The 144,179-nt window shown below is 42.9% G+C and overlaps 3 protein-coding genes across 7 annotated transcripts; 1 reads left to right on the top strand and 2 right to left on the bottom strand.

The window, feature by feature from the left end:
• Positions 1 to 387: 387 nt before the first annotated feature.
• Positions 388 to 82,138, top strand: LOC308579280 (growth hormone secretagogue receptor type 1-like; the record flags this gene model as incomplete). 2 transcript variants are annotated; one of them, XM_081180201.1, is made up of 2 exons in its annotated part: positions 388 to 1,141; positions 2,903 to 3,195. In XM_081180201.1, the coding sequence occupies 2 exons, from the start codon at positions 388 to 390 to the stop codon at positions 3,193 to 3,195; spliced, it is 1,047 nt and encodes a 348-aa protein (XP_081036327.1). The 2 variants fall into 2 exon arrangements, 1 of the variants encoding a protein (XP_081036327.1); XR_014004386.1 differs by lacking the exon at positions 2,903 to 3,195 and adding an exon at positions 81,881 to 82,138 and having other exon boundaries at positions 1,049 to 1,141.
• On the bottom strand, positions 12,839 to 70,107 carry FNDC3A (fibronectin type III domain containing 3A). 3 transcript variants are annotated; one of them, XM_081180122.1, is made up of 27 exons: positions 69,951 to 70,107; positions 61,988 to 62,053; positions 53,213 to 53,337; positions 50,006 to 50,081; positions 48,293 to 48,369; positions 43,996 to 44,230; positions 42,615 to 42,893; positions 40,355 to 40,410; positions 37,463 to 37,614; positions 36,905 to 36,964; positions 35,709 to 35,847; positions 33,700 to 33,753; positions 32,169 to 32,290; positions 31,907 to 32,081; positions 31,117 to 31,203; positions 30,072 to 30,210; positions 29,428 to 29,496; positions 28,901 to 29,019; positions 28,145 to 28,250; positions 26,597 to 26,772; positions 24,554 to 24,667; positions 23,186 to 23,335; positions 21,471 to 21,751; positions 19,900 to 20,112; positions 18,898 to 19,064; positions 18,008 to 18,129; positions 12,839 to 15,695 (listed from the first exon to the last, which is right to left on the bottom strand). In XM_081180122.1, the coding sequence occupies exons 3-27, from the start codon at positions 53,303 to 53,305 to the stop codon at positions 15,375 to 15,377; spliced, it is 3,582 nt and encodes a 1,193-aa protein (XP_081036248.1). In that variant the 5' UTR covers positions 53,306 to 53,337; positions 61,988 to 62,053; positions 69,951 to 70,107; the 3' UTR covers positions 12,839 to 15,374. The 3 variants fall into 3 exon arrangements, with proteins under 3 accessions (XP_081036248.1, XP_081036246.1, XP_081036247.1); XM_081180120.1 differs by having other exon boundaries at positions 53,213 to 53,353; positions 69,951 to 70,106; XM_081180121.1 differs by lacking the exon at positions 61,988 to 62,053 and having other exon boundaries at positions 53,213 to 53,353; positions 69,951 to 70,106.
• A 31,649-nt stretch (positions 82,139 to 113,787) lies between the features above and the next one.
• On the bottom strand, positions 113,788 to 133,658 carry CYSLTR1 (cysteinyl leukotriene receptor 1). 2 transcript variants are annotated; one of them, XM_081180203.1, is made up of 2 exons: positions 133,262 to 133,658; positions 113,788 to 116,905 (listed from the first exon to the last, which is right to left on the bottom strand). In XM_081180203.1, the coding sequence occupies exon 2, from the start codon at positions 116,886 to 116,888 to the stop codon at positions 115,851 to 115,853; it is 1,038 nt and encodes a 345-aa protein (XP_081036329.1). In that variant the 5' UTR covers positions 116,889 to 116,905; positions 133,262 to 133,658; the 3' UTR covers positions 113,788 to 115,850. The 2 variants fall into 2 exon arrangements, with proteins under 2 accessions (XP_081036329.1, XP_081036328.1); XM_081180202.1 differs by lacking the exon at positions 133,262 to 133,658 and adding an exon at positions 118,152 to 118,194.
• Positions 133,659 to 144,179: the final 10,521 nt, after the last annotated feature.

The following is a 144,179-nucleotide window of genomic DNA, read 5'->3' on the forward strand; positions in this document are numbered from 1 at the left end:
GTAAATAATTTCGGCAGCAGAGTTCTGGACAGAGATGTGTGTGCATGGTGGCCTCCATACAACTGACCTTCATGGGCTGTTTAATTCAACTACGCCTCAACTGTGTAAGCTGAATTTCTTTCTCTTCTCTTGCTTCTGGCAGAGATCTATTCTAAAACCCCAACGCTATTTCTAGCCTCAGAGGCTGATTAACGCTGGACACCTGCCTCTTCAAGTTCTGTAGGCTGTTGGTCTGTATAAGCAGCCCGCAGTCCTGGACGGAAATGAGATTGAACTTGTTGATGGGGGAATTCTCAACACATTTGGAAACTTCACTTTGAAGCAAAGAGCACTGACGGAGGAGGGTGAGCAAGTCCCTAGGCAAGTAGGGATCAACATTAATCAGAAATGGATTTTTTTTCATTGAATGGTTCCATTGGAAATAATACAGAGTATTATGAAGACCCTTCTTCCTTGTTTGACATGCCTGTCTTAGTGCCAGTGACAATTATTTGCATCCTTTTGTTCTTCTTGGGCATCACTGGGAACATGACCATTATATTAATTTTTAAGCGATACAAGGAAATGCAGACAACGGTTAATATGTATTTATCCAGCATGGCGTTGTCTGACAGTCTGATCTTCCTTGGCTTGCCTTCTGATTTGTATAGAATCTGGAAGTATAAGCCGTACATCTTTGGCAATTTCCTCTGCAAGTTTAATGTCTACCTCAACGAAACCTGCACTTACTGCACCATACTCCACATAACCACCTTGAGTGTCGAGAGATATTTTGCAATCTGCTTCCCTTTGAAAGCCAAAGCAACCATCACTAAAAGGCGGGTCAAAGGCATAATCCTCCTGATATGGGTTTGCTCTGCAGTGACTGCCATCCCAATCCTGTTTCTCTTTGGCGTAGAACACCGCAACGGAAGCCTCCCAGAGGAAACCAATGAATGCAAATACATCGAGCAAGCAGCCCGTTCGGGACTTCTAGAAACAATGGCATGGCTCTCCACCCTGTATTTTTTTCTACCTGTAGTTTGCTTAGTTCTCCTCTACGGGCTGATCTGTCGAAAGCTCTGGAGAACTGCACGGAACCTGGAGGGGCACCATGCTGCAACGAGGGAGAGGCACCACCAACAAACTGTCAAAATGCTAGGTAAGTAGAATCCCGCTGTGAAGAGCATGACTCAAATGTGTCAGAGTGGAAGGAGAGACATAGAAAGCAAAGTTAAAGAAAGACAGGGAACAGCCTTAAGAGTAATGTGTTTATTCTGTAATGTGATCAGACAAGACTGTTCTCAACATGTGGCTGCATCCACACCATACATTTAAAGCACATAGCTTCCACCGAAGAATTCTGGGAACAGTAGTTTGTTAATGGTGTTTGGAATTGTAGCTCTGTGAGGAGTAAACTATAGCTCCTAGGATTCTTTGGGAGAAGAATCACAATAAATGGATGTGACTTGTAGTGGCACTTGTACTTGCCATATACTGGGAATTTGGCTTGTTTGAATAGGGTGGGGATGGTCCTTTTAGACCAGCGATGAGGAACCTGTGGCCCTCTAGATGTTGTAGGGTTACAGCTCCTATTAACCCCAGGTCAGCACAGCCAATGGTCAGGAATGATAGGCACTGTAGCTCAACCACATATGGAGGACCACAGGTTCTCCATCCCTGATCTAAAGAGGTTGAACCAGTACTAGGTAACCTGTGGTCCTCCAAGTGTTGTTGATTGGAGCTGATGGAAAGTGGGGACCAACAACATCTGGAGCACTTCCTGGTTTCCAGGTAGGCAAGACTGCCTTTAATTTTTGTTGTTGCTAAGAAAACCGCATGCAGCTTGCAAATTTCAGCCTGACAAGAGCTGGCAGCAAATTATTGCATAGCCACTCTGAGGGTGGGTATAGGGGTGTCCCAGTCAACTCTCCCAATTAACCTCTGTCTCCAAGGTCCATCCCATGACATCACCTGGTTTGGGCCATGAAATTTCAGGAGCTGCTAAGATGACAGAGGTTGGAAAGGAACAATTGGGAGTTGCTATAAAATTATGGACATTGGGATGCAGAAAGGGGGGGTATGGGGGAGTCTCAGAAAAGAGGTCTATGAAAAAAGGTTATGAAATTATACGTGTTTGTATGTCTTTTTAAGTGTTTGTTTGTTCTTTAAAATTCTGTAAAACCAATAAAAATTTCATTAAAAAAAATAATGAAATTTCAGGAGCTGGGATGCTCTTGGCCTGGCAACCCTAGCTGAAGTACAACTTGTCAGGGGGAAATAGCCTCCCCCATAAGTTTTGAACAGCTTCCAGATATGACATTTCAACGGTCTCCTACTTTCCCAGTGTCTTCCATGGAGACCTGTCAGGGTTCATTCCTTCCAGCTAGCCTTTGCATACGCTTTAATTCTCCCACTGCTAAGTTTTAGTTTGTTGCTCTGGACTGTTGGTTTTAGAATGGATTTTTTTTAAAAAAAATTGACCTTCATAGTTTAAAAGCAGTCTTTATGTACCACCAAGTACATTGATTAAAAGGCCCACTTGTTCAAAGATAGTAAAATCTACTTTGAAAGCCCAGATGGAGAACATTAAGCCCAGGGCATCAAAGCATCTCTATCTGACTGTCTATCTCCTTAAGCAACTTCCCTAGTGTTTATCACTGGCTGGAATGTGCCCTTGGACACTTATAATTCCTCTTGCTTTGCTGGGTAGAGGATAGAGAGGGGAGTTGTGTATAGAAACTAGCCTAGTAGACAAAGGTGGAGTAAATTCTTTGCTGCACCCACTAATTCTGGCACCACTCACCACTAGCATGTGGCTCTTCAGGGAGGTCTGCCCAGAAAGCTTTGTTCTATTTTAAAGAGAGGGAAGGACTTAGTGCCTGGGATTGACCTGCGGAAATATATTCTCACCCTCATGTAGCAGTCGTGGTCGTGGCCTTTGTGCTCTGCTGGCTTCCCTTACACGTCGGCCGAATCCTCTTCGCCCAGGGAAGCACAGTCCTCTATGAGATAAGCCAGTACTTCAACCTCATCTCAATGCTGCTGTTTTACTTTGGAGCCTCTGTGAATCCAATCCTTTACAACGTCATGTCACAAAAGTACAGAAAAGCTGTGTGCAAGTTTCTGAACCATAACCAGGCTTGGCAGCAGAGGAACTTAAGCAGGAGTGGCAAGGCTTCTGTTGAAGGTGTGGAAATCAGTTCTTTCCTGTAAAATAATTTTGAAATACGCTAGTAAGTGCTTTGCTTGCAAGGTCTCCCCCAACCACCCACATCCCTTCCCTCCACTCCCAGATAGATAGATAGATAGATAGATAGATGATAGATAGATAGATGATAGATAGATAGATAGATAGATAGATAGATAGATAGATAGATAGATGATAGATAGATAGATAGATATAGATAGATAGATGATAGTTAGATAGATGATAGTTAGTTAGATAGATAGATGATAGATAGATGATAGATAGATGTTAGATACAGCAATTCAAGAGCTCAGCTTCATTTAGAGATGGATAAATGTGTCTGTTTCAATTTCTCTTGTTTTCATTTTTCCAATATTAAATACAATTCCCTGAATTTCTGCAGCAATTTTACTTTAGAAAGAAAATCTTTGTTAAAATTCATCAGATTTTTGTGTGCTAATCTTTCCTAATAAGCACATTTTTTGTCTAATGTGCACATTTCAACAAGCTGCTTTCTCTGATATAATACACGTTTGTATGTTATTTTGCACTAACATATGCATTTCCCCCTAATATATGCATTTTAATGGTTAGAGAACTGCATGGCAAAATCTACTGCTTTCTCACATACCCTCCCCCCCCGACCCTGCCACACCTTGTGAATGTGAAAAATATGCTACATATCCGTTCAATGTGAAAGCATTAAAAGCAAATGGGGGAGAAAATCATGACATTACAATTTCATTCTTTTAATTTCCGCTTTCATCTTATTTATTTTTTTAAAGTAGATCTATGGGGTGCATTCATTTTGTGTTTGGTTTTCAAAATGAATGGCCCCTCACTCCTAGTCTAATCTGTAGCATTTTTTTAAATACCAAGTCTCAGACAGTTGAACTAAATATTTCACACACAAACTAAGCTTTAAAAGGAATTGGTTGTTTGTTTGTTTTTAAATCAAACCATGCCACCAATAAACAAATGTAATAGAATATTTTGTATATCTCAATTTCCCAGTGATGAAAGATTCCAGAGGTTCCAGACGCTCACCCAGGGTTCATGCGTCCTTTTGGAAATGAGGCACAGCAGAGACTGTGGTGTCTTTAGGATATATATTTTATTTACATGTATATTCAACCTGAGTTTACGATGGATGGCTTCACAGCATAACACCCCAATAAGGTCCTGCTTCTCCTGTAGCTGCAGCCTTGGATTCTAGAGATCCAGCATGGCACTCTCTCTCCTTGCTGCTTTGCTTCTAGGTCACGTCACTGCAATTCAACTTTAAACTCTGCAAAGAACCTGCTTCCTCTCCACAAAAACTCATATCTATCTATCTCTATCTATCTATCTATCTATCTATCTATCTATCTATCTATCATCTATCTATCTATCTATCATCTATCTATCTATCTATCTATCATCTATCATCTATCTATCTATCTATCATCTATCTATCTATCTATCTATCTATCTATCTATCATCTATCTATCTATTTATCTATCTATCTCTATCTCTATCTATCTATCTATCTATCTATCATCTATCTATCTATCATCTATCTATCTATCTATATCTATCTATCATCTATCTATCATCTATCATCTATCTATCTATCATCTATCTATCTATCATCTATCTATCTATCATCTATCTATCTATCATCTATCTATCTATCTATCTATCATCTATCTATCATCATCTATCTATCTATCTATCTATCTATCATCTATCTATCTATCTATCATCTATCATCTATCATCTATCATCTATCATCTATCATCCATCCATCCACCCATCCATCCATCCATCCATCCATAAATCTATAATACAGGCAGCGACTATTTTGCATGTGTCTGATTTACACACGGCCACCAACATGCAGGTCTTTTTTTTGTTCCAGGTACACAGGTCCCTCTCCATTCCCATCTACTTGGGTGGAAGGATGCATCTGTTGAACACTGTCACTGTGTAATCTAAATGAAAAAATGATGCAGTGGGGAATATTCACATTTAGGCTACTTACAAATTAATGGCTTAAAACACAGCGAGGTCATTTCTCCCTCTACTGCGTACCCAGTCATATTTGTGTGCTGCTGTGCCAGAGAATGGGTGGGAATGTCATCAACCTGCGTGACTCAGATCTTTGGTTTCCTTGCCCCTGCAGCCCCAACTATCCCAAAGTATTCATGAAGCAGAGATGCACACATGCTTGGCAGCTGTCTCAAATACACACACTTCATCTGAACTGCAAAGAGAATGTGGCTTAGGTTTTCCCTTCAGATTAAAGCTCATTTGGGAGGAAAAGCACCAAACAGCAGTAATTCTCCAGAAACTAAAGGATAGCTCTTCATCGGGGGGGGGGGGGGGGACATTGTGTCCACACAGATTCAAAATTGGTGGTGAGAGTGCAGGTACAGCCATAAACAGGCAGGTAGTGCCTTTTATTTAGAGCCCCAAACTCCTGTCCCCCCCAAAAAAAAACAAGCAAGCTTTTGTGTTTTGATAAAATCTTCATTGGGCTGGATCATGATTGAATGTGTCGCTTACAGCCTTTGGTGCTAAAGGAAATCAGTTTGCACCAATCAAGCTAAGCTTGTTAGCACTGTCCCTATGACTATACCCCATAGAGCTGGCTTTGTCAAAACTGCTCTGTTTTATAAGTAGTGGGAAAGACAAAACACTTACTGGCAGCTACACAAACTGCAGAGTGTGACAACATTTTACATTCTTATGTAATAGGAAACAAAATACGAAAGAGGTGGCAGGTGTGTGTGCACACACCGACCCACCCACCCACACCTCTTGGACCTAGTGAGGGAGATCTTATTGAAACGGCTTACTTTTCCATGGCTTCCCGATCCCTACCCTGTCAAATCATAGATAGCATCTGCCTCCATTGACTGAATCATTAAAAACTATTTTAAAAAACCCTGATCAGCACAATGCAATGCAAGAGCACCACTTATCCCAGGCACAAATCCTTATGGAGTCCTCATGCTTTTTACATGTGATCGCCTTGAAACCATCAGCAAACTGTAGATCACCCCTGAATCCACAGGTGTGTCCTGCGATTTGTTGTTGACTTTGTCATCTACCCATGTGAAGATCCATGAGGAACTGTGCTTTGGATCAGTGTTTTTGTGGTACTGGCAAGTATCAGATCAGCCTTAATTTGATGGGTTTTTCTTTTGGGTAGACCCCCAGGTAACATCGTGTAAATTCAAGAAGACCTTTTTTAAATTTTACCCTAAAGAAAAGCAAGGAATCTATGTGTGGACTTTTGTTGTGTGCACTGCACGTAGATAAACCATGGATGACAAGTGATCAGAGGAGGTAGTGCCCACAGCATGCTCTCAAAACCCCAAATCTGCAGTGACTGTCAGTGGCTCAACAGGCATTGTCCCTACTTGGAGATGCCAAAACCTGAAACACAGGCCTTCTGAATGCAAAGAACATATGCTTGATGTGGCTTGATCATGGAAAGTCTTGATTTCTAGGCTTTGTTTCCTCCTCACAGTGGTACCGCCACCAAGCTTGGGGAGGAGGATGAACCGGTGTTTGTTCTGAGCTATGGTGACAGTGGCAGTGCTTGCAAGGAAGCATCCTGTTGACTTTTCATGGCTGCTGCTGCCAACCTCCTCCCATAGGCAGCTTGTCCTGCAGCAGCTGTTGGAGAGCAGGAGGAGGAGATGCTCCTACTGTTGAGGCCTAGCCTTGTGTGGCATACCAGCTCTGAGGGGTAAGCAGAGGGCAGGGCCACCTTGGACAGGAAGAAAGTGGGAGAGGAGCAGAGAAGAGCACAAGTCCTGGCAGAGCATCCTCCTCAGCTGCACCTTGCCCCATTTGGGTTCAATGAGTCTTACTCCCAACTGTGTACAATCTTATAATCAACCCTGGGAAACTATTCAGAGATGATAAAGGCATTCTACCTTATCTTGAGCCTTGCACTTTCTCATTTCCTTGCATCCCACTGTTTTATTTAGTTCAGTCCGCTTCCCCTCATTAATTTTCTTAGGTATTCTTTCATTTTCTGATGTCCTGCCTTGTATTTCATTTTCTCATGTCTTATCCCAAAAGATTTAAAATTGGGGAGGGAAGGCTATGATAAAATAACTAGGGGATAAGTATTGCTGGGGTGACGCCTTCAGAATCAAAGCAGCACAGCTTAAACATAGGAGTGAATTAGACATAGAGATGTTATGAATATTGTTAAAAGAAGAGCATTATTTGTTTATCTGATTGTTTGCCTGAATGGCAGTTCAAATTTTGCTGTGCCAAATAACATTTTGATAAGCTTATGAAAACAGGAAAGTGCCAGAGAAAATGCTTCAGTCTAAAGTTAATTAAAGCTGTGATATCACTTGAGAATGTAGATCTGTTGACTGGTTTTTCTGGCCAGATTTCAACGAACTTCACACAAAATAATCAAGTAGTACAGCATCTCGCATTATCAGGAAGATTATGGATGACAGCTGGGCTGGTTGATGATAGCGGGGGGGGAAACAAGTTTTGCTAGCTGGAGAGATTATAACTATGCTTCCTAGTAGCGTAGATGGTTAAAATAATAATCACCATCACCAAATGTAGACTATATGTTTAGCAATCAGAACTGAAATTCAGATGATCTGGAAATCTACATATGGAAAAATGCATATGGAACCTGATCATTTAATTTCATTAGTTCTTTCTTTCTAATTCTGAATGCTGATCCCAAAAGAATCTTTTTATGCACGAGGGGTTAATAATTGATGGAAAATTTGTGGTTTTTGTTTTATTTTGTGCGTCGCTGGAATAATAGAAGAAGCTGTCAGTGACAATGGATGGAATGTTATGTACCATCTCATATGTGGATTTATTAGCGATGCTTAAAAAATTGCTAACAGGCTGATGTTATGTACCCATTATATGTATTGTACACATCCATATGTATGTATTTTAGCTGCTGTGCTGCCGACAGCAGTTTCTGGTGTAAAAACTGAAGAGAAACACATTGTACTCTGCCTAACTTGCATAATAATCGCTTGTAACTGTGCTTCTTGGCTCCTAAACTCTAAAAAAAAAACTACCTGTAATATTTCTTAATTTTTTTGTTTCACCCTTCTTTCAAGGAGCTCAGCATAGATGTTCTCCCCCCTCCCTGCCCCCTGCCCCATGTGAGGTTAGCATAGGTTGAAGGGCAGCATCTAGCTTACATTCCTATTTGTTTACATTCTAACCATTAGGCCACATTGCCTCTCAATATATAGATAGTGCTTGTGGGATGCAAGTAGGCACCCAGGCAGATAGTGCTTGGTCCTGATGCATTTTTGTCCTACCTTGCTCAAATGCATCTCTGTTTCTTTGTTGTAGGTTGCTTTGAGCATGATGTGTGTGTGTGTGTGTGTGTGTGTGTGTGTGTGTGTAAAAGTGGCATACAAATAAAATGAATGAATGAAGGTGGCATACATGCTACTCTCCTGCTTTTGTACCCTCACAGAGGTAGATTAAACTGAGCTATAGTAACTGGTTCAAAGGCACCCAGGGATCTTCATGCATTGAGCCTGGCTCTCCCAAGTCCTAACATACACCCTAAAAAGCATGCCACTCTGGACCTTTGACTGCCCCACAGAACTAGAGCAGCAGGAACCAGAAAAGGACATGATAACCCAGAGATCGAGCCTGAATGATCTCTACATCAAGGGTGGCTCCAGGATAGAATCTGGTGGGAAGCCAATGTAAGCTGGCACATCAGGAATAAAGCCAAGTTAGAACCTAGTGAGTTATGAGAATAGCCTGCTAGAAGTTGGAAAGCAATGTATGGAACTCTGGTACAAGCAAGACATGGGTGCAACAGCACTCTCCTCTTGTGCAGTTTTTAGCACCTCGTATTCAGAAGCATGAAGGGACGTGGGTGGCGCTGTGGGTTAAACCACAGAGCCTAGGACTTGCCGATCAGAAGGTCAGCGGTTTGAATCCCCGCAACGGGGTGAGCTCCCATTGTTCAGTCCCTGCTCCTGCCAACCTAGCAGTTCGAAAGCACATCAAAGTGCAAGTAGATAAATAGGTACCGCACTGGCGGGAAGGTAAACGGCGTTTCCGTGTGCTGCTCTGGTTTGCCAGAAGCGGCTTAGTCATGCTGGCCACATGACCTGGAAGCTGTATGCCAGCTCCCTTGGCCAATAAAGCGAGATGAGCGTTGCAAGCCCAGAGTTGGCCACGACTGGACCTAATGGTCAGGGGTCCCTTTACCTTTACCCTTATTCAGAAGCATGCTGGCTCCGACCGTAGAGAGAGAATATAGCTCTCAGGGTTAGTAGTCTTTGACAGCCTTATCTTCCATGAGTCCGTCAAATCTTCTTTTAAAGCCACCACTCCTTCTTGTGCGTGAAATTCCATAATTTAACGGTATACCACAACTATGCTCTTGCAACCCTGAATCTTCCAACGTGCAGCTTTTTCCTGGGGTGGGGATAATGTCCATGAGTTCTAGTATTACAAGGGAGGAAAACTTTTCTCTGTCCACTTCCTCCACACCATGTATAATTGTATACACACCTCTGGGTGGTCACTGGGATGGCCTCATGGATGCTTTAGTTGAGATTCCTGCATTGAAAGGAGATTGGGCTGGATGACTCTCAAGGTCCCTTCCAGTTCTATGGTTCCATGATTGTCTCCTCTTACTCTTTTCTCTAAACTAAAACAGCCCAAATGCTGTAATCTTTTTACACTGCCTTTTCAGACCACAATAATTATAGCTTGATAGAACTATTTTTGCTGGGCAAACCATTAAAATATATTCAGAGGCAAGGGCTTCTTCCACCTGCCTTGCCCAACCAGTAGCACAGATGGCAGTCACTATGCCACCATTTTGCAGTTGGCTGCTAAGCTGTTGCCCTTCCCACTTGCATTGCCTTCAGCAATGCTGCCTGCATTATGGACACTTGCCATCCCTAAAGCCACCACTTCGCAGTACCTTTCAGCACTCTCCAGCCTTGTCCACAAGCTGTTGTGTTTGTGTATGTGCTTCTTTTTTAAATTAATACCTGCTCTGAACTGATACCTGCTCTTCAGATGACTTAAAATTTAAAAAATAAAAGTGTTTTTTAAAATAAATAAATCAATGGCACGTTGAAGCAACATAGCCATCTAAAAGCAAGTTTAAGACCACAGATCTAGAAAGGTGTGAGAAAGAGTCATTTCATTTAAACTTAGGTGTCAGCTGGAAGAAACTGAAGCGGTTGCGTGCCTAGCCAGAGAATGCCTTCGTTGACAGCAATGGGGTTCTGAAGCACCTCTTAAGGTACAGGGAGGCACAAACGAAAGTAGTCATTCAGGTACTCAGTGCCATTAAATGATTTTAACAATGAAACCTTATGCATCAGAGTAAAGCCCGTTGTCTTCAATGGGGCTTATTCCTTAGTGTGTTTAAAATTTCAGCATTAACAGGTCCCTCTGAACCATGGATAGGCAAACTAAGGCCTGGGGACTGGATCCCAATCGCCTTCTAAATCCGGCTCATGGATGGTCCAGGAATCTCTGTGTTTTTACATGAGTAGAATGTGTCCTTTTATTTAAAATGCATCTCTAGGTTATTTGTGGGGTATAGGAATTCGATCATTTATTTTTTTCAAAATATAATCTGGCCCCCCACAAGGTCTGAGGGACAGTGGACCGACCCCCCGCTGAAAAAGCCCCCTACTGACCCCTGAACTATGCCTTTGAATACCAGCTTATGGGAACTGCAGGTGAGAAGAGTGCTGTTGCAATCAGGTCCTCCTTGCACACTTATCATAGGCACCTGGTTGGCCACTGCTAGAGCAGGATACTGGTCCAGATGGGCCTTGGGCCTGATCCAGCAGGGCTCTTCTTGTGTTCTTAAAATGGACAGGGGAAAGGCACATTGGGGTGTTCAAAATGCCATTTAAAAACAAAAAGCAAAAAGAACACCTTACCTCTTCATTCTAAAGAAATTATTTGTGGGGCCTACCTGGTGTTTTTATGAGTAGAATGTGTCCTTTTATTTAAAATGCATCTCTGGGTTATTTGTGGCGCCTGCCTGGTGTTTTTACATGAGTGGAAGGTGTGCTTTTATTTAAAATGCATCTCTGGGTGATTTGTGGGGCATAGGAATTCGTTCATTTTTCTTTTCAAAATATAGTCTGGCTCCCCACAAGGTCTGAGGGACAGTGGACTGAACCCCTGCTGAAAAAGTTTGCTAACCCCTGCTGTGCCCAGAAACAGACTAAAAGGGTGTAAAACAGCAGCAACATGTTTAAGGTAGCAATCTAGCCATTGTATTTTTGAATTAGCTGCAGTTTCTGAACTGCTTTCAAGCCAGTCCCACACTTAAATTACAGTAATCCAGTTAGGATGGTTCTAGGGCAAGCCTTTGTTTGTGCAGAATGAGTTGCAGCTAGTGAAAAGGTGCTGTACATTTACAGAGGCTACCTAAGCCATCAAGCCATCAAAGACAAAGCTGAATCTAACAGTACCCTCCTTGTTCTCCTAGTTGTTGGTTTTTTGTTTTGTTTTTTGAGGGGGTGCAGGGTTGCACTCCACCTAAACAAGTTGAACTGTCACCCAGGAATTCATATGGCTGCAGTGCTTGTCGCAGGTGAGAAGCTGAAATAAATTGCCAGAAAATGCCCTGAGCATGAGGAATCTGGAAGAAATTCCAGAGCACGGCCCAAGAAGGGTACATGGCAAAAAGTGTAGAAGCTTGAGATTTTTACTTTTAAAATTGAGGTTTCTATTCCTTATAGGATACAAGCTTAGAAATTTGTCCATGTCTTCTTGCTACTTTTTCCCATTTAAATTATTGGAGTTAGGCAGAATTGGGGAAGGGCAGTAGCTCAATGGTAGAGCATATCCTATTTGCACGTAGAACTTCCAATAGGGCAAGGAAAGAATCTTCTGTCACACCATGGAGGACCCCCATCAATCAATGCTGACAGGTTAAAAGGTAAAGGACTCCTGGATGGTTATGTTCAGTCAAAGGCGACTCTGGGGTTGTGACGCTCATCTCGCTTTCAGGCCGAGGGAACAGGCATTTGTCCACAGACAGCTTTCTGGGTCATATGGCCAGCTTGACTAAACCTCTTCTGGTGCAATGGAACACCGTGACGGAAACCAGAGTGAGCGCACAGAAACCCCATTTACTTTCCCGCTGCAGCGGTACCTATTTATCATGTTGCACTAGTATGCTTTTGAACTGCTAGGTTGGCAGGAGCTGAGACAAAGCAATGGGAGCTCACCCCATCGCGAGGATTTGAACTGCCGATCTTCTGATTGGCAAGCCCAAAAGGCTCAGTGGTTTAGACCACAGCGCCAACCGCCAATGTGGACAATACTAAGCTAGATGGACCATTGGTGTAAGAAAGTTTCTATGTTTGAGAGAGATGCATTATGCATGTTAAATTTTCTGCCTTTTTCATTAAAAAAACACCATGATACAAAACATCCCTTTGAAATTGGCCATAACATGAAAATAAAGTTAGAACCAAGAATGAGAAAGTCTGGCCAAAGTGTGCGTGGACATGGAATTTTACCTGTAGTGGTTAGTGCCTCAACAGTTCTTTTTATATGCTCCTTGAGGTCTGACTCTTGCAACTATATATAAACAAGGGTCTGTGGCCCCTCCCTTCTTCATGCATCGCCAAACACAACACATAATAATTCCACAAACCCAATGGGAAAAAAATTGTATCTTTATTGGCCATATTAAATATATTATCTATTTGATAGTTACAATTTAGTAATACGATGCCTGGCAGGTTTAACATAAGTATGAAATACAGCAAAAATAAAAATAAAAAAATACAAGAGAAAAGGGGATCTAATACATTAATGCCACTAGAGTACATCAGCCTGGAATGTATAGTCGTAAATATAAAATTCTACCATTATGTTCTCCAGTAAATCATCTGGACATATAAACATTTGGTGGCAAATACAAATACAAATTAAACTTTTAACTTTCCAGGAAGTCATAATTTTGGTTAGTATTTATTCAAAAAAACCTAATTATTTTTTTTTAAAAAATTGTATCTGACATACTATTGCCAATTAAATAAGACTCTGTATTCCCTCCCAATCATTTTTGTCAGAGAGTTCAGCAAAAACACACCCTTTGGCAACAGAAATCTGCTGACAATCTATTGTTTTATATAAAAAGTGAAATATGAAAGAAAATCAGGTTGTAAACGTTCCTGTGAACTAAAAGACACTAACGTTTGTATAAAACTCTTTTGAACATTGAAGAGAGGCTTCCATTACAATATATGATAAACTTAAAAGTTCTTCTACAAGTAGAACAATACATTCAAACATAGTTTCCAGAATTTTTTTAAAAAATCAAAATAAATAGATCACAAAAAGGAGAGTACATTTTTTTTTTAAAAGATTAATTTCAGATTGCACCATATATCTACTTTTAAGATAGTTAAGTGATATGTGTGTCTGTGTGTATGTGTCTGTATGTGTGTGTGTGTGTTTCCACCCAGGTGTGAAATGCATACGCAATGCCACAAATCTTAATTTACCATTATGAACTAACAGCCAGTTGAGAAACACTTTTATGATGTTCTGTTGTCTGAAGCAGAGGCATCTCAAGCTAAACTGACTTACACATTACATCCACTGTCCCACGTACAAGTGCAAATGCTCTGATGTTTCATAAAGTATAACTGTTAGGTTTCTCTTATTAGTTAAACGGAACAAACTTATTAGTTTGAACTTGGATTTATTTGTCCAAAATGAAATAGGCTGATTCCAGCTTTCGAAGGAGCGTGAACGTAAAGACAACATTTAATTACTTATACTTCACAGGTACCTGCTGCAGAGGCTTGACAAAGAACAGTCTTATGTAGTGCATGATATTCACCCCCCCCCTGTCCCCCCAAAACAAAACAACAACAACAACACTATTCCACCCAAAGCCAGACCTGCCACTGAAGATTTCATCACATAACTGAAAAGACTTTGGAACCACAAAAACAATGGAATATGAAACTGCTACCAAGGAGACAGCAATTCCCTTTAAAAATTTTAAAACTTTTTTAAAAGCAAGGTTCATTTTCACATGTGACTTGATCAGTTGGATTACACTGGAGAGAATCCCAAGAACTTAAAAAAAGTGAAAAGAACCGACCACAGTTTGAATCTTTTTTTAAAAAATTTATGTTAAGAATAGTACAAAAAGCATTTGCTCAGTTTGAGCCAAATAGTGGAACATTTATCATAAATGCACTTTTTGTTCTCATTAAAGACAAAAAAATTCTGTGCTTTTCCTCTGAAAAAAAAACCACGCCGCAGTGGTGTTCAATCAGAAGCACAGGGCGTTACTGTTCTCTCAGAGAGTGAACTCTGGTTGGGCCTACAAGTTGCTTACCAACGAGAGAGAAAGCATTTCATTCAGAAATGTTACAGTATAGAAGGGGGAGTATTTTGCCACGTTACATACCAATGCAAATCCTTCTGTACTTAGGTGAATCTTGGTGCCTTGAGGTGCTTTTGATTAAAAAAAACCTCCTAAGAATGCAGACACCTTCTATGACCCTTGGCTCTTGAAGTGATAAATCTAACTACTAGAATCCCAAAGATTAAAATGATCAGAAAAATAAAAGTATCACTAAAGTAGAAGTTGCTAAGATTTTGGTTTCGTTTCAGTCTACAGTATATATCTGTTGTGGTATGCTCTAGCAATGTTCTTTAATACAGTCCTGTTCTAAGCCGAACCATCTTTGCTGCTGTATATCTCCCATGTGCAGAGACTTGGGCTGAAGAGGCTGAGCTCCCCCCCCCCCCCACACCAATCCTTTCTTGGCTTTGAATAAAAATCTTGCTGTGAGGATTTTCCAGCTCTCTGAGAATCACAAGTGCATATTAAGGCAGCTTGCTTGCTTTATTTATTTATTTTGCTGTTTTCAACAGCTAACCCTGATTAGAAGATGCATAACTATGTGGTAATAGGGATTTTCTTCTGCTCATTTCTTCTTACCCCTCCACCCCTGGGAAGGAAGAGTTTGTGGTGGAGGGGGTGGGAGGGGGAGAAGTTCTACCTACCCAGCCTCGCTGTTAAAAAAAAAGTCCAGCAGCAAAAATGGAAACGTGGGTCTTATACAATCATTCCCAGTTAGCATTTTAGTTGGAATTTACATAAATACCCAAGGCATAAAACTTCTGTATGAAAAATAACAAGCCGAGTATTGAAGTCGACCCGCAAGCTCACTCGCTTACGATCACAAAGTACTGAATGAGAACAGCAAATGAAATGGCAACTATTGCAAAGATGACGAGAAGCAGGAAGGCAAACTGTTCGTCGCTGAGCGCCTTCTTGCGTTTCGTGAGGTCGGGGCCAGCATCTGTGTTTGGTGCTGCTGACGCCTGTTTCTGAGATGAGAACACTGCATAAGGACTATATGGTCCAAAGAGTTCCTGGGATCCAGTGCCGTCATTATGCTGGCGTCCAGCACACACCCTGAATCGGTATTCACAGTTATTCTGAATGTTGGTAACACGGAATGAAGTCTCTGGTCCCTTGTATACCTAAGGAAGGAACAAATACATACGTATCAAATTTTAATCACATTCAAGTACGTTCTAAGTGCTATTGAATAGGAACGTATGAGGCTGTCAAATATAGACTGTCAGATCGCAAGCCCATCTAGGTCAGCAAGGATGGCCAGCAGCTCTCCAGTGTTTCAGACAGTGGTCTTTCTCAGTCCTACCTGGCAGTGCTGGAGATTAACATGGGACAAAGAGAAGGTTGTAGATCACTTGGCACTTCAGCCTAGAATAGCTGGGTCTGCCTGCTCCAACCTATTGCTTTTTATATGTTTTGGACTACAACGCCCATAAAAAACCATCTGGAAGGCAACAGGTTGGGGCGGGCTGGCCCAGTTCATTTCTCAACTGTACTCATCCACAAAGTACAGTGTTTTGGAGTTTAAAATAATCACAACCAACGGGGCTTGTTTGATAGGAACATGACAAATGCAGAATTTACAGTCACATTACTAGGGACGTAAGTTTTTAGAAACAGGGGTGTCAACCTGAATAAAATATTGAGGGTGCAGGTAAGCCCCACCCCACAAAATTAATTGCAAGATGCAGCATGCACACAAGGGCATAATTTGAATGGCAATGTTCATCAATATTTTTTTTTGGGGGGGGGGCGCAAAGGGACCTTGGCCCCTAGTAATTGGCTCATACATTTAGAAATGTCTTCTATATGGCAAAACATTTCCAAAGTGCAAGGACTCCTACTCTTCTTTGCTACTGAAAAAAGAAAAGGAGGTGGATGGTGGAGCAGGATGTGATTTTGCAGTTGCAAAGAAATGGGTATGGGGAGTTAGGGATAGACTGGTGCGGTTAGTAGCATTGATGCTACCATTTGGGACTGTAGCCCAGCCCAGTGGCGTAGCGTGGGTTGTCAGCACCCGGGGCAAGGCAAGTAATTTGCGCCCCCTAACCCGTGGATTTTAGCACTCGAGTGCGAGCGCCCCCCCCAGATGTTGCGCCCGGCCCCCTGCATCCCCCCACGCTACGCCACTAGGGCTGGGGGCGAGCGAAGGAGCCAAGGACTCCCCCCAAAGGCTCAGCAGGAATTTATTAAATTTATTATTTGCGGAGCCCCCGCGGGCCGAGGCAGCCGAAGCCCCCTCCCCTCGGGCGCCTCCCCGCCCCCTCCTCTCCTTAGGCTGTAGGTGGAGCTCCAGATCCGGGCTTGGCGAGCGCCTCTCCTCCTCCCGGCTGGGGGCTTCCAGCCGTGCCCCGTCCTCACCCCCCCCCCCCGCGGCTGAGACTTGCGCTGAGAGCCGGAGCCAGCGGCGCCCCCTTCTGCCGGGAGACCCTCGCCCGCCTGCCGGCTTCCTCTCGGAGGGTTTTGGGGAGCGCAGGGCGCAGCGAGGCCCCTCAGAGCTCTCCTCCCTCCCAGTTGGCAGAAGCAGCCGCCGCCTGTGGCTGGGCCGAGGGGATGGCGGCGGGGCGTGGAGGCTGCCCGCGCCCAGCCAGGCGTTGGTGGCGGTGTCGGCGCTGCTGCAGCGGCTGCTCCTCCTGCGAGCAGTGAGTGGAGCGCAGCCGCAGCGGCGGCGGGGGGCGCGCGCGCGCTAGGGCGCAAGGCTGGCGGTGGCGGCGGGGAGCCCGGCAGAGGAAGGAACTTGTCCCTTCCCTCTGGACTCGCGCCCCCCCCAGATGTTGCGCCCAGTGCGGCCGGCATCCCTGGCACCCCCACGCTACGCCACTGGCCCAGCCACAGATTATCACCTCAGTGAGAACTAGGCCAGTGAATTGTGTCCAATAATGGACCTGGGTTAGTCATGTCCATTCACTCTGGTGGGTGTACGCTGAGTAGAATCGAGCACTGGCTACAACCTAGAGTCTTGAAGCAGTGGTATGGAACCTGTGGCCTTTCAAATATTGTTGGGACTCCTATCAGCCCTTGCCAATGTGGTCAAGTATCAGGTGTGACAGAGTTGCAGTCCTCAATAACTAGAGGGTCATTGGTCCCCTCTCCCCTGCTTGGCAGTTTCATTAATTCTGCTACCACAAATAACCACAATATTATTTTCTTCATGAGTTGGATTCCCTGCTCAAGAGAATTGAGGACACGCATGAGAGTAATGCTCAGGACCATCACCTTCCGTTCTGGAAAATTCTAATTCTTAAAATGAGACAACAATGACAACAATATTTTTCTTCCCTGCTTCAGGAAATACCCTACACAACACCAGTCTCCTGAACACACAGTATTTTGATCTAGCAGTTCAAAGAAATACATATAATAAAAATGACCTTTTGCCACAAGTTAAAAAAATTACGTAAGAATCAAGACTTCTCAAACAGAAGACTGAGATTACCTGATCAACTTCCCTCCCACAGGCAAGTTGTAAAATGTAAACAATGGCATCACGTTTCATTGGCTGTAAAGTCTCCCATGTGACCTCACAGACGTTATCTCCCACTTGTTGCACTTTGGGTGCTGAAAAGAGGAAATTCATAACTCAGATCTTAGAAATCCATTTAAAATGTTGTGCATATTCTCAGCTTGCAATGTAAGACAGCATATGCATACCTGTGGTCATTTCCATTTAATTAGAAGTTTGGCCCCAGGAAGAAGGAGGAGGAGGAGGAGGAGGAGGAGCAAGAGGAGGCCCAAGGGTGGCTTCTTGGTACTGAATTTTAAAACCCTTGCAAGGCAGAACAAGTCCTCAACTGGTGGCAAAATGACCTTAATATGGAGCCAGATAAGCCTTTATGGGAAGATTCAACCACTGGAGCACTACAACCAAAAAGGCCCTGTCTTTAGTAGCCACCTGTTGTCACACCTGCAACACGCCTCATTTAGTGGGGGGTTTGTTTTAGTTTCTTGTTTTATATTTCTTGTCTGTGAGCCATGCTGGCAACCCAAACTAGAACAAAACTGGTGTGTGCATAGAACTTGTCCATATTTCCAAAGTGTAAGTAATACACAGTAAATGTGACACTTTAAGGCAGCCTAAGCTAAGGTCCATCTCACCAAGATGTTTCTCCCACCAATAAGCAAGGTACATGTAGAAGATTCTGGTTTCATCCCCAGTGACTACAAATCATAGGTACACTACCTTTCTACATGGAGGCTTATTACATTCTGTGCCAGCACTGTGTTACCACTCTTTGAACAGAGGTATTGCCCTGCATTGCCTCTAACATTGGAATCCCCACTTCCGAGTTTCCCTTGCTTAAATAACACATGATAAAATGTCCTCACCTTTCATAGCAGGTGGTGTAGATTTGGTTGTGGTGAACGCGTAAACTTTAGAAAATTCTCCATTACCAGCATCGTTGCATGCTTGAATTCTAAAGTAATATTTAGTGGATTCGCTAAGCCGCTGCACTTTGAACGTGTGACAAGGTCCACTGTAGATAGTAACGAATCTGCAGGGTTGGGGAAAAGATATGTATGTTATAGACTCCGAAGCACAACTAATCATGCCTGTTTGCTTCTTTTCAAGATACACATTCTTTTCAAGATGCACATTCTGATAAGTTGGTCTCTTCCGCTCTTTATTTCCTTGATTCCTGTAGCTATGTTAATCTCCAGAAGAGGAGAAACACTGCCAAGTGGCAACTACTGAGCAACATTTGAGGGCATTTTTTTTAAAAAGGCTTATCTATGCTTCTACATGATCCAAGTGGCATGATGTTTTGGAGTGCTCCATCTACCAACAACTACTGGTCCAATAAAATTAAAAGTCAGGAAGGAGGCTTCTTTTTCATTCAGATCAGTTCTCTTTATGTGGTAGACAGTGAGACTATGTCTTCCATCCTCATCCACTCAGTACATATGCTCTTCTGCAGACGCTACTGGATAGCTATGTGCAACTGTAATGATCTATTACTGTTAAATTATATGCCAATACAGGCTTCGGGGCAGTTTACAAGTATAAAAAGCAATCTAAAAGCTGTACTGCCCAGCTTGTGAGATGGATTCTTAGGTTCTACCTAGAATAGTGTTGGCATGATGCGAGACCTACACACAAATGTTTTTGAATGTTAAGCCTATGAATAACCCCCCCCCCTCCAGTGGCAGACACCATCAAGAGGGGTGGGGAGGTGATATCTCGTTCTCCACTATGGGTAAGTAGGAGAGTGATCTGGGTATGCATGTCGTCCAATCTGGCATCTTCTGATACCTTGAAGAGCTCCTGAATATTAAAAACAAAACAAAAACTCACTTGATCATGAGAACCAAGATACAGGCAGCTCTCACCTGCCAGCTTTAACTTCCATCTCGAGGTTGAAATGTGTTGTACTGGTGGCTACAGCTCTGCCAGGGCCGTCACCCCATTTTAGCTTAAGGCTCTGGTAACTAAAGACCGCGCATTCCATTTGTGGGGGTTGCGGAGGTAAAGGCTTTGTTTTTGCTTTAATGTGGGGGCTGAAGGGACCAGTTCCGAGACTGTTAAAGGCTTGGATTCGGATTCTAAGAGAGAATGAAGGGAAGAAAACTTGTCATTAAGATAAAATTATTGCTTAGTTGTTGTTGTTTTTTTAACCACAACTCATTGCAGAGGTGGGTTTTTTAAAACATTTTCAAAGCCACAGGACTACAATGATAAACAGAAAATGGTTTCCTGCCAACATCCACTTTGTAGCATCCATCTACTAGGGATGCTAGAAAGACAGAAGGACTCATGTACCTTAAGAACAGAAAAAAGAGAGAAGTTTTAACAGGTACATTTACCCCAATCACAACTGTGCACTGTGGAGTCATCTCTTCTACACGTCAAGCTCAGTGATGTGCTTCAGATGTCACATTAAATCATAGTTAAAAATAACTGGTTTAATGCATGGGTGGGAAACCTCTACCCTCTGGAGCTAACTAGGCCCACCAGGCCTCCCCATTTGGTTTGGGAGAAGCCAAGGTGGCAAAGCCAGGCTCTGCTGCCCTACACTGGACATCACACACAATGGGAGTAGGTAAAAATCTGGCTCAGCCCTATACAATACTCTGTGCTTGCACAGTATTGTGCAAGGCAGTGTTTTGAAAAGGGCTTCTGAAGACCACTGTGGGCAAAAAGGGTTACCGGATGTCATTGTGACACCAGGTGACTGACCCACCGGTCAAATGCATCCCCATGAGGGATGGGGGAAGAAGATCACCACTCTTCTAGTATCAGTCAATAAAGTAAAGTATATTATGCACAGCATGATGTTATGCTTTGCATTTTGATTACTTCGTGTTACAAGGGAGGGGGCGCTCAAACATGGAGTTGCCCCTTTCAGCACCTGCCAGTCATCTTGCTTAATTTCTACCTGAAAGTGAAACTGAGGCAAGCGAAACAGCCACAGGATGCCTCCTGTATTTCAGCCCCTGTAGCTGCACCTGATAAATGCATATTAGATTTTCAACATTAAGGGAGCTTGAAACCTCCTTTTAAGGAGAAAGGTTAGGCCCAAGTGAAACAGGACATAGAAATCTGGGTATCTGTGAGCAATGAAAAACTTGACAGGTAGCTACAGGGACTTCAAATATAATCTAAGGAAGCCCTTTTGTCCTCTCGGGTTGCTTTCCCAACCAAAATATTGCTCCCTTCCACCTCAGCAGCTTTCCCAGCCGCAGGAGAGCAAGGAAGTGGACAGAAAAGCAACCAGGAATTCTTATTGGGAAGATGGGCTGTTGAAAAAGTATTAAGCAGCACCACTGCATTGTTTAAACCCACAGCCCCTGTGTCATAACGAGGCTGTTTGTGTGCCCCCTGAATCTAATTTAGCTTGACTGTTGCATTAAGTGTGTGCCTGATGAAGCTATGTTAATCTGAAACTGAACTGTCTAATCACCTGTATAAAGTGTCAGGTTGGAGGTTCTCCAGAACATGGCTTGTAACTTTGTTGACAGTTGAGACTTGTCTTTCCCCATACTCTATATTGTAGCCAAGGATCTCTGCCCCATGGCAACTGGGCTCCTCCCACTGAAGAGCAAGGCACTTTGAGAGAGGAAGGTGGGCTTCCATCTGGTCTTCTTTGAGCAAGTGCAATACTGTCACTGCAGCTGGCACGGAAGCCGGGGTTGTGACCATGCTAGTCTCCCCAAACAATCCAGCACCAGCTATATTCGCGGCCTGAAGAAAGATGAAGGAAAGGTTGTTAAAATAAGAGCAATAGCTAATTCAACAATTCAGTAGTTGACACAGAATTCTGCTCTGAAGTTGGAAATATTATACAAAATAAGAATAAGAAATTACCACTTGTGTTGGAGAGAGCTTCCTTACTTGGAAGAACTCTAGATCTTGCAAACAAGGGCTTGGTTACAAAGGTTGAAGCTTTTTTTAGCTTGGGAAAAAAAGGTATGTGTTGGGAACATGGCAGAGACCGGGGAGGGGGGGATTGAATGGTGCAGACAAAGTGGACTATTTTACTTCCCCTAATACTGGGGCTGCCAACCTTTCTGGACCAGATGGCACTTTTTGAATTTTGAGAGTGTGCTCTGGGTGCCAATCACAAAATAGCTGCTGGGGAGGAGGGGCATAAGAAAAATGGCTGCCATTGGGAGCATGGCCTAACACAAAATCAGAGAGGCAGTCGCTTCTGAAAACCTCATGCTTTATTGAAAGTTCAAAAAGTACATAATCATATGTGCACTAAACATGATGTGACATAAATAAAAGAGAGAAAAAGAAAAAGAGAATCAGCACCTGCGCAAAAGAGAAAATAAAGGGGGGGAGGGGAACCCCCCCAAAACTATATTCTTTACAGTGGTACCTCGGGTTAAGTACTTAATTTGTTCCGGAGGTCTGTTCTTAACCTGAAACTGTTCTTAACCTGAAGCACCACTTTAGCTAATGGGGCCTCCTGTTGCTGCCGCGCCACCGGAGCCCAATTTCTGTTCTCATCCTGAAGCAAAGTTCTTAACCTGAGGTACTATTTCTGGGTTAGTGGAGTCTGTAACCTGAAGCGTATGTAACCTGAGGTACCACTGTACTAAGTTGTTATTATACTTCACCAGATCTTAACCTATTACTATTGTGAGAATGGATTCCAAATATAATTGAATTTGTCCATGGCAAGTCTGTGTTTATATGCAAGTTGTTCATAAGTTGCGAGTTGGATTGAACTCACAGTTTATTTGTAAGCTTGATTAAACATCCTCTCATTCTGTAATTTTAGCTTCTTCTTCTTCTTCTTTTGTAAATACCCTCAACCATTTTTACCTGACTTTTATATTGTTTCCAATTTTCCAAAGATGCAACAGACAGCTTGATTTCAGGATGAGCAGTTGCATTTTTTGCATCCGGACTAGTGGAAGAATCGAATTGTGCCTCATGATGCAATATGACAGAATCACCTACTTCTAGCAGAGAGGGGTGGATAAAGTGAGAGCCATGGGCCATTGAGGATGCTCTGGGGTCAGAAGAGTCTTGAATAGTTTTTTTTTTTAAAAAAAAACTTTCACGCAACACAGCTCTGGAATTACTGAGCTAACTTCCTGTTTAATATCTCATCAGAACAAATAGCTATTGAGCAAAAAAAAGGTGGATGCATCCAGATTTACTTACCTGAACTCTGCAATAATATGTAGTTGCAGGTGAAAGCCCTCTCACTTCATAGGTCAGAAGAGGGCCACTGTATATTATCTGCATGAATCCTTCTACTTGGCCCCATTCTACTTTGTATTCAGTAACATCTGCACCATTGCCTGCTGGAATCTGAAGGAAATAAAACCAAAAAGTGAAAATTCAAAATTTCTCATCGATTGCAAACATATTCTATGTATATTCCTGTAGCACAGGAGAAACTTATTGAAAATAAGACTGCTGGTTTCTAACCTAATCCTTCCATTAGGACACTCCGTTATTTAAATATGTATACGCCACCTTTCTGCCTGATGACTGGACGATAGGGAAGGAACAGCTGATGACAGGGAAGGAACATTAAAACACAACACTGTTTTTTTATAAAGGCATCAGCTGATGAACACATTGACTACATAATGATGGCTTCCATCTAGTTCTTGGTGCTGCTCTTAATCTCTGCCTTTTAATCAAAATCATGGCCTACATGCAGTTGCATGGAGCCTCCCCTCAGCTTTTAGAGCTGCATTTAGAATGAGAAGCAATCAAAGGTGCAAGAGAATCCCCAGGGTTCTCTGTGCTATGCTCAGCCCCTGCTACAGCAGTAGGAAGCTGAAGCTGATTGAGTTAGTTCAACCAACCAGTGGAAATGCAATTCTGCAAAGTCCCTTTGAAGGTGGCCACACCTGCTTTTCTCTAGACTAGGGTTCATGGACTGCTACAAAGAAAAGCACTCACAAGCAACTCACAAGTGCATCAGACAGTCCAGATACGATACAGGAATGTGTTTGGCTAGTGCCAAATTAGAGGGGGGGGGGAATCAGTCATAGTGCTCTATGGATGGTATTCAATGAAGTTTTACACAGAGCACACCTGCTGAAATTAATGGACCTAACTTAGACATGTTTATTTCAATGAGTCTCCTCTAAGGAAAAAATAGTTTACAAATCTATTTGGTTTACAAAAATGGCAAAGCAATATATAGTGGAACTCCAACTAGATAAAGAATTTAACAAAAGAAACAATTCCTACACATTTCTTCTCTCTACCACCTTCTGCTTTCCGAGATGAAAATGCAAGCATGTAAACAAGTAAGGGCTGTTTTAGTTAGTAAAAGAGAGTTGGCTACCGAACAGAATTATTCACAAAATCCTGTATTTATGTGAAATGCGCAAGAATCTGAAGTGCCATACTGAAACAGTTAGTGTGCCCTATTGGATTCATTGATTATGCACACAAAGGCTTTTTATTATTAACAATTGTAAATTGAGAGTTTTGCAATTCACATTTATTTCAATGGGGCTTGAATAACAACCATGGAGTAGATGAATTATATGTAAATAAACAACATACCTCCCATGTGGCTACTACGCAAGTAGCTGTCTTACAAGTTAGCACAGGGGCGCGGCATGGTTCTGGGGGCCCTGGAGCTGTAGAAAGCTCTGCCTTTTCTGAGGAAGGACCAAGCTGTAGGGAGAGAGGACCCCAAGATTAAAAAAGAGCAAAGAGATAGACCAATTCAATATTCTTACAATGTTGTACAACTGACAAACTGGGAATGTTCTTTCTCTGGCTACTGAACTGTTGAGTCTATTTCAGTAGCATTCCTTACAAAACTGGTCTTCTAACTATTAGCCCTCCAAACTTTGGATCTGAAGCAGAACCCTTAGTAGTTTACTTTTGACATGCTGGCTTTTATGTGATGTTATTTATTCTAATTTAAGACATTTCTAGACCACTTAATTGTAGAGTTGGAATTGGAATGGACCCTGAGGACCATCTAGTTCAACTTCCTGCAAAGCAGGAATATACAGCTGTCCCACACAGGGATCGAACCTGCAGCCTTAGGTATTATTAGGACTACAGTCTAACCAGCTGAGCTATCCTGTTCTATTCTCATTTATAAGAGGTGGTTGACATATTAGCAATGTAGCACGGCTGCATCTTATACTGATCTACTAAGTTTGCATGAAGGTACACATACATCTTCTAGTGCGATTCCATCAGGCATATAATCTGAATACAGTTGTACCTTGGTTGATCGAATGCCTTGGTACTCATCTGGTACTCCGCAAACCCGGAAGTGAGTGTTCCGGTTTGCAAACGTTCTTTGGAACCTGAATATCCAACATGACTTCCTATTGGCTACAGGAGCTTCCAATTGGAAGCTGCGCCTTGGTTTCTGAACATTTTGGAAGTCGAACGGACTTCTGGAACGGATTCTGTTCGACTTCTGAGGTCGAGAAGAGGCAGCCATTATAGAGCAGCGACACCTGAAAACCTACTGGTTTCTTTATGTTCTGCCCTTCAGGTTTACTCAAGGAAAGGGATTCAGGATTCCTGCAGTAGTTACTGCCTGAGAGGCTATAGCTCCCCTTAGGCCAATTTGGCTCTTGGGAACCTCCAATCTGCTAGGGCAGGGGGGGGGGGAAGCCTGCAAGTGATCAATTGGAAAGGCTGAGTGAAAGACTGGAGAAGCAAGCCTCTAGAATCTTCCCTTCTCACAAGCTACTTTCCATCTAGTTCTCCATTTATTTCTCCTTCACTTTAAAAGGGAAAACCAAGAAAGTTCTCAGGTGCATTCAAGAATGGGAAAAGAGGCTTCAATATACTCAGGCCGAAATTAAAATCAGAGAATAAATAAAAATTTAGTAACTGACACAGACTGTCCTTCTAGATTGAAATAATTCTCTGCAGAAAACAAGCAAGCAAGCAAGCAAGCAAGCAAGCAAACAAACAAACAAACAAACAAACAAACAAACAAACAAACAAATAAACTGAAAAGGGCGCCAGTCCTTCAACCAATGGCAATTGTTTCTGCTTTGAGATCAGAATAGTATATAGTCATTTGCCTGGATCAAAAATCACCGCCAGAAGACCAGGCAGGTAAGAACATTTACAAACTCCATTCCCCAGGCATATTTTAGGCAGATGCAGATGTGGGGGGGCAACAAGACAAGCAACGCTTGCCAAGGCTGTTTGGGATCTCTCAGATTCCATTTCAAATTCAAAATGACCCAACTAGTGGCGGCAGCTGAAGTAAATTGGAAATGGAGGTCAGAACAAATAGAGGCATTGCCAAGGTGCAACAGATAAAAGGGCAAGCTAAGCTCTTTATTACGCCTGAAATATGGTGTGGGAGGATGACAGTAACATGTGCTGCCTAAATAGTTGTGGCCAGGTCATCATGCTTGCATGGGGAAAATATTTAAACACTGGCCAAAATTCAACCTTTCCAGACAAGTTTTCAAAACTATATGAAATTTAGATTTAAAGGCATGCAAAAATGATAACAATGCATACTCTGATCTGGATTTCCTGCTTCTACAACCTACCCACCCACAGATAAATTCTATAAGCAATTTGTTGTTATGAAAAAAGAATTTGATGAGATACCCCAGCTTTGTTGGCTGCTTGTGTCCAGAAACAGTATGTCCTCCCAGGAATGAGACCATTCACTGTGCATTCTGGCATCTCGCCCCGGTATATTTGCCTCCGCTCATCTCTGTCACCCTCTGCTATTTCCAGAATGTACTCTGTTATCTCTGAACCCCCATCCATGGCAGGGGGATCTGTAAAATAGGAATACATGTCACGTTTTGGGAGAAAATGTAACCTCAACAGAAGAAGACACCTTCACCCCGGTATGGCTCCCCTTTATCACATACACAGCCCAACAGGACAATGACAATAATCCGCCAACAGCACACAAATCAATATGGCTAACCTGATCCAAAACACCCACCCACCTCACTCACACACGAAAACAAAGATCACCACAGCCAATCACAAACAAACAATCACACCCTAGGCCAACCCCAACCTCTCTCACCACCAAAGGAACACAAGTGAACAACACAAGCATGCTGACACCAAACTCTACATACATTAAGCATAATAGAAACACCGCTACCCGACCCCACCCCCATCCATCTCCCCTCCCTCCACCCCCTTTCTTCTTTTTCTTCTTCTCCCCCTAATGCCTCAACAAATGAAACGGATTTGTAAAAATGTTACATGGGGGGGGGGGAATACGAGGCATTACACTTACACTGTAAACAAGAAAACCCTTAATAAAATAATAAAAAAACAAAAAAAACTATGAGTGGTTGTTAGTTACTTTTATCGCCTTATGATTGCCGCTGCCACCACCTTTAACAATGCTTGTCAGGGAAAGTTGGTGAGGCTGCTGGAAAGAAGTCTTTTCCTAGGGTGAAGGTCCAGAGACCCCAGCACCACCCAGGCTGAGCTCAGCCCAGCCCACTTTGTATGGCTCTGTGCACAATATATTTATGGTGTGATACTGATTTTTTAAAAATAAAAATATATATTTGATGGTTAGAATGCAATTTTTATTTTATTGGCTCCTTCCAGCCTTGTGAGCCCCTTGGGCAGGGCCAGTGCCAACTTCAGGGGGCCCTTGGCATGGTGCTGTTAACCCCCCACCCCAAAATCCAAATTATGGCTGTAAAATATACTTTTCCTCTGTTATGATTGTGACAGCAACACTGCTCACTGCCCTCTCTGCAGGACCCCGAGGCAGCATTTTAGTGATGAGCAGGCAATGGCGGTGCAACTTTTAAATGGGAGCCAAACTACCTGCAGAAGCTGTTCACCACCTTCATCTACCCGAAGTACAATGCCTTGACCTATGATTTTAAATCTATTGAGTTTGTAGAGCTATAGGCTGGGTTATTGGATTTGGGGCATCAGGCTGGTGATGGGCTTCTGGCCATGTTTGAGCTGGTTGGCCTCTGGCTCTGCATTCTAAACAATTAATATTTAGAAAAACTAGTATATATCTCTCTGAGCCCCTGGGGTAGAGGAAGGTATCTAATAATAATAATAATAATAATAATAATAATAATAATAATAATATCTACGCCTTTTTTGCTGATCCAACTTGCAAGTGAATACCCCCCCCCATTTCCTGCCATATCTTACCCCAAATAAGACTGAGTTCCTTGGTCTTGGGTCTTGCAGCCAGATATGGAGAATTACATGGCCCAGGAGGAACAGCTGATGTCTGAACAATGAGTATATCAGAGGCCTAGAAGTGAAGACACATATTGGCTTACAGGTGTCGAAATACAAAACATCCGTTTCACATGCACTTCCGACATGTTCTTTCAAGCAGTGCTCTGTGTGTGTGTGTGTGTGTGTGTGTGTGTGTGTGTGTGTTAACTCTGCCTTCAGAACATGACAAGTCTGCGCCAAGCTAAACCCAAGTTCTGTACCTTCACTAAACCTCCATTTTTGTTGTTATTGTGATGTATTCTGCATGTGGAAGGACAGTGAAATAGGGCGGGTCCTATACTCCAGTAGGTAGCAATCCTTCTTAACTGTGACGATTTCAACCATGGACCCAGGGGCACAGTCTTGAAGGCAGATGATGCAACAAAGCTGCTGACACCCAGCAGGTCTGACCCACGTGAACGCCACCTTGAGTCCCTTTGTGTGCAATAAGTAAGATAAGACACTGCTCATCTACTTTTAAAGTCCATATTTTGCAGCCCTGCGAGGCCATAAACCTGCTTTTTTATATTTAATTAAAATGACTAGATGAAAATGGATACTCTAAGTATATTGAATTCTATGGATAATAACCAATTTTGCAGCTTTCGGTGCACATGCTGTGTATAGTGAAATACACACATCCCCCTCCCCTCATGTGTTTTTTAAAGGGACTTCCTTGCTCACCTGGCTTTGGCCACCTCTACCAATGCAGAAGACCCTCAGTCTGTATGACGTACCAGGGCTGAGCTGAGTGCATACATGTTCTCTCATGGAACCACTACATGCTACTTCCCATTTACTCCCTAAGAGAAAAATGAAATATCAATCGATAGTCAGGGGGTGGGGAGAAAGAGGGAAATGGACTTTTGCAACATTACAAATAGCAGTGTGGCAACTGGAACACCAAGAGGACCAAGGAGAGGACATGGATAGGGCAGGGGCAGATTCTCATTCCAGGCAAAGGAAAGACCTTCCACAGATGACAAATATTTGCTGCTTTCAGGCTTGTGCTTGGCAGCACACAATGGTTATAAATGGTTAAGAAGTCACTCGAGGATCCAATCTTGGCTAAAAAGTGAGTGCAGATATATCAAAACAAAATTACTATCTCTTAAGTTAGACAAATCCAGGAGTGATCCCTGTCACGTACAGAAGTGAAACACAGACATGATCGTAACTAAGCAAATCATTTAACATGTTCGGTCACTTACCAACTGATGCTTCTGAAATTTCTAGAACATACACGGAGATGTCTGACCCTCCATTATCCTTTGGTGGATCTATAGAAAAGGCAGAATTTAGAAATGAAAAGAAACTCATGGTTTAAAATAAACACAACTAGTTCCATCACAAACGGAATTTTGGTCAAAATAAAGACCTGTGCTCAGAAAAAGGAGTCAGAGCTGAAAAATGACCCACTGTTTGTTTGATCCTGAGCCCTCCACCAGGTAACTATAGAGCCTTTCCAAGTTAAAATATCTGTATTGTTTTGAAAATTTGGCATTGAGTGACACATGGCCATGCACCAGATGAGGTGCAGTGTATGCAGGACCTAGGTCCCCCCCCCCTTCTTTCCATGTGGGAAGCAAAGAAAAAAGGAATTATGAGCAATACTGCACATCTATACATGCATGCTAAACAGGCAGCGATCCAGGCAATCGCAAAATGCATCAGCCCAGACTAATGAGCCTCTTGCTCATTACTTCTGTGCAGTTAATTACATGCTCATACAGAATCAGAAAAAGGCAGAGAGCTGAAGTGTAGCCAGTGTCTTTTCTTTTTATGCAACGGTGCAGATGGGGTGGGTGGTAGGGGAAGAGAGAGACCTGACTGCATAAAGTTAAAGTTCACATACCCCAGGTAACTTTCACATTATGTGAATGGATCCTTCCCTTTACAGCTGGTTTACTTGGAGGTCCTGGTTTGTCGGGGATTGTGCTGAATTCTACTACCTCACTGGGGGCACTTTTACCTTCACTGTTGTGAGCAAACACCTGTCACATCACAAACAGAACAAACATCAGCTTAAAAACAAACAAGCTTGCATTCAAATGCCTCTATAAAAAGATCACCAAGAGAGCCCTGTTGGAGCAGAGCAGATGATCCATCTTGTCTAGCATCCTGCTTCTCAGAATGGGCTGCCACATGTCTCTGGGAAGCCTGCAAGCAGAAAATCATGGCAAAGGCTGCTGCTCCCCAGCACTTTCAGTCACCTAGAAGCCTACTCTCTTTTAAAAAGGAAGACAATAGCATTACTATTTGAGGAAAGGGATTTGTGAATGGTCCTGATAGTTACGTGGGTGGGCAGAAGGATGAGACACAAAAGATGACTTGGTAGGAAACTGAAGTGTTCAAAGGGAAGCCTGGCAAACAGGCCTGGGGGTTCTCACCATTTTCTGCCCCAACCCTCCCAAAAAAGCCAGGGGGTGTTATCCAGCGTAGCGCTGGGTTAAAATCACTTAGTGATATGCTTGCTGCGCGGTTGTTGCACAAGGGAAAACACTAATACAGCACCAAATAAGGTTGCACAACAAGTTTCTGCTGGCACTATGCTGTGTTGGGATTCCTTTGCTGCACAGCCTTTAAACTCTGCCATCTGCTAGTGCTCTTGTGGGGCTCTTGCGCTAGCAAACAGAAAACATTAGATAGGCTGTTGGATCTCCTATGAAGTGAAGAATCTGCCAGCACAGAGGAAGGTATTTCAAGGTTTTAAGAGCATTTCAAGTTATCTTGGTATTTTTTCTTATAACTAAATGAAGTCAGTTATCTGGACTACACTGAAGGGTTCCTTCCAAAAACTCCATTTTCTCATAGCGGATGTTTGGCTTTCCTGGTATCTGCATATAAATATAACAAATATGATTAAGTACTACTTAATAATGCTTGAATTTGGTACATACTCTGAATTTATAAGAAGTGCTCCTTGTAAGGTCTTCTAAAGTGCAAGAAAGTTCATCTCCGTTGTACCCTGCTTGGAAACCATAATTCTGGGGTGGGGAGAAGATGAAGAAAGGGGACATTTGTATGTGCACATGCAGTAACTACATTTTTATTACACCAAGGAAGAGGATGTTAAACATTCCTGAAGTCAATAAAACTGTAACAGAGAATATCCAGTGAATGAATTATATTTGCATAAAGCCAACTATGACAATTTTAATGTCAGCAGGTCAAATCCTTGTACCCAGGGTAGATAGATGCATTAGCCCCACAGATAGAGTTATATGCTATCATAACAGAACCTCCCCCCACAAGGTAAGTGATATCTAAGTAATCATCTCAAATAAAGAAGCAGATCAGGTTAGCCCCAGTTCATATCAGTCTATGTCCCACTCTGAGCCATTGACTATGCTTGCTTGCTGGCACCGATAGGAGTTGTAGCTCAGCAACTACAACCCACATAGGCTGCACAAGATCACAGTGACTACAAAGTCTATGACAGCCTTTAGGTGTGCTTCAGATGTTTACCTACTCATTGGACTTTGCCCCTACCTTCTATAGGTTGGACCCCTGAGCAACAACAACTCAACATTAAATTAGTCCTGGAAGATTCAGGGATAGTCTACTACCAACTCCACTGGGATTTCTGGATGAGAGAGCATGTAATTATTTGCTAGGCAACATTCTAATCTGCACCAGAGGGAAGCTGCTCCTTTCTATTCTCCCCGCTTCCAAGCACCAGAAGCTTACCGAACCATCTTCTTCCATTTCTAAAACGTAGGTCAGAGAATCATCTGTGGATACTCCAGCCGGAGGACTCCATTCAAGTGATAACCAAGTTACTCCTGCTTCTTTTAGCTTGGGAGGCAGAGGTGGTGGGGGGACAATTCCAAGTGTGTAACATACCAATGTTTCGCTGAACTCACTGCGGGGAGGAGTCAAAAGATTAGCAAGAACTTGCATTGTTAGGAATGGAATGGAAACTGCAAAAAATTGCACAACCCGTTATTACCTTATCCCGATGTCATTTCTGGCTGCCAACCTGAATCTAAATTTTGTGGAGGGGGTTAGCTTGGTAATTTTGTGCTGCTTCAGGTGACCGTAGTAGCATTCCTTGTATGCGTTGTTCTTCCCCTTTTCAGAGAAACAAAAATGAAATCAGATAGCTCATTAAGGCAAGGCCTAACTAGCTCTGTGAGAACTCTTGGCTATACATGACAAAAAAAATTCTCCTTCATTTACAAAACAAAATCCTTTAACATAGAAAAGGTGCATCGAGGGAACAGATTGGCTAAAACTGCCCCAAGGGAATGGTTTGGAGCAAATGTGTTGTTGTTTTGTACAGGAACATTCCATCATGTTACATGAGTGCGTAAGGGCAGCCCTGCTAATGGCCCAGCGAATAAACGGGCCACCTGGTCCATTCTCCTGTTTCCCACAATAACTACCCCAATGGTTATAGGAAGCAAAAAAAAAAAAAAAAAAAAAAAAAAAAAAAGGCAGGGTATGAAAGCAATGGTTAGAATGGCTGCCTGTGACATACTGAAATTAATCCAATGATGCAGAAGGATTTGGATGATTTTTTAAAACCTGTTGCTATTATAGTGTTCTATATTAGTATGGTTTCAAATAATACAAGCCACTGTGGGAAGATACTATGTTTAGAACAGCAGCTATTACATTTATTAACAGATAGCTTTTCGTTTGCTGTGGTTTCTTTGTGACTAGTATGCAGTGGCATGGCTGATGCCTACAAACCAAAATTGTGAAAATTGTTTAAACACCTAATTGAGCTCTTTGCTCTTGGCCTCTGGAAAGAAAAATGTCGAGATTCCTGACTAAAGGAACCAAGGTTCTATGATCCTATAACAACTGCTAATGTTTATAAATTTGCTTTGTAGGCATACTTGAATTCTGATTCTAATTTTCAGGGTTGGTTTTTTTTGGTGAAATTCAGAAAACCTGTTGCCTGGGCCATATTCACATGCACTTCAAAGTATCATGGGATTTACTTCCCTGGGGCAGTAACCATATGACAACAGGTAGAACTGCATGAGTAGGGATCAAATAAATCTTTTCTATCTAACTAGGGGCCTTGCTAGCCTTTGCCAGATTCCTGCAGGTTTACAATGATTCTGAAGTGCTTAGTTATTCTATTATTTCTTTACGTGGCACTTTCCAAGGCACCAAGGGCAACGCAATCCTTAATTTGTTCATAAAAAATCTGAAGCAGTTGATTCATGGGTATTAACACTCAAACAAAGGTGCTAACAAGTTTTTTCTCCCTCCAGTAGCCCTGGTTCAACATACCATAAAAATGGTTAAAACCACTTCCTTGACAAGATGGCAACCTTATAGGATTCTCACCCCTACTTGCAATATTTCCAATTATAGAGGATCTCTCAGTGCTATACTGAAGACTGTTATTAATCTTACACAAATACAGAGCAATCCATTAGCCAGTACAAAAAAGAGAGGACTTGAGCAACATACAATTTCAGTTTGACAAGATTAGGATGTTGATTCTGAAATAAGGAACTCACCTCATCCCACTCTAAAAGGTAGTTAGTTATTTTGGAGCCATTGTCATTGGAGGTCTAAAAAGGGGAAAAGGGAAAGCTTTACTTTGCCCAGCTACTGAAAGAGGCAAATTTCTAGCTCTCTATCCTAATAAGTAATAGGTCTGCCAATCCTGAATCGATAACATAACATAAACCTATTGCATGCATGCATATGCACATTTATAACCAGTATATTGAAAACTAGTATTTTTTTCAAGCAGAAGAATGTATGCTCCCAGTTGCTATTGGACGCACTGCCCCACATCCCCAGTAACGTAGTTTATGTAGCTCAATATTCTATCCTATGTTCAGTTTGTGGTTTGTTCTGCAATGGAGTGTTGGCCTCTGTTAGAAGGTAGGTTTGCTGCCTACAGTTCTGTCTACTAGATTCACTAGTAATTAAGTGTGTCTTGACCTACAGAGGCACCCAGTTTCAGATTTCTGGATGTAACGGAATCATTTTGGGATACACTTTCAGAGTCAACAGCAATGGTCTTAAGTGTTGTCTCGGAAAATGAACATTCAGAAACAAACAGCAACTACTTATTCTGAAGAGGATTGTGTACTCTGAATGTGGCAAGCAAGAAATGTGAGTGATTTTCTTTAGCACACACACACACACACACACAGAGAGAGAGAGAGAGAGAGAGAGAGAGAGAGAGAGAGAGAGCGCTTTTTTCTGGAGGGGACGCAGGGGTACACATACCCCTAAGCAGTTTGTGAATCTAAGTTTGGCCTCATTGAGAGGCAGTATTTCAATATGAGTAGGAAAATGAGAGTACCCTTAAACATTTTTTAAGAAAAAAAGGGCCATACATACATACATGTGTATATAACACCTTACCCCCCCCCCCAAAGGACTGCAAGATGATTCACAAGGAAACCTTTTTAGGTTATACTTTAAGCCCCGTGTTTTGAATGAGAAGTCTACAGTAATGCTGAACATCTGATTTTTCTAGGAACTGTTATGTCCTGATCTACCTGCGTATCAAGTTTCATTAGGATGTACTAAAAAATTTCCATACTGTCAGTTAATCAGTGAGGCCTATGCATGCTTGCATGTACTTACGCTTTGCTCAGAGGGGAGGAGGCTTCCAGTCCTTCTTCACACACTCCTTGTAATTCATCATTGAGGTTAACGCCTCAGGTAGAACAACACCTTATCCTACTGAACTTAACATGCAGTATGTTTGTTTGTTTAAACGAGATTCAGTTTAAATAAGTAGGACATGCAATGTTACTGCGCATCCTTATCCGCTAGTGTGAGTGTTCCCGCGCAGCGAGCCAGCTAGCCAGTCTCCTCCTGGATACTACAAACCGAGGTCAGCAAACTCAAACTCAGGAAGCTTCTTATCTGGCCCTCAGGACTTTTTTCAGGCCGTGCCTCTCACTAGCCCTGCTCCAAGCCCTCCTCTAGTGACTTTGCCTGAACGCAATATGTCTTTGGACTAAGTTAATGCCTCTTACTTGCCTGGATAGAAGATAGAAGGGGTGTGTGTGCATGTTTGCATGTAGAAGCTTTTGGCTTTTGCATGGCCGGAATGTAGCCTACAGTCCAAATGTAATAGTTGCAACTGCTGCTAAACCCACTTTTGCCTTTGGCTCACTTGCCCATCACTGAAAGGTTGCTCTCAGGGTGAAAGCTGTCCCTCACCCATGCTGTAAGCTGTAAGTAAGGGATTTGAAGCCGGTCACTTTACTCCCCCAGTATTTTCTTTTCAAATTGACACCCAGCATTATATGTTCCTGAGCATGCTCAATCCTCACTGTGCACGCACAAACTCACTCCCTTTTTTGTACTTCTGCATACCACAGGGTTCTCCTAAGCATGGCAATACCTCCCTCTCATTTGTCTTGTTTCAGCTCCATTTCTGTCTGCAGTATATCACAGAATTCACAATTAGAGGAACAATGGATTTACTTAAGATACGCTATAAATCTTGCTATTAAAAAATACCCTGGTTTAAAATCCATTTTGGCTTTTCAGTTACCTTCCACTGTAAATTCAGGCTGTTTTTGGTTCTGTTGATTACTTTCGGTGCAGCTGGAGGGTCTGGCTCACAACTATCTGTAGTAAAAGTCACCAGCTCTGAAACGGCTTCCTTTGTGGTACTACTTGAGGCTATAACTCTGTATGATTTAAAAAAAAAAAAAAGTTAAGGAAGTTTTCCTAATGGAATTCAGATCTGAAAGTTGAGACTGTGGTTGGTCATAATGATTTGAGTCACAGTCACTTGTAGGATTGCATTTGGCAAACATAACATTCCTACCATGTTACAGGTCTGCCCCCTACCTAAGAACAGTTTCAAAGCCACACAGAACCCCCCCCCCCGCACTTTTCCTTCAGAAACCCATTGCCTGTGTCTCACCAGGCTTGAAATGTAGGAGAAGATAACAATCTTTTCCCTATTTCAATAAGGAATATGCCTTGGTTCTAGTCATCTGCATGTGCATAAAGAATAGCCACCCTTGCATTAGAAGAAGGCATCTTCATGTCTTTAATGAATTTGGTTGGAACGCTTAACACACTTGCCTTCATTTTGGCCTTCCCTATCCTCAGAGCCTCACTACTATGTCATAGCTGGGAACAATCTAGCCACCAAGCAGCAATACTCTTCTGTGGTTACTTTTTATATTGGGTAACTCTGCCCCCAAATGCAAGTTTTGCAAGTACCCTAACACAACTTAGGGTGGTACTGAGGCTCAGCGGAAAATATTTTGCAGGGGGTAAGTACTATTTGATATCTATTTATGTACAACTTTCTAAACAACTCTTCACCCTGATGGATTCACAGGGAATGGTAGCTGTGTGGGCATGTGCAATAATACATTATATTACAATACAAATCAATATAGATCAATCAACAAAAATGAGAGGCACAAATTATAAAACAAAAATGCAGTCAGAGGCTATAAAACCAGTTTAAAATGCCTGACCAAATAAAATCGCTTGCCCTGGTCTAGTATTTTGATGCAACTCCAGAAGCATTATTAAAAACAGTAAAGGAAAAGATCTATTGCACCATTTGTATGCCTACGCTTTTCAGTTTTATCACCTGCCTTCCCCCACTTTCTCCAAATCCTTATATCTTTAAGCAACTTCAAACAAGGGAGGTATCTACAGGGCAATTCAGCTACTTTTAACAAGAACTGCTGTGTTCTCAAGTCTTTTGTTCTTGGTGCCCACCTGACATGGTAATCGGTTGCCGGTTTGAGATCATTAAGAGTAAAAGTCATCTCTTCTTCCCTGCAAAAGGAAGAACCCATTATGATAGTGAGAATTAGATAGTTTCCACAACAACACCCTATGCAAACAACAACACCATTTTTCTTTCAAGCATATCCTACGTAGTTTCCCACAATGTTGGATTAGTATCTCAAAACTTCTATCTCCCGGGACATCACAATTTAGCATTTGTCTGCATGCAATTCCTCATTGCCCAGGTATATAAGGAATTGTAGGACCAGTATTCCATGAAGGTGAGTGAACTGGCTGGCAAAGGAGAGATTAGGTGCTCCATTCCTCATCTGCACCCTGCACAGGAATTATTTTTTGGTTGGGAGGGGGGCAGGCTAACTTATGTGGGTCTATTTACAAAGCTCCCTTAGATTCTGCCTCTAGGCTGTCCTTAGAAAAACAGCACTGGAAAAAATCCATCAACTCTGTCTAAAATATTTTCTATGGAAAGTGAGCAAGGTGTCAGCTGAGATAAGTTGCGTGGTAAAATAAAGAAACTGGACTTACACATAAAATGATTTAAATTTTCCATTTCTACCACCCTTTGTGATTGCCACTTCGTATCTGAACTTTGTAGAGGTGAGATGTGTTTCGCCATTTTGCACCACAAAAGGAGGACCCCAAGCCACGACTGCTGACCTAGCTTGTATTTCAGAGACCTATAAAAAAAAGGGAGGGGGATAATGTGACTTTCTAGAATATTCAAGAAGCATTTGGGGAAAATGCAGGTGGGTGCATTCTTCCCCTACACAAGTTGAAATGCTGGGTCTGGTTGCATTTTTTGCCCCACTTTTTATAGTTCTTTAAGTCAATGCATTTTAAGTCAATGCAGTTCTTTAAGTCAATGCATGGTGGTGGTTTAACATACATTTGTGTCGAAGTACTCTGTCTAACGCAGGAGCGGGTGGCACTGTGGGTTAAACCACAGAGCCTAGGACTTGCCAATCAGAAGGTCGGCAGTTCGAATCCCCGCGACGGGGTGAGCTCCCGTTGCTTGGTCCCTGCTCCTGCCAACCTAGCAGTTCGAAAGCATGTCAAAGTGCAAGTAGATAAATAGGTACCGCTCCAGCGGAAAGGTAAACGGCGTTTCCATGCGCTGCTCTGGTTCGCCAGAAGTGGCTTAGTCATGATGGCCACATGACCCAGAAGCTGTACGCCGGCTCCCTCGGCCAATAAAGCGAGATGAGCGCCGCAACTCCAGAGTCGGTCACAACTGGACTTAATGGTCAAGGGTCCCTTTACCTTTACTCTGTCTAAAATACTTCCAAGTCTGGTTCATGCATTAACAGTTTCATTTCACAATAGCAGACAAGACCCAATACTGTCCTTTATACAGCAGTCCCATTAACTGTTCTATAATTGCGTAGCTAGAAAAAGTAAGTCATTCATTTTGGTGGAGAACTTATATATATTTTTTAGTATTGGAATGGTCATGTTTTCAAATCTCACGAACCTTTGCCTGTGAAGAAAACACACACCTGTACATCTATTTTGCCAGGGATGCCTATTCTAAGCCAGGGCTGGCTAACCTTTTTCGAACAGAGAGTCAAATTCACTCCTGGCTGACACCTTACCACAAGCAGGTGTGGCCATCCCATATATGCCCCCTCCTCAGCTGTTCAACAAGGAAGGAGTTTATCAGTTCCTCTCCCCTCATCAAATGATCAGTCTGATAAATGAGGAGGGAGAGACGTATAACTCTATCGGGGTGCTGGGTTTTGCCTATCCCAGTTTTGTGACAACTTATTTCCATAGGGGCTAGATCATGCAGAAAAAACCCTTTGGCTTTATAACTCACTCATACACAAGACAAAACAGAGATTCACATGTTCTCCACATATAACTACAACAATAACAACAACAATAGTTTTATTATTTATACCCTGCCCACTGGTTGGGTTTCCCCAGCCACATATGATGGTGTACACATTTTTCCTATAAAAATATTATCCATTGGTAGGAGAGCTATCATGTATAGAGAAGGGGTAGAAAACAGTTGGGCTTTTGGGTGTCGCTGGACTCTGAACTCCCATCAGTCCCAGCCAGCATGGTCAATGGTGAGGAACAATAGGAGATGCAGTCCAGCAACATCTGGAGGCCCACATGCCCCCTGACCTGTCTTAGACTATCTAAGATTCCTACAGCATTGTCATTATATACAAGAAAAAGTACATCCATTTTTATCTTAATCAAATCAATGTAAAACATTGTTTATTTTACATCATGTCAAAGACAACAATATTCAATAAAAGTCTTTAAAACAATACGATAGGTCGGTCATTATAAAATGAACAGGAAAGCAGAAATCCTATCTTTAAAAACGTTTCAAGCAGGTGGTGAATGACAGGGGGAATAAATGAGCCTTCCAAAGAACACTCCACAATTTAGGTAGGTGCATTAATTGAAAATTCCAACCAGCCCCCCCCCCCCAGCTACAGTCAGGATGTAGAGACTATCATCCATGTCAAATCTTAGGGAACAGGCAGGACACTGCAGAAGGAAGTGGTCGTTTATGCAAATGAGTTCCAAGGTTTAAAGCTGATCACAACTATAGTGATTTTTTTTTAATGCAGCCCATTATTCTTGTATAGTCTATGTGTTGACAGTACTGATGGTTCAGAGAAGAAAGCCCACCACAGATCAGGATGGGGGGAACTTGTGCCCCTCTAGATGTTGCTGAACTACAACTCCCATCATCCCTGGCTATTGCAGTTTACTGGAGCTGATGGGAGATCAACAAAGTTTGGAGGTTGAAAGGTTTCCCATCCCTGCTGTATATACTCTTAGATGCATCCAAATTCATAACTACTGAATCAGTTTAAATACCATGGATTGGAAAAAGGAACAAAAAGAAAAAGAGAGAGATCGAGAGATCCAGGCAGTCAAGTAAAACATTTGGCCACCTATATTGCCCTAATTATGTAACCTTTCTCATTCTCCTCTTTCTCCAGCTGTGAAGTTGGTTCAAAATTCACACACAAAAGAAACCTAAGTTAAGCAGGCTTTGTGTCAAACCCCATAATTGTCATAGCAAGGGTTTCAAAATATTTTCAACTTGAACGTTGCCCAACTTCAAACCCCTTAAACTGGGTGTCTTATATTCAGAGAACAGCTATGGCCGACTTTTCCCTAAATGCCCCACTGCAATATCAAAGATCAGAAAACACCCATTTGCTTCTTCCACCTATTCACTAGAGTTTGCATAGCAAAGTCATACAGAATGTCATTTTCCACAGTTACTTATCAACTATGAAAACTCCATTTCCTTCTGAGGATCCTGACACATTCTCAAGTATTGTAAACAAATCTTGTTTGAGCCAGGTTTTGTAAACAGGTATGTCTATTTTGAAAAGATATGCCACATGCTTATTATAATGTCTAAAATATATCACTACTTACTGTAGGCTTACTGATGCTTAAGGGATCTTGGGATTTTCTAGATTCTGTATCAGATTCTAAAGAAAACAAAACAATAAACATACACCACATTGTGAGATGGAGAGGAAATGAAAACCCCCATCAAGACATTTCTTATTTAACTGCAAACCAAATCGGGACACTTATTAGAACAACAGTAAATGCTGTGCAAAGTTCATTGCCCTTATTTGTTTTGACCACTGAATCAGCTACATATTCAAAGTGTGCAGAAGTAACAGAGCTGCACAGACTTCCTTTGAGTTTGACTCACACCATCAAGAATCTGTGCATATCTTGCTTTTCCTTTGACTGATGGAATTTGAAAATTCTACTGTGCTAAAAGTCTTAACAGTAACCTTGTTCATCAGCTACGTTATTTTGGGAAGACAGTTTGAAGGAATGATACGATGAGATTTTATGCATTCAATAATTAAGACTAAAGTTTCAGCAAGGAACATTTAAACGATTGAAAGCAAAACCCATGCATATACATACTCATGTTTTCAGATAAATTTCATGTTAGTTTTTCTAGTTATCCTGCCAAGGCTCAAGATTCAGGATTCTAATTCATGCAGAGGACTGAGTAAGTCAACAGGAGCAGGGAAGCCTCATAAGTACTGAGGTTCAGGTCTGAATGTAGATGAAGTACCTTTTTCTTTTAGCTTGCCAATGAGGTCTATCTATTTTTATTGTAAATACAGTACACAGTTTCCAAATGATTCCTGTTTGCACTTCATTTCTTCCTTCCATGATAGGCCAAACTACAATTCTGGCAATGAGACTATACTGCAAGAATTACAGTGCATTTGCTCCTATGCTCTCAAGCAGCAGTAGTTTATTTTAATAGTAAGCCATTTCACCCTCTGAAATGCCCACTTTGCCAATTCTGTGCAAAGTCAACCAAGCTGGCACAGATGCACTGTACTGCTGAAAGAAAGTACTGCTGTTCAAGAGTGTAGGTGCAAACGTATGCTTCAGCTGGTCTGCAGCAACATCCAGAGAAGCACACATGCATTTATTACTCAGGTAACAGATTTACCGTATGTGCACATTTTGGCTTGGATCCAAATAACCCCTAATGCAAGAGAATACAGTTTTTCTCACAGGTGGACCCCACACCATACTGCATAATGTTAAAGGGCTCCCTGACCCCCAGGAGCAGCTTTTCAGCAGGCACAAACAGCTACAGAAGGAAGAGGATGTGGGAAACCCCACTGCATGGGGAACTTGGCTCATGGTACTTTGGATGCGAACCTTTGCTCTTCACAGTACACAATACAGTATTGTTAAATAAGTCCCCTTTGTGAAGTCCACTGAAATCCAGAAGGTATAACTGAATTTTGTTATTGATTGTATGGGTAAATTCACCAAGAACTTAGGTCCAAATGGGCATACCTGTCATTGGCTGTGTATGAATGCACACAAACATCAGATTTCAGCCATAGCTAGTCCAGCAAATGTAGTTCTACATCAAGCTTCTAAGTTCTAATAATTAACTTCCTCATACAAGAAACACCTCTTCACCTAGGCTTTCTCCACTGTCCTTCAAGGAAAAAAAAATCACTTCTCACTGGCAAGAATCAAGGCAAAGAGGAAGATTAGGAGGTGGGATTGGGAGGGGAGGACCAAGAATGGAAAGGTGGTCTAAGGAAACCTGAATCTTTTCCCAAACAGTGGCTTAATTATTTCATATTGCATATTGTTCAGAATTTTGGAATGTGGTACTTTTATTTGCTTTTAGATTGCTATGTATATTTTATTTTTAGTATATGCATCCTGACTTCTTGCGCTCTCATGTTACACCAGGGATGGGGGAACCAGTGTCGTCCCCGTCGTCCCCCAGGTCCTGTTGCTCTGAAACACCCACCATCCCTGGCCATTTGCCACAGAAACAGAATGATTTTTTCAAAGGAAGACTGCAAATAGGAAGATGCCAACAACAGTAGAAGAAAACATTTTCAATGGCATGCTTTTCATTTGAGTAAAAGCATTAGGATCCAGCTCCCCTCTCTTGCAAGTCAGTCACCTACGTTCATAATGAACACACTGCCACACACTGTACAGATGTGCTGCATCGTGTCTGACGTTCTCTACTGTCGGCATTGCTGACATACTAAAGGAACACAGATAGGTAGTTCCTCCTTTGTTTCATAAGAATGCTTTGCCATTTGCTTTTATTCGCAATGCAGAATATACATACTATACGAAATGCACATTATGTTCCTAAAAAGTTCCTACTTACCTCCCTTTCCTGAATTGGCTGCTTGGCTTTCCCTGGCTTTCCCTGCTTGCCTCTGCTTGCCTTGCCCTCCTGACCCTTGCTGTCCCTTTCCGTGTCCATTCTGAACACCGGCGCTGGAAGAACTATTAACTTTCTGAGGTGAGGAAGGAGGGCTGTTCGGTTTATTATTTGTGTTTCCACTAGTCTGTCGGTCTCTTATCCGTTTCTTCAAATGCTCCTGCATTTTGAGAGTTCTTTCATCTCGCGGAGGAAAATTAGCTCTGCCATGGGAACGGGTCTCTGTAGGGGCACCAGCAAAGAGAGCCCATTAGATGGGACACAGAAACGGCAAGACTTTCATTTTCAATGATCCGGTTTCCCCCTCCCACCAAATGTAAAAGCCTTCAAGGCTTAGCCAGATTAAAAAGAAACAAATACAGTTATTGTAGCTACTAATTATTCTTGGAAACTAATTTTTTAACTGTAACACAGATAGCATATGTGCACATGTGTATAAGAGAAAGAATGGCTGCAGTTTTCTACCATAATACTGTGTACTGCACAGAGGCAAGTGCCATGATATCTTCTTCTTCTTCTTTTTTTTTTGTAAGAAAGAAATACTGCAAGCTTCAACTTCTAACTCTCACTAGTCCACTTGGTTGTGATTTGCAAGGACTAACTCCACCTGCCAGGGGAATGGGGCAAGATAAGAGCCAGCTATGGCAATTAAGTCTGAAATTCTAAGCCCACTTACTTCATAGGATTTGCTCAATTCAACAAGCATGGTGGGATTGAGCAGCAAACCAAGTAAAAAGCTCCCACCGACAATTGGAGCTTTATGCCTAATTGTTATGGGGAGGTAGCAACTGTCCTTAGGATGGAAGTCCTTCCCCACCCTGTATAATTAGGCTTAGGAAATGAAAGCTACGTTTTGACACAACTAGGAGCACTTTTTAAAGCCTTATTTCCTGTGAACAGCTCGGAGGGAGCAAGGAAGACAGGCTGCAGGCTGGCTCCAAAAGCACAATAGGCCAGCAAACCCCTGCCCTACGGAAAATGAGATCAATAGTGATGGGGAAGCTGCTAAGAATGCATCTCTGCATGTTCTTGCTGCTTGGCCTTTGTATATGGCAATGAAGAAAACACTTGTGATTCTTAAATGTTGTGAAGGAAGGTAAATTAGAAAGCCACATCTAGGCTATATAGGACCCAAACCATTTGGGAGTTTGTGCCTAAAAGTGAGTGGGAAGACACTGCACACAGAGCACTGTTTTTGTTGTGGATTTATCCCACTTGGAAACAGACTTGCTGCAATCTGCATCAGCTGCAAAGGCATATAAGCAACCCCAAAGAAAGCATCAGACCTAAATACAGGCAAGCTAATAACGGCACTACTTCTTACCCTGTTCTTGATAAAGATGCTGCGGTGGTGTATGCTGATGAACGAACTGTGGTGGCATTTCCCCTCCCGGAACTGGAGGATACACTGCATGAGGTGGATGGGGTATCATAGCAGGATGAGGGTGCATATAATGCGTCACATGTGGGGGAGGGGGAGGAGGAGGGTGAATGGGAGGGTGGTATTCAGTAGAATGTGGCAGAACTACAACCTTCCGGACTCCATTTTCTTCCACCATCTGTAATACAAAACCAGTATGTTGTATGTATGTGTGTGTTTTAAAATACAAATACATTGATTTTTAAAGAAATCTAACCAATTCAAAAAAATGGGCATACTGTAACTATCTTGAATCACATTGTTAGTCAACTTCTCAGACTGGCTTGCAGATCTAACAAACAAGATCCATACCACCACCACCCCACCACTAGCTCTACTACAGTGATGTTCAGGAAGATTTAAGGTAGTACCAGCTCTTCAGCCCAATTGCTGAATATCAGCAAAACCAGCCACAAGCTAAAATCCAGTAGCTAACATGCTGCACAGATACTAAATGTATACACCTCCAGGCAAGTAAGTCAAACAAAAAACCCTATTCTTTCCATGAAACTGTACAGCATTAATTTTTCTTGTACCAGCACTTTCATAAAATTAAAGCGTTAACCGAAAGCATGCTATGGGCCATCTGCAACATCGATCCAGTTTGTATTGAGTCGAAGTATGCCATAAAACAAATATCCTATCCTTTAACAAATTATTCTGCCTGAAACATGCTTAGTTGAGCCAGTTGGTTCCTAGCTGGCCAAACAGGAATTACAGAAAGTTGGTATTACTGGTCATGCCAAGCACACCCACAACTGGAGTTTCCCAACTTATGATAAGTCAGAACTGATGGGAAACTGTTGTCCTCAAGGGAGAAAGAATGTGTCGAGCCATGGACTATTACAAGAAAGGTCACCTGAAATGTGACCTCCAAGCCAAGCACCATTAACTTGTGGATATGTTAATACAATAGCATAAAACAAAACCCAAATATTTCCTTACTTGGTTATGAGCACAGGTGTGCTTAATTCGATGTACCGTACTTTATGTATAAAACTAGGTTTTTTTAAACTAAAATAATGTTAAAAGGGGGGGTAGTCTTATACACGGAGGCAATCTCCCCCCCCCCACCTTCTTAATTCTGAGTCCCCCAAAATAGGGGACGTCTTATACACAGGGGCATGTTATACATGGAAAAATACGGTATTTTAGCATAAGCTGAGGGACATTCAGTACTTCATGCATTTCAGTAAAAATGCAGGAAATGTACATACACTATATTAATATGTCAGTTCTATGAACTAGCCCACATGTGGACAATCCATGGCTTCAGACCAATCCTTGGTGGCCTTCCGTACAGCTTATGCAGATGCCCAAGTTGCCCTCTGGTGCCAAATTCCAACTCACCTTGAGCTTCCCTACCTATAACAATCATGCTTCATTTAGCATGCCCAACAGCAATTTGGTGGACTGGAGCAAGATGGGTGGGCAATTTAATAGCTGTTTGGCAGACTGGGTAGAGCATTATTCCACAAGTATGTGGAATCTCTGGCCCTGTGGATGATGCTTAATTACAACTTCTATCAAACCACTGACCATGTTTCCTGGGGCTGATGGAAGTTGTAGTTCAGCAATATCTATAGGGCCAAATGTTCTCCATACTTCTTTTAAGAGCTCTGAAGATAGAGCCAAATGCTTTCCCAAGGACTGGCCCCAAATATGTAGGATTAACTGATGCTCTATTAAAATGTGTATTAACCTTAGGGTCAAAAGACCAGTTTGAGTGTTGCACAATCTTTATCATATGAAGTGCTATCAGATGGCTTGGGCAACCCCAAGACCCCTTTGGCCAAAGAGACAGTCACTTTAAAAGTTATTAAAAGGCAGGAGGAAAACATATTTTCTACATCCTTTCTCTAAACCACGATAGTAATGTACTGATAGATTCTAATGCAGGCTTCCTCAAACTCGGCCCTCCAGATGTTTTTGGCCTACAACTCCCATGATCCCTAGCTAGCAGGACCAGTGGTCAGGGATGATGGGAATTGTAGTCTCAAAACATCTGGAGGCCCGAGTTTGAGGAAGCCTGTTCTAATGTGTATTGGTACTACAGCAAAGATCTTGAAATTCAAGGCCTTCTCAAAGATTCCCTTTCAGAGTCAAAAGGAAATGATAAGCATACTCCAGGAAGTGCCTGACTCAGCTCCATGAATCAAGAGCGCTATAAGGGTTCTCTCCTAGGATGGGCTCAACACTCAGAGCAAAGTGCTCCTGAGTCATTTAAGCTAATGAGAAAGGATGCCATAGCTGAAGTGTTAAGGAACCATATATATTCCCTGTACATATATACCCTCCAAGATAGAGTCTAAGGTTCTTAATGGAATCTGAGAGTTTGTAGTGATCCCAATCCCCAATTCCAGACAATGTCAAGCACCAACTCGTCCATGAAATTCTTTTAAGTTACAGCAACCCCCTCTCCACAAACTCTTGCTTCTAGGTCACCTTGTTCTCTTGGAGAAATCACAAAGGACCTGTTCTAGAGGAACTATTCCCTCACCTGAAGTGGGAAGGATCGTGCTGTGTTTAAAGATGTTAACACTGCTCACAGTGTTTTTAAAATAAGTAACTGAATGTTACTTGTAAGCAACCTTGCTAAGATTTATACCCTGATAGGCAGAATATAAATTAATAATAATGAGAATGTCGTCAACATTAAAGACTTGGAGAGGGGGAATAGCATGCTACTTGTATTGCTATACTTTCAGTCTGGAACCATGGGTGAGATAAGGCTCAGTCAATAATTGTTCAATGTATTTTCCTGCCTGTTTCATTTGACTGGCTGCCAAACAAAGTATGGAAACCACACATACTGAAACCCTGGCCTGAACCAAGACCATAGAAGCTGCAACTGTCTCAAACACATGCAAGATAAATACTGGTTTTCATTAACTGTGTCTCCTGGTTCAGGTCCTGACCAAGTTCCGCTTCAAAGAACCTGCCTTGTAGTGGACAGAGCAGAGAGCATCAACTGTTTAGACCACTAGGAAGCAACAAATGGGGGGGGGACAACTATGTTTCAGGATGTTAGAGCCATGCTGGATCAGGTCAAAATGTAGTCCAACATCCGGTTCTCAGTGGCCAATAAGATGCCTATGGGAAGCCCACAAGCAGCACATGAACCCAGCAGCACTCTTCCCACCAGCATTCTCAAGCAACTAGTATTCAGATATCAGAGTTAGTAACCATGGATAACGTTATTCCTCCATAAATATGCCTAATCCCCTTTTACAGTTGTTCAAGTTGGCAGCCACCCTTACATCATGTTGTACAGAATTCCATAGTTTAACTATGTGCTTGGTGAAGCACTTCCTTCTGTCTTTCCTTATTTCCCCAAAATTCAGCTTCATTGCATGGCATAGGTTCTAGTTTCTACTCTCTACGCGCTTTCTCCATTTCATGCTCAAGTTTATACACCGTTGTCATGTCCCCCTTATTCATTTTTCTAAACTATTATGATACCCCACCTGGAATGTGCGTCTTTCGTAGCTGCTGCAGACTGGGTCAACATTTTCACTACGCTACCCAGCAATATCTGTTTCCTGGCCAGTCACCATCAGTTCAGACCCCATTAGAGTGTATGTAAAGCTAGGCTGTATTTTATCCTTTATTACATGAATCCCATTCACCATTTTAATGCCCATTCAACCCAGTCTGGAGAGATTCTTTTGGAGTTCCCTGGAATCTCTTTGTGTTTTATCACTCAGAACAAATGGGTGTCATCAGTTTCCTAATCTCAATTCATGGCTGTGACATGGACTCCAGCACCATCTCCTTTTAGCATTAACTGAAGTAAAGTGTTTCACCTGCACTTAAATAAATGCACCAGTAGTTTCAAAACCTGATTTCAAATTATGCTAAAAGCAAACCACAGACAGCATTAAGCACAGTGCAGATAACAACACTTTTGTTTAAAGAAAGAAGATAATTTACATGGTAAAGTGGGGAGGGTGAGAAAGAGGGCAGGTAGCTTGCAAGGTGCACCTGATTTCCTAACCATGGTAAAAAGACTAGGAAACGATGCACCAGGTCCATAGCAAGGGCAGCAGTCTTAATGCGGCAAGGAAGCGAGAGGAGAGATAAGATCTGCTTCCATCACACTTTCCATTTAACACCTTTTTAAAGCATTGTTCAGTGGGAAATCATCTTCTTTTTTCTTGGGAAATCTCTCTCTTTTGCAAAACCATCAAAAGACTCTTACCTGAGATACATAACCAGGAGGCACATAGATTGGAGGCACAGAACCATTTGTTGACATCATAGGAACATGTGCTGGACCTAAAAGGAAACCAAGCAACAGAGTGTTCACGTCTGCGTACTGTACTGAAGTGTGTGCAGTCATGGTTCATTTGACAATCTGATAACCTAAATGGTGATCATGCATATGCATACACATTTCATTCTTATGTAAAAGGTTTTCAAAGCAATTTTCAAGCCTCTTCAAAGCTTCAAAATGCCGCAGGGTTTTTGACCAAACCAGGTTGCATAAGAAACTGTATAGCTAGAGTGGTTGATGGACATAAGAAGTGGAAACACAAAGGGATGTATCAGAGATGGCCTTCACAGAAATGGCAAACCTAAGAGAATTTCTTAATCTGCTGGAAATCATCACAGAAAAGCATGAACCAGAGAGATATGTTTTTGAAAAACCATGACTGGTAGAGTCATATCTCAGAAAATTAACACATTAAATTACTGATGAAAAGACCTGAAGCAGATTTTCAAGGACACTAATGATACATCAATGCTATCAATGAATGAATGTATTACAACTTATGTAGATTTATATTGGTAGCATAGTTTATTAATACTTTTAAGTGGCAGTAAACCCTCCCCCCCAATGTACACCAACTTAATGGCCACCCCACCAATGATTTTTTTTAAAAAAACTTACATGTAAATATGTTTAAATCAATGGGCTTAACCTTGGCTTTCCACCCTGCATGGACCAACTGTAATCAAGGATGCCTCCCCAGCACCCTGCTCTGTGCACCAGCAGGCCATACTATGGCTTGCTGGGTCATTTTAACCCAAATAGTTGGAAGTAAATTGGCAAAGCCCATGCTTGGAGGAATTAGTCCAATGGCTACTGCTAAGCCTGCATGTTCTACAATATGTCAAAAAAAAATATACAGTGATGATGTGGGTGTGTGATAATATATATGGGTGATCTAACGAATGGCCTGTTTTCCTTCCCACACGGTGAAGACTGTTCCAGAAACAAAATAATGCTCAATTAGTATTGCTTTCTACTACTAAAGGGAAATTAAACTAATGCAGTGAAAAGACAGCAAGTAGTCTATGCACTTTCAGATCTTTGTCACATCCCACAGGAATTAAGGAACATCTCTCCCTCCACCCCCAAACTTCTACTTCCTCCAAAGCACCAGAAACTGACACAGAGACAGATTGCTGGGTGCACGGAAATATGCCCAATGAAAATTCCCTTATGAAGTCAGACTGGATGAGTTCTGCTCACACTCAGGATCTGACTGTTTATCGTGCTTTGGGTGAGAAAGGTTTCCACCAGATCAAACTAGCAGCATGACCTTGGGTTACACCCACCATGAGACACTTAGCACTTGGCTTCTCTGCATTAGCCACTTCAATTTATTTGCTCCATTGGGAACCTTGTGTGTTCTCTGCTTGTGGACTGGATGATTTAATTATGGACAGGGTGTGTGGATGTGAGGAATGCATGCTGGTAGAAGAGTGACCCTGACTTGTAGCAGGTAATCAACCAAGATGAAAGTTTGGTCCCTCTGAATAAAAACTCTATATTGTCGCAAAATCATAAACATTGGATAGTATGTCCCAGTCACAAGTATTTAATGTACTGACACAAGAAGGCATGCAAAATCAAATAAAAGCAGTTTCAGGTGACAAATGATATAAATGCGTATGAATTCATCACCTGGGATACATTGAATGTGTCCATCTTCAGTTCTAATTGTGAAAGTCTCTCCTGGATTTACCTGTACAAGAATAACCTAAGAACAAACAAAACAAACAATACTTTCAATCACATCTGGAAGCAACACCGTTTCCCAGAACACACACACATGCGAAAATATTGGCAATACAATACTAGTTCTAAACTGTTTCTACAGTTAACTATTCTGTAACTAGGGATGTAAATATTAGTTGTAGCAGCCTTGTAAATAATCCCACAATTATTTTGTAGTAGACTTTATCTACCTGCCTGCTCTGTACACCTATTAGTCATTTATGGGGGGGGGGGGCGAGGTAAATGCTTTTGAACAGCTTTCCTGGCCACATTGAAGCAATTCTTTTGTGCCATACACCAATTTTCTATTGCTTTGTGCCTAAGTGACTTAAGACCATTTACACACAAAACAAACATTTCTATCCCAATTTTAGCTGCTTTCAAAAATTTAGGACTGGGATTATATTTCGGCTGCTCAACCTGTTGAAAGGCAAGAGTATGGCCACAGGCAACATATGAAATCTGCAATGGTCTGTCTGCAGTGGATGCCTGTTTGCTCCTGAGATAGTTCAAGGTGTACACTGTTATCTTCAAAGCCCTCAATGGCCCTGTGCTCAGAGTATCTGTGGGAGTATTTCCTCCAATATACTCAAGGAGATGTACCACATTTGCTTTAACTTTAAATCATTTATATCTGCAGACTTTTTCTGGTACACTGAACAATTTAATCACTTTGGGACAGCTGTCAATCACCTGAAGCTACAATGACATCAGGTGAGCTGTTTTCCTTTGCCCATACAAACCAAAAAGGCTTAGAAAGCATGGGGTTTTGTAGGCACCACCAATCAGCTGATCAGCAATGAGTCACATCTTATCTGTCATATATGATATCAGCTTGTGGGGCAGGTGGGTATGACTTTGCTGAAACAGAGTTGCTGATCCAACAGAAATGTCTGGTAGTCCTAATTAGGTCCATGGGCTAGAAGTTAGGGAGTGAAGTAGCAGGCGATATGGATCAGGCAGCAGCTGAGGACCATAAGAGCTTTTGCCAGTCAGAATAGATAATGTTGCACTAAATGGGCAAATAGTCTCCCTCAGTATAAGGCAGCTTCCCATATAGGTTAAAATATTTTAGAGAAAGCAGCACCCTGAACTTAACAGTATCCATTCTGCAAAACTGTGTGTGGATCAATCATTTTTTAAAATCAGTTGACAGTAACCTAACTAAGCCTTTCTTCTACACACACTTACATTGTGACCAGAGAAGTATAGTGGCAAATTGCATTGTTTCTCAAGAATGTTGCCTCAAGCCAGCTGAAAGTCTACTACCCAAGAATGATGCCCTGTACTTGTTTGATGTGCCCAGAAAATGTGAAAACACATGCTGGAATTAGCCAAGGATAGAACTGTAGAAGGTGATTTATTGCAATATGCAGAAGTGGGAAGGGTTGTAAAGCATATTTTGCATCTGAAAGGTCCCAGGTTTAATCCTTGGCATCTTCCGTTAAGGCTGGGGAAAACTTCTGCATGAGAGTCTGGAGGGCTCTTAGTGTACTCAACTAGATGGATCAATGTTCTGATTTGACAAGGCCAATTCCTATGTGCCTATGATTTTCAAAACATCAGCCACAGTTGTCTTCCTTTTCTACAAGCGTTTGTAGCCTGCAGCTTTCTGAGTAGCTAATTAAATACTTTTCAAGCTCTGAATCAAACATTTTGCCATTATTTTTTGAAAACAACATTCTTAAGGTTTGCTTCTCCCCACAGTGATTCTACAAAGTATGCTTTGTACCATGTTTATAGAACTAAAAGTCAAAATGAGCAGCTTCTCATAGAATTTAGAAATAGTTTTGCTAGCTTGTGCTTTGATTTTAAGCTTAATTTCTCTAAATATGGAAATGCACTTTTTTCACCGTGTTTTGTCTAGAAATGTTACAACCAAAGACAGAAAATGTACATTCAGAAAAGAGCCAAGTCCACACATATGTTGATCATATAATATGGACAGGAAAGGTCAATGATGACCTAACGCCACCAGAAAAATAATTACTGTCAAAATATGTTGTTCATACTGAACAAGCTTTTTTCCCACAAGAACTAAAAGACCAGAAGCCTTTGGATTATATCCAAATTAATAGTCACATTGAGAGCCTTTCTGATTACAGAGCAGGGTAAAAATATTTTAAATAATATAAACTTTCTCCTGCATGAACTTCATTGAATCAAATGCACAGACATTCCGAGGACACCAGGCCCTAAGACTATACAAAGGATACAATAAATAAAACATTTAATTTATTAAAACGTTCAACTTTGGAGTCTTCCCAGGGCTCCCAAAGCTACTTATAATGTGTCATAGGTGGCTGCTTTGGAGAAACTTAAGTCCAACCCCCAGTACTAGCTCTCCACCCTCTGTGGCATGGAACTGGCTGCACAGAGAGGAAAGGCATCTTCAAGGTAGTGAAGAGAACCATGGCAGAAAACAATGTTGATGGATTTCTGTTCCATGAACCCAAGAGCCAACATTCCATGACTGTGTGTCACCATCTTAAAGATTATCCCATATACAGATCGAGACAGATCCAGATTTTAAATCTGCACCTGCAGTTACGTGTTCACACAAGCCCTGAAGTATAAACTTAAGTTAAGGATAATTAACTTAAGACAGGCCATAATGTAATCCACTCACCTCTTGCAATACAGGCACAGAATTAAACTCTCAATGCATAAGTAAAGCCAAGCTGAAGCCAAGCCAAGAGCATGCATTTTATGGCATTTGCTGAATTTACAAAACATATATGTATACATTTCAAATCCATTCTTGAAAATTAGCATGGACTTATTTTACTACATTGAAGATCCTTATCCTCATTCAGTGTACCATTTTTTTTATTATTATTTATGGCAGTCTCGTTATCTTTATTTTCATGTTGGGTAACTCTGCCATCCAGTGAAGTTTTCAAAGACAACCAGCCACACAAAAGAGGAGAACTGGCACGATTAAGGTAGCCATACAAACTGACATTGCTACAGGAGCTGTGTTATACTATTCCCTTGGTATATCTGTAATTACAGAGGGCATGCTCTGAAGACAATAAATCTAAGCGTTTACAGAGTAGAATGTCACCTCTACCAAACATTTTGGCCATTTTCATATCATGCTGGTCCACTTGCCTGTTGTGTGTTGTCCCCATTGACCATATGAGGTAGAAGTGGCACTTCATTCAAAGCGGGTGTGGCTTCTAATGGAGGAGGCTGCTCTGCCATTACAGCGAGAAATGATCATTCGTTGACAGTTCCTTTAAAAAAAATCACCTGGTGAAACAAAAAGAAAACAGTTCCAACATCAGCAAGTTTTGATATTTTGGTTCTGAAACACAGTCCCCTGATCAGAAAAGCTCAAGCACAACAATTCAAAATGTCTGTGCAAGTGGAGATAAGGGGACACATCTTACCAAAAGTGCCCACCTTAGAACTATAATCAGCAGTTTTAAAAAGATGCATGCAAGTGCGACTCGGAGTAACGTAACTAATTTTAGTGTTTGGATTACATTATGTCTGCTTCTGTTCTCTATTAACACATCTCAACACAGAAAAACACTGCAAGAAAGGAAGAGCCCTCAGGGACAGAGTAGCATTGCTGAACAAGTATTCAAATTATTAGTTTAAAAATATAGCTGGTTGTGACAAACATGCTTAAAACATATTTAGTTGCAGGTGGCAACTTGGGGGAGAACAGAACACATGGGTAGCATATTAGGCCTCTTTGCCCAATTCTGGTTTCTAGCACAATGCGAGATTAACATTGTATTCCAGTATTATGAATGACTTGTGAACTTCAGAAATAAATTTCTTAGCCCATCCCAAAGGCTCTGTCTGGGCAAGTAAGAATCCACAAACAGCACATTCCCACTAAAACATTTAAAAATTCAATCAGATTAAAATACCATTTAAAAAGTCGCCCACAGCCTGCCAATTTAACCTTCATCCCTGACAGATAGCCCAGTTGGATACAGTCTTCCAAGCTTCTAAAAAACCATCACATTTGGGCCTTTGAGCATAAGTGGATGGCCTCCCATGGATGCTAACTTTCCGAGTGTAGGGAATTTCTTTTACACAGGAGGCATGTAAATATATGGTCCCCTATTTGCAATCTAAAGTGACACAGTTTTGGGAATGTATTGTGTGTATTCCTGTCACATTTCAATCAACCTTCAAGTTGAAGCTGAAGAACTGCATTCAAAAAGTGTCATTTAATAGCTAATGTCAAAAGTCTATTTGGATACAGTTAATATTGAATAGGGCTGCAAGACTAACATTATAAGACACTGAGATACTGAGGTGTACAATTTAAATATTTTGAAAGATTATGACCTAGTGACTTCCAAACCTACAGGGCAAAATCTGCTCTGCATAAGGATTCCACCCCTTCCCATCCCTGTCTGTACCCACTAAATCCACTATGAAAGCTGGTGTAGCATAATGACTAACAGCTTCAAAAGAAAAACAGAAAAATAGGAACCTGATCTTATTCTGAGAGAAACCCTGCTCCATCTACTTCTACAAGATTTCAGAAAGATCTTTCATTTTCATTTCTTCATAACATTTACATTTGTTTTTCTGCCTTTCCGCATTGCTGAACACAAGATGATTTAAAGCCGTAGAAATAACAAAATATACAACATAGATTACATATCCTATGACAATCCAGAGCAAATGAAGTCATAATAAAAATATGACTTTAAAATAAATAACTTATACAAAAATTCATAATCCATTTAGAATATATTACACAATAAAATTTACTCTAAAAATAGCAGCTCGTGATAATTAAACAGAAATTCACTCTCAACAATTACAATAAACCATTACTAGACTATAATCAATAAAAACTAACAGCAAAGTCACAATACATTAAAAGCCACATAAAAAGATTGAATTGAGCAACAAAGTCACATAACTTTTTATTTGGAGGTATCCAGGGTGAGATCGAACCTAGAACTTCTTCATGTAAAGAATGCATGCAAAGAGACCAGCGAGCAACAGTCCCTAGTGCAAATCTTACCCCAACCACAAATTTACTAGCTGGTTTTAGCCCCCAACACAGGGATAATAATACCATTACAGAGTTGTTGCAAAGGTTATAATGATTACCTGTGTGAAGCACTTTGAACGTTAGTAATAAGCTAAATCATGGTACAGTGGTACCTCGGGTTAAGAACTTAATTCATTCTGGAGGTCTGTTCTTAACCTGAAACTGTTCTTAACCTGAAGCACCACTTTAGCTAATGGGGCCTCCCGCTGCTGCCGTGGCGCCGCTGCACGATTTCTGTTCTCATCCTGAAGCAAAGTTCTAAACCCAAGGTAATATTTCTGGGTGAGCGGAGTCTGTAACCTGAAGCATCTGTAACTCGAGGTACCACTGTATTGCCCTTTACACCCAGAACACAAACACTGGCCTGATTCAGACAAAACAATCTCAGTCAACTGGTTTATTGGACTGGGAATAAATGTTCCTTCTCCCTCTCCTATTCTCCATCCTCCTGTGTACCATAATCCAAAATTTCCAGGGTTTGTTAAGTCACAGCTTCCTGTAATGCCCCAAACAGGAAACTGTAGCTTAATTACTGATTGGAAAGCATGATATGAAACCAGGAACACATCTAGGGGGAAAGAGAAAGCTAGAGGCAGCTGGAGTGGGTGGGGAGAAGGCAAAAGTTTGAGACCAGGTTCCTGTGCAGACATTCCCCTACTTGCTTCACACATGCTATAGCCAGGTCTGGGAAACTCCCAGGACCTAGAATGTAAGACAGCTAGGACAATAGCTGGCTTTTATTTCTTATATTAACTGAAGAAGCAGGTCCACTTCTTCCTCCATGTGATCTAATACCTTAGTATGTACTTCAAAGCTTAAATAGAGTATTGGTTGTATGTTATTATGCCATTTACTGGGGCTATTGTTTTCTTGTGTTTGCTATGTCTGTTGACAGCTCTTGATCTGACATGATTTAAAACATGTGATTTGCATTGAGAGATTGGGTTTTTTGAGTAAACATCAGAAATCCATTATTAAAAGGCTGAATTTTTAAGAGGCACATGTTACAATGTTAATATACAACACGAAGCTGTCCACCGCCTCTTAAGCTGGTGTGACCACTACAATTCACATAAAACCAAAGACCTGCCAGCTTTACTTAATAGAAAAGTCTCCAATAGCCACAACTGCAAAGCCTACTCAGAAGTACCAAACACCCTTAGTGCAGAGCTTTTCAAACTGTGTATCGTGACACGTTTGTGTGTCGGCTACAGTGTGAAGGTGTGTCATGTGAATGCTTCCTGCACTCCTCCTGCGGCTAGAAAGGAGTTAATTTAACCTCCAGTTTAAACTGTATCACAAATTGATGTACCGTATTTTTCGCCCCATAAGACGCACTTTTTCCCCTCCAAAAATGAAGGGGAAATCGGGGTGCGTCTTATGGGGCGAATGCCTGCAAGCCTCGCGCGCCCGGCAGGAGGTCCGACCGGGTGCGCGAGGCTTGGGGCGGCAGCCTGTCGCCCGAAGCAGGGGGAGCCCTCTGGAGGGCTCCCCCTGCTTCGGGCGAGTGTCTGCAAGCCTCGCGCACCCGGCAGGAGGTCCCACCGGGTGCGCGAGGCTTGGGGCGGCAGCGGACTGCTTGCGCGCACCGAGAAGCTTGGGGCCAGCTGAGCTCAGCCCGCCCCAAGCTTCTCGGTGCGCGCAAGCAGTCCGCTGCCGCCCCAAGCCTCCCGCACCCGGCAGGAGGTCCCGCTGGGTGCGCGAGGCTTGGGGCGGCAGCGGACTGCTTGCGCGCACCTAGAAGCTTGGGGCCAGCTGAGCTCAGCCCGCCCCAAGCTTCTCGGTGCGCGCAAGCAGTCCGCTGCCGCCCCAAGCCTCCCGCACCCGGCAGGAGGTCCCGCTGGGTGCGCGAGGCTTGGGGCGGCAGCGGACTGCTTGCGCGCACCTAGAAGCTTGGGGCCAGCTGAGCTCAGCCCGCCCCAAGCTTCTCGGTGCGCGCAAGCAGTCCGCTGCCGCCCCAAGCCTCCCGCACCCGGCAGGAGGTCCCGCCGGGTGCGCGAGGCTTGGGGCGGCAGCGGACTGCTTGCGCGCACCTAGAAGCTTGGGGCGGGCTGAGCTCAGCTGGCCCCAAGCTTCTAGGTGCGCGCAAGCAGTCCGCTGCCGCCCCAAGCCTCGCGCACCCGGCGGGACCTCCTGCCGGGTGCGGGAGGCTTGGGGCGGCAGCGGACTGCTTGCCGGCATGCAGAAGCTTGGGGCGTGCTGAGCTCAGCACGCCCCAAGCTTCTAGGTGCGCGCAAGCAGTCCGCTGCCGCCCCAAGCTTTGCGCACCCAGCGGGACCTCCTGCCGGGTGCGGGAGGCTTGGGGCGGCAGCGGACTGCTTGCCGGCACGCAGAAGCTTGGGGCGCGCTGACCTCAGCTTGCCCCAAGCTTCTGGATTAGCGCAGCGCACCTGGGGGGGAAATAAAATTTTTTCCCTTTATTTCCCCCCCTAAAATCTAGGTGCGTCTTATGGGCCGGTGCGTCTTATGGGGCGAAAAATACGGTATGTCTAAAAATGTGTGTCACCAACATGAAAAGTTGGGAAAGCTCTGCTCTAGTGAGTATTATTATAGATAATCTGGGCAATCGCCATTCAGAGTAGCCCTGATGAGTTTTTAAGAAGTAGTCTTTTAAAAAGCCATAGTGTGTTTTCCAGATTTTCACATCAGAAATGTAAAACTATATATTCTACTGTCAGAGGCACAGCCCTTCTGCATACCAATTGCTGAGACCGCTGTTACACTCAGCTCCTGTGTGCAGATTTTCCATGGGCAGAAGGTTGGCCCTTCTGAAAACTGGATAGGAACTGGATAGGAAGTAGGAAAATGGCATAGGGGATCTGCTGCTCTCTCATCGAATTTTGAACCTTTGGTTTGATCCAGCAAGCCTCTTATGATTTTCCACACTGAAATCAAGGTTCTTAACTTTAGCTGGATGCTCCCCAAATGTTTCAAAAAATAACGGGCACCAGAAGCTCATAATTCAGAACTACTGATTGTTCCTACAGGTGTTCTAATCTATAGATAGGCAGCACACATATAGAAAAGATCTCAATCACTGTGTCACGGAGATGCTCAGACCACATACCCACTCTTCTCTAAACAAGACCCTGCTTACTTCCCTCCAGCTCTAATATTGGAGCCAAGCACTGGGGTGACCAGGAATCACTGTTCTCCCTACATCTCACCTTTGACATGGGAAGAGGGGGAATGGGAAAGGGGGGCTGTGCTGAGACATAGAGTGGGGTCAAGTAGAAGGGGAGCAGCAAGACTCCGGTAAACTAAAGTTTTGGCATGGCTACCAGTGCTGGCCAAAATATGTGAATCCCAATGGAAGCTATTTGGTCTTTCCTGGAAAAGGGCATATAACTTAAGTATAATGGTCTTAATGCTTTCTTGTATCTTGTGGCTCACAGTTATCAAAGCTAATATCACATTCAGATCTGGCTGTTCTGAGAACAAAGGAGGTTTACAAACAACAACATTAAATGAACTGTAGTCCAGTCTGGCAATCTCAGAGGACGAACACTTCAGGGAACAGAAATGTCCTGTTCCTGTCCCCCCACCCCTTCATGAAGCTTGACTATGCCTTGAAATATGGATTTTTAAATACCCCATACTTCTTTTAAGAATGTGTTTTCAGGTTGCTGAAAGATCCAGCTAGTACTGCATTTACAGCTACGACCAAGTCCAGCATAATCTTTAATTAAAAAACATACTGTTAAAAAGGTACCAAACTTTAAGAAAGGTTTGCATGTGAAGTAAGATCCCTAGAGTTGGATCATACCTGCAAGAAAAAAACCTTAGTAGTTTCTTTTGGGCTTCTGACTCATTGACCCCAATACTGAACTTTGAGAAACATACAATTCAGTATAACTCATGTTTGTTTGGCCCTGCAAATGCAAAGACAAAAATCCCCACAGGCAGGCATTTTTGAATAACCTATAATATGAAAGCAGTCATAGAAATAAGTCCCCATGACTGAAGACAAAGCCCTCTACAAACCTGAAACTTCTAGACCGCCTCTCCTTTGCTATTTCCCCCAGTTAAACACATCTGTAACACCTTGTTAGATTACTTTTGAAAGGGCTTCTCTCCACTACAGCAGGACCACACACGAACATTTCAGGCAAATTGGTTTCCATATTGCAAAATTCAAGGGAGGTTGGAAAAAAACAGAAAACCCGTTATAACTTAATTTCGGGAAGGAGGGGGTGGCATGGACCATCACCTCTCCATAATAGCAATCTGTTCATAAACTAAATATATGTTTTTATTAAATCTTTAGAAATAATGTTAAATGTTTCCCAAGGGGGATTATATGCACCCCTCTTTTGCGTATAATATTTGGCTTCCATCCAAATAAGTACCACAGGTTATGTTGAGACACTGGACATGTTTCTTAGGTATTGCTCAACAAGTACACATAGTCAAACATTTTCTGTGTTCACAGATGGAAAATAGCCACATAATTAATATGTGAAACAGCTTTGGCTGTGGCAGGGATAAACCACTGCAGGGTTTTTTGAAGAAACAAAACAAAACATACAATTCCTGAAACACTCTGAAGTACAAGAGACTTCCTTGTAGATTTCCTTATGAACTATGCTATCACTCCATATATATATATATATATATATATATATATATATATATATAGTCATTTACAAAGACAGAAGTCTGCAGAAGTGTCTGATGCAAAATTATTAGCTCCGTATTAGCATTAGGAGATTCATTTACCACATTATTATGAAGATCTGTATAGGCTTAAACTTGCCGCAAGCAAACTTAACTTTCCAATGCAATCATCTAGGATGAGTCCACTTTGCAGTTGAGAATCCTGGACTTCGTTTCCTCTATGCCCCATAAGCTAAGAGGAACGGAGTGTAATGGAGCCATGGGTGAATAAGACTGGCTGTCATTTATCCAGATCCCACCAAGAGTTCTCTTTCATATACCCCACAATCACATTGAAGGGACAGAGAAAAAGTGGACCATTTGCTTTGCGTGATGCTCAGTAGGTTTACTAGAATGGAAGATGCACCATGTCAGCCACACCCCATGATATTGCTTGGCTACAGTTGTAACTGCAAGTAGTAACAGTAAAACAAATAAACAGCTAGTTTCATTTGAAAGCAAAAAATCAAGAACCATTCAGGACAGGACTTCTACAATGGCTCTAGCATTGTGGGCATCATCTCATAGTACCATGACCCAATATTCCAGGTGTGGGGAACCTTCAGCTCTCCATATATTGCTAAACTACAAATCCCATCATCACTAGCCACTGACTATCTTTTCTGGGGCTGATGGGAGTTGTATTTCAGCAACACTTGGAGGGGCAAAAGTTCCCCACCCCTGAAATATTCTCACAAATCATTGGGTAGGCTTTTAATAATGCAAGAGGAGGGAAGAGAGCAAGCTACCTCAAGATCTTGAAGAGCTGCTGCCAGTCAATTGGCAATACTAGGGCAGGTACACTAATGATCTGACAGTGAAAGACATAGCACTGCATTCAATTATATTTCTATTCAGAGCAGACCCACTGAAATTTTTGGACATGACTAACTTGGATCCATTTATTTCAATATGTTGGGGGGTTATTGGGTTGTTTTTGTTTTTATTTTGATTATGTATTTTGTGGTTTTATATTCTGATTTTATCCTGTGAACCGCCCTGAGACCTGCAGTTATAGGGTGGTATACAAATTTTAATAATAATAATAATAGTTCTACTCTAAGTAGAAATGAGTTAACTACAACCAATAGCTCATTATTCCCTAGCAAAAATATTATTATTCAAAACAAAATGCACCAATTTACATAGTCCAGCACAAAATTATTTGATGAATAATTTTGACTTCCTGAAAAATGGTACTTCAGTTTTACAAGTAATATACAAATCCCTTAGTTCAGGGAAGTGATGGTCAGGATGATAATCCAATATGGAAGATTTGTTCATCTCACTTTTCCCAAGAGTGAAAGAATATATGTACTCTGTCTCATTTTTTTAAATATCTGGATTCAATTTTAAAGGGCATTTTAATGCATCAAGAAGTCTCATGCTTATCTTTCAAAAATTATCTGACTCAGCAGGAGATCCATACTTTAGCAGAACTGATTTAAGCTTAAGAGTATGGGACACTTCTTCACCCTATTTATATATAGAGTACTGTACTTATGGAGACCCTCACAGCAGCAACTTGTCTCTCTTTCTCTTCATTTTACAACTTCTGTGCCAGAACTGTTAGTGACTCATGGCCACATCCTGTAGTGCCTAACAAATCCTCCCCCAGATAATCCTCTGTGAATTCTTCAGAGAGCAAGGGGCCTGAGGCTTAGGGGAACCCTACATGCTGAACACAGACACTACCAAAGTTTAAAATAATAAGACCGGGTTATTAATTTTCCCAGCTTGTAATGTCCACATACAGTCCAAGGAAAACTCACTTGACTTTAAATACCTTTTCTGCTTATAATTGACACTGATGTTATGATTTTGGTCTAGCTGCTCAAATATAGCAGCAGCCACTGCTACATACTTAGATTATTATTCTCAGTAAAACTGTAGCTTTAAAATGAATTTTTTTAAAAATGAAAATCTAGTTATAGGGCAATACCAACATTCCATCTCAATCAATTGGATTGTTGAGTTTCCAAGCAGAAAGGCTCAAGAGCATGCAGCATCCAATATACAGCCAAACTCTGGTGAAATGTGGTTGGTTGGCTGCAAGGGACAGCCAACTGAATCCTGATCTAAATGAACAACAACCCAATACTGGGTCATACCATTTGAGGGGAGGGGAAAGAAGAAAGATGAACTCTCTAAGTCTTCTGTGAGAATGATTCCTGGGTGGTTGTTCCATGGCTGCTTACCTGCTCCCTTTGCCTGGGTGGAGTAGAGCTTCACTGTTTGGTGCTTTGGTGCTGAATGATCCTTGCCTACAGTTGTGACATAAGAACAAAATAACATAAGAAAATGGCCCATCTTTTCCAGCAACCTGTTCTCACAGTGGCCAACCAGATGCCCCAGGACACCTCTATCTTCCTTTCCCCACAAAGTATCGTTTCCCCAAGGTACCAGGTAGAATGGATCAGAACTAGACAGGCAGGCATTCGTGCATCCAACTGCAAAAGCCAAATATGTAGGAAGGGAAAGCAACCTATTTTCCCCACTCTCAAACTTTCTAGCTCAGAATATAAGGTGGGGAAGAAATGGAGGAAAGGGAAAGAGGAAAAATAATGGGCATTATGTTAAAAATATTGTTTTGTATATACAAAGCAATGAATTTAGGGGGGAAAGTGGGTACTTTTCTTAAATGTATTAGGGGGGGGGAGTGGGTACTTTTCTTAAATAGAAAACTGGAGAAAATCCTGAGCTATTAAAATGACTCTGGCATCCAGGACTTCTAAATACTCTCCCTTTTCCTTGCTTTATTTTGTCATCTGGGGCTGTGTGGGGAGTGCCAACCAACATTATCTCTGCGTATAACCAAGTGCCAAAGAGAAGTGTTGATAAAAACTCAAGTTATCAAATAAAACACTCTTCCTAAGCTGCAATTCTCATTACCAAAGCAAAGGCTCATTTACAAACACTGGCCTGCCAGCTGTAAGCTAGACTCCCCCATCCCAACTTCTAAGGCAAATGAACTTTGCTTATCGGAGAAAAAGTACATTAAAGCCAAATGCATGTTACATTTGAATGAGATCATTTGTAAGAACAATACTTTTTCTACATCTAACACACCCACATCCATGCAGTGTGTACTAAAGTAAAATACTGCGCAAAATGGTTCGAAGACCCCACTTAGATAATATGTTTCTTAGGACATTTGCTAGGCTTTAGTCCTCTTTGTGCTTTATTGCAGTGAACTAAGACAGCTACCCTTCCAGAAATCAACATTCAGCATTTTAACAGCTGTAGCATCCATGGGAGTGTGATGAAACTGTGTTCAATTATAATTTCATTTTAAAATATAGTTCACATTATTTAGGCAAAAGAGAAATGGATTTTAATGGGGCTTTTATTTTATTTTTTAAAAAGCAATAGTAAATAAAAGGGAATTGACCTTCATTTCAAACTCAACAAAGCACCCAAAGTGAATTATAACATTATATTAAAGCAGTCATGCAAAATCTGCAATTGAAACAGAACAGGCACTAAATGTGAAATGAGTCAACAGAGCACTGGCAAAAAAAGTCAACACAACCTAGCTAAATGCCAGCAAGTTCATTTTAAAACAAAACTAAATTTAAAAAAGAAAGAAAATTAAGATGTGGTAGCTGGTAGGCATTATATAGAGAAGGAGCCAATCAAATCTTCCACAGAAGCCATCCAATCAAGTAGGTGCTGAATCGAAGTAAACTGGTGAGTTCACCAATTCCAAAGTTAAATTATGGAACAAATTAAAGCAGTAATTCCCAAAATGTGTGTCACAAGAAATGCTTAATTAAATATGCACTGAAAAATCAACACCATAATTTGAGATACAACCAGTATGTGTAACTTGAATGGGGAGGACTTATACAGAACTGGCACCACTTCTCTGTTAATATAGTACTAACGCAATCCAGAGGACAGAAGGATTCAGCAGAAGATATACCAGCATCAGATGACAAAGCCCACACTGTAGCTGACAGACACAGATTAATCCCTCATACATCATTACTGGCAAACAGCAGGATCCCAAACCTGAAGCCAGCCCACCTGTGGAAAGTGGGGTGATAGAAACTGGGAGGCAATATTAATGTGACTTTCCTTCAGTTGCAAGGTGGATACTTGACCACTGTTCTTGTAGCTAACCCTATTAATCTAACTAGTACTCAGTCAATAAAGGGAATATGTATCTTTTTAGGGGCAGAACAGTTAGCCTCTAATGTTAACCCCCCAAATTAATGTGCCATCAGAAGTTGGGAAACATTGCTTTAAAGGGATCATACGGGGGGGGGGGAGATTTGACTAGTCATCCTTATGCTCATCCATGCCCATCTATTTCAGATTTCTCAAGCAATTATTTCAAAGAGAACAAATATTACTATATATTTTATCATATATACTTTTGAATACTGCCAAAAATATATAAATAGATAGAACCGCCCTACGCATTTTCACCCAGAAATACAAAATACTATGTCAAATGAATATAAGAACTATGACTCTCAAGTTTCTACTAGCTATTTCTAAACTGCTAATGTAATAACTAGACTCCCAAATTCTTAGGAATAAGCATCAGATTTCTAGACTGTAGGCAAACAGTGGTGTTTTATTTGAGGCTTGATTGTAATTTATTTTCAAAATAATGAGAAATTCATTGAAAATGTGGAGTGAAATATTTAAACATATAGTAAGTAAGTCACATGTACACAGCTGTTCTTTACACTGAAATGGGACCAGAGATTAACATAGCTTACAAAGAATGGAAAGTTTGATTGCCAATGGGAACATTCAGGAAGGTTACACTGTTAACTAGACTGAATGATTCTTTCAATAAAATAAAATAAATATTTGATCTGGCATTGAACTTCAGAGTTCAACCCATTCACATTGCAACATACAGCATATGGCTGCCAAAATAGATCTTCTTTACCAGCATCAACTTCAAAGTACATCAATTAGAGTCCAATACAGCTTGGGAAAAGATTAAGGATGGGGTTTTCAAATACCAAGGAAACTAGTATGGCAGGACCCAATTCAGAAAGCCAGGACATTTTTATTTGCAATTGGCTGCAGCTATCAGACATGATTGCTAAATGGAACCTGGGGATCAGAGGTAGCATTTCCTCAAATATCAGCTGAAGGGGCAGGGGCAGGAAAAGTACAGGGAATATTGTTGTGTTCATGCCCTGCTCTGGGCTTCCCATTCCCACAGGATGTTAGAATATACTATTGTGACTAATTTATCCAGTATGCATAGTGCATTTCAGAGTACAAAATGACAGGTCCCTCGCCAAGGAGCATAAAATTCAACATAGGGGATAAAGTGTGTGCAGTGGGTTGGGGGTGGAAGCAGCAGTTCACAAGGAAATAATTTGTTTTTGCTGTGGGCCCTTGTACAAGGAAACATGAGAATTAGGGGTGAGTGCCAACGGATTCATGGAAAGAAGATGCACCCTTTGTTTGTTCAAGAAGGGCTGTTTTACCATTCTGACCATCCAGGCTACTTACAGAAAGGTTTGCCTGTAAGACCACACATTTCTAGATCTTCTGGTCACTTCAGCGGCACCAATGGAAGGGGAGACAACATTTTTCAAGTCTCTGCCACCCTCAAGCAAGTGTGCTTACCAAGCAGTGCATCCCTAACCCCTCCCTCACTATTCTGTCTACCCACCTCTCAGTTCAACCTTCCGACCTGTCCATCCATTTGCCAAAGTAAATGTTTGTGCTGATGCAGTGGAAGGACCCTGATCTGCGTGAGATCATTTGTGTGCAACATCTGTGCAAATCTGAGGATCCTGGGAGCTCCCATGGTGCAGCCTTTTCGAGCAATCAGATTGCAGAATCACCAAGAAATGGTGTGTCCACACTGATCAATTTACACAGAAAGGCTTGTGTTAACACGAGTGAGGGAATAAATTATGGCTGCCTCCACAATAAGCTCTTCCAGAATGTAATAAAGAGTTCAGTGTGTGTTCCTCACCAAGGAATCCCAACCTTTTCATTTAAAGTCTGGTTTGCAGAAGAGATAACAGCTGAAAACTAACCATCTTGACCTTGGCAAACTTAATCACAACATGTCTTTTGAAGCATTCTCCAAAGCAGGTGAAGGGAGGAGAGTAAAAAAGCTTGTTTCAGGGGAAGTCTATGTGCAATGATAAATTCCTTTGAAAAATCGCTAATGTCATTTTAATTAGGATACACAGCAGGCTTTTAAATAAATAAATAAAAATGTATTCCTAAAGGCCACCTGAAACCAATATTGGGGTGTGCGTAGAATGGTTCCTAACACTTCGCACCATATGATCAATTATGCATAAGAAAGTTCAGAACACATACTGGTTATAATCAAGTCTTGGGCTGCAATATCATACAGCTTGGAACCAGAGCCACATTTACACCGTACAGAGATAGGAACTCAGATATATAAGCTAGGTGCCAGATGGCTCATTAAACCAAGGTTGCAGTCACCAAAATGGAATGTCCATTTGCCATTTTGGGGTAAGACAGCTCTAAAGTCTTATTTTTCAAATGATGGACTGACCATGATTGATTCTCAGTTAAGCATCTGGCTTGTTCAGATGATAACCTTGAGCTCGCTTAAGAACCTTGAGACCTCAAAGAAGAAATGTCACTTGATCCAAGGACAGTGCACATGTATACTGGCCTATCCCGAACTCTTTCTTAATGGTGACTGCTCCTGCTCAGACTTCACAGAAAAAGCAGTTTGGTTCCAGAAATTCATTCTGATTGTGCAGATAAAATATAACTGTTAAATGTTTACAGGATGGGATATTAGTGTGTGAAACTAGTCCAGGTCCAATGATCCTCAAATGGTGGAGATGTCAGGCGTCATCCTGGCACCCAGGCATTTTCACTTGGTCACAAGTGATTGAAAGTCAAGTGCAAAATGTGCCTGGCACCTGGCTAATTTTGAACACTGATATAAGCATTATTATATCATTTTAAACACTCGTGGTTTCTACCAAATAATTATGGGAGCTGTTGTTTGTTAAAGGTGCTGAGAGTTGTTAAGAGGCCCTTATTCCCCTCACAGTGCTGCAATTCCAAAAGCAATTTTAGTATGCAATCTTAAGTGTCCTGTTCAGAGTGAGTGTGTGTGTACATGTGTGCACAAAGTAGTAGATGAACCACCTCTTCCAAAGACCTGCTGGCATGTACCACCCAAGGAGGGACTTAACTCTTATTGCATGGCATCTTATTCTCTCTCTTCCTCCCCATCCCCACGAGTTCTACATGGGGGTGGGGAGTGAGAGAGGGAGAGAATTGAAAAATGAGACCCCACTAATTGATTCTTACTATTCTTTTATATTGTAAAGTTTAAATGTTATTGTTTTAAGTTTGTTTTGCTTTATTACATATCATTGCTATTTTAACTTTTTGTAAGTTGCCCTGGCAACATCAGTGGTCTTTGACAAATTACTAACCTTCAGCATAACCAGCCTCACAGTGCTGTTACAAAGCTTAAGGGGTTACTCAGAGCTTTACAGAAGTGAGAAATAATAACATTTATATTTTTTTAGGTCTTTTCTTACATTAGAGGGAGTTGCAAACATCATCTCAATAATTGCCACAACACTTCCCAGCTTGTAGCTACACCAACCTCTTAATAATCAACTCTAGTTGGGGGGAGGGGGGGCTAACACACAACTGAAGCTATCAATTTACATACCCAGATTAAAATTAAGTTGGTTTCTTCAAATGACAAGCTTGATAAATCTTGGAACAATCAGGCAATATAACAGAATTAAAGATTATACTATGCTGTTCTTCGGCGATCACAACATATCCAGTGTAAATCTTTATGGCTCATAGAGATGCAACTATACTTGAACGCTTATTATTATTTAAACAGCTTGAAATCACAAGTCATGAGCCTATTGAAAAATCACTTGGATTTCAAGTTAGCGTTATGGCATATGTAGGCAGGTATTACTTTTTTAGTTTAAATTACAGTTTGCCATCCTAAGCATACATATGTATTTACCAGCATAAATGTGTGAATACTGAACAAAGCATGCATTCTTAAAAATTCAATAATAAAAAGCAAGTATGTTTTATACAGCAGTATGAAAGAAATAGTATAAAGGCAAAAATATAAACATTTCTTCATTACATTTGAACACAGTAAAAGCTGGAAATGCACATGCATGCAAACAGGAAACACACACAAACAGTACGAGTTAAGTACACCTGCCAGCTTTTGCATCATCCACAGCCAACTGGCATGATTACAGGACAACACACCACTTGCCATATGTTGAGAAAGGGGTTCTGCAAGACTGGGGGTTTCCATCAACTGAATCACAAGCCCTACGAATTTAATAACAGAGAAAAAGAGGGCTGATGACTGCAGTTCTGTATAGCTACCTATTGAATAATCACAACACTTTCTGCCTTGACTACTGAACCTCTGCTACTTCAAAAGCCATGAACAAGCGTGGGGTAAAAATACTCATCTATCCAAATCTGCTGGCTACAGTAACTACCTTTTACACAAGAGAGAAGTTCAGGAAGGTACTATACAGTATATCTAAAAGCTGTGCACTCACTCTAGTCAAAGGGGAATAGTCAGAAGGCTACGTGGCATTCAGACACAGCAGCACCAGGGGGAGGGGGAGGGGAAGAGAAAGCAGAAGAGAAGAAAGGAAAGACATCACCTTTCCGTGCCCCCGGACTAATAATTTGCAGCAGGTAATAAAAGCAAAAGGAAATATCTGATTGCAGTGCTAGAACGAACCCTTCCAAAAAGGAGCAGTGATCAATAGAAAGGTCAGCTTTCTAACTGGGATACACTGGAGTATGCTGAAGGGGTGGGTGGAGAGAAGAGGGCATTAAAGAGGACTTCCTGCAACACAGCAGAGATTCAGGTTGACATGGCAGGTGTGCAAAGTTTAGGTCTGACTGCTGAATCCCACTACCGCAAGACAACAATAATATGAGCTCTTTTACATTCACCTACTTCTCAGGCACTTCATTGCACCCATAAGCACAAACCCCCTCGAAAGACTAGCCTCTTTCAACTACCTGCCATTTGAAACACAAATCCGCACACCTGAAGCACAAACAGCCCCGGCATCCTGCATATGGCTCCGTGCACAAATCCAACGTCTGAACATACAATACATCAGTTTTGATACCAGCATCTGAATCAAAATCAGTTTGCCGGAGCCCAGTTTCTGCACAAACCCACTCAGCAATTCTTGCAGGCCCAATATTCTCACAACTTCCAATCTTCCTTCAATTTCACCACCTAAAGCTCCACTGTATTCACACACACACCGCTCCCCCCCCCCCAAATCTCCTATATCCTTATCCAAGACTCCTACATCCAAGTTACAACACACCTGTGTCGTGTGGCCCTTTAAACATCCAATACTCCAAAGACCATCAGAACCGCCAACCACCAACTTCAGTCTCCCGATTTCCTCAGAATCCATTCTTTCTCCGCCCACCCCGCAAACCCCTTCGCAGCAAACTCCCCGTTTCCGCACACCGGTGACAGTCCCACCCACCACACTTCCACCTGGGAGAACCTGGGAAGGTGAAAGTGGGTTTGGGGGTTGTTGGCAAAGTGGTTTAAGATGACTGGAGTGGGCATGGGTGCGTGACCATTTTCCTTTTTTAAAGATAGTGGTGGTCCTCTTAGAACGGGGTGGGTTGCAAACTGAAAGCTGGACTAAGGATTGCAAGAGATGACCTGCAGGGACTGGAGTGTGTGTGTGCGCAATGCAAAGGTGTGTGATGCAAAGGTTTGCAACGGGATTAAAAATTTGGGAGGCTGCAAGCGGAGATGACCTTCCGAGGAGAAAAGCAGCCTCTTTGGAGCAAGGAGGGCGGGAGAATGCATATATATATATTACTTGTTTCTGTTACATCGGCAGTCACGGAAGACTAAGGATCCGTGCCGGGGAGATCAGCTGGGAATGAGGCGCTGGCAGTGTCGGTGGTGCTGGGGTTGAGGGGATGAGGACTTCCTCGCGTGTGAAGCGGAGAGTGTGCCCCCGACCCACACCAACCCCTTCCTCGCCTCCCAGCAGCCCCTCAAACTCAAGGGGCACCCCGGCTTCCAACCCTCCCGACCCCTCCGCAAGCCCCACCCTGGCGGCCCGGCAGATCCTTGGAGCCCCGTCCAAGAGGAGCGGGGAAGACCCGGCCACTTACCGGCGCAGGCAGGAGCCGCTGGCAGGGAGGCGGGCGGCGGGCGGCGGGGAAGCCTCAGCCGCCTCCTCAGGCTCGGCGCTGCGGGGCGTCGCAGCAGCAGCAGCAACAGACTCAGTCAGACGGCTGCGCCATGATGGAATGCAGACTCCCGCACATGCGCACTGCCGCCGCCGCTGCCGAGGAACCGAAGAGGGGACACGCGCGTCGAACCAGAGTGGGAATCGGTGCGATCGGGCTCACCAACCACACTGCGGTCTCGAGTGCCCTCGTCTCCGAGGTTAAGAAGCAGCCTCGGGCGGGGGAAGGGGGGGACAGGGAGGGCGTGCTCTCCGGATCCACGTGACGGGTGTTTTGGTTCTGTTTATCTTTTGTTTGCCTTGTACACGTTATCGTCACATTACGTTTTCCGGATCCTTGTGCATTGCTCTCGAGACACCGGGAATGTAAACCCATGCTTGTGAAGTACGCAAGGTCAGAGCGGTGGGGAGCCGCTCACCCCCCACTCCCCTTCCTTAACCCCCTGCGGACAGCATTCTCTTAGGGCTGCATGCCAGTGGTAAACGAGGCCAGAAGTAAAACTCGCCGGAGCAGCAAATGCAAATGTTAGCCTCGTGCAGCATTTAATGGTTTGCTGCAATTAAATGCCACTTTCCCCGTGGTTCTCCTTTCTTCTTCAATACCCCCACAACAACCCTGTAAGGTGGGCAGGGCCAGCCCCAAGACATTACGGCATCCGAGTTGGACCCCAAAATGGACCTCCCTCCCTCCTTGCTAGGGAATAAGGGGATCAGGGAAGGTCTACATCAGAAACAAGGGTGGGGGGGGTGTGACATCAGGCTCTGCCGTCCCTGTGGACCCCGCCGCCTGAGGCAGTCTCACCTCATGGGCTCTGGAGGTGGGTTAGGCAGAGAGGCAAATGACTGGCCAAGGGTCACCCAGTGATCTTAACGGCTGAGTGTGGAATCAAACCCATGTCTCCCAGATCCTAGTTCCACACTCTAACCACTAAGAAACACTGCTACACCAGTAGGCTTAGTATCTCCCCTCGCTATCCCCACCAACACAAGGGCATATTGCAGAGAGGCAAAGACATTCAGGGTGCAAAGCAGAGTTAATCAGAGGTGTTACCTGGGAAGGACTCAGAAGGTGGTATGGAGATGCCTCCAGCTTCTTGGCCTGTGGCTCCCCACATGTGAAGGAAGTAAAATCACATTCAGACTAGTACTGATACTAGAATTGAACATATTGCATTTCAGAGGTAGGAGGAGGGAAAAGGACTTTTACTGAGGCAAAGTGAGTATAAAGCACCAGGTTTAAAGCTGACTCTACAATTTCCATATATTCAAGGAAGCAGGTGGTAATGTATTTTACAGAAGATTTGTGTTAACATATAAAATAAAATCCCACCAGACTGCCTGAAATTTACCAGATTTTACACATTCATTAATAACTAGATTTCCATGTTAGTTTCTCTAGTATTGCTGAATCCCATACATTTTGTAACTAGGGGGCTAGTGTGACAGCGGTCAACGTCTTCCAATGCTGTGTAATTATGCAACAATTTACAAGAATTTAATGAAACATTGGGAAGAACTTTCTGACAGTAAGAACTGTTAGTCAGTGCAATGGACTGCCTCAGAAGGTGGTGGACTCTCCTTCATTGGAGAGTTTTAAGCAGAGGTTGGACGGACAGCTTTCAGAGATTCTTTAATTGTGATACTTGCACAGCAGGGGGTTGGACTGCGGGGTCTCTGCCAACTATGATTCTTTTAATGAGTTCCTTGGATTTTAGTTTAATGTTATCACCCTCAAACAGAGAAAGCAGTGCAAGTTGCGAGGCAATCTGCATAGATTCTTTAATGATGGTGGATAGTATTCTTATTTTTATTTATACCCCGCCTATCTGGCTGGGTTGCCCCAGCCATTCTCTTTCTGATGCCTCTTTCACTATATCAGACCAAAATCTTTGGACTGGTTGGCACTCACAGCACAGATGGAAATCAGGATCAAGAAACCCATATCTACTCCAGCAAATCAGAGTCACCTTGAATGTAATTAGGGAAATTTGCATGGGAGTTTGGTACCATCTGTGATTCAGCTTTAGGGTCATTTTCTGTATCTTCACTGATAAAATTTGAGTTGGTTTGTTCATGGTCTATCATTGATTTCTGCATTGAACTTCATTTCCCTATTTAATGCTCATGAGGTTCCCAAACTATTCAGCAAGACCCTGTTTAATGCAACCACAAGGCCAATTCCTGTTGGTCACTAACAAGTCTTAACACTTTACATATGGATGAGGGCCCAGGTATATTGGGTTTGAATATAAGGGAATTTCAGAAGATGGACAATTTGGATGAGATTAAGCCATCAGCCCTGTATTTTTCCAAAACAGAAGAGTGTTTGATTTACTATAACAATTTTAGAGTAGAACTAAATAAAGGAATTAACATGTGCTACTTGGACTGTAAAGGTAAAAAGGGAAAGGACTCCTGGATGGTTATGTCCAGTCAAAGGCAACTGTGGGGTTGCGGTGCTCATCTTTGCTTTCAGGCCAAGGGAGCCGGCGTTTGTCCACTGACAGCTTTCTGGATCATGTGGCCAGCATGACTAAACCGCTTCTGGTGCAATGGAACATCGTTACAGAAGCCAGAGTGCACAGAAACGCCATTTACTTTCCTGCCACAGTGGTACCTATTTATCTACTTGCACTGGCGTGCTTTCAAACTGCTAGGTTTGCAAGAGCTGGGAAAGAGCAACAGGAGCTTACTCTGTTGCGGGGATTCAAACCGCCAATCTTTCAATCAGCAAGCCCAAGAGGCTCAGTGGTTTAGACCACAGTGCCACCCGCGTCCCTCTTGGACTGTAATAACCTGCCAGGGGATCATTGAATTCATGAAGGGTACCTTTGAGCTTATTCTGAGAGACCAATGCATTCTCATTGGTAATAAGGAATGAGATGGAACAACAAATATGTCTTGTTATAATTTTGAATAAAAAAACAAAAACAAATCCTAACCAAGGTGTTTCATTTTTGCATCATGGGCTTTGTAGTTTTAAAAGTGCATAAAAGCTTTGTTTCTTATTAAATATGCATATGGTCAACCTGTGTTGCATGTCTGCCATCTTACAAACCCTTTCTTGAGCATAAGCCTAGTTTGTTCTCAAGGAAGCTAATGGGGAAAGCTAAGAAGCTTTAGAGTCTGATGCTGGATACAAATGGGTCTGAGTGTGGTATAGAGATTAAGGAGCCTAAACTACAAATAAGAACCTCTGCAGTTAAAAATTTGCGACTGCTGAGAACTTTAGGCAAACCACACTCTCTCACTGTCAGTTCTATATTTCATCTGCAATATGGGGAATACGAACACTGCCCATCTTTTATTTTGTTTAGGAGACGCCTTTCACATACGTTTTACAGTGGTACCTCGGGTTAAGTACTTAATTCCGGAGGTCCGTTCTTAACCTGAAACTGTTCTTAACCTGAAGCACCACTTTAGCTAATGGGGCCTCCTGCTGCTGCCACACCGCCGGAGCACAATTTCTGTTCTCATCCTGAAGCAAAGTTCTTAACCCGAGGTAATATTTCTGGGTTAGCGGAGTCTGTAACCTGAAGCGTATGTAACCTGAAGCGTATGTAACCTGAGGTACCACTGTAATTTGATTTACAACCCCACAATAAAAACAGGTAAAAATAGGTTTTTAAAATTTATTTTTAAAACAACAACTCAAGGTAAATTTAATAGCAATACAAATAAACGTCTAGGGCAGAGACCTAAGATACTTTATTATTTCCCCCAGCTGAATGAGACCCTTACAAGATAAAACAAATTTTTAAAAAATGCTTCCAGTAGCACCTTAGAGACCAACTACGTTAGTTATTTGTATGAGCTTTCGTGTGCACGCACACTTCTTCAGATACATTTCAGAAGCGTGCATGCACACGAAAGCTCATACCAATAACTAACGTAGTTGGTCTCTAAGGTGCTACTGGAAGGAATTTTTTAAAATTTTGTTTCAACTATGGCAGACCAACACGGCTACTTACCTGTAACCTTACAAGATAGTTGTAAGAACTGCAACTAGATAATGCACATAGAATGCTCTGAACATTTGAAACCACCATACAAATATTGTTTTAATGTGTGCATGTAATAAAGTAAAATGTGATTTATTTATTTTTAAATGAACTCATAAGGACTTATTTTGCATGGGTGATTGGGTTGCAGGTATGCCTCAATGCCCACAATTTACAGCAAATAAAGTACCAGTAGGAGAGATGTGGGGAACCTCTGGCCCTCCAGATGTTGTGGAACTACAACTATCAGCTCTGGCCATTGGCCATGCTTGCTGGGGCTGATGGGAGTTGCAGTTCAGCAGCATCTGTAGGCACAAATGTTCCCTGCATTTGCAGTACAAAAAGATACATCATGACACTCCATTAGACCTCCCTTGTTGCACCCTGGCTTCACACAAACAAGCAAATCCACACCCAGTTCATCCAGTAGACAGGGACCAATTCAGTGTACCATGTGATCACAGATGGCTCTACTCTACAGGCCAACTCTTCAGCACTACAACTCAAGAAACAGTCATTATGCAAGAAGCGGCAGACAGTCCCAAGACTGAGTGAGTGCTCCACAATTTCCTGCAATGTCAAGTCAATCCTTGACAGTACCTTCACTTACTCCATATAGTCCAAGAAGAAGAATGGCACTGGAGTTAGGAAGCTATGTGCCCTACTTTATTCCTCTATTTGAAGTGCTATTAGATGATAGTCCTCTGTTTGAAAGCATTCTCTTGGTCAGCCTTTGCCCACCTAGTGTAAGGTTACCAGATTTTTTTCCAATGAATCCGGGGACACTTTTCAACTTCAATAGGAATTTATCAGAGGACTGATTTGTAAATCCAGGGACGTCTGGTAACCTTAACTGAGTGCCCTCCAGATATATTGGACCACAGTCAAAATCCTGCTTAAAGATAAAGAACTCTCGGAAAGGAGACCTTGAAACTGACCACTAACAATGAGCACCAAGATAGCAGACTGAGCAGGCAAGGAGGATTCCTGGTTATTGTCTGCCCCACTGCGGTGCATTGTTTTCATATTGAAAGCATAGTAATTATTTCTGTACATGCATTGATCCAAGCAATTTTCATGCAAATCTATGCCAACTTTTGCTCTCCTTTTTGGCAAAGTGTTTCCTCTTTTCTGGCAATATTCTGAGTGGGCCTTGGGGGTCTGTCCCCCCCCCCAAGTCTTTTCTGGCGTCAGCACTGCCCCATTTTCACAAATAGTCCAGACTCCAGGCAATTGGAAATACACATTTCAGACTGAGCTTAAATGAACTTAAATGAACTCCAAATTGATATTACCCCCACGGTGGAAAAATAAATCAAGACACCTTACAAGTATGGTGTTACCTCGGGTTAAGTACTTAATTCGCTCCAGAGGTCCGTTCTTAACCTGAAACTGTTCTTAACCTGAAGCACCGCTTTAGCTAATGGGGCCTCCTGCTGCCGTGCCGCCAGAGCCCGATTTCTGTTCTCATCCTGAAGCAAAGTTCTTAACCTGAAGCACTATTTCTGCATTAGCGGAGTCTGTTACCTGAAGCGTATGTAACCCGAGGTACCACTGTACATATATTTTCCCACCACCACAAGGTTAATGACTGTGTTGAGAAATATTGCCTCTGGAAAATAGTGCAGGGAGTAAGGCTTAAATCCCAGCACTACTGCAGGTGAAGGACTCCTGCAGATGACCTGTTTATTTGGCACTAGCAACCTTATACCTGATGTTCAGGATTCTAAGAAAGCTTCAATCCAGCTTTATTCGAAAGGAAATCAGGTTGAGTGGGGTTATCTTGAGTTTTCTGCAGTATGTTGTCAGCAACATGCAATGGCACACAGCTCTACTCCTCCTTTACATCTGCAGGTGAGAGCTAATAAACTGAAGCCTAATCCAGATAAAACAGGAGGCACTGCTAATGTGTGGCTCTCTAGACAGGATGGATGGAAGTTTGAGTGCTCATGATAGGATTACACTCCTGAAAGAGTGGGTACACAACTGAGGGATCCATTGCTGTCGCTTGAGGCTCAGGTGGCCTTGGTGGCCTTGAGTGCCTTCCATCAGCTTGGACAGGGATAGCCTAATTTCTGTCATCTATGCTCTGGTAACCTCTAGGTTAGATTACGGCAACCTGTTATACATGGGACTGCCTCTGAAGAAGGTTCAGAGACGTCAGCTGGTGCCAGATTCAGCAGCCAGGTTGCACACCAAGGCATGATGGTTTGAGAATATGATGCCAATCTTAGTCCAGAGTGTTAGTTTTGACCCCTAAAGCCTTAAATGGCTCAGGATTGCAATACTTCAAACCCCGCCTCTCCCCATATGAACTGACCTGTAAGCTACGATAATCATCTGAGGCCTGTTCTTCATGTGCCCCCCTCCATGAGAGGTCCAGAGAGTGGCAGCACAAGAATGGGCCTTTTCTGCGGTGGCTCCCCACTTGTTGAATGCTCTCCCCAGGGAGACTTGCCTGGCGCCTTAGGCAACTGATAAAAACAGTCCTCTTTTCACAGGCCTTTGACTAATTAAAAAAATCTATGGCCTGTTAAATGGGGGGGGGGATATTGTTTTTGTTATTATGCTATGCATTTTTGTGTTTTTATATTGTGAACCGTCCTCAGATGAAGAGCAGTATAGAAATTAAATGGATAAATAAATAACAAAAAATACTTTCCAAAATATAATAGATTCACCCTGAGTTGTTTACACAAAGCATACAAGGAAGTTAGACTCTCTTCGGTCTCTATTGAGCATTTGCTCTGATTTTATTTGCAGGGAAACTACAGCAATTAAGCAGCGATCCTGCATTCATCATGATTTGCTTTTGTGGTGGTTATATGTCTTTCTGTTAATCATACGTTCATCCTACACTTTTCAGTGCATTTCCCTTTCACTTTCCAAATTGCAAAAAGGTAGTTTTTGTTGTATACATGAGGGCAACAGAGTCATGCATGCCACATATGCATTTTTTGTAATTTTTAAAAATTGAAATTGTTGTTAATGTCAAGTTTTAAATTGTTGTAATCCTCACTGAAATCTTAGAGTGTAGGGCAGATAATAAATAATAATAATAATAATAATAATAATAATAATAATAATAATAATAATAATAGCAGCAGCAACAACAACATATTTTAGCCCAAAGTGTTTGAGCTTTTATCTTTGCCCTCTTTAGGTGATGTTGGATTTACTTCAACACAGACTGGCTTTTACAAAATAACTGCTTTGTTTATTTGTGACTGGATATTTTTAGGACCTGTGGATGAAATGGACTTGGATGAATTGTTGCTTTATATATCCTCCTAAGACTAGAGCATGCAATTGCTTCCTTACTGCATGGAATTATCTGAGTTATAAATAAAAAATGACTTTATGTTACTTTCAGGTAAGCGGAAGACATGGAGGAAGGCTATGTGTACTGCTTCTAGCTCTTTTAGCTGCAGCAAATTGTTTACTACCATATAAAATTTAATTTATGCAATTTTTATCCCACCCTTTCTCCAAGATACTAAGATATCTTGAGAATATAACTTGTTCAGATATTTTTGCTAGGTGCTTAGAAGACTTGGGGTACAGGCCGTGTGGCATGATTTTGCATAAAATTTGCACACGCAGGTATATATGTATAAGTGCCATTTTTAGGCCTCTAAGCAAATTAAAATGGTGTGTGGCCAGGATCTCATCAGCACTGTGCTTTGTGACAGGCCCAGCTTTGTACAGCTACCCTGTAGCAAAGGCACTATGTTCCTTGAAGACTGATTGACAGATGTTTAACACACACTTAAAGCACATGGTTTCCCCCAGAGAATCCTGGGAAATGTAGTTTGCTGAGAATTGTAGTTCTGTGTGTAGCTTACCCTGTGTTCTGCCTCTGCAGTTGGTGGCAGCAATGCTTCTGAATACCAGTTGCTGGAAACCACAGGAAGGGAGAGTGCTCTGGTGCTTGAATTCTGCTCTTAGGTTTCCCAAATGCATCTGGTTGGCCACCGTGAAAACAGGATGCTGAACTAGATGAACCATTGGCCTGATCCAGGATACTGTTCTTATTTTCCTAAGTTCCCAGAATTATTTGAAGAAAGCCATGTGCTTTAAATGTATGGTGTGAATGTGACCAATGTCTACTTAAAACTATTTTATTTAAGCAAGCCTACCCAAACGGATAACTTAGTTACCTATATGCATTTTAACTTTTACTGACCCTATCTATCTATCTATCTATCTATCATCTATCTATCTATATCTATCTATCTATCTATCTATCATCTATCTATCTATCATCTATCTATCTATCATCTATCTATCTATCATCTATCTATCTATCATCTATCTATCTATCTATCTATCTATCTATCTATCTATCTATCTATCTATCTATCATCTATCTATCTATCTATATCTATATCTATCTATCTATCATCTATCTATCTATCATCTATCATCTATCATCTATCTATCTATCTATCTATCTATCTATCTATCATCTATCATCTATCTATCTATCATCTATCTATCTATCTATCTATCTATCTATCTATCTATCATCTATCTATCTATCTATCTATCTATCTATCTATCATCTATCATCTATCATCTATCATCTATCATCTATCTATCATCTATCATCTATCTATCTATCTATCATCTATCTATCTAGCTATCAGCTATCAGCTATCAGCTATCTATCATCTGTTTCTAATAGTTTTGCAGGTTTTAGTTGTGTTTTACCTATAATTTTATTGCACAAAGACCTTGATTTCAGGGCTCTTAACACCCCTGCTCAGTCCACCTGCTTTTATTCTTTCTTTATAATTGGAGGGTTATATTGAGTGTCAGTGTCTTAAATATTTTAAAGAGAGGCCAGAAAGGAGAAAGTTCACATCACCTAATGAAGACATACTTCGCATACAGAATGTGTTTGTTGACCAGGAACAAAAAGCTGCTTAATCATTTCACCTCAGAGAGAATTCCTGGAATCTTCAGTATTCTGTATCAGAAATCTCATAACTCCTAATGTGTTGGGGATGCGGATCTGTCTTAAAAAAACAAAAGCTCACTTTCTGGGGAATAAAATGTTTGGATTACAGTCCTTTATTTCACTGAGAAAGTATTCTTTGTGCCATAGGAGTTACTAGGGAACACTGAATTCTTTTTTCTGATGTTCAGTGTATTTGAACATAGGAAGTGGCCTTCTCTTTCAACGTACTATTGGTCCATTTAGCTCAATATTAGCTGCACTGATTGGCAGTGGCTCTCCAGGGTTTCAGGCAGGTCTATTTCCCCAATCCTACCTAGAGCCAGGATTTGACCTTGGGAGCTTCTGCATGTAAACAGCTTCCTCGCACTAAGCCATGGCTCTTCCTATTATTATTATTATTATTATTATTATTATTATTATTATTATTATTATTATTGAAAAGTTCAGTTAAAACTGCCAGCAGCAATAAATAAACACTATCATGCAAAATACCCCCACCCAAAAAACCCAGCTACCTTGTGGAAATGCTAATTGAACTACCTATGTTGCAGCATCCCACATTAAAAGGAAAAAAGCATAATATCTGCCAAAAGCTTTCTAGAAGAGTCTGATTTTGTCCTGGTGCTTAAAGCAGTATTATAAAAACGATGCTGTATTCCTCATTGGTCCGGTCTACACATTACGCTGAGCCAAGCCATGGCTTAGTGCAAACACAAGAGCTTGTGAGCTCCTGGAAAGGATATTGTGGCCACTTCTTCCTTCCTCACTCATTTTGCTGGTTCAGCAGGGCATGTCACCCTAACCAAGGCTTGCAGTTTAGCTCTCTCCAGACCAGCCATAAGTTATATCCAAGATTCCCTCCCCTGTCTTCATAGTGGAGTTGTCCCAGCCCCATCATCATTTTGTAGCCCTTTTCTGAATCCTTTTCCAGCTCTACAATTTCCATTTGAGGTGTGGACACCAGAACTGTGCATGGTATTCACATTGTATTACAAATGGAATACACTAGCAGTTTCATTCTCAGTCCCTGACCTAATGATCCATAACATGGAATTCACGTATTTCACAGCTGCTGCACATTGGGTTGACATCTTCATCGATCTGTCCGCCATGACCTCAGGGTCTCTTTCCTTGTCAATCACATGAGTTCAGACCCCTTGAGAGGTTTTGCCCCAATGTGCACCACTTTAAAGTTGTTTGCATTGAATTGCATTTGCTGTTTCAAAGTGCATCCATCCAGTTTGGAGAGATCCTTTTAGAGCTTTGGGTAATTTTTTGTTTGCTTGTTTGTTTTTTACCACTGCAAATAATTGGTGTCATTGGCAAACATGGCCACATTACTGCTCACTTCTACACCAGATCATGTATGAACAGTTTTAAAAGCTCCCGATCCTGATCCAATTCCTTGGTGGAACCCACATCTTGCTTGCCTCCATTGGGAGAACTGTCCGTTTATTCCTACTTCCTCTTCTTTAACAAGTTACTGAACAATGAGACGACCTCACCTCTTATCCCATGATTGCTAATCTTACTCAGGAAACTTTGGTGAAGAAGTTTAACAAACACTTTTGGAAAGTTTTTGATGCAATGTCTACTGAGTCACCCCTATCCACATGCTTAGTATTAACCCTCCAAACCTCTAAAAGGTTAATTAGCTAGGATGTACCCTTGCAGAAGCCATAGGAGTTGTTCTTCAGCAAGACTTGCTCTTCCATATGCTTTGTCATTTTATCTTCGGGCATGCTTTCTACCAGTTTCCCCAGAACAGATGTTAAGCTAACCAGTCTGCCATTTCAAGGATACCCACTCCCTTTTTTAAAAAATGATGTTGCATTGGACACTTTCCAGCCCTCAAAATCAGGGACTGACCTTAGGGACAAGTTACATATTTTTGTTCAAAGATCAACTATTTCACACTTGAGTTCCTTAAGAACTCTCAATGAATGCCATCTGGACCTGGAGGTCTGTTAGTTTTTAATTTGTCAATAAGGCCCAGAACTTCAGCTTTTGTCATCACTGTTTGCCTCTCTTCCTAAAAGGTTTCAAAATCATTGAAAAGTGGGTGGAGCAATCAATGCAAATTTTACCTTTGTTCTGTAAGCTAGTTTGCACACATGCACACAAACACACACCCCAATTTAGGCAGCCGAGAGGCATTAATAGTTCAAGCCTCACTGCAGTCAGGCAAAAGCACTTAATGGTGCAAAGCAGGACCTTTCAAGGGGGCTGGCAGGAGGAGGGCTATGACCTGGGGAAAGTGTCAAGATCTGAGGATCCATACCTCTTATTTAACCCACCATCACTTTACATTAAGAAAGCATGCTGACTGAAGGTTCATCTTCTCAATGCTGCTGGAGTTGTCAACTACCAAAGAACTCCCCTCACCATGTGCTCTCTTGTGGCTTTTATATAATCTGCCATGGCTGTACAAGATCCCCATGTGAGCAGTGCCTAATAAAGCTTTCAAGGAAATGTTAGAGAAGCATTAAAGCTAAGCAGCATATAAATGACATGAACTCATAAATTTACGAGTATTATAATTGAACAGTGTGGGATTCAGCATCTGGAAGATGGGGAAATAAATCATGCAATTTGTTTTATTGCTCCTGAATACGGTATATCTTGGTACCATTGAACAGTCTTTTGGTGTATGAACTGCAAATCTCTCTTCAGCTATGCAAGTACAAAACAAAATGGTTTATCTTAGAACCTAGAGTTCAAATAGTTTTCATTTTGAAAAGATTGTGACTGGTGGTGCAGCCAGAGAGATTACTTCAAGATGAAAGGGATCTGAGGGCAGCAGCCCAGTAGCGGTTTTAGGGGATGAGTTTGGGTGTTTGGTGCTACATCTCTGACGCAATTTCTCTTCATTATCACCCACTCCAGTAGATGTTAATGAAGCTGACCCTGAAACATGCTATCTGAAACACTCACAGCCCCTTCAACACTACTGAGTTATGAGGAGGAAGTTCTGCTTGTGGCGACTGCACCGTACAAGGCTCTATCATAGGGCTGTGACTTGAAACTGGGCATTTTTTGCTGTCACCATTTGAATGCCCTTCTTTCTGTCATATTTGAAGCATCATCTATTAGTTACTTCAAACTTACATTTTTGCCCAGACTTTCCCTGATCTGTAAGATTGGACTCTGTTTTATGCCCTTGAATCCTTTGAATCTTTGCTTATTTGCTTTTAAATGCTTTTATATGTTTTACACTGTTGTTTTATTGGTTTGAAATTGCATTCTTGTTTTAATTACATCTATCCATCAATAAAGCTTTGATATTTATAAAATATTGGGTGGTTTATAAATGCTTAAAAATACTATAAGGTTTTTCTGAACAGACAAGTGGTGTAAAATCACTATGAAATGTAAAAAAAGCAAAATAAACATTTTTCTGTCAAAGGCTTCCATTCCTAGCCATGCCTTTGCTGAAGCCTAAGTAAACCAGATAGTGAAATGCATTGCAGGTTGTTTTGAAAAAAAATCCATTTCACAAAAAAAGACAACCCTCCAAAAGGCTAATTCTAAGGCTTAGGTTTCTCATGTGATGACGTGTTTATGGAGCCCTGGGCTCTTCCTGTGAGCAAGAAAAGGCTCCCCCTGGTCATTTTTGCACCCTGTGCACAGCCCATAAAAGGTGGATAATACACAGGGCAACAATTTTTTACTTTTTGAATGTTGTCTAGATTTCTACAACTGATTTAGGGTATTTTTGCACTGCTGAATCAGGAAATGGCATCCATTTCTCTCCATCAGGTCAGGTTTACTGTAAACTGAATGGTGGGCATTGATAAAGGTAAATAAACGTAAATTGCATGTTGCTTCACCATTTTTCAAACTTCAGGGCTTGAACTTCCGTTTCTTGGAACTCCTGGAATGCTCAGCAGCAGGGAGGTCTCTCTTCAGTAGTCAGCCATCATGACTGCGTCCCAGCGACCCTGATACCTGGTCTCCATCTCTTTCATGTCCTGATGGAATCTCTCCCCCTGCTCATCACTCATTGAACCCAGGTTCTCAGGAAACCGGTCCATATGTGAAAATAGGTAGTGCATCTTGATGCTCATGTTGCAACCCAGGTTTCCGAAAGCAGTCAGCATGTTGTTGACAAGTTCTGCGTAGTTTCTGGCCTTATTGCTGCCAAGAAAGTTCTTCACTACCAGAACAAATGCCTTCCATGCTTCCAGTTCCACTTCGTTCATTGAGTTTCCGAATTGTGGATCTCTGATGAGCTGACAGATCTGAGGACCGTCAAAGATGCCAGCTTTCAACTTCTCCATGGTCAATCCTGGAAAAGCCTGGCACAAGTAAGTGAAGCAGTCACCATCCTTGTCCAGAGCCTTGGTGAACTGCTTGATTAAGCCGAGCTTGATGTGCAGCGGTGGGAAGAGTATTCTGTCTCTGTCCACCAGAGGGTCGTTTATGATGTTCCTTTTTTTGCAAGGCACCAATTCCTCCCGCACAGGCCAGTCCTTCTTTGTGTAATGCTGAGCACGGTCCCTACTATCCCACATGCACAGAAAACATGGGTACTTGGTGAAGCCAGACTGTTGCCCCAACAAAAAGTTCACCATATTCAGGTCAACACAAATAAACCACTTATGCTGATCATAACCAATTTTCTTCAGCACATACTTCACCGCTTCATAGTTCTCCTTCAGTGTACTCGAGTGAGCCAGGGGTATAGAGGCAAACTGGTTGCTGTTGTGTAGCAGAACACATTTCAGTGATCACTTCCTGCTGTCAATGAACAGTCTCCAATCTTTGGGTTCGTACTGTGGCACTCCAAGCTTGAGCAGAAGCTGCGCAATATCTGCACAGTACACCAAGTCCTTCTCTTCTGAGAAAAAACGGAGGTACTATTGATGCCTGTTGCGGAAGAAGCTGATGCAAGCACTGTCAGAGAGGAGGTTTTTTTCTTCACTCTGGATGCCAACAGTTCGGCAGAGTCCTTTGACAAGCTGAGGTCGCGAACTAGATCATTCAACTCCTTTTGGGAAAATGGATGTGGAGCATCATGTTCAAGAACCACTTCTTCTTCTTCATGTCCTTCAACATGGGAGGCATCTTCGTCACTAATGTCAGGAAGTTCTCCGAAGATAGGCACTGGAATTTCATCACAATGAGCTACAGGACGACGTGCTGATTGAAGATCAGGATACTTCGTGGGGCGGCTGCCCCATTAACTTAGTTTTAATCCCCCAACTTTATGCTTTGCTGCACCAATTTATGGAAGATTTCGAGGTTTTATGACTTCAAACTGATCCCTTTTCGACATAATCACCCAGACCTGAATCATCGGACCTGAATACTTCTTGTCATTAAAATAATCATTTCCAATCAAAACAATTATTTGACATGGCATTTTACCCCCACCAACTTCTTCTAAAATGCTCCACACAAGCGTACATGTGAACAAAAATGTAAAAAACCGACATGTGGCCATAGCTCAAAAACTTGACCTGATTGAGCAAAACCAATGTGATTTTGGGATTCAGCGCATCAGATTTGTCCTAAATCAACTGAAAAAATGCAGACAACAAATTTGTTGTTGACCAGTGAATTGTAGGATTATGTACTGTTCCAACTTAAAGTTTCCAAAGCTCTTTCAAGAAAGCCTGGCAGCCTACTGGATCCTGTATGAACATAAGAATAGCTTTGTTGGGTCAGAGAAAGTGTCCATCCAGGCCAGTGTTCAACTGCAATAGTGTTAAACCAGATGCTCAGTCTGTCATCAGAAGCAAGATGGACTGAGATGTTTTGACCCCTGAGGCAAAATGCCCCATTGCCTCCCCTGATCCAGCCCCTGGGTGCATGATGTGCAGGGGCCATGAGCCACTGCAAGGGCTTCTCCTCAAGGAAAGGCCCTTGCAAAGCCCTGCCAACTTGCCTCCTAATTCCTCACAACAGTCAGGAATGCTTACATTCTGGTACTGGCCAGAGTCTCAATGCACCTGTGTCACCCCACCTCCTCTTCCCATAACCCACTCCATCATAGCACTGACATCCTCATGTCTCAGGAAGGCCACTGTAGTGTTGTTGCACCTGAGCACAATGGCTGTGTGGTTACAGAGGTGGCAGCAGAACAAGCCTCCAAGGAGAACACCACTGCTGTCATTACCACTGTGGTGGTGATGGTCAGAGGCAATGTGTTCCTTGGAGGCCTGATCTGCCACCTCTGTGGATCATGCTGCCCAAAGTGGGTTCCCTCACCCTGATTCATGGGTGGGCCAGCCTTCATTTAAGGTAAGCATTGCCAGGGACCTTTCAAGGCCTGTGCCACAGTAGGGGCTCCTACTGATCACCATGGAACTGTGTCCCTGCATGTCTTGTTTCTCGCCGCTGTTATGGCCTCCTTCAGAGAACTTCCTGAATAGGCATTCATCTGTGGTGTGCAGTGAACTTTCTCATAGGGAAACAGTTATGGCCAGAGGCAAGGGTGATTGAGGGGCGTGTGTGATATCACATGCACAAGCATCACGCCTCTCCCCCTAAGCCAGGCAGAAGCTTCCAAGACTTTGCGAAGGAGATTCCAGGGCTCTGACAGGATGCCTTCTTCTCAAAGCTGGGCAGCCTTTGGGAAGGTGGTGAGTGGGCCTCTCTCCCTAAGCTGGGGAGAGGCTTCTGGGCTTGGGGAAGGAGATGCCAAGGGAACATTTAGGGGACTAGCCTAGTCCTCCTAGTCCATTGACCGTGCACTACTGGCATTCATCCTGATTTGCTTGTAGGTAATTCCATGAAAATTCCATTGTTAACATGTTTTATATCATCTTCATGTACAGTTATCATTTTAAAGATAACTTCCCAAAGTTTAATTATCCGACAAACTGAAATGCCAATCAATTTTCATGAGGACATTTATTTATTTTTTAATGGCAAACTGAAGTGGAAATGTGGAAAACTGAATTTCTTCCAACTGGAAAAAATGAGAAGCTGAGAGAAACCAGATTTGCCCCTCCCTTTCTGGGCTTAATTGAAGCATATGCATCCAAGAAGGCCGCAGTGATTATTTTTAAAATGAACAAAAGGGCCGTCACAAATACCTTTCCCACCTTGGGGGAAAAAAAGGTAATTGCAACAAAAATCCTGTATCTCAGCCATCTCAACCATGAGTATTTCACTGAAATTTTCTCTTCGCTTTGATGCAGTTTCAAAGGTACTATTCCCCACCACCTCAGTAATTGATGGAGAATGGTCAGGGAGGGAGATGTCCGATAATTTTTTTGGCATGTCAGTAATTGCAATGTCTAGTTCTCTGTATGTGGATATGGGTAGAACTGTCTTGAAGTCTTTTCACTGTGCTCTGCTTTTTCCTTTTGGATTCCAGATATGGGGAGAAACAAAAGAAAACCATACTTTCAGCCCTTGCCTATTAGCTTCCAGAGCTAGTTCATATTAGTCTGTCTGCTCCCCATGTCATCTCAGGACCTTTTGTCACTTAAGGTAAAGCAGGAATGCCATTTCACTACTGCTCCAATTCATGATTGTAATCAAGGTAAGAGACTCAAGATTATATCCAAAGCTAGTCCTAATTACAACAGATCTACTGAAGGTAATGAATGTAACTAAGGTCCCATCTTCAGTATACATTTAAAGCAGTATGCCATCTCAGCTGCCCAGGACCTCCATACATACTGCCCAGGCTTGCACCATGGGAGGTCACATTGGTGCTGCTAATTGGTGCTGCGACTTCATCCCCAGAGACACACCCAATTGTCTCTTGAGACAGACGGATGCCAACAACAACAATACCACTTTAAATGGTCATGGCTTTCCCCCATGAATTCTGGGAGCTGTAGTTTATTAACAGTGCTGAAATTTGTTTGGGGACCTTGTTAAAATCCCTGGCTTAAGACATTATCCACTTTCCATATGCTATATTGACCCCTGGCTGCTTCCCATCAACTTCAAAGCCAGCAAATAATTGTGTCTCACCCTACTTTCTTCTTCTTCTTCTTCTTCTTCTTCTTCTTCTTCTTCTTCTTCTTCTTCTTCTTCTGCGATCACTCATAGCTGAGTAATGTTGTCTTCCACAAACACGGTTTTAACAATGAGTCCATAAGTGACTGTGGAGGCCAGTTCTGGATCCACATGTCCTTCCACAGTGGGGACATTGGTTTCCAGGTGGGAGTTGATCACGGTGTGGATTTGCCAAGCATGCCTTCCTCTTAGCATGTTTCTCCCTTGTGTTCTGAGTTCAAGTGTTTTCAAAGTCCATGACACCTTTGGTAAAGGCTCTTCTCCAATTAGAGCACTCACAGGCAAGTGTTTCCCAATTGTTAGTGTTTATACTACATTTTTAAACATCTGCCTTGAGACAGTCTTTAACTGTCTCTTCTGTTGACCACCAGCATTACGCTTCCCATTTTAAAGTTTGGAATAGAGTAGTTGCTTTGGAAGACAATAATCAGGCATCTGCACAACATGTCCAGTCCAACAAAGTTCATGTTGAAGAATCATTGCTTCAACACTGGTGATCTTTGCTTTTTCTAGTACACTGGTATTAGTTTGCCTGTCTTCCCAAGTGATGTGTAAATTTTTTCAGAGACACTGTTGATGGAATCTTTCGAGAAGTTGGAGATGACGTTTATAGGTTGTCCATGTTTTACAAGCATACAGTAAGGTTGGTGGTACAATAGCTTTTTAAACAAGCATTTTGGTTACCCTGCGAATGTCCCGGTCCTGAAACACTCTGCACTTCAATTGGGAGAAAGCCGCACTTGTAGAGCTTAGGTGATGCTGGATTTCAGCATCCATGTCGGCCCTTGTGGAAAGATAACTACCCAAGTAGGAGAAATGATCAACATTTTCCAATGTTACACCATTGAGTTGGATTTGTAGCACTGCAGAGGGGTAATTTTGTACTTGTTGGTGCAGCACTTTGGTTTTTGGGATGCTGAGCTATAGACCAAGTTTTTTGTAAGCTTCTGAGAAGACATTTAGGATGGTTTGGAGTTTCTCCTCTGAGCGTGCACACACTATGTTGTCATTAGCATACTGAAGCTCTATGACGGAAGTTACGGTAACCTTACTCTTTGCTTTCAGCCTGCTCAGATTGAAGAGCTTTCCATCTGTTCGATATATGATTTCTACTGCTGTGGGGAGTTTCCCTTTGACAAAGTATAGGATCATGGCAATGAAAATAATGAATAGAGTTGAGGCAATAACACAACCCTGTTTAACACCTGATCCCACTGTGAATGGTTCACTTTGAGAGCCATTGTTATCTGTGATTGTTGCTGTCATATTATCATGGAGGAGCCGAATGATGTCCACAAATTTATCTGGGCAGCCAATTTTCAGAAGGACAGTCCACAGGGCATTACAATTTACAGCGTCGAAATCCTTAGTCAGGTCAATAAACGCCATATACAGGGGTTGGTTTGGTTCTCTGCATTTTTCTTGAAGCTGTTGAGCAGTGAAAATCATGTCCACTGTCCCCCTAGAAGGCCGAAAACCATTTTGGGATTCAGGAAGGGTCACCTCGGATATTGTTAAGAAATAGTTTGCTAAGATCCTTGCAAGAATTTTGCTGGCTGCAGCTAATAGAGAGATGCCTTAATAGTTTCTGCAATCAGTTCTGTCACCTTTTTTTAAAAGAGAGTGATAATTTTAGCATTCCTAAAGTCTGCTGGGATCTCTACTGTCTCCCAGATTTTTTCGATGAGCTTGTGAAATTGTTGTGTAAGTTCAATTTCATATATACTGGGGGAAAGCACATAATTGCCCCATGAATGTGCAATAAATGCCAGATCGAGCACTAAATGGTGGCTTGCAGGGCAATCCTGTTCACATATACACAGAAATAGATCCCATGAACTTCAATGGCACTTATGGGGGGGGGAGGCAAATAAAAGAGTGAGTGTGGGGGAAATGATTTGCATGGTTTGGAGAAAGTGGATTGAGAAAAGTGGAGAGGTAGAACCTGGGGTCATCCAATTAAACTGAGTATTGGAAGGTTCAAGATAGGCATAAGGAAGGACTTTTTTACATAGGACATAGTTAAAACAATAGAATTTGCACCCACAATATGTCATGATGACTGGCAACTTTGATGGTTTTGAAAGCTAAATAGAAAAATAATAAAGAAGAATATCAATGGCTGCAGGCAATGCTGGCTATATTTTACTTCCAGTGTTTGGAGCAGCATGTCTCTGAATACCTGTTGCTGGAAACCACAGAAGGGGATTCCTTTTCTACTCATGTCTTGTAAGTGGGCTTCCCATAGGCATCTGGTTACCCATTGTGAGAGAAGGGTACTGGAATAGATGGGCTTCTGGCTTGATCCAGCAGGGCTATTCACACATTTTTACTCCCAACCGAACTGCTTACTAATCTCACAGTGCAATCTTTTGCACTCAGAAGTAAGTTGCACAAAGTACAAATGAAACTTACTCCCAGGTAAATGTGCATAAATGATTGTAGCTTCAGTGTTGGTCTTCTTCACGTGTTGATGTATTCAGTACATGCTCTGAGATGTAAATTCTAGAAACAGACTTGAAGAATCCTGAAGAATGACCGCTCACAAATTTGGGAGCTTGCACTAAATTTTTTTAACAATACCTTAAAAATTAGTGAAAGCTGCCCAATAGCAAGAGAATAGGAAGAGAGTAAGAAGATCCCTGCAAAGACCCATCTAAATAATAATAATAATAATAATAATAATAATAATAATAATAATAATTTAATATTAATAATATTTAATAATATTTTAATATACCCTGCCCATCTAGCTGGGTTGCCCCAGCCACTCTGGGCAGCCTGTCATCTAGTCATGACAATGCAAGAAGTGCCCTTCTAGTCTAGCATCTTGTTTCCACAGTGGCCAGCGAGATGCTTGTGGGAAGTCTGCAAGCAGGACCGAAATGCACCTGCACTCTCCCCACTTGTGATTCTAAGAGACTAGCTTTCAGAGGCACATTGCCTCTGACAATGGAGATGGGATGTAGCCATCTTGGCCAGTAACCACTGGGGGCCTTATCCTCCACAAATACTTATTTTGAAGCCATCCAAGTTGATAGCCATCACCACTTCCTCTGGGAGTGAATCCCATAGTTTAAGTATGTGCTGTATGAAGAAACGTGTTCTGAATCTTCCAACATTCATGAACCAGCTGCAGGCAGTGGCAAACCAAATGTCTCTAGAAGCTAACAAGCAGGGCATAAAGGTTCAGTGGCCTGATGCTGTGTGGTTTTGTAAGCTACTTTGAGCTTCTCTACAATATATACATCTTATGAAACAAACAAACAAACAAACAAACAAACAAACAAACAAACAAACAGAAATAGGCAAGCGAAGGGCTGGGTGCTTCTCCACCACTGTGTCCTAGAACAAAGAGAGGATTGACAAGGAATGAGCAGAGGAAGCTTCCACTCAGGTGTGGTCTCTGACCCCTTGTGTGTAGCCGGTCGGGGCAGGGTAGGGAGCAAAGGTACATAAACCAGTGGAGGGGGAGTGCGACTGTTGCTGCAACTGTTCCATGGAGCTCAGACCTTGGAAAATCTGCCTAGAGGATGCTAAACTAGCGTGCATGCTATTTGGAGCCATAAAAAAATACTGTGCTAATTTTGATCGTGAAGAGATAACTATCTCTGTAATCTTTTGACGGGGAGTGCCCTTGACATATACCTTCAGCAGCTGTGTGCAGAGGAGATTTCAGCAGGTGCAGCTTGCAGGAGCTCTGGCTTTTTCTGCATCCGGCCACGTGGCATGAGAAAGATAGCCATCTCCTGCTTCGGTTCCCCAGCAACTGGTATTCAGAAAGCTGAAGCAGCTGTCATTTGGATATCATTGTGGTTGTGTCCAGATGGGTGTTTACTGTGGGATGGGTGGTGATTGTGCATGCAAAATTTGCCATGACAATTATTACAGTGAAGAAACCCCACTTTTCCCTAAAAAAAAAAAGTTTAATATTTTCTTAAGTTTTTGTATATGCTGGAAGATGCCCAGAGTAGCTGGGGCAACCTGGTCAGATGTGTGGAGTACAAATAAAACAACAACAACAACCATAACAACTTCTTGGCCTTTCCTTTTTCACTTTCCACCAGTGAAAACTGCTTTATTAGGGCAAATGGGGCACTCCCCTCACCTGCCAGTCCAGGAGGCAGCACTGCCTGTCAGCTCTGTCCTCTGTAGCCTTGGTGTTACCTTACATCTCAGCAGGGAGGAGGAAGGGGGGGGGAGCTAGCGCAAGTTGGCTCTGTCTCTTATTGGCTCTGGCTGCGCCTACTGTTGAGCTCCATGTCTCCTTCCCTACTAGCCTCAGTGGGCACAAGCCACTGCTGCTCTTTATAAAACCTGCATAGTACTGACCTTTTAAAAATATATATCCAGGAACACTTCACTGCTAGTGGCTATCTCACATCAGAGATTGAAATAAAAGATCAAGTGTTATTAAATCCTCATAAGATATCATGGTTGATATTTTCTCTCAGCAGTACAAAGAGACCTCTATTCATTTTCGAAACAGGTCTGATCACATGACAATCAGAATGGAAGCTATGCACAATGAGCATTCAAAATGCGACTTACTATTGTTGCATTTCCAGCTTAAACTTGACAACCCACATTGTAACTATTATCATGGCTAAATTCAACCCCCCCGGCAGAACTGTGCATTTGCTTTGTGGATGTGTAGGGGGAGATGGCGAGCAAGCATGCTGATATCAAGCATGGCACCTCTTGGTTCAGATTGCAGCTCAGTCCAACTTAGTTAGAATTTAATGGACACAGGGAGCTGCCTTATATCAAGTCAGACCAACTGGTCTGTCCAGCTTGGTATTACTCTGCATCAAAGATGAGGAACCTGTGGCTCTTCAGGTGCTGCACGACTACAACTCCCATAATCCCTGGCCATTGGCCATGCTTAGTGGGGCTGATAGGCAACGAGGTTTGACAACATTAGAAGGACCACTGGTTCTCTATCCCTGTTTTACATGATGTCTGGAGCAGTTCTCCAGGGCCTTAAATGGGGGGTCTTTCTCAGCCTTATCTGGAGATAACAGGGATTCAATCTGGATTCTTTCACATGCAAAACATGTGCTTTGCAGCCCTTCCATGGGAAACTGAATCAGATAGCTCAATATTATCTATTCAGAGGTTGGGAATTTCAGCCTAGGGGCCAAATGCCCTGAGGACTCTTCTCAGCCACGGAAGATGGATGGCGGCTAACAGATTGAGGTTGAATCCTGACAAGACAGAAGTACTGTTTTTGGGGGACAGGAGGCGGGCAGGTGTGGAGGATTCCCTGGTCCTGAATGGGGTAACCGTGCCCCTGAAGGACCAGGTGCGCAGCCTGGGAGTCATTTTGGACTCACAGCTGTCCATGGAGGCACAGGTCAAATCTGTGTCCAGGGCAGCTGTTTACCAGCTCCATCTGGTACGTAGGCTGAGACCCTATCTGCCTGCGGACTGTCTCGCCAGAGTGGTGCATGCTCTGGTTATCTCCCGCTTGGACTAGTGCAAAGCGCTGTATGTGGGGCTACCTTTGAAGGTGACTCGGAAACTACAACTAATCCAGAATGCGGCAGCTAGACTGGTGACTGGGGGCGGCCGCCGAGACCATATAACACCGGTCTTGAAAGACCTACATTGGCTCCCAGTACGTTTCCGAGCACAATTCAAAGTGTTGGTGCTGACCTTTAAAGCCCTAAACGGCCTCGGTCCAGTATACCTGAAGGAGCGTCTCCACCCCCATCATTCTGCCCGGACGCTGAGGTTCCCTCATTGCGAGAAGCAAAGCTACAGGGAACCAGGCAGAGGGCCTTCTCGGTAGTGGCGCCCGCCCTGTGGAATGCCCTTCCAGCAGATGTCAAAGCGATAAACAACTACCTGACATTCAGAAGGCATCTTAAGGCAGCCCTGTTCAGGGAAGTTTTTAACGTGTGATATTTTACTGTATTTTTGGTTTTTATGGAAGCCGCCCAGAGTGGCTGGGGAGGCCCAGCCAGATGGGCGGGGTATAAATAAATTATTATTATTATTATTATTATTATTATTATTATTATTATTATTATTATTACTTTCTCCCTGGGATAGTTCTTTCACTGGCCCTGCTCCACACCTGGCTGGAATGTGTGATACAGAAATAAACTCTATTTGCACCATGTAAAGTCATCTGGTTGAGAGATGGGTGTGGCTTTAGGGAAATTGTCTCATGGGCCAAGATTGGCCTGCGGTCTGGAGGTTCCTCACCTCACCTGAAGAATTGATGCTTTTGAATTATGGTGCTGGAGGAGACTCTTGAGAGTCCCATGGAGTGCAAGAAGATCAAACCTATCCATTCTTAAGGAAATCAGCCCTGAGTGCTCACTGGAAGGACAGATCGTGAAGCTGAGGCTCCATTACTTTGGCCACCTCATGGGAAGAGAAGACTCCCTGGAAAAGACCCTGATGTTGGGAAAGATTGAGAGCACAATGAGAAGGGGACGGCAGAGGACAAGATGGTTGGATGGTGTTCTCGAAGCTACCAGCATGAGTTTGACCAAACTGCGAGAGGCAGTGGAAGACAGGAGTGCCTGGCGTGCTCTGGTCCATGGGGTCACAAAGGGTTGGACACGACTAAATGACCAAACAACAACAAAGGTAAAGGTAAAGGGACCCCTGACCATTAGGTCCAGTCATGGCCGACTCTGGCGTTGCAGCACTCATCTCGCTTTATTGGCTGATGGAGCCAGCGTACAGCTTCTGGGTCATGTGGCCAGCATGACTAAGCCGCTTCTGGCAAACCAGAGCAGCACACAGAAACACTGCTTACCTTCCCACCAGAGTGGTACCTATTTATCTACTTGCACTTTGACGTGTTTTCGAACTGCTAGGTTGGCAGGAGCAGGAACCGAGCAATGGGAACTCACCCTGTTGCAGGGATTCGAACTGCTGACCTTCTGATCGGCAAGTCCTAGGCTCTGTGGTTTAACCCACAGCGCCACTTGCGTCCCTCACCCTATGTAGAGCAACCTTATTGTTTTTTCTGACAGACAAAGGCTCTCCAGGGTCTTTCTCATCACCTGCTACAGATCCTTTGAAGTGGATGTACCAGGAGCTCAGCATGGGAAATAGAATATGTACTGCCTCTGACCTATGTCCCTTCCCCATTCCCCTTATGCTGAATTAGATCGCTGGTCTATCGTGCCTGGTATTGTGTATTGACTGGCAGAGGTACTCTTGGGTTCCAAGCAGAAGGCCACCCCAACTCTGTGACCTGAGATCCTTTTCCTGGCGTTGGCCGGGTATAGCACCATATTAGTTTCTTTATTGAAGGAACATGGCCATAGAAGAGCAGTGGTGCTGCTAAGAACAAGTCTAGCTTAATGTTGTAGGAATGATACCAGTGTTAATATCTGCACTGCATTTACTCTACTGATAATGATGTTTCTAACTATCTTGAACAGAACTGTTGCTTGATCCAAGAGGATGTGCTACATGTGACAAGATGAAGACCAAGCCGAGCATGTTTAACATTAGTCACCATTTCTCTCTCTTCCTTCCCCTTGAAGCAAAAGTACAATCCTTGGGAGTGACATCACTGCATTTAGCCATAATAGCTGAGAGTGCAAGATTTACACTCAGATGCTGAATCAAGGGCTTTGTGTATCCTACAGTTCTATTCAAGTGCAGGAAACATGCATAATGGAATATCAGCTGCTAAATTTAGCTTCTTGAAAATCTTCATTAAAAAAATAAAATAAAAACAAGCTTCTTGTCCTCATGGCTGTGATGGTATATTTGAAAATATGAGGATTATGTTGGGTGAAATATCAGAAACCAGAGGGCTGCTTGATAATGATGTGGTGTGTACCAGTCTCTGGCTGCTGTGACTCCATATCATCCAGGGTAACCATCACACCAAGGATTAAAAAGCCACAAGAAAATACAGATTCTGTAGCTTGGTTCTGTATAGATCAATTCTGACATTGGCACAAAATTGAACTTTGGTGCAGACCACGTGCGTCACTCACACATTGCTGCTAAAATGATATTTGCAAAAGTCCAGGTGTGAATATAACCTGGTATAGCTGGAAATGTGATCGCATCGATGATTGGAAGAGGAAATCCTCCTGTTATTCAACAGGATTAAGATTTATTTATTTTTTAAAAGAGCAGCAACAAACCTCAAACCCCTCAGACTGAATGAGGCTTAGTGAAGATAGCACTTACAGAAGGATATGAGTTAGGCCTTTTAAACTTTGTGGGTGTTGTTCACATCTTGTGGTTGGACATCAAGGACTGACTAGTTAGTACAAAAGGAAGCAACCTGATCTATTTATTGTGATGGGCATTGCATATGTGTAATGTTGTGTCTCATTTGGTTTTGCCCTAAAGAGGATGCAATTGGTTGCTAAGGAAGGTGCAGATTAAAAGACGTGGGAGGGATTTATATATAATTATTTGTGTTGAGCAAACCTCTCCTGCCTCTATTTAGAATGGGTCCTGGCAATCCGAACTGCAATCTGAACTTTATCAAGTTTGGAACATAGGAACTGGAGTTATACTGCACAGACCCCACCTGCTCGATCTCTGTGACTGCTACTTCCCTCATCCCCACACCTGATCTCCAATTTCAGACCTTGTGATATATCAGAACATTGTGATGTTTAGCTGCTGATATATCATGATTTTGAAAAACCAGATATCACTCAATCTTAGTTTGTTTTTTTAGTATACCAACAATCCTTGTAAGGGGCTGCCCCACATTTTGTTCAAAAAAATGCTTTGCAGAGATAACTACCATAGAGTTATCAAACATTTTAAAAGTAGGGGGTCTGTGCCTTGGCTTTTGAAAAAATAGGGGGTCCTCAGTTATTAGCTAATTGGGAACCACTGGACTAGAGTGATACCTGCCTTTTCCTGGAACTCTTCTTGGTGTGAGACTTTCATCGGTGAGCTGAAAATTTGTTTGGACCTAAGCCTGAGAGGGAGGGTGTGTCAGATGGAAAATGAATTGATATTGATTTATATATATTAGTAGCACTGTAATATAATATTTTTATGTGTATATTTGTAATATTTAAAGTTGCCTGTTCTTGTTTCTATTTTCTGTACACCTTTTGGAAATATTTTAATATATCCCTAGGACAGTGCAATAGCTACATGTAGGGCAAAAGAATATACCAGCAAATCAAATTAATAACAACATACATAGCTTCATTGGAGAGAAAAAAACTTCAGTACAGGGGTGCAGAGACGCAGGAAACTTCAGTTGCTTTTATAAACTATAAAGTAATTTTAAGAAGAACCCTGCTGGCTCAGACCAAAAGCTTGTGTAGTCTAGCATCCTGGTTTCACAGTGGACAACCACATGCCTATAGCAGGAATTCAGAATTTGTTGATTTTAAACCACAGCACTACTTTGAAAAATATCATAAGGCTGCCTTTGAATGAAATTTGTGGAGACGCTCGTACACTTTCCCTTACTATCCTGGTAGTCTCATTTCTCATATGCATGATTAAGAACAAGCCACAATAACCAGAATCAATACTGCTGGATATATGGAAATGCACCTCTGTGTTCAGCAAGCATTCTCTGGAGAACTGCTCCACATATGCTACCTGTTGTGATTTGGTGGGTCTGCACCTGACATCTCTCCCATAGCATGTATGGCCAGAGAATCTCTTTTTCTCCTAGCTTGAACACTGGTAGATTTGGGGGCAATTACAGAACTGCAGCAATTTCAAAGGAAGCGGCTTATCAGAATTATCTCTCACATCAAATTGAGTGCAAGCACTGCCTTACACAGGGAAGCATTAGTGTTGGCAATGTAACACTATTTCATACTTGACTTGTGTACTTTTAAAGAGTAATTTAAAGGAGAAACGAAGGGGTTTCTTTGATGGACTTCCAACAGCCAGTGCACTGAGTTACACTACATTTCTGTCCCTCTCACACTCTTCCTTCCCAGATTATCACTATGTACACACATAGCCTTTGAAATACACAGCATTACTTTTTTCACAGTGCAGATTTGTACATGGTGTTGTTTAGTTGTGTCTGACTCTTCATGACCCCGTGGACCAGAGCACACCAGGCACTCCTGTCCTCCACTGCCTCCAGTTTCATCAAACTCATGCTGGTAGCTTCGAGAACACTGTCCAAACATCCCGTCCTCTGTCATCCCCTTCTCCCTGTGCCCTCAATCTTTCCCAGTATCAGGGTCTTTTCTAGGAAGTCTTCTCTTCTCATGAGGTAGCCAAAGTATTGGAGCCTCAGCTTCAGGACCTGTCCTTCCAGTGAGCACTCAGGGCTGATTTCCTTCAGAATGGATAGGTTTGATCTTTTTGCCGTCCATGGGACTCTCAAGAGTCTCCTCCAGCACCATAATTCAAAAGCATCAATTCTTCAGTGATCAGCCTTCTTTATGGTCCAGCTCTCACTTCCATACATCACAACTGGGAAAACCATAGCTTTAACTATATGGACCTATACAGATTTATACATATCCATTTGCAATTGTACACACCTTCATACAACAATGTCATCTGAAGCGTTAGCTACTATCTGTGTTGTACACACTGGTGGGCATGTTTTCAAATTAGAGTACAATGGTTTTCTCTATTCCCTATCTTCAATTGTTTCCACAGACCTTTTCTTAAAAAAAGATTTATCAGCCTTTCAAAAGAGAAGGGCTGGAAATGGGTGCATTGATATACTGCTATATGGAGGCTATATTTTGGTGGACTTGTAAAAGGGTAAAAGAGTATTGAGAAATGATCCATAATGAATTGGGAAAAAAAATTCAAGGTACTTCCCCAAAAAAACCAGAGTCCTTTCTGTTGGGCATAATTCAGACTGAAATTTCCAGGTATCAGGAAAGGTTATTTATATATGCCACTACTGTGGCCCGTATTTGCTTAGCCCCAAAATGGAAAACGAGTGAGTTTCCAGCCAAAGAAGAATGGCAACTTAAGTTGACAGAATATGCACAACTTGCAGACTTAACATATAGAATAAGAGAACAAGAAGAACATACATTTAAAGAAGATTGGAAAACGTTTATTGAAAAATGGGAAATAATTGTGTACAGCTGAAAATGCTGGCAGCATTAAGATAAGTTCAACAGTGTAAATAATGGAATACTGAATGGTATAGTGTTTGTAAAATATGCAGGAATTTATGATATGTAAAATGAACCATGGAAAGAGAGGAAGGGATGTCATTGATATCTTAAGGATGTAAAATAAGTATTTTAAATTGTAAAACAAAAAAGCTAATAAAATTATATATATATATAAAAGCAAAAGAGAAGGGCTGGAAATGGGTGCGTTGATATACTGCTGTACGGAGGCTATATTTTGGTGTACTATGTTACTGTACTGCTTTCAAGTTTGGATGCTTCAGTCCCGGGCAAGTTAAACATGATAATGAGAAGGGGCACAGCACTGCAACATCAGAACATCTGCCCTAATCGGAGGTGACATGAGAAAGTCGTCTCTGTGTACAAATGTATGGAGCATGTGCATTCTTGGCCTAAAATGGATTGCAACCTTTCCAGTAGAATGTGCTTTAGATCCACAAATACGGTGGAACACTGATGTTATGGGGGTGCGCAACACCCCTAAAAGATGCCTGCATTCAGTAATGAATGCACATTATCACATGGTGTGTACACACCCTATGCATGTGTAAACAAATTGCTGGTTTTGTTCAGAGGCAGTTGTTATGAGTTAGTAGTCATGTCCTCCAGGGAAACACCAGTAAACCATAATCTACAGAAGTTTCTTCCCAGATTCATGTAGCCTAATCATGGCCTCTAATTCCACCAGCAGGCATTTAATAACCAAGTAAGTGCACAGTTTCATTCCACATACCATAGTGTTCTGAGTTTGGGGGGTTAGCCTGTATGAGGCCTGAGTGTGTGTTTGGATTTTGGATTTTATATCCCACTTTATCACCACCCTCAGGAGTCTCAAAGCGGCTAACATTCTCCTTTCCCTTCTTCCCCCACAACAAACACTCTGTGAGGTGAATGGGGCTGAGAGACTTCAAAGAAGTGTGACTGACCCAAGGTCCCCCAGCAGCTGGTCACCCAGCAGCTGCATGTGGAGGAGTGGAGACGCGAACCCGGTTCCCCAGATTATGAGCCCACCGCTTTTCACCACTACACCACGCTGGCTCTCAAGAGTCCTTTCTAATACCTGGAGTCCTGGCTCCAGCAAGGGTTAAAATCTAATGAAGCATTCCACGTGTGTCACCTTGCCTCTGTGATAGAGGGGGCTTGGGGCTGCGTGTCATGGGCGGCTGCCACAGAAGTTGGGGTGCGGCCCTCTAAATTAGAATTATTTGGAGGCCCTGTTCCCCATGGCTGCCATACTTGGCACCCCTGGAGCATTCCATTGTTGAACAAGCCAGGCATCTTTCTTGGCGAGTTAATGGCCTTAAGTATTTAATATAACAAAGGAGGTTGCTCTGGGCCAGGGGGCAATTGGGTGGACCCTCTCCCTCACTTGGCTGGTAGTGAGAAAGAGATAAATTTGGTGTGAGTTTGAAGCAGGAAGCAGCTAGAGGGAATGAGCCATACTTGATTTCTGCTTGATTCCAAGGCTGTTATTATGGGAGGAGAAACCTTCTGGGGCTTAATGTCATCAGCCCCCTTCTTCATAGGCTTTGGTTGTATATAAATGTGTAAATAGACCACGTATTCTACCACAGTCTCCACTTCCCCTCATTCCAAGGAAATCAACCCCTGGGTAAGTGCCTGGAACCCCTGGAATCTCATACCACTGGGAGGCTGAGGTGGCATGCAACAAGAGTATGAGAATTATAAGACTTGCAAAAGGCTTCTACTTGCACAACAACTTCCAATCTCAGGGTTGTTGGTTTTTTTATTAAAAAAGTGGGATGAGACTCATGAATGGAATGCAGGAATTGAGGGCTATAACCTGTTCAAAAGGAATAGACCAAACAGGAAGGTAGGAGGAGTAGCATTACATGTAAAGGATGCGTACACTTATGAAGAAATCCATGACCCCGGAGCACAGAAAGCAGATTGAGGATATATGAGTAAAAACTGTAGGAGAAATAACAATGACCTTACTGTGGGTGTCTGCTTTAGACCACCAAGCCAGACTGAAGACTTGGCTGAGGCCTTCCTAGAGCAGATTACCAAGCATGCAAAAAGGAGAGATATAATAGTCATGAGAGACTTCAGTTTTCCCGATATCTGTTGGAACTCAAACTCTGCCAAGAATGTAAGGACCAACAAATTCTTCTATTGCCTTGAGAACAAGTTCATTTCCCAGAAGGTAGAAGAAGCAACAAGGGGTCATCTGTCTTGGACCTGGACCTCACCAACAGGGAAACTGATCAATGAAGTGGAAGTACTGGGAACCTTGGGAGGAAGTGATCATGTCCTCCTGGGTTTCATGATACAGAGGCAAGGGAAATCTGAGTATAGTCAGACAGGCACTCCGGACTTTAAGAAGGCCAATTTCATAAACCTTAAAAGGAGTTACTGGGTGAGATCCCATGGTCAGAAATACTCAAAGAGAAGGGAATCCATGATGGCTTGGAATTTCTTAAAGATGAAAGGCCCAAATGCAGACAATTCCAATATGAAAGAAAAGTGGGAGGCATCTAAAGAAACTAGTGTGGCTGCATAAAGAGCTTACAGATGAGCTGAGATTTAAGAAAGGCATGTATAAAAGTTGGAGGGAAGTGGGAATCTCAAAGGAATATCCATGAGTATCCAACAGTTGTAGGCAGAAGGTCAGACGGGCCAAAACTCAGGAATGAGCTCAGGCTTGCAAGAGAGGTTAAAAATAATAAAGATTTCTTCAGCTATGTTCAAAGCAAAAGGAAAAACAAGCAACTGGTAGGTCCTCTGTGAGGAGAAGATGGATAAATGCTATTGGGAGACAGAGAGAAGGCGAAACCGCTCAACACCTACTTTGCCTCTGTTTTCGCCAAAAAAGAAAGCAATGCCCAACCTGGTGATAACATAATAAACGATGAAAGCTGCAGCCCAAGACAGGAAAAGAGGTGGTAAAGAGAACACAAAGCTACTAAAGGAGCTTGCGGATGTAGTCTCAGAGCCTCTGTTTATAACCTTTGAGAATTCTTGGACAACAGGTGAGGTCCTTGGCACATCACTATTGAGAACATGCAGCCTGGCTTTGGGACAGGCTGCCCATCTAATTTCAGAGACCTCACTTAACCAGTGTGACAGAGCGCAGGTTGTGGCAGGAAGCCTAGAACTCATGGGGTACCTCTTCTATCCATGGAGAAGAAGGGCTGGAATTGGGCGGGGGGAGGTTGCGCTTGCTCACTCAGAGAGGAGTGAATGCAGGTGTCCCTCACAATGTTGGGATTTGTTCTTCCAGAAATTGGAGAGTCAGTTTGGTGTAGTGGATAGAGTGTTGGATGAGGATTTAGGAGTTTGGAGACGGGGGTTCAAATTGCCACTCAGCCACAAAAGCCAGTGGGCCACTCAGTGACTCTCAGCCTCAGCTTTCTTCTGGGGTGGTTGAGAGGATAAAATGGAGAGGGGGAGAACCATGTACAACACTTTGAGTTCTTATGAGGAACTGTGGTATATAAAGGAAACAAAGCAAGAGTTTAATGATGTGCCTCCACTAATACTCAACCTGCAGATTTGTAAATAAGCACAAATATCAGCAAAAGGCAATAAACCTGCACTGATCCTCTTCATTGCAAGTGAAGCCAAACCAGGTACTGCTTGACCCATTAAACCTCTTGGAGAAACAGAGCAAGCATAGAAATATTATTTCTGCAGTTCCTGCAGCTAAGAGGGTCAGGGTCTGGTCAGTTCCTGGGTGGCTAACAAGCTAGGAATGACGTAGAAATCTTGGTGATAAGATAGCGCCTGCTTTCAGACTTTAATAGACGCAACACAAAAGAAGAAAGGATGGACACTATTTCTTCACCACAGAGTTTTGTAATAAGCTGGAATTGGAATTTCTGTAAAGCAGTGGAAAATACCCCCCCCCCATGACATGGCAAAGTGGGTTCTCCTTCATGGAGAGCACGTGTTGCGGTGGGGGAAACCATGACATCCCCCTGTTGCTGGGCGGGTTAGTATGGCTGGCCACAAATTTGGGCACCTCCAATTGTTGCTGGGGAGAATTCAATGTTGCAAAGTTGATTGACTGTTGGGGTGCTATTTATTCCCTGTGCGCAGCATTGAGCTTCCTCTCTTTGCTGCACGCATTGGATCACCTGCCCACCCTCCCTATATTTAGGCTTGTTTGCATTGACCTTGCTATGCCTGTCATGGGGTCGTCTGCTTTTGGGGCAGGGGCCTGGTAGGAATTCTTACCATTTGGCTGATTGGCTGGTGCCATTTGGTTTTTTGCCTACTGCGTAGCAAATCGTCACAACTTGTAAGGTTGTGGTTAGGTATTGGTTTATGGTTTGGTTGGTTGAGGGGCATGGATTGGCAGTGCCTGCCCCTCCAATGCTGCTGCTGCAAGGAAATTCCGTTAAAGGAATCTAGGGGCTCAACATGCTATTTTCCGAACCCCTGGCAAGGGGCTAGGGCCACGCAAGAGCCCCTGGGAGCATTTGGGGAGAGGAGAGAGCCTGGTGCCCAGCTCTATTCTCCCCCCCAAATATTTACCCTTACTGACTTTCACAGGCTTGCGGTTGTCAGTTCTGTTCCTACCTCTAAGTGGGAACAGATAGTCGCTAACCAATGCCTAAGCAACCACTCACATTCTGTTATCAATAAAGATGTGGCCAAAAAACCAAAACAAAAATTTTGTGTGAACTGTGTCTTTATTTGAGGGTGTCTTGGGGGTCCTCGACACGCAAATATGGTTTACTTTTTTCTCCCTAGCAAAGTACGGAGCAGGAGTAAGATGCTTTCCCACTTCCTTTCAAATCTGTGTGCTTTTTAAGGCTGATAGTTGCTCTACAGAATTGGTTCCCAATTGGTGGTCCAGGGACCCCAGGAAGTCCACGTAATCCACCCATGGGGTCCATGGCACATAACAAAAATGACCACAGAAATATCAAACTTTTCAAAAGCAGGGGGTCCATGGCTTGGTTTTTGAAAAACAAGGGTCTCAGTACTTAGCTAATTGGGAACCACTGCTCTACAAGACAGGGGCATAGCATTGGGGGGCCTGGGGCAGGCATAGCCCTGGGCACAAAATTATGATGGGTCGTGGACTAGGCACCCCCCCAAAGGATCCCCATCACGCCCTGCCTGCTGCTGCGGTCCCTACGCCCTGGTGCCCAGCCTGACATCACTGCTGCATCCCCGCCCTCCTTGCTGAGCCCTCCTGGCCAGCAGCGGGCAGCAGTGGGGGGATTCACTTGCCAAGGGACTCATTGGTTGGCTGGGTTCTCTCCTGCACGGGCAGGCAGGCAGCACAGTGTGGCCCTGCTTGGCTCTGGTGGCTAGGGCTGGGCTGGCATGGCGGGCATGGTGAGTTCTGTTCACCCTCATGCCCAGTACCCACCCAGTGTGTGCACGGGCTCACACCCTGGTGCCAACAAACAACCCAATGCTGCTGCAACAGGATACAAATGCCTTGGTAAAGCAAAGAAAGGAAGAAAGCACACACTTTCTTCTCTCTCTATGTGGAGATCTGATCTGGGGAAAAGCAGAGAGAGAAGTAACCAGATTTGGTGCCACCTATGACACTCACTTAAAAATAAAAATGTGCCCATGAGCCTAAAATGGTGGTAGGAAGAAAAGGGCATTCTAAGCACCGTATACATCTTCTGTATTAATCGGGGAATTGCTGGTGAGTAGGCTATTCTGGCCTGCCTCCAATCCTATTTAATATTTTGCCAACTTGAAATCTTGCAGTCGAGGCTTGTGTGGAGCAGGACTATCCAAAAAGACTTCTGACACATATAAGAAAATACAGTTGGTGAGATAGAAATTAAAACTTGCTATATTTGTCCGTTGAGACTCTTGAGTTTCAATGAAAAGCAACATTTTGTGGAGGAAGCTTAGTTTCTGTTTTCGTTCATTTTCAACCAAGGTCATACTGGGAAACATCAGATAACTCCCTTTTCTTGAAGGGTTTGTGTGTGTTTTAAAAAATGGAGGATTCAGGGGAGCTTATCACGCAAACCTTGGGTAGGCAAACTAAGGCCCGGGGCCGGACCCGGCCCAATCACCTTCTTAATCTGGCTTGCGGATGGTCCAGGAATCAGCATGTTTTTACATGAGTGTCCCTTTATTTAAAATGCATCTCTGGGTTATTTGTGGGGCCTGCCTGGTGTTTTTACATGTGTAGAATGTGTGCTCTTATTTCAAATGCATCTCTGGGTTATTTGTGGGGCATAAGAATTCATTTATCCCCTCCCCCAAAAAATATAGTCCAGCCCCCCACAAGGTCTGAAGGACAGTGGACTCCTGCTGAAAAAAAATGCTGAGCCCTGGTCTCACACCATAGGTTAGGTTTTTTTGTGTTTTTTCTTTAAACCTTTTGGATCAGAGGCAATGAGACAGACACATACAGTATATAGGTTACATGATAGTCTAAAATAAACTTTAAAAAAAAATTGAGTGATACAAAATTTATATAAAAAAGTGGAACTTTTGATAAAAGGGTTGGGACATGAAATCTAGTGTGCTGTTATGCAAAAAAAAAGCTGTTTTCCGATAGCAGGTGTCATTTTCACAACGTCAGGCTGAAACCAACATGTGAGTAATAGTCATGACATTTCTCAGACTGAAAAATGATCAGCACAGCATCAAAAACCTAATTAAGCAGCAGTCTTTTATGTCAGTTGGGGAACGACAACAAAACAACAACAAAAAATTATATGCTGCCCATCTGAACGGGTTGCCCCAGCCACTCTGTGCAGCTTCCAGCAAATTAAAACAAACACATTAAACATTAAAACATCAAACATTAAAAACTTCCCTATACAGGGCTGCCTTCAGATGTTTTGATAGTTGTTTATTTCCTTGACATCGGAAAACAGGGCGTTCCACAGGGTGGGAGCCACTACTGAGAAGGCCCTCAGTCTGGTTCCCTGTAACCTCTCTTCTCGCAGTGAGGGAACTGCCAGAAGGCGCTCGGTTCTGGATCTCAGTGTCAGGGCTGAATGTTGATTGTGGAGACGCTTCTTCAGGTATATATAGTAATCTCATGCATATCTTCCTCAGAAGTTCTATTGGGACTGGCAGGGCAGAAGACAAGGAGGCCAACAGTAGGTGGAGCCAAAACCACTGACAGGTGGAGCTGACTATTTCTAGTTTCCTCCCCATCCTCTTCCTCCATGCTAAGGAGGAGGAAGCTGACCGGCAGGGTTTTTTGTTCTTTGAAGTCCCAAAGTCACGACTTCAAAGCACATAGCAGGCAGCAAGGCACTGCTAAGACCCCTATTCTATAGAGCAGCTGCTGAAATGAAGGGGGAGAAACTGGCTGCTAGCTGTGCCTTGCTGCCTGCTTATGTGCTTTGAAAGCCCAGCTAAACTGAGTAGGTTTGGGTGTGTGAGAGAGTCTCCTGCACTAAGCTCTCCCGTGCACTCGGACCAGGTTAAAGACTAGCCCACACTCTTGTGCTAGTGCAATTGAGCCCTGTAACCCAGTTCACTCTTGCAGACCTCAAACTGAATCCCTCCAGCAGGATAATGGCACTATGAAGGCACCCTTAGAGTATCATAGGCAAACAAAAGGAAACAAGGTCAAATCCACCAGTACCTCTGGTTATGAACTTAATTCATTCCGGAGGTCCGTTCTTAACCCGAAACTGTTCTTAACATGAGGCACGCTTTCACTAATGGGGCCTGCTGCGCCACCAGCATGTGACTTCCGCTCACATCCCAGGGCAAAGTTTGCAACCAGGAGCATCTACTTCCAGGTTAGCGGAGCTCATTACCTGAAGCGTTCGTAAGGAGGACGGTACGTAACCCGATGTTCCACTGTAAACAGTTGAAAATATGCACTGACATGTCAGAACTGCAACCTTTAGTTGCCTGTGTATGGGGGTGTTTTATTTCACTAGAAAGTGGAAAGCCATAGTGCTATCTGCACAAACCAGAAGGAGAAGCCACCAGGTTTAGCACAGGGAGTAGGAAAAATGTGTGTGTGGCAAGATTAAGGAATCTGTGCACCTGCAGATGTTGCTGGACTCCACCTCCCATCAGCCTCAGCATGGCTAATAATGTGATGTGTAATACCTGGGCGCCCACAGATTGCCCACCCATAGGTATGGGGACAATAGTACTGGCCACTGGTTGGAGTGCTGGACCCTGTTCAAATCCTGCACTCAGTCATAAAGCTCACTGAGTGATCCTGGGCCAGCCTAACCTACCTAATAGGGTTGTTGTGAAGGTAAAAATGGGGAAGAGGAGAACTATGCACATCACCTTGAAAGAAAGGTGGGATAAAAACATGACAAACACAAAAAAGCTAGGAATTATTATTCTAATGATGGGTTGTAGCTTATATTTGTCAACATTGTGAATTATGCCACACTAGAGAGAAACAATGTCCATTTTCTAATATTCTTAAAAGACCTGTGATTATCCTGAGGTTTGGGAAATAGGTGAATCTAGCTAACATTAACCAAGTGATTGATAAAAAGTGGGAAGCTACAGTCTTTAATTGATTGACAGCACACATATGCACTCCCCTTCTGCAAATTTCCTCCAACACTCCATCTGAAGGCTGAGTATAAAGGCAACTTTTTGCCCCACCTGTGTTTTTTTAAAGGATGCTGGGAATTGTTAGGAGATCCCTATTCCCCTCACAGAGTTCTGATTCCTAGAGTGCCCTGAGAAGAGGGATTGACTGTTAAACTGCTCTGGGAATAGCAGCTCTGTGACAGGGTACAAGAGTGTCCTAGCATGTCTTGGCATCCTTAACAAACCACAGTTCCTAGATATTTTGGGTGGTGGGGAGCCACAACTCTTCTAAATGATGGTGCTTTAAATGTATATCGTAGCTGGGACAACACTGAGCCAACGTCTAAGAAAGTTTTAACTGAGAATTTTGGCATATTCTGAACAGGCTAACTGGTTTCTATGCTTTTCACAAGTCCTTCTGAAATAGTTGGCACAGTCGCCACAAGGGATGTTGGTTATCCAACACTGAAACATGGGTAGATGTTCCAAGCTAACGTTACTTCTTGTTCCAAGATGTTATCCAGTCCTGAATGGCTATCAGTCAGAAATATCCTGCTTTCATGGATGTAGTCTCTCTGAATACAGTACAAACCAATACAATTAATATTTGAGGTGCAAACACCATGACTTCCTTTTGCACCATGCTTTTCAAGTACAGGTCCACACTTTAAAACTCAGTGTCCAAGCAGGGTTTTGGTTTTTTTGTTTGTCCCAGCACTTCCCTTGAATTTTATCACTGAACTGGAACAAAGGGCAATCCTTAGAAAACCTGACTGCCCTTGGGGATAAATAAAACACAATTCCAGTTACACTGCAGTGCCATCTAGCAACCAGACAGAGCACAGTACTGCCTGCAGAAGCCAGCAGGCTTTCACCCTAAAAGTATTCACTCAGAATGCCTTACTAACTTTGTCTCCATTTCTAACATTAGTTTTACACATGATCCCTGGTGCATCATTGAACTGTAGCTTTTTGATAATTTTGTTAATATTTCTGAGCATTTTAAGCTCTTTAATGAGATAAAACCCATATCGGATTACAGCAACAAAAATCACATTCCCTTACACAGAGAAGAAGTACAGCAAGTTGCTTGGAGCTTGGGCAAAAATACCTGGTTGCTTCTCATTTTCTGGTTGCAAGGGCTTTTGCAGTTGGGGAGCTTAAGCTGCTGGAACAAGATTTGATCCCAGATGAAATTCCTCAGCAGCTACCAATGAGTCAAGGTTTAGCTTCTGAGTCCATCAGGGGAAAGTGTGCATAAAATTGCATGCATTTGTGACAATAACAGATAACATGTTAGTGGAAACTGCTTGAGAAAAATGTGCCTATTAGGAGAAGTTTCCACTAAAATGATGACATGTTTTCACGAGGACTTAAAAGAATTTCAGACTGATAGAGAACTGTAGATAAATAAACTTAAGATGGGGAAAATTAGAAACTGAGAAAACTAAAAACCGTCACAGCTGCCCACTCTTAGCTGTGATTCGGTGCTCAGTTAAAGCGCTATGAATCTACTTAAAACTGTCATGGCTTCCCCCTCCAAAATTATAGGAGTTGTAGCTGGTTAAGGGTGCTGAGAAGGGACGCGCGTGGTGCTGAGGGTAAAAGCCTCAGCGCCTAGGGCTTGCCGATCGAAAGGTCGGTGGTTCGAATCGCCGCGGCGGGGTGCGCTCCCGTCTTTCGGTCCCAGCGCCTGCCCACCTAGCAGTTCGAAAGCACCCCCGGGTGCAAGTAGATAAATAGGGACCGCTTTCTAGTGGGAAGGTAAACGGCGTTTCCGTGTGCTGCGCTGGTGCAGGCTCGCCAGAGTAGCTTTGTCATGCTGGCCACTTGACCCGGAAGTGTCTCCGGACAGCGCTGGCCCCCGGCCTCTTGAGTGAGATGGGCACACAACCCCAGAGTCTGGCAAGACTGGCCCGTACGGGCAGGGGTACCTTTACCTTTACCTTTAAGGGTGCTGAGAGTTCTTAGGATGCCCCTATTCCTCTCACGGAGCTACAGTTCTCAAGTGGTTTATCAGTCAATCCCACTTCACAGGGAACTCTTTCAGGAGAATAGCCGTCTCCTAACAACTCTCAGCACCCTTAACCAGCTCTGCTCCCATAATTTATTTATTTTTTGGGGGAAGGAGCCATGTCTGTTTAAAGTAGCACTACAGTGCCACAAAGGTGAAGTGTGAATGTGGTCTGCATTCCATGCTCTCTTGTGGTTGCATGAGCAGGGCAGGGCAGCCATTGACTCAGGGGATAGTTATTTTAAACGATTTCCCCTCGTGAACTTGAAATCAATGGCAGGGCAATTTCTCCTGCCAGATCCTGGTATAAAGTTGTGCCAGTGATAGGGTGTTGGCATGGATTGAAGGGATGTTATTATTCTAGGATATGGCAGAAGTGTAATGCAGGTTGGCATCGATGCACTGTCAGACAAGTTGCTGATGGCAGACCCTCCAAGTGTCCCTATTTTTCAGGGACACCCCTGATTTAGAGTAGCTGTCTCAGTTTCTGATTTGATCCCAGACTGCTCCGCTTTTCCTTAGGATGTCCCTAATTTCATTGCAGAAATGTTGGAGGGTATGAAATTATCCGAGCCCTGAGCCAGCAGAAGGCAATCCTATATAGGGAAGGTAGTTTTTTAATGTTTAATGTTTTATTTTGTTTTTATATATATTGGAAGCTGCCCAGAGTGCTTCATCGGTTGTATGTCTTGTATCTTATTCCCAGCTGATGAAGATTATTATGAAACAGTAGTATCATTCTGGAGACACTGTCCTTTTGAGGCTTTTGAGACATCTTCCATTGAAACTTTTGAAAGGCTATTAAGAGATTGTCCTTAGATATGTTTTGAGCACACGGCTTGACGGTCCTCGCTACCACTCTGTTATATTGTAAATATGAACTTTGATTGGCTTATTCCTACAATTATTCTGTTATATATTCTCTACTAACTATTAGCCTACATGTTGTGTTTGTATTATTGTGATTAGCTTTTTCTTTTTAGCTGGTGCTGTACCCACCCTGCTGTTATCAAGGGGAGGGAGCAGCAGTGAGTGGGACCACCACAGTGAGGGGAAATCCCAATCATTCAAGACCAGAGGCCTAATTAGGCCTTGCCAGGCCTTCCCAGTTGACCTCAAGGCTGATTTGGTAAAGGTGAGACTTGGACGAGGGTGGGGCTTGGATGAAATGGGCTTTCACTGATCACCTGGGGACCTGAAATAACTTGCGATCGTTCCAAGGCAGCCAGAAGTGCCTCATCAATGTCCCACTTGCCCACAGCCCAAGAGTCCTACTTGATGCCCAGTTGCACCTCTTCATCAGCCTAGTCTCAAGAATGAGGGCAGCAGCAGAATTTGTGGGAAGCCCAGAGTTGGCGTAGGAGTGCCCATTTGGTTGCCAGGAGGCTCTATCATCCAAGGTCTCCTTGGGAGGAGGAAGAAGATCCCACTGCAAACAATGATCCAGCTGATGATCAGGTAGAAAAAGGCTCAATCCCCAGCATCTTCAAGCTGGGTTGGGAAATGCTCCTGCCTGAAACCCAGGAGAGCAGCTGCCGGTTAGTGTCGGCAACACTGACCTAGATGGATTACTGGTCTGACACAAAAAAAGTCAGCTTCGTATGTTCAATGTAGATCCATTTGTAAAGGACCATAGCTCACTACAGGTTTTGTGAAACTCTGGAGAACAACTGCCAGTCAATACTGAATGAGATGGTTCAGTGTGGTATAAGGCAGTTTCATATTAAAGAGGAGGAGCAGGCAATAATGAAATACATTTCTTGGTCTCTTCTGGACCGTTGTTGAGCTAACAGCTCCTTAATGAGCAGTAATGGACAGCATTGCTGGGGTGTGTGTGTGCTCATATGACTTCCCAATAGGGGCAGGGGCATGGTGCAAATGCTTTGGCAGAACCAATCTGGTACTCCTGCCAGTGTTTGCACCACACCAACCTCCCTCTGCCTTTTCTCCCCACTTCACCTTCTTGATAAGTTGCAGTGAATCAACTGGCAAGAGGTCAGGTGAGGGGTGCAGCTCTACTATGCCACGAACTGCTGCTCTCAAGCTCCTTAGTGCCAAGCGTACGTACCTTCCCTTGGTGATGATCATGACAGGGGTCAATTTGGAGGGAATGCCAAGGTTCCTCCTGCCAAAATCTGGTGATGGGTCAAGAGCACCATCTCTATGCAGCTCAGGGGTGAGGAAGCTTTTTCAGACCAAGGGCTGCATTGCCTTTGGGACCAACCTTCTGGAGGCTGTAGTGGGCAGGGCCAGGCGTAAAAGACTAGATGCAAAAGTGGGCACATTAATGGATGTGACTTACTTTTGTATTGTTGGCTACTTTCCTGCCACACAAAAGCCAAAGGTTTCTGCATGCATACCCACCCACACCCACACGTGTCTCCATCTACCATCCAGGAAAGATTTTCACTTGAGGAGGATGTGGAACAGGGTCAGCAGCGAGGGTTGTGGCTAGAGGAGACCCCCAAGAACCAAGTATAGAGGTCTGAAGGTCCACTTTTCACCTCTAGGCCTGAAGTGCCCCATCCCTGATAAAGATCCATTTGATCTTGCTCCTAGCCTCAGCAGCTCCTGATATTTCTGCTACCTTTTCTGGAAGTAAACTGGTCTAGCCATTTTTGCAGTCTTTCCTTCTAACCTTTTTTGCAGTTAGCCATCACAGACCTCACTGGATAAATACAAAGAGCTACAAACTACAGAATATTCCTGGCCACTCATGTAATTTGTGCTCATTTTACAAGCCCCACCTCAAGGGAAACAAAAGAAGGAGGGTCTGCATACGTATATTTACATTCAGCACAAAGACAAAATTGACACGATATATATTTTACATGCATGTTACTCTTGGCAATACACTCCACATAGGCCACAGTTTCTAATAACTACACTGGCAATTAGAAAATCACTTTTGAAATTTAATACTTTCTGCAATTGCTACCTTGCTGAGGTTTCCTTGTTCATTTCTTTGCAGGAGGTGTCCAGTGCATTTGCCTTTAAACCATTGTTTAGTTTTTCTATGATTTAAAGTTAAGTGCCCTTAACTCTAGAATGGGGGTTAGAATCATAGAGTTGTACAGTTGGAAGAGACCACAAGGAACATCTAGTTCAATTTCCTGCAATGCAGGAATTTTTTGCCCAATGTGGGGCTCGAACCACAATCCTGAGATCAGATATCTCAGGCTCTACTGACTGAACAATCCCTTCTTAGCATTAGGAGAGCTTTAACCCATTGCCCTTCACTGTAGCCCCAATTTGGATTGGGCTCCCCTCTGCTGGCAGTTTGCATATGGAACAAAACCCCAGTTTAGTTCGATGGAAGGCCCATCCCCACCTTGTGCCAGTTGGTGGCAAATGGGGATGTTGATTCAGATTGTAATCATAGTTGGGACAATGAACAGTTAAAGTTTCAACTCCAAAGCTAGGTTTTCTGATCCAGATCAGAGCCACCAAAACAATCATTCATGTTTTCTTGAAAAATAAATAAATAAATGAAACCCTGTGCTAGAGATAGAAATTTCTGTCAATTTTTGTTCTCTCAGTTTTTCATTTTTTCCAGTCTGAAATTCAATTATCTACAGTCCTGCAGCAATTTGCTTTCTAATAAAAAAGAAAAAAAATTAATCCCTTCCCCCCAGCATTATTGTACAATTTTCTCCTGCTAAATACATTTTCTATGCAATATGGACTACGGCACACATTTTCACAACCATATACATTTTTATATATCTAATATATGTATTTTTGTCAACACTGTTTGGAGAACTGCATTGCAAAGTTCAGATAAGTGCAAATTTCGAAGTGCAAATGGCAGTGTTTCACTTCTCATTCTGTCTTGGAAAGTGTTAATTAGGTAGGTTTGCTTTTAAATGTGAACTGACTCAAATTCATCCTACCTCCCCTTCTCTGCCCTCAAGGATAAAGATACAGAGTTAGTATGTCTATCTAGTTTGGCACCATGAGGAACAGATTACTCCTACATTGCTTGATTGGATAGGCATTGACTCTGGCATGTTGAAGGGAGATGAGCCCTGCCTTGATCTCCCTGGAGCCTTTATACCAAATAATATTTTGCATTTTTGCCATAGCACTATTTAGGAAGTAGGCTTAAGGGTCTCATTGGCCCTGACGCAGTTCTGAATTCCCTGCCTCTTTGGGAATTCAGGGCACATACTCATCAGCTCCCCAGCTGCATTAATTCCAACCATGACAAATGTTTACATTTCCCACTGGCACTGTGATTAATGTCTTGAAAGTTTGCGCAATGGTCTTGCTGGAGTTTCCAATCCTGTTTACTTTGGTCCACCAGCAGAGCTGTATTTTCTGCTGCGGCTCCACCATAACCTCCTGAGTGCTGAAGGAATGTGTGCATTTCCCTACCGGCTGTTTCTCTTCTGTCTCTTTCTCTCCCCCCACCCCCGCCCCAGCAGCCCCACTTCACTCAGATTTAGGTCACTCTGACATTTTCCTCCCCTGCTCTCTCTTGAGATTTTACAAGGATGCTGAAAATTCTGCAGAACCTTGCCAACTAAACTTTGGGTGTGGGAAGAGGATTCAAACATAGCTCATTTATCTTTGCATTATCAACACTGATTGGCAGAAGCTTTTCAGGGTTTCAGACCAGGTCTAGTGCACACTATAACTAAAGCACATTTTAAGTGCATACATTCCATTACAGAATTGTGGGCACTTTAGTTCACCCCTCAGAGAGTTTACAATCCCTAGTAAAGTCTGTAGTTTACTCTGTAGTAAATCCCTAGTAGCCTGCAGAGTTCTTTGAGGGACAATATTTAACTAGATGGACCTAAGGTCTGATTCAGTGTGATTCTATGTTCCTAACATGAGCCTCCTTGGTCTTAGCTCAAAACTCTAAACATGCCTTCCCAGGTCTCTGTTCTGCACCAGTATCAGAGCTCACTATAGCTTTGTGGTACCTGCTTGCATTTCAGCCAGGGCTGGCCCAAGACATTTTGGCAGCTGAGATGGACCCCCAAAATGGCAAACCCCTCCCCACCAGGGAAATCTACATCAGGAACAAGGAAGGGGGAAAGATTTAAATCAGGATCTGCAGTCACCCCACCTTGCCTGATGGGTGGGTCGGCCCTGATATACAATGTAAGCCAGTTTAATCAGTTTCTTGGCAAGCAATCTCATTGACACCAACTCAGTGGAAATAAGACAGTGGTTCTCACATACTCAGTGAGTATGCACTCACTGCATATACATTTGTAAGCATATACATTTGTAAATTAAAATTTAATAAGAACGTTTTAAAAAACAAACCAACTGATGACCTGAGAAAGCTCTGTTAGCCTCCAGGATATAATGGAATGTCAAAGTGCCTGTTGAAAGGGAGAGGAAAGATGGTGTAGGTGAGAAGAGGAAACTGGTGTGGGGAATGTTTAGCCCTCTGGATGCTGTTGAACTACAACTCCCATCAGCCCCAGCAAGCATGGCCAATGGCCAGGGATGTTGGGAGCTGTAGTTCAGTAACATCTGGAGGACCAAAGGTTCCCCACTGAAGCCCTTTACATCTTATACTAAGTATGCTGGAAGGTGGGATTAAAACTGGTGTGTGTATCTAAAACAACCCTTTTCTGCTATATATGCTCTGGAGGTAGAAAAGGGTAAGGAAATGGATAGGGAAAGGTTTTTACCCTTCTCTCTTAACTCTAGAACTTGGGAACATCCACTGATGCTGGCAATTCAGGACAAACTAAACAAAGCATAGGCACCAGTTCCTGGAGGTTGAGGCACTTTCAGGGCCTCCCTAATGTTTATTTTATTTTGAGGGGGTCAGGCCCCCTCAGTGTTCAGAGGGCATTTGGCTCTGCCCCCTGGCTCCTTGCGGTGTCACCTGCATGATGCCAGGACATCACATTGGGCCCCCTCAATCGTCTTGAAAAGATGGCACCTCTGAAACAAAGTACAGTGGTACCTTGGTTTAAGAACAGTCCAGTTTAAGAACGATTTGGTTTCCAAACTCCACAAAACCTGAAATAGTGTCCCAGTGTGAGAACTTTACCTCAGTCTAAGAACAGAATCTGAATAGTGGAAGGGCACCGGCGGCAGGAGGCCTCATTAGGGAAAGTGCGCCTCAGTTTAAGAACGGACTTCTGGAACAGATTAAGTTTGTAAACTGAGGTACCACTGTACTTCTTCACACAGCACATATTTAAGGTAGTGATGGTCACCAATCTCGATGGCTTCAGAAGAGGATTAGAGAATTTCATGGAGGACAAGGCTATCAATGACTACTAACCATGATGGCAGTGTGTTCCTGAATGCCTGTTCATAGGACTCATAAGCGGTGGATACTGCTGTTGTGTTCAGGTCCTTCTTTCAGGCATCTGGTTGGCCACAATGAGGACAGGATGCTGGCCTAGATGGGCCACTGGCCTTATTCAACAGGGGTCTTAGGTTCCTATACCTATTCCCTTTCCCACTCTCCAGAGGACCTTCACCCTTCTTCACCCAATTATAGCTATGATCTTTCTGAGAATCAGATCACTAGGATGTGATAGTGACTTTGCAACACTTAAGAATTAATTCATTTCCCTTAATTTGGAGAGAATCTTGTGGTTGGTTAAGTGTTACTGGGAATTGTAACTCAGTGAGGGGTAAACTACAGTGACCAGATTTTTGGGGAGTGGGTGGGATGTGTGTGCTTCAAAAGTGCTGTGTGTCCCTTTATCTTAGATCAAGCGGTATCTAGCCATTGGTTACTCTTTAGCATTGCCTCCACAAGGCTACATGTTTGCAAGTCAAGCTGTAAAAGACACAAATGCACAAGCAGTCCAGGATGTATTGATTGATTGATTGATTGCAATGCAAAGTTACTGGGCAACTGTGAGACAGCCACTATCTTTCAGCCTAATCTACCTTGGACTCACATTGCTGTCAATGTTTCCCTTTTTTAAAGAGAAATTCCCTTATTCTGAATAGGATTCCTCACAAGAAAAGGGAAAAGTTGACAGCTATGCCTTGGAGGTTTGCTCTGTAGATAAAACAGGAGGAGGAGAGAGAACCATGTACACTTCCTTGAGCTTGGAGAAAAGGTGGGACATAAATGTGGCAAATAAATATGACAAATCATCCCACACATCTGCTAAACCACCAACACACATGGGATAATGCAGCTCAGATTGGTATGACTGCTACAGAGGTATCTGAATGACACCAGAGGTCATGCCAGTTCCAGGTTGCCTTGCACCATCATGTTCATAACTTAAGAGATAGCAGTGTGCCAGGTCTTTTGGCTTCCCACCCTGCCAGGATTTTCTGGTAGCTTCTGCAAAGGCTATAAGCCCATCTCTTTTTGTGCCTTCCCATTAGCTGGCTCCTCCTCAAAGTTCTTTAAGGACATCTTGAACTTGTGCGCCTGCAACACACTGGAGGCCGACCCCTTTCGGAAGGTAGAAAGCCTTTTGCGAAAGTTGCCTCCAGAGAAGAAATAGAGAAGTGGGTCGAAGCAGCAATTGAAAGCTGCCAGGGAAAGCGTTATCACCACAGATTTCTGCATGTAGAGGGTATCCTCACAACGCGAACCCCCTTCCATCATGAAATGAATGTGGACCGTGCGTTGGACATGATAGGGAGCGAAGCTCAAGAGGAAGGTCAAAGTGACAATGACAATCATCCAGATGGCTTTCCGGCGGGCCGCTTCCTTTTTTTGCAGGGAATTTTTCAGCAAGGTTCTTATGATCATGGTGTAGCAGGCGGCGATGGTGGTGAAGGGAATGATGAAGCCAATAAATAATGCAATATAATGGAGGACCACCAGCTTCAGCATCTGATCTACTGGCGGGGGCTCAAAGCACTTAGTCTTGTTGCTCGAACTGTCCAGGTATGAGCCGCTCAGCAGAAATGGCATGCTCGTCAGTGTCACGAAGATCCAAATGGCTCCGCATACCAGCACGGCTTTCTTCCGAGTTACAAACCTGAGGTTCTGCATGGGGAAAACTATGGCAATGCAGCGGAAGAAGCTCATGGCCGTCATGAACATGATGCTGCAGTACAAGTTGACATACATGGCGTAGGAGCTGATCCGGCATAGGAAGTCACCAAAGAACCAGTCGCCCTTGTGGACATAGTATACCACCCGCAGAGGCAGTGTGCACACAAACAACAGGTCTGAAGTAGCAAGGTTGAGCATGTATATCTGGAAGGCTGTTTTCTCCTGGAATGTTCTTATAAGGACACACAGCACAAAGCCGTTTCCTAATAAGCCCAACACTGAGATTATAGAGTACGTTGTAGTGTACACTTGACTCCGGAATTCATCAATGGTGGCACTGCATGTCGTCACGTTGCTCTGCATATTTTCGCCACGAGTCATCAAATTGAACTCAGATCCTGCAGTGGGGTTGGGGTGGGAGAAAAGGAAAGGAAAACAGCATTAGTGTGGTGTTTTTATACAACTTTTGCAACTGCTGAAAGAGATGGCTTTACAGGGCTCCCAGTGAGCTAGTAAGCTGCAAATTAATAATCGGATCTGAGACATCAGTTATTTGAGCAAGCTGGTAGAGATATTATTTCAGTGACCTCTGGATGTGAAGAAGTTAGGGAGAATTGTGAAACCATTATTCAACAACAAGCTGAATAATCAGATCGATCAATCAAATTAACATCTGGTGGTTTCAAAAGCTATCCCCTTAAGCTATGCACTTAAGAAAATGCAGCAAATTAAAATAATTTTAATTACTTGAGCACATGTCCTTAAACAAGCTCCACCTTAAAAGAAGCATTTTCTTCCATGTGTGGAGAAGAAATTTAATTCAAAATCAAGCTTAGTCTTCCATTTCAAACTATTGCTTCTGTAATATGTGAAGGTGTCCGTATTTAATTATTAATTTAATAATTAATTGAGCAAAGTTCAGGCATTTTATTGATGACGAATGGTCACAGGGCAGGGCTGAATTGCTCTCTGAAACCTGCTTTTGGACCAGTGAATTATACCAATACTGGTTCTGTTCTGAGTTGCAAATCTGCTAAGCGAGTTTGAGCAATTGTCCAACAAGCTGGGAAAGGGAGATTTTTACATTTTAATGGAAACCTACACAATTCACATTTTCTTAAAGAAATAGTTTTAAAAATACACAAAGTTAAGCACAGCTATCCATCAGAATTTGCACATCTTTCAATTTTGCAATGCAGATCTCTAAACGCAAAATGTACAAAAATAGGGGAAAGTGTATATTAACAACACACACTTTGCTTAACTTTCAAAAATGCATTGTATTAGGGAAAATATTATTTGCAAAAAGGTGTATATTATACAAAATTGCATACAAAAATGTGCATATGGGGAGAGATGCATGCTAAAATGCTCATGAGTTTCCATAATGAAATCTAGCAAACCGAACTTGAGACTGGGAAAATGAGAAATTGAGAAAAATTTAAATGGACAGAGGCCAGAACTTACATATTCATCTATCCCAGAAGATTCCCTGGACAGAAGCTCATGCATTCAGCCTTGTATCCGACGCAGTTACAGTATCTGCCTATTCACTATTTCTGTTGGCATGGCAGACGATGTGATTACCAGAAGGGGGCGATCCTGCTTAAGGAAAGGACTGCTTTACCAATGAAAATAACTTACTGTATCCTTTTTCGGTGAGTGGCTGGCTCTGTTGGGAAGGCTTTAATACAGTGTCTGATTTTGCCTTGTGCACAGATTTTTTCCATCACAGTTTACCGGGGGGGGGGTGAGTAAGCTGCATTGAAAATAGCAGGACTCACTTCTGCATAAAGATGTTTAAGGCTTTATTGGAAACCTGTTATCCATGTGCACCAGTTGGGATTGCAGAGCTGAAAATCAGAACACACTGGCCTGTGCCGTCATCCAGGGGGCAAAAGGCCACTGGAGAGTTAAACCCCCTGCCTCCCAGGAATAATATTGCAGCAAGGGGAAGATCAGCCTGGGCCCAGCTATTGGCCAAAGAAGCACCAGCACCAAGACCTTGCTCCCTCACCCCTTGCCAGACAGAACACTTGTAAGAATTTGGTGACTAAGAGCTGGTTCCTTGAATTTTTTCCTCCTCCCTCCCAATTTCCATTTCTTTTATGTTGAGACTTTTAGACTGTGCAACCTGAGACCATTGACCCTCTTATTACTGAGAGTTACTGATACATGCAGAAACTATTTGAGGTGCATCTGATATGTGTGCAAACATGCACATCACAGTGAACCTGGAAGTGATCTGAAAACATCACAGAAAGGGAGCAGAGGTGCTTTGGCACGACCTTTTTACAATTGCCAGGCACCTTCTTGGAAGGTGTTTTGGCGATTGTAAAAGGGTCACACCAAATCAGCTCTGGGAGGCTCTGGGAAGCGGCGGTAGTGGTCAAAGCAGGGGGAAGGGAGGAGGTGGACAAGCAGTGGTGGTGGGATAGTGGCAGAGGGAGTACAAGCAAACAGCGACGCAATGGTGGGGGAGATGGGGGGCACAGTGTGTAGCGACACAATTTTTCATAGAAATAAGGCACTACCAATAACGCCCCCCCTTACTCCAGACTTTATGCACCATTTCAAAGAAATCAGATGAAGGCTTGCACAGGCAGAAGCCAAACCAAAACCACAACCTGCCATTAGAAGTAAGGGCGCATCTACTTAGACACAACCCAAGGTATTCATTTCTAATTGTTATTCTACTTGGGGAAATGAAAATAGTGATCCTGTACAGGCTTACTCAGAAGTATGTCCTATCAAGTTCAATGTGATTTCTCCCCCAGGTAAGTTTGGGCAGAATTGCTGCCCATGAAGGGAAGGCAGCTGGGCACTCTGATTCTTTGTGTTCTCAACACAACACACATTCTCAAAGGGAGAACTAGGTTTTGACAGAGGGAAAGAGGTAGTATCATCTGAGATGCATTTGCCTGCACCAGTCCTAGAATGGTCACACATCATAGAGGTACAATTACTCTGCACCACCACTTTGGGCCCTTCCAGACTGGTGTTTTATTGCATCATGTTCTTGACATAATGATAGTGCACTGGCAGTGGATTTATTCTGCTTAGTCTGTTCTGTGATGCTTCCCCAATGCTACTCCTGATAGCTCAGTTGGTTAGAGTATGGTGCTCATAATGCCAAGGTTGCAGGTTTGATCCCCATATGGGACAGCGGTGTATTCCTGCATTGCAGGGAGTTGGACTAGATTATTCTCAGGGTCCCACCCTACTTCACAATTCTATGATTACAGTGTGGAGAGGTTATAGCACAACCAGAGCAGATTAGAAATAAATCAGAATGTTTGTGGCCTGTGAGGGGGACTGAAGCAGTCACCTTGGGGGGCAGGATTTCGCAGGCACACCCCGCCCTTGCAGCCGCTGGGGTTGCATGGCAGCAGCTACTGGCAAGGTCTTGTGGAAATCTCATGAGACCTCACCAGAAGCCACCACTGCACAACCCCAGTACGTGAGGCTTCAGCAGAGGCAGGGCAGCGCCTTCCTGTTCCGCCTCAGGCGGCTAAACAGGATGGACCATCTCGTTTGTGATATAAAAAGTTATGGGATTTCTGCAGGAAGTATTGAAAGCAGAGTTGCATGTGGCCACCCCAAGAGCATCATGGACACAAATCATCATGAGTGTGCAGTAAAAAAAAAAAAAGGATGTCTGGAGAGGCCTTGTTGCAAAATTTCAGAGTGTGTACCCAAAGTAAAACAAAAATCTGCCTTTTTGAAAGAGAGGAAACAATTGCTCTGACCACAATGCAACCAGGGAATTCCTCGCTGGAATTCCTGTTTCTGCTTATAGTTATGCATTTCTTGGAGGATACCCAGAGCATTACTTTGAAAAGGAGTGGGGCTGGAACCTAGTCATTCCTCCCCCCCCCCTGAAGTCATATCATTTGGTCTGAAAGATCACCCGCCCAGTCCTAGAAATATTGAGTGATGACTGGGGTGGGGGTCACGCAGAGGCTCAATGGGATTGTATCATACCCTAGTTAGGCTGAGGAAGGCTGTAGCCAGGTGAGCTGTGTGCCTATTCAGTATGCTGTTCAGGTGATGGGTAACTTCAAGGTTTCTGTTCTCATTATTTAGGGTTCTTTATATTTGGACCTGGACTTTGACAGCCATTCCAGAGCATTGCTGTCTCAGAAGTAGGGGAAAGGAGCATAGCTCAGTGGTAGAGCACCTGCTTTGCATGCAGAAGACCCCCCCCCCCAGTTTAATACCTGACATCTCCAGGTAGGGCCAGGAGTGAACCCTGCTTGAATTCCTGGACAGCTTCTGCCAGTCAGTGCAGAGAATACTAAGCTAGATGGACGCAAAGTCTAAAATGGTCTATAGCAGCTTCCTATGTTCTGATGTGCAATGACAAACCTAGACAGCATCTTGAAAAGTAGAGACATCACCTTGCCAACAAAGGTCCGTATAGTAAAAGCTATGGTTTTCCCAGTAGTGATGTATGGAAGTAAGAGCTGGACCATAAAGAAGGCTGATTGCCAAAGAATTGATGCTTTTGAATTATGGTGCTGGAGGAGACTCTTGAGAGTCCCATGGACTGCAAGAAGATCAAACGTATCCATTCTTAAGGAAATCAGCCCTGAGTGCTCACTGGAAGGACAGATCCTGAAGTTGAGGCTCCAATACTTTGGCCACCTCATGAGAAGAGAAGACTCCCTGGAAAAGACCCTGATGTTGGGAAAGATGGAGGACACAAGGAGAAGGGGACGACAGAGGACAAGATAGTAGGATAGTGTTCTCGAAGCTACCAGCATGAGTTTGACCAAACTGCGGGAGGCAGTGGAAGACAGGAGTGCCTGGCGTGCTCTGGTCCATGGGGTCACAAAGAGTCGGACACGACTAAACGACTAAACAACAACAACAAATGTTCTTATGTAAAGTAGGACAGATGCCCCCACCCTCAGTCGAGTCCTGGGGCTGTTAAAATGATACAGGTCTGAACTGTGACAAGATATGACTCAAATTCAGTCTGAGATTCAGTAAATTTGCATAAACCACCCTAGTTTTTATCAGGAACTTATCGGGGGGGGGGGACGGGGACGACTACAAAACATTTCCTGGTAGTTTTAAAAACCTTCCTGGCTCCACTCACTAAGTGGAGCATTTTACCATATCATAATTTATTTCTGCTAGTTAATTTCCACTTGTTAACTGATATCATCTGGTCATTATTATTGTTGTTATCTGCAGCCTGATTTTATTTTTGTAACTTAGTTTTAAACTCTGATATAAGCCCACTGTGTTCTTCACTTTGAAGCAGAGTATGATAAATATCTTTTACAATGAAGCTAAAACAATTTTCATACCAGTGGTTAATAATAAAGTATTTGGTGATTTATACAAAGAATAGAAACGAAGGAGAAGAATTATAACTAAGAGCAGAACAATAAAAAGAACCATCTTTATGGGTGGTCAAAGTGGGGAGTGGGAGAGAGGTGACAGACAGGTGAGAAGTTGGGTCCAGTGTGGATGCACTGGTGTATAGAATCCAGTGCTCCTACTGGATCAGCTGCATGATTTGAGATTGCCCCAATCTGTCCCACTTAAGCCCCATCCAGGTAAGCTGCAGTGATGCCCATGTTAGGAGAGTGGTTCTGTGGCTCAAGGTATGCAAAGTTCTGGCCAAAATGACAGAGGGAAGGAAATGTCCCTGGAGCTGTTCTTGAAAATGTTTACTTGAGAAAATAACTTGCAACAACTGTAAATCCTTTCAGTGGGAAAGCATGCCCAGAAACATACGTAGCCTCCCCTCATGTCTATAACTGTCCATGCCTATGATGTGAAATTCAGTTGCTGTTTATGTCTTTGGTGGCCTCGATCCAACAAACATAGAAGCTGAATCATATATCAGAGGCTTTTCAAGCATCCTCTCAGTAGGCTATGTGCCCTTTGCCCCTGAGATTCCAGAGAACTTGAGCACTCTCTGAAACCTCTTCCCAATCAGCCTATAAATTTGCAAGCAGGACAGGCCGTGTGAAGGTTAACAGGCTTTCTGAGAGGAGAAGAGGGATATGACGTGGAAGAAATTTTAGAAGTGGGAGAGTAGGAACATTTATGCAGCCAGAGCTGATAAATGGACTAAAAACTTGTCTCTTCTTCTATGCAAGTCACCCTGAAGAGCCACTACTTGGCAGTAGAGGCGGATCCATTAGGGTGAATGGGACACCTCAGTTAGTCCTCAGCAAGCTCTTCCCACCCGCTTGCCTTATCTACAACCAGTCCAGTACTGCCTGCCAGCTTCCTCCTCCGTAGTCTTTGTGCAGCCAGCCTTTATGGACAGAGACGATTCACTAGGATTAGATGGGCCCGCCTGTCATTGGCCCCGGCTCCACCTACTCTTGGCATTTTACCAATCCCAATAGGCACTAGGCACTTGTGCCTGAGATGGTTGTCATTTTTACCACTCATGAAGTTCACATTCAGCTGTTCCTCTGGACACGTTCCAGTTTGTCAGTGTCCTTCTTGAATTGTGGTGCCCAGAACTGGACACAGTACTCCAGGTGAGGTCTGACCAGAGCAGAATACAGTGGCACTATTACTTCCCTTGATCTAGATGCTATACTCCTATTGATGCAGCCCAGAATTGCATTGGCTTTTTTAGCTGCCGCGTCACACTGTTGGCTCATGTCAAGTTTGTGGTCAACCAAGACTCCTAGATCCTTTTCACATGTACTGCTCTCAAGCCAGGTGTCACCCATCTTGTATTTGTGCCTCTCATTTCTTTTGCCCAAGTGCAATACTTTACATTTCTCCCTGTTAAAGTTTATCTTGTTTGTTTTGGCCCAGTTCTCTAATCTGTCAAGGTCGTTTTGAAGTGTGATCCTGTCCTCTGGATCTAGTCTTTGAGAAGGAGGAAGGAGGTTTCTAGGACTCTGTCAGAGCCTCACACTTCCTTCCCAAAGCACAATGCCTCACTAACCTGGGTTTGAAACAGTGCCCCCTTGGCTCAGAACTGGGTGCATGGACACCACTGGCACAGAACCCAATCTGCGCCTGGCCTTACCAACAATGTATTGGAAATAACTACTTCTTAGTACTAAAAGAAGTCCTGTTCACCATCTAACATCACTCCACTCTCTCACACACTCTTATACATATTCTTTGCACACACTTATCTTTCCTAATCCTATCCACCTGTTGCAAGGTTGGAGAACTTCAGGCACAGGGACCAAATGTGGACCCTCAAGCTACTCTATCTAGCCCTCAGCATTCCCTCCCTAAGCCACACCCCTTACCATCCCTGCTCTGATCATGTCTCTTGTCTACCTACATAGAAGAGAGAGAGAGAGAGAGAGAGAGAGAGAGAGAGAGAGAGAGAGAGAGAGAGAGAGAAACAGAGAAACCAGGACTCTGGTCCACAACAATATTTAACCAAATTATATATATGGTTATTTATTTAACAAAATTGCTACACCACTTGATTGCAGTAAAACTGCTAAGCGCTTTACAGGAAGTATTAAAACTGTCAACATGAAAAGCAACGAAAATAAATTAAAGATAAATAAAATTAGCAGCAAGAAAGGCTAAAGCACGCCAACATCTGCCTGGGTGAATAGGCTTGCATAAGCAAAATGTTTTAAGCAGGCACAGAAAAGAGTGCAGTGAAGGCTCCTGCCTCACATCTACAGGCAGGCAGTGTGACCTGCCACACTAAAAGACCAATTTCTTACAACTATGGAATGAGTGGCACCTGTATCAGGGCTAGTTTTGCAGATCAAAGGGGTCAAGTGGGCACATATGGGGCAAGGCAATCCTGCAAGTACACATGAACGGCTTTGTATACCAACAGCAACACCTTGAATGTGGTCCTGAAATGAATTGGGAACCAGTGCAGATCTCCAAGCAGAGGTGTTATATGCTGAAAGGTTCTTACTTCTGTCAGCAACCGTGGTGCAGCATTGTGCACTAACTGCATTTTCCAGATTAAGTGAAACCTCTCACACTGTGGAGATTTCAGCCAATGGATCCCACAGTGTTTGAAGGATGCTTTTAATATTTATAATTTTTTAAGGTGATTTCCATTAAAAGAAATAAAGTGATACAGAAAAAGGAGGAGGAAAAGTGAACAACAAAGATACATATAAAAGTTAAAATATACAAAAAAGAGAGCAATATACGACATTCCCATGCATTTTTGAATAAATTGGTATAGTGTTATTGTCCTAGTGCTTATGTAAATGCTAATAGCCTACTACATTTTGTATAAATTCATTCCAAATGTTATCGTATTTATCCATACAGAGTCTGCACCAATAAGCAATCCGTTCATAAATTGCCATTGATGTCATATCAATCCATTGATTGAAGGAGTATCATATCTTTCTTTTCCCAGTTCCTCAATATCAATATCTTGGCTTCCTCAATATCAATATCTTGGCCACCATTAGGGCACGGGAAATCCATTTCCATTGTCCCATTGTTAATTTCCATACTGCAGGCATATAGTTCAATAAAAGATTCTCTGCTGAAAGATTTAACTTTTTCTGCACAGTCAAAGTTACCCAGTGCAGCACTTTCTCTCAAAACTTGTTAAGTAAAGAACACTGTACGAACATGTGTTTCAGAGAGGCATTGTCCTTGCCACATCTCCAACACTGAGCTATCTTAGCTAACCCTTTTTTATACAACCATAAAGGGGTCCAATATACTATAAATATTATTTTCTATTGCATTAGTCCTAATTTTAAAACTAATTACACCTTAGGTATTGAAGCTAATACATTTTCCCACTATCTGGGTAATAATGAAAGTTCCAATCATCTTTTACAGTCTGTATATTGAACTTAAGGTAAACTTAAGGTATATTGAACTTAAGGTAAAGGGACCCCTGACCATAAGGTCCAGTCGTGGCTGACTCTGGGGCTGCAGCGCTCATCTCGCTTTATTGGCCGAGAGAGCCGGCGTACAGCTTCCGGGTCATGTGGCCAGCATGACTAAGCCGCTTCTGGCGAACCAGAGCAGCGCACGGAAAGGCCGTTTACCTTCCCGCTGGAGCGGTACCTTATTATCTGCCGTGTGCCATCTAGCTGTTATTTTGCAAAAGTTTCCCAGTAGATGTATCTTTGATATCATAAAATGTATTCTTTCTCCCAAACCTTCTCTGAAATTTCATTATTTGCACCAGAAGACCAACTATTACAATATAGTTATTCATTACACTTAACTTTATCAGACTGTATTTTTTATATTTGTATATTTTCAAGATAATTCTTTCATGTTAGCAACTCTTCAGACTTACATTTCCTTACCTATCCTGTTCCACCTAATTTACTTTGGGTGCTTCCCGCTGAGAGCTTAATATTGAAAATAAGTCATTCAGATATTGCAAGCTGGTGATTGTGGTGACATGATTTTATGTCTTATTGGATTTTCAAAGGAAAGGGAGAATCAGGAATAAATGTAGGGGATGAGGGCTGACATTCAATCCCTGACATTTATGTATTTAATTTCTATACCGCCCTATACCAGAAGGTCTCAGGGTGGTTCACATAAAGGATCACATATATAAAATCAAAATACAAACGACAACCCAATAGAACCCCCCTAAAAAGAGCTAGCATTTTAAAAAGGGTATAGGATGTAGATCAGGTTAGGCAAAGGCCTGGTTAAAAAGGAACATTTTTGCCTGACGCCTAAAGGTGTATAGTGAAGGTGCCAGGCAAACTTCCCTGGGGAGAGCATTCCACAGACGGGGAGCCACTGCAGAGAAGGCCCATTCTCATGTTGCCACCCTCCTGACTTCTTGAGGAGGGAGCACATGAAGAAGGGGACATCTCCTGGTATGTATTTATAAAAATACAATTTCGTTTTTAAAAATGGTTTACGACAATTACACTCTCTCTCTCTCTCTCTCTCTCTCTCTCACACACACACACACACACACAAATAAAAGCCACTTTTAAAAAACCAAATACCGTAAAAACCAACCAGATCACCAACTAACTATTACTGAAGTGCCCGCCTGAATTGCCTGCATAAGCCTGGCACTAAAGAAAAGTGTTCTGCAAATGTTTAAAGGTCAAGGCAGAAAATGCCTGCCTAGTTTGTACTGGAAGAGCATTCCACAGAGCTGGGTCAATGACCATATAAACTCAATTTCATGTCAGTATCATGTGAGCCTCGCCAACTCAGTGCACAGCCAGCATTGCTCCCATACAAGATCATAGACGTTGAGCTGGGATATTAGGCTTCAGGACATGGGTGGCACTGTGGGTTAAACCACAGAGCCTAGGACTTGCCGAACAGAAAGTCGGCGGTTCGAATCCCCACGATGGGGTGAGCTCCCGTTGCTCAGTCCCTGCTCCTGCCAACCTAGCAGTTCGAAAGCACATAAAAGTGCAAGTAGATAAATAGGTACCGCTCCAGCGGGAAGGTAAATGGCCTTTCCGTGCGCTGCTCTGGTTCGCCAGAAGCGGCTTAGTCATGCTGGCCACATGACCCGGAAGCTGTACGCCGGCTCCCTCGGCCAATAAAGCAAGATGAGCGCCGCAACCCCAGAGTCATCAACTGGACCTAATGGTCAGGGGTCCTTTTACCTTTTTAAGATATCTTGGACCAAAGTTATTTAGGGTTTTGTATAGTAATACAAGGCTCTTGAACCTGGCTCAGTGCAGATGTTTTAACAATGGTGATGCATAGTGTTGACCACGCTACCCCATCAGCATTATGGCTGCTGCATTCTGCACCAGCAAGTGCTTCTGCACCAGTTCCAAGGGTAGTCCCACATAGAGCACATTCCAGTATTCCAGCCTTGCAATTAGCAGCCCACACACCACAGTGGTCAGGCTATCCATGCCCAGATATGTCTGCAGCTGGCAAACCAGACAAAGATAGTAAAAGGTGCTCCTGACAGAGAGGACATGTGGGCAGAGAGCGTATATAGGAGTACCCCCAAGCTACATACCTGCTCCTTCAGAGGGAGCACATTCTCATACAGAATGGGTAACTTGCCTGTATCCAGCACATGGGAACCACCAAATCAAAGAGCATTCATCCTCCCAGGATTTATTGTTTATACCACAGTTTTTTTGCCAATAAGGTGGGATTTGGAAAGACCTCTATGTGAAATCTTATCAATTTCTTCTGGCAATCAGTGGGCTCATCCACACTTCTGCTTATCACATGCCTAGAAAGCACAGCCCGGTGGTTTTCCATTTGATCCATGCTTTCTAGGCACAGATCCAAGCGGTTTCCTTCTTGCCCCGTTCCTTTCTGAGGGAAAACCTGATCTTTAGCTCTAAATGGGAGCAAACGTCAATCTGGAGGAAACCTGAACTGCTGTTTGCTCTGAATGAGTGCTAAAGGGAAAGCAGTGGGGCAAAAGGAAGTGTGGATAAGCCCAAGTGTCAACAATACTGAACTAGATGGACTAGTGGTCAGACTTTATGTAAGACGGTTTCCTAAGTTCATGTAAGAGGAACTTGCTCTTCACATGCCCTTCTGAGGAACTAACTTGCTTCTTGGGGAAATGCACTCGGTTATCACCGAAAAAAAGGACAAGTTCAAGCCTAAATTTCGGCATACTCAAGTCTCATTGGCTGTTTCAATGGGAGAGTTAAACATGGGTGCATATATATATATATACACGAAGCCAAGCCAGAGCACAACTAAGTGCAGTACAGCCATCTTCTCAGAAAAACTCTTCACAAGCTCAAGAGGTCAAGACACGAAAGCTTTAGCAACTAATCCACACCTAATGACCCTCCTAAGTGGTACTCAGAATATCACTCAAGAAATCACTCAAGATATCCCTCAAGTAATTAATGAACAAAAGAAGAAAAGGCACAATAACCTGGGAACTTCCTCTCTACCCAGAACGTTGGAGGCTATACACCACACCCCCTCAACAGTATTTATAGGAACTCAAACACTGAGATCCTGCTCTGTTCTAGTAACAAGAAGCCGAAAGCACCAGCCTGAAGATGACGAGTGAGACCTCGTCGAAACGTCGCCTAGACACCCCAACTCTTACACGGGAAGATACCCGAAGACACCAAAACCTGCATTCCTGTACCCGTGAAAATCTACGAAAGCAAATATATATATATATATATATATGCTTTCGTACATATATATATATATATATATGTATATATATATATATATACATATATATATATATATATGTATACATATATATATGTATATATATGTATATATATATATGTATACATATGTATATGTATACATATATATATGTATATATATATATATGTATATATATATATATATGTATATATATATGTATATATATAAACCTACATATATATATATATATATATATATATATAATTGTGGGATGGATTGTTCTAAAGATTTCTTCCTGGGCAAATTTTAATCCCCTGCAGAGCCCTGCATAATCAATATGAGGAGTAATCATGTCTGCCAGCCGCACCTCCATGAACACTTTGCATGCATTGCTTCTTTATCTATATCTATACTTTTCTGCATCCAGTGCACCAAAATTAAAAGCACTACAAACTCAGTTAAAGTTGTACCATAATAGAACAAAAATACAGATACTGTATTAACTGAATGTCAGTAACTCATGATAAACCCTCACAAAGGAGGGGCTTGGAAGGAATGATGTGATCTTTACATCACATAATTTGCAATGTACAGATCACACAATCCATCACGTTGGACATTGGTATCCATGTACATCTGCCCTCCTTACAGATGCTATAACTTAATGCAAGGGCCCAGGACTAGCAGGCACAACCACATTCCCACTTCATTATACCATCTGCACGCGGCTTCCATGGATGAAAAGATGGCAAGCTATTTACCCAGATCCTTCTTCCCTTCAAAGCTCTTTTAATGCAAAATGCATGCACGCCCCCACCAAACAAAGGCAGTGGTGGCTGGGACCCACTGAGATGGGGGGCTTATTCACACTTCCACTTATACTGCTGGTTTCCCCCAGGGAAAACTGCTCTTTAGCGCTCAATCGGAGCAAATGGCAATTCGAGTTTTCTCCAATTTAGGGCTAAAGGGTAGGTTTTCCCTGGAAAAGATGCAGGGCAAGCGGAAAATTTATTGGACCTGTGCTTTCTAGGAATGGGACAAGTGGAAGTGTGGTTGAGCCCTGGTAGTGCAGAAAGCAGAGATGCCAACAGTAGCTGGAGTAGCTACTGAAACAGTAGCTAATGAACAGTAGCTAATGAACAGTAGCTAATGAAAAATAGAGGCAACTAACTCTTGTTTTGCCTTTGTCCTACTGAGCTCAAAAACAGGAATACTGAAACTTAAGAGGAGGAAGTTGACATTCAGTACCACCCCCTGGAGTGAATGTAAGAACAGCAGACAGGTGGAGGCTGGCTAAGGACAGACTGAGATTGACGGGCCCTAACAAATCAGCCTCCAGGTGTTACAAAAGATACCTCTGCACAACTCCTTCCACATCCTTGCTATTTTAAGAATGTTTACAGGAGTGCTAAAAGGAGACATCATTTTTTTCTATTTCCAACTTAATTCTCCAAGCACCTCTGTTTTTCTATTTCTGATGTTCCTAAGGTCTACGAATATAAGAAGAAAGGGACTACTATAACCACGGCTGAATGGTAATATCTTCAGTGACAGCACCTTTTGGTGCCTGTTTATGGACTGTCAGCTTCAGAATCTGCTGCATTGGTGGAGGGAATAATTGGATCATTATAGGGTTGCCATACGTCCGGAATTTCCTGGACATACACGGAATACTGCAGTCAAAGGTAGTTTCCTGGCAGAAATCGGCCAAATGCCTGGGAAAATCCGGACATATGGCGACCAATGTCAGCAGTGTCTCCCTTCCCCCTGTGTTTTCCTCAAAAATAGCTTTAAAATGTCCAGTTTCTTTGCATTTTTGCAAAAACAGCTCAATAATTTTTCTGTCCAGATTTTCACTTTTTGAAATATGGCAACCCTACATTACAGAACGTTAAACCTGTAGTTGCTGGTTTTTTAAAAATAATTATTTATTGGAATGTCTTAAAGTGGATACTCAAAGTGCTTAAGGAACAACATTAGAATCTACACTAATGTTGGTTTTAAAATTGAGACTTCTTCAGCAGCCACAACAATGATGTTTTGGGTATACAGAACTCAGCAGTGTCTTTACAGGAAGGGTTGGTTCAGACAGACACTGGTGATGTAATGATGATAATGTCTCATTGCAACATATGATGTTGCAGTGCCCTGTGGTGTCTCACTTTTGGCCAGAAACAGCTTTTTGTATTAACTTCCTTTTGGAAATATATTTGATATCCACAGAAGTTCACACACTTTTAAACTACATTCCTATGATGTAGGAACTCACAGACGAGCCATTGCGGTTGCAAAGAGACTTATACTTCAAGGTCGGATTGCACTGCTCTTTCTAAATTTGAATGGATTTATTTTAATCATTAATCTTGGACCTATGGACAGCTTATATTCTTGTATATATTTAAATTAAGATGGTTGGATTATTATTAACTTTTCTTGATGGAATATTCTTCTTGGTAATGGGAGCCAACATTGCTTCTTTCACACACCCCTCGTGTTATATTTTAAACAACCAGTATTAAAATCATTAAAAATGAGGACAACAACCCAATTCTCCAAGTGTTGTTGCTTATGTAGGCAAAACTGTATCACCTCCTCCACACAGAAGGAAGACACTGGGCAGCCTGTACACACTGTACATTCACACTCTACATTTAAAGAAGTATCATACCACTTTAAGCAGTCATCAGTTCCCCAAGGAATTCTGGGAGCTGTGGCTTCTTAAAGGTGGTAAGAGTTGTTAGGATACACCTGTCCCCCTCGCAGAGCTACAGTTTGCAGAGCGGTTTAACAACCACTCCCTCTTCACTGAGAATTCTGGGAACTTGTTTTCAGTGATTTACCTCCACAGTCCCTTGAACCCCTCCCTAAATTTGGCCCAGAAGGACTAGAGAACCCTCCAGAGCAAATTTAGGGGTGATAGTGAGGTGACAGCATGGAGAAGGCATTGTTCAACATAAGCCTTACCATCAGCTGAGTGAGATTATTTGATGTAACACTGTTAGAAAAACAACAGATGTCCTTGCTATTCATGAGCACTTCTGTTAAGTCTCATGTGAAGCAAAAAAAATGAAGAATGACAGTCCGCTTGCTAAGCAAGTACCACTGGGAATTATCACTCTAATGCAATTGGTACATGCAGAGAAAAAGATGGTTATGTGCTTCTCACTTCCTCCGTCAATGGAAAGTTCTGGGCCAATTCTAACTGGCCTGGTTTCCTTTGGGTGAGAGAGACTTACACTGGCTTTGTTCCAGTTGCCTCATTTGTGGATCCACAAATAGAGCAGATGTAGGTGCAAAAAGGCAGTCCTGCTATGCAACAGATCCACTGGTCCACATTAGATCTGGAGAAAGATCAATATGGGAATAGATCCAACCAAGTGCCATGGGTACCACATCCAAACACACCAAGATCCCCAACTCCAAGAACCCATGTCCTAATTAATAAGACTCACTGATGAAACATCCATTGACAATTATGTGCAGCTACTTCACTTCTTGCCTTGCCTTGGAGACACCTAGTGTCACAGCTTTGCAGGTTCAATTCCTTGAATTTCCAGGTGGTGCTCGGGACCAATGATCTTAAGTCAATATCATGACAGCTTCCTGCGTCCCCATGATAATTCTCGACTATGGACCAGTAAGGTGCTTAATATAAGGGCTTATTCATACTTACCCTTCGCCCTGTGCTTTCCAGACACAGGTTTGCACTTTAAAGTTCTGTGTCTAGGCGCTCTCTTTTCCCCCCACCATGGCGCTTTCCCCACAAAACCATAGTCTTTAAAGCAGAAGCACACCAAATGGAAATTTGGGTCTTCCACGGATTGCTGTTTGCTCTGATTCAGCAGTAAAGAGCGGGTTTTCTTGGGGAAGGCTCCAGAGCAAAAAGGAAAGTAAGTAAGAAAAAAGAAAAGTGCTCGGACACAGAGCTTTAAAGCATGGATAAGCCATTAAGAGTGGCTGGGCAGAAGCCATAATAATATGGGTCACATTGACAGTATACCGTACATTTAAAGCACCACTATACCACTTTAAACAGTCACAACTTTCTTCAAATAATCCTGTGAAATGTAGTTTGTCAAGTGCACAGAGAGTTGTTCAGAGAGCTGCGATTTCCCTGACTTCTCTGGGGGAAGGTGAGACTGTTATATGAGTGTGATATTTGGTGTGACATTTGAATGCCTTAAATGCATGGTGTTGATGCTGAGAAGCTAGTGAATAGTTGTAATCCTGTAGTAAATCTCAGGCATTCTGATATATAGGCACGAAAATCCCAAAATGCTCACATGGTTTTGCCAAGATGAAGATCCCAGCATGATAAAGGTGCACATTTCAATTGTCTTATCACAGCTCAGTCAGAAATGGCAGTTAATAATTGTTCTGGTAATGAGCTTCTCTTCCTCCTCCGATAACACGGAGAAAAAACAAACATAGGGAAAGCCTTGGTCATTCAGCTAAGATTGAAAAGATTTCTGCTTTATGAATACCTTGCTTGTTGCATCACTCAGAGTTTCACATATCAGATGTCATATGACAGGAAGGGTTTATGGCACAGGTCTGTTTATATATATTGCAAGAGCAAACTACAGAGAGGCAACATAACCACTGCACAAATCAGCCCCGGCTGTGAAGCCTTTTAGAAGACTATACAACAAATTTGCTAACATAAATTTACATTCTTTGACTTTTTAACATACCAAAACTTACATGCTACTTACAAGCTTTTCTTCATCATCAAGGAAAGTGGATAATTCCGGTGAAGAATTCTTGCGCTAAATGTATCACAAATCAAGTAGCAAAAACTGTGATACTGAAAGCAGTTGCTTCTGATTGCAGGCAGATCAGTTCCTTCTTTTAGAAAGAGGAAAAGGTGTATCCTGTCTTCTGAAGAAAAATGCTGATGAAAAGTTGACTAAATCTCTGAGGCTTACAGGAAAGCAAAAGCATTTGAAATGCAATAGATGTTCTGCTGCTGCTTGTATCCCAGCTGCCTTAACAGACCCTTTCTGCTCCGCTGCCTGGAGCATAACGTTTAAAAAGAAAACCTGCAAAGGTCCCACCCCAGATTCTTTGGCAAGGGAGGGGCTAAGTCCTCCCTAGTTGGTAAAAATGCAAATAAGTCCACTATGAACTGTTTGATTAACCAAGCCTTGTTTCTTCTTTTTCAAAAAAAAAAAAAAAAAAAAAAAAGGAATTATAATACTATGTGTCCTTAGTAAACAGAAAGCAGTTAAAATAAAAAAAATTCCTTCCAGTAGCACCTTAAAGACCAACTAAGTTAGTTCTTGGTATGAGCTTTCGTGTGCATGCACACTTCTTCAGATACACTGAAACAGAAGTTGCCAGAAAGCAGTTGCGTTTGTATGCCTTATATTGTATGCTCGTTCCTTGCTTTTAATTGTTGTTCCATTTGTGGTTGCTACTACTTCCACAGTGTGGAAGTTACAAAAATGGTCACAGTTATGCTATCTTAAGATAGAGAGCACTGATTATACGGGGATAAATGCTGCAAGTGGGCTCAGACTGAAAAATCTCAGAAGAATCTGGGTTGAGGCAGACTCGTTAAGCCAGCTCATGAAAGAACATGTCAATTGCTAGGGTTCATAATAATCTAAATACTTTTTGTCACACACTTTCTACAGTGTACTTTCATACCCCCCCCCCATTTCAGTATTAGGACTCAGGAGCTCTATTTACTCATTCTCTTTTCATATAAAAGGAAAAAAGTAAAGGACCTCTGGATGGTTAAGTCCAGTCAAAGGCAACTATGGGGTTGTGGCACTCATCTCGCTTTCAGGCTGAGGGAGCTGGCATTTGTCCACAGACAGCTTTCCGGGTCATGTTATTAATATTAATTTATTATTATTATTATTATTATTATTATTATTATTATTATTATTATTTGGCCAGCATGACTAAACTGCTTCTGGAGCAACAGAACACCATGACGGAAACCAGAGCGCACAATAACGCCGTTTACTGGTACTATTTATCTACTTGCACTGCTATGCTTTCAAACTGCTAGGTTGGCAGGAGCTGGGACAGAGCAATGGGAGCTCATACCGTCACAGGGATACGAACCACCGACCTTCGGCAAGTCCAGGAGGCTTAGTGGTTTAGACCAGAGCACCACCTGTATATAGAACTAGGGATGCTGCTCTCACTTGCTTCACTCTCCATCCCACCTACCCAGCCCCTTGCCAACCCTCTCCCTTTGCGCATGACTAAGCTTCCCCTCCTTTTAAAATGTAAAGGTAAAGCGACCCCTGACCATTAGGTCCAGTCATGACCGACTCTGGGGTTGCAGTGCTCATCTCACTTTATTGGCCGAGGGAGCCGGCGTACAGCTTCCGGGTCATGTGGCCAGCATGACTAAGCCACTTCCGGCGAACCAGAGCAGCGCATGGAAACGCCATTTACCTTCCTGCCAGAGCTTGCCCTTTGATGTGCTTTCGAACTGCTAGGTGGGCAGGAGCAGGGACCGAGCAACGGGAGCTCACCCCGTCGTGGGGATTTGAACCGCCGACCTTCTGATCAGCAAGTCCTAAGCTCTGTGGTTTAACCCACAGCGCCACCCGCGTCCCTCCCCTCCTTTTACACCTTATCAACTCCTTCTTCCCCTCCCTTTATACCTCACCCATATCATCCCTCCTCCTTCCAGCTTGCCCAAACCCCATTGCCTTCTGGCTCATCCAAAAAACCCACTTCCCCTCACTGTCTGCCCAGTCCCCCAAGTACTCATGTCTCACCCAAACATGAGTGAGTGCCCTTCCTTTCTAACTTCGGGGTTACGTCTGATATTGGGGTCTGCCTCTGGGGTAAACCAGCTATAGGGCCATGGTCCTACCTAGTAAAGCAAGGGCACAGAACTCACCATCCTCCAGATGCAACATCAATCATCCCTGGCAGTGCTGTAGTTATGGGGGGAGGGCTAGCCAGGTTTTTTTTTGCCCTGGGTAAAGCCTCCAGAGGGACATCATTAAGGCTCCCAGCTTGTGTATGTGTACACATGGGGTGTGTGTGCCAAACAGTGTTTAAAGCCCAGTTTTTTCTCTGATCCTTGGCCCTTGGCCATGCTGCTTGGGGCTGATAGAGTACAGCATTTAGAGCTTCACCGGAGCTTCACTTGGCACGAAGGCCAAAGGGGTTTTCTTCACTCCAGGGTTTTCTGCCTCCAGGTCTCTGCTTTCCAACAGGGCTGTTCTTGCTTCCTCCTGCGCGCTCTCTTCTTTGGTATCACATTACAAGACACTATTCCTCAAGGCTGCATCCTTCAGCTCTCAGAACTGCTTTTCCTAGCACCTTTACCATTCCTGGAAATTTGCCTCTAGTATCTCATTCTCATCCTTGCTGACAAGCTCCCCCAAAGACTAAGAATGTGGACAGCCACATCCCCCTGTACTCCACCACATTCTGTCTTATTATTTTATTAAATTTATTGATCGCTTTTTCCCCTTTTACTGAAGTAGCTCAAATATATAATATATATACAATACTTACAATATATAATCAAACAAACAAACAAACAAACAAACAAACAAACATACACACACACATACCTTAATAGTAGCATACAGGAAAACAAAGAAAAATCTAAACGACAACCCTGTTTTTAAAGGTAAAGGTAAAGGTAAAGGGACCCCTGACAGTTAAGTTCAGTTGTGAATGACTCGCGCAGGGTGTGGCACTCATCTCGCTTTAAAGGTCAAGGGAGACGGTGTTTGTCCGCTTCCACAGACAGTTTTTCCGGGTCATGTGGCCAGTATGACTAAGCCGCTTCTGGCAAAGCCAGAGCAGCGCACAGAAACACTGTTTACCTTCCTGCCGAAGCGGTACCTATTTATCTACTTGCACTGCATGCTTTCGAACTGCGAGGTTGGCAGGAGCTGGGATTGAGCAACGGGAGCTCACCCTGTTGTGGGGCCTCGAACTGCCAACCTTCCGATCGGCAAGTCCAAGCGGCACAGTGGTTTAAACCACAGCTCCACCCACATCCCAAAGGTAAAGGTAAAGGGACCCCTGACACTTAAGTCCAGTCACGAATGACTCTGGGGTTGTGGCTCTCATCTCACTTTAAAGGCTGAGGGAGACGGCATTTGTCTGCTTCCACAGACAGTTTTTCCAGGTCATGTGGCCAGCATGACTAAGCTGCTTCTGGCATCCGGTGATAGGCTTGGCAGAAAAAGAAATATGTTTTGTCTGACGGATTCCGCAAGAGTGGAGCCACAACTGAAAAGGCCAATTGTGTTGCCATCCTCTAGACTTTCTGTGAAAGGACACATGAAGAAGGGCCTTAGTTGATGATCACAGGATCTGGGTTTGCTCACATCAAACTCATCCAGTCCTAGCAGGCTGCTCCATAGCTGGGGGTCTGGGCCAGTCTTGACCTGCTTTAGCAAGACTCTCGCCTCCACAGGCACATCCTCCTTATGATCAAGACTTATAGTTCTGTTTTCCTATTTGCTTTTAAATAATATTCAAGGAAAGAGTAATAGCTGAGAGAGAGAGAGAGAGAGAGAGAGAGAGAGAGAGAGAGAGAGAGAGAGACAGCTGGCTTTGCATGCAGAAAGTCCCAGGCTCCATCCCTGATTTCTCCTGGTAGGCCTGGGGTTGGAAGGACTCCTGCCTGATACTCTAGAGAGCTGCTGCTAGTCAGTGTAGACCAAGCATGGGAACTTGTGGCTTTCCACGCGTCGTTCAACTGCCATCAGTCTCAACCAGCATGGCCAATGGGCAGGGATGTGAATGTTGGTACTTCCCATCATAAGTTCCTTCTCTGTAAGAAGAATTGGGATCCATTATGTGGGTTTTCTGTGCCCATTTCACCATTGGCAGGAAGTATTTAAAAACAAACTTTGAGGAGGGTCACAGATTCCCAACCCTGATATAGAAATGATGAGCTAGATGAATCAATAGCCCGATGTGCATTAAGGCAGCTTCTTACGCCCTTCTGCAGACTGTTGTGATGTTCTCATTTACTCCATCTTGTTTCATTCCCCAGCTCACCGTTTTATGCCTGGTAATTGCTACACCACAGTAACTCCAGCGCTACACATTACTCTGAGCAGTGGAAAGTTCCATGGACTGGGTTTGATTGCCTTTTGGTGATAAAGCGCTAGAGACTTAAGGGTCTTCTGCAATCTTTGCTCTCTTTACAGAATGACCATATGAATTGGTTCTAATGGACAAACCTGACATAACAGGCCATTTATCTCATGCTTGCCCCATTCACATGTAAATGAAGGGAGGATCTTTCTTTAGACAATAAAAGGACTCCTCAGAAGAGGCAGCCCTCCCATGCTTTTCCTAATTGTTGCTCCAGCCGCTTTTACTTCCCTGTTATTCATAATTGCACTGTTTCTCCAGGGAGTTTAGGTTTGACCCTCACAACAACCCTCTGGGTTGGGCTAGGCAGGCTAAGAGAAAGAGGCTGGTAATGCTCCTGAATTGCTGAACCAGTCCCCCCCCCCCCGACACAATTCAAGGCCCTGGGTTAAATGTGCTTGAGAAACATACTTGATTCACTCACACAAACATTAAAAACTGCCATTTTGGAACATGTGAGTCACTACGAAATAAGATATATTGAGAGAGTGAACTGGTATTTTGCACTGAAATGTCTTTGTAAACCATCGGGGATAACCTGACTGGTGGTTTGGTATAAAAATATAATACATGCATAAATATTATTCATAAAACAAATCATGTACAAAGTCTTACACGACTTGGGGCCTTAGAGGAAAGACAGACAGACTTTCAAACATGCTGTGGAAAGGAGAGAGACACACATTTCCTGAATTCCAAGGCATTTGTTTTCAGGGCAGAGATTGACTGAAGCTTAATTGACAGCTATTGCTTCAGAGAAGAAGCAGCTCAGACTGGGAACCTGCATATGAGCTGAAGGATCTACCTCTTCTTGGCTCTCAATCAGGCCTGATCCATACCAGTGTTTCCATGTGCATAACTAGGGCTGTTCTTTTTCAAAGCAGATTTTCCAACTCCGCAAATTCCCCACCAGACACCCCAAGCTATGTTTTTAAAAAAGCCAAATGAAATCTGAACGAAGAGAAAGCATGTTTTGCTCTTTGTTTACACCCTCTGTCTGTGGTTGTTTCTTCATAGGAATCAGTGATTCTTATCTGCTATACAGCGATGATTCATTTATGAATCTGCCTTCACTCAGTAACCAACAGGCACAAAATCAAGAGTGGTTTAAGGGTATTTAGAAGGATGCAATAAGGCATTTCCTGCCCAAAGTAATGAAGGTGTGCAAGAGGAGGTTCCGACCCAAATGAAAGGTTTTAATACCATTTGGGCAGTTTATTTAAAGTATAGAAACTGAGTGCATTCTACCCTCATATAGTTTGGGTACATGCTTTTGAGTCCTTAATAAGCACTTTTGTCCAACATCTCTAATTTCCCCCAATTTTTTTCAAGCTGCGCATTACTGCACAACTTTATTATTTTTTTGCAATTCCACATTTTCTGCCTATCTGTACACACTTATCTTGTATTCACTCTCTTCCTGTGTAGCCTCAAAGGCATGTAACTGGGCACAAATCGGGCAATAATAACTCTGCCACTCCTGCCTTGTTTGCTGTCCCCTCTGTTCCTGCTGCTGCTGGAGAGATGAGGGGGGAGAAGAAGACTAAACCTGAGAGCCTATGAAACTGGTGTGGAGACCTCCAGTCCTCAGGCAGAAATGCCAAGCTCCTCAGGATCGTTGGGAGTGGGCCAGTGCCAAAGGGTCCCTCTTTCCTTGCTTCTCTTCGGAGAACATATCAGGTTCAAAGTCAGGGCAAGGCTGAACTCTAGGATACAGTCTGATTTGGTCATGGTCACCCAAGTCTTAGTTACATTCTGTCTGGATTACTGTAACACACTCTGCATGGGGCTACCTTTGAAAAGTGCTCAGAAACTTCAGCTGGCTCAAAGAGCAGCAGCCAGATTGTCAGCTGGGGCTGGTTCTAGGGAGCAGACAATTCCCTTGCTAGAACACCTTCCTGGCTACCGGTCTGTTTCCAGGTACAATTCAACATTTCCAAGTACAATTCAACATACAGAGCTTCATAAAGCCCTGTACAGCTTAGGTACAAGCTATCTGAAAGACCTTATTCCCTCATATGAACTTTTCCAGGCTCTGACATCTTCAAGGAAGGCCCTTCTCTCAGTCCTGCCATCCTCACAAGGTCAAACTTTGGAACTGCCCCCCTAGAGAAGCTGGACTGGCTTACTCCTTGGTCTTTCCACCAGCAGGTGAAGATTTTCTTGTTCCGAAAAGCTTTGGGAACTGATTGTTTTTAAGGAAAAGATGGATGTTGTGAGGATTTTATCTGTATGTTTTAATAGATCATATTCGTATATATATTCTAATGTTTCATTTTTTAAAATTATTGCTTCCCCACTCCCTATGTTTTTAGCTGTTTCTATTTTAGCTGTAAACTGCCTTGAATCCCTGTCAGGGAAAAAAGTGAGGCATAAATAAAGATAAAGATAAAGATAATAATATGTAGTAAAGGTTTCTGTGTATCAAACACAAGCAGCAGTAAGATCCATATATAGGAACATATACTTTTAATATGCTTCAAAGAACAAACACATGAGAATAAGGCAATGGACAACAAAACAAATAGCACAGTGAGAAATAATGCTATGGAATAACCCATTATAGATCGGTTCCAACCATTAAGTCTGTGTACACACCAAACATTTAAAGTACCCTCTGCAAGAATCCTGGGAACTGTGGTCTGTCAAGAGTGCTGGGAATAGTGCTGTGAGGGATAAACTATTAGTTGCTAGTATTATTTTTTTTTTTGCAGCAGGGTGGTTGCTACAAATTTGTGGTGTGTATACAGCCAAAGTTTTTTGGTGCCCAGGTGCAGCCCCCCCCACATTCCGGGAGCCAGACCTCAGATCAAGGGAAACACATGACAACATATTTGGGATTAAAATGGCCACAACTTTATTAAAAATTCAAATGTAGGAAACCTTGGTTTAGGCATTGGGCATGCATCCTTCTCAGCACCCCGCTGGGGGAATGAGGCAAGACAAGGTCAATCGGGAATATGGAGACACTGCAAAACATGCGTTTACACAGCTGGGGGGAGTTCTATGGCCCACTGCTGTGCATTTGTCGTCAGAGACTCTCCTCAAGATCCCTCTAACGAGGAACCCTGATATCACCTCCACAAAAGGGGTGAGTCATGACACCACCCCTTCTTTGATTGTTGGACTAAAGGATTCCGCTCATGGCCTAAAACTGCCAAAGTTGTGAGAATTGCTACAGGGAAGGCCAAACCTGCAGAGCAGGGAAAATTCCTTCCTGGCTCTGAAAAGACAGCAACCATTATCCAACTGTAGCAAAAACCAATGGACCTGGAAAGGAGAAAAGTTAGCCTGTAAGGAATGATACAGTTAGAGGGAGGGCTGGGTCGACTGGATGCTCCGGGGCGACTGTGCTGCTGGTGTCAGCAGGGGACAAGAGTGAAGCCTGCTCACTCACAGTCCGCTCCTCTAGCCCCGGTCGCCATGGATTGGACAATTTGAAATTGGGTTTGGCGGGAACCCAGAAGGCACCATGACAACCAAGGGGGAAGGAGCAATGGTCAGCAGAACGGCGTGGCTTCAGAAGGACGGTGGACTGCATGCCAGGCTGCAAACCTCACCCACTGATGTACCCAGTGAGTAGGCATTTCAAATATGCCCTAATTAGTCCCAAGTATTTGGGAAAGGTTTTCTAAATAATCTTCTTTGGGGAATGTGTCCCAATAATCCTCTTATATGACTGACTGGATATTCTCAACCAATTCATCTCCATGCTGGGTAAGTTTATAGCCTTTTTAATCAGCTACAAAAAAGGGAAAATATGTGACATACTAACATATAATTATGTAAATAGATAGCCGCCTTTCAACAAAAATAAAACTGTTTAGTTAAAAGACTTCTTATCAGTCACTGGTGTGTAAGAGGAAATATTTTCACATATTATTAAAAAAAAGTTTCGTTCAAAAGCCTTTCCTAAGGACTTGGGACATGGGTCATTTTTGGAAAAAAGATTTAATCATAGAATTGCAGAGTTGGAAGGAACGCCAAGAGTCATCTAGTTCAACGCCCTGCAATACAGGAACCTCAACTAGACCTTCCTCCCTCCCTCCCCCTTCCTTCCTTCCTTCCTTCCTTCCTTCCTTCCTTCCTTCCTTCCGCACCATGCAATTTGACCTTGCTATGGTTTAGTGGTGGTTGACATATTTAGAGCCAGGAAGGAATTTGCCTGCAAACAAGCCTGTTTTGCTTTCCTCATAGCAATACAGTGGTGCCTCGCAAGACGAAAATAATTCGTTCCGCGAGTCTTTTCGTCTTGCGATGTTTTTCGTCTTGTGAAGCACGGTCCATCGCAACTGCGCCTCTTCAAGCGGCTTTAAGAAAAAAGTGCAAGACGTTTTCGTCTTGCGAAGCAAGCCCATAGGGAAATTTGTCTAGCGAAGCAACGCAAAAATGGAAAACCCTTTCGTCTAGCGAGTTTTTCGTCTTGCGAGCCATTTGTCTTGCGGGGCACCACTGTATTCACAACTTTTGGCAGGCCAGGCATTGGGTGGAATCTTTTAGTCTAATATGAGGTGGTGCATCATCCAACCTGAAACAGGTGCGATTTTAGGGTATCCCGTTAGGGGGGGTCTAGTGGGAAGTCTCTGTCTAGAAGTCAAGTGTGGGGCAGACAGGTGATAGAGCTTCCAGCAGTAGCCTGGGAGGGCACCTCAGTAGACCTGCATCTTGAGGAGGTCTCATAATCCCAGGAACGTTCCATCTAGAGCAGTGTTTCCCAACCTTGGGCCTCCAGCTGTTTTTGGACTACAACTCCCATCATCCCTAGCTAGCAAGACCAGTGGCCAGGGATGATGGGAACTGTAGTTCAAAAACAGCTGTAGGCCCAAGGTTGGGAATCACTGATCTAGAGGCTAATAATGGACAGACACCTAATGCCTGTGCCAAAGCCTACCTACATCAGTAATCAATAAAAGTTGTGGCCAATTTTAAATCCCAGGACATTTTGTTGTCCAGTTTGCTACACCTATCTTTGTCTAGGCCTCCACTCCCTTGGTCAGGGGTCACTGAATGTGGGTCTGCAATACAGAGTTAGATGGACCAATGGTTTGGCTCAGAATAAGGTTCCTATGCAATCAACAGAAGTGGCTTGACTTTCCACAAAAATGTTCCTAATCAGCCAGCAGAGGGTTAACAGGTTTCTTTACAAATAAATTGGTTTAAGGATGATCATCTTGAGTGCTCATTGTTTCAGTTACAGTAACATGGCAAGAAGAATGGCTTGAAGAGCACTTTTCCCTAACCTAATTGAGAGCCAGCTATACCTCATGCATTACCCAAGTGCTATCTTTTGCAAACCATTATGCTTCTCCGGCAGCTGTTTGGAGTCGGCATGGGTCATGTGTTGAATCAATGCCAATTTTTGGCCATCAAGTCATTTTGCTTAGTGCACCAAAGGCCTTGTAGCAGCTCTTCTGCTTCTCCCCAATGCTTGTAGGTCACCCGCAGTGTGTGTTTCAAAAGTGCTAAATGACCAGATAAGGCCATTTGTTGCAATGCAAAGCAGCACAGTTTAAACTACTTCCTCCCAGACGCACAGCACTTCTAATAGCATTAAATTGCTTACTTGCTGCAATTAGAAGAATGACCTCTCACTTTGCTTCTTTTTTAAACAAAGTTAATCTCCTGGCACTGTATGGTGCATATAATTTCACCCCTCCTTGCAGAGTACTGATACATCAGCAGACAGGAGGCTGAAGAGGATGGCATTTTGGAAAGGAAGCTTGCTGCTCCAAAGCCCACTTATGCATCACTCAGGGGGGATGCATCACCAGAGGCATAGCATGGAGGAGTAGGGGGGGCATGGCTCCAGGCACACATTTTTGATGGGGTGCAAGTAGGCACCCCCATGGCAGACATGGAGCCCTGGCAGTGGAGGTCTAGTGAGCAGGTGGATGGAGGCAGTGGGTGAGGAGCCTGTTGGAGGGGGGCTCTGTTCACCCTCTGCACGTGCCCCTCATGTGACCCTTGGAGTGCCCACACCCCAGCTGCCCAGGCCACCAGGGAGCACAATACTTGCCCTACCCATAGCACCAGCAACCCACACTATGCCACTGTGGATAGATAGCCAAAGGACAAGACAACAGATTTGCCTAAAAATTGCATGTGCTATAATTTAAGTAGAGATGCAACACATCTTGCCTTGGTGGGGTAGACTCTGACCAGTTGGCCTGCATGTCCAGGTGCTAGATTTCTGGAAATCTAGCAGAATCTAGTGGAAGTTCTCATTTCTGTGTTAATTGCTTCCAGCAAAGAAGGGAGGTGGGGAATCCATTTGCAAACCCATTAACTTGAAAAACCACAAGATGAAATTTGGGGCATGACATGGCAGTGTATTGATCCAAATGTCACAATTAACAATTACGTAGCACAGCAAATAATGCAGCGTAAAAAGAACATTAGGAATCAGGGCAGGAATGCTGGCCTGACATCTTCCATTCTGTGGACATGCACACTGAGTTACCCAGATAACTTGTTGGCCCTCTCATGATTGTGTGACTTCTTTACAATTGTTAATACAGTGATACCTCGTTC

Source organism: Podarcis bocagei (genome assembly GCF_964188305.1).
Source record: "Podarcis bocagei genome assembly, chromosome: Z".
NCBI lineage: Eukaryota > Metazoa > Chordata > Lepidosauria > Squamata > Lacertidae > Podarcis > Podarcis bocagei.

Excerpts from the sequence above, each read along its gene's own strand:
- FNDC3A (XM_081180122.1), bottom strand. The coding sequence starts at position 53,305 with ATGGCAGAGCAGCCTCCTCCATTAGAAGCCACACCCGCTTTGAATGAA. Across the intron at positions 42,894-43,995 it reads GCATCTTTATCAAGAACAGG|AGACCCGTTCCCATGGCAGA; the intron begins GTAAGAAGTAGT and ends GTGCCCCTACAG. Across the intron at positions 31,204-31,906 it reads AAATGGAAGAAGATGGTTCG|AATTATGGTTTCCAAGCAGG; the intron begins GTAAGCTTCTGG and ends TCCCCACCCCAG.
- CYSLTR1 (XM_081180203.1), bottom strand. The coding sequence starts at position 116,888 with ATGACTCGTGGCGAAAATATGCAGAGCAACGTGACGACATGCAGTGCC.